The 144179-nt window shown below is 42.7% G+C and overlaps 1 protein-coding gene and 1 long non-coding RNA gene across 4 annotated transcripts in view; one reads left to right on the top strand and one right to left on the bottom strand.

The window, feature by feature from the left end:
• Nucleotides 1–41000: 41000 nt before the first annotated feature.
• Nucleotides 41001–115708, bottom strand: tcerg1l (transcription elongation regulator 1 like). Of its 3 annotated transcripts, XM_048988152.1 has the most exons (15): nt 115528–115708; nt 114758–115107; nt 113684–113983; nt 110856–111002; nt 110452–110632; nt 96922–97095; nt 56174–56302; nt 53170–53252; nt 51884–51972; nt 46385–46539; nt 45329–45401; nt 43477–43615; nt 42969–43058; nt 42715–42833; nt 41001–41874 (listed from the first exon to the last, which is right to left on the bottom strand). In XM_048988152.1, the coding sequence occupies exons 3-15, from the start codon at nt 113945–113947 to the stop codon at nt 41718–41720; spliced, it is 1800 nt and encodes a 599-aa protein (XP_048844109.1). In that variant the 5' UTR covers nt 113948–113983; nt 114758–115107; nt 115528–115708; the 3' UTR covers nt 41001–41717. The 3 variants fall into 3 exon arrangements, with proteins under 3 accessions (XP_048844109.1, XP_048844110.1, XP_048844108.1); XM_048988153.1 differs by lacking the exon at nt 115528–115708 and having other exon boundaries at nt 56174–56299; nt 114758–115220; XM_048988151.1 differs by lacking the exon at nt 115528–115708 and having other exon boundaries at nt 114758–115217.
• A 26216-nt stretch (nt 115709–141924) lies between these two features.
• LOC125715311 (uncharacterized) overlaps nt 141925–144179 on the top strand; it is a 3022-nt gene continuing 767 nt past the window's right edge. Inside the window, exons 1-2 of the long non-coding RNA XR_007384002.1 lie at nt 141925–142045; nt 143669–143937. This is a non-coding gene — a long non-coding RNA (uncharacterized LOC125715311). The remainder of the gene's footprint in view (nt 142046–143668; nt 143938–144179) is intronic.

Genomic DNA, 144179 nt, shown 5'->3' with positions numbered 1-144179 from the left:
ATATGCATGGAGCCGAATGAAACAGCAGCCCTTAAGCTACCATGTTTATATGAAACTTAACGAGATACCGGACAAGAGAGCGACATTGTTCTCATGCCGTCGTTATGCGAATGGATAGCAACATGCCTGCTTATTAGCTGGTGAATCACCAATCTAGAGAAAATAATAATTCCCTAATTGTCTAGAAATGTTATTTTACCAGTACCTATTAAAGGCTTGTTTGTTTATTTCATGTAACCTTATGCAAGGTCTCACCCCTCATTTAATTATACAAAACATTGCAGTGATGATGGATTCTTATTGTTGTTGTTAATAATAATGACGTTAATAATCATATTCCTGAATTCATTATTACTTAATTATGATTAAATCCAATACAGATTCTCCATTTCACTGATTCGATTACATTAACACGATTAACAGATTAACATGACATCCTGTGTTGGGCTACACTCTCCTCATCCCAGTAATAACGTTAACCGTGAGCCAAGTTGCTTACATAACAGCTCGTAAGTGCAAGGGTTTTGATTGGCCGTCCGTGGCCAGGCAAATCCCTTTCCTGCTCCTGGTTTGCTGTGCTGTGGATCCAGGGACCCTCCTTCGATTCGCTGCCGTGCACCATATGTTACCCTTCACATCACTTCACTCGCCCAAAACAATAATGGAGGGCTCCTTTCCCCACTTTGCCAGGTTCCGTGTGTCTCCTTACCCTGGATAATGAATAAATGATAAAGTTGCCCTGTTATGCTTAAAGAGGGAGAATCCTGTAGTCTTTAGTCTGCCCTCTCTGCCAGGTCCTTGCGTGAGTCACCTGCTAGCGACTGATTAGTTATCAGGAATCTATGTCCAGCCTACATCACCACCTGAAAGGCAGGTTTTCCTGGAAGCCAGGATGAGTAATTAAGTTGTTAAAAGAGCGGCATCCTCTAAAAGGAGCCCGCCCACAGCCCAGAAGAGGGACCCCAGCGAACGAGGTCGCCGATCCTCAGCCACAAGGGCGGGTTGCGTAAGTATGTCAAGAGGCAATCTGGATTCACCGCTGGAGAGGGGCAGTGCGGTCAGAAACGTCATCGTCCGCGAGAAAAACTCGGGCATCGCTTAGAAACTCATACCGTAGCATAAGTAACATCTCACACGCGTCTGTCTGGAGATATGCAAAGTGCAGAGCTAGCTGGTGTTTTATACAACACAGGTGGAGACCTCTGGCAGCAGAACCTGAGTGGAAGCCTGAGAGAGCAAAGCAAGAGGAATGGGATCATCTGGCCAGCTTCTCATACACTCACTATGAGCCGATCCTGCTGAGAATAATAACTGTAGCAGACGCCCGTTAGAAACTCATTTGTCTCATTGACGACATCCACTGACAATTTTATATATATATACACATATACATGCATGCATACATACACACACACTCATTATATATATATATAGCAGCCTACTGCGCAGAGTAGTAAGAACACTTAATTTTTTTTCCAGAGCTGTGTGTTTGTGTGTGTGTGTGTGTGTGTGTGTGTGTATATATGTATGCATGTATGTATGTACCGGCAAGCCCAGAGCCCTGATCTGAACCCTTATCAAGAATCTCTGAAAGGGAACTGGAGACAAAATTATGGCAAATAAACCCACTACAGTTACTGAATTGTGAAAGAAACTGGAAGACGAGTGAAACAAAAAAGTCAGAGGAGTGAGAATCTGTGGGCGCTGATGTGCCAGTCGGGGGAAGCAGGGGTGTCTGTGCCTCCTATTCATTTCTGAAAGTTGTAGCCATTAAAAAAAAAGTCGACAGAATTCATTTGTAGGCTTCTTCTACAAAAAAAAATGTAACTCTTCAGTAATTTTGATCGCATGCCTTCTTCAAATTTCTTGTTAAAACCATTTCTTTAGTGATGTGGCATAACTTACACTGATGAAATGTGACCAAAATACATCTATTCATGTGAGAATAACTTCGCTTTCAGATAAGCTGTGACTGTATATTACAAAAATGTCTCGCCACTACTCTGTCCACTGTGTTTGTGTGTGTGTGTGTGTGTGTGTGTGTGTGTGTGTGTGTGTGTGTGTGTCTGTGTGTGTATTTACTCAGACAGAGGACATCATTTCTTTTGAGAAGCTCCTTGAGTATGTTTTTGGTTCCTCTCTGTTGTCATCTAACTTTCTTTATTTAATTTCTTTCCTTCATTTTTCCTGCTCTGTATTACTCTCTCTAAGGATTTCTTATGATCACAACACATCCATGTAAATTGCTTTGGGATGACTGTGTTGTGAAAGGCGTTATATAAAATGAATTGAATTGAATTGAATTGAATTGAATTGAATTGAATTGAAAAACCACATAGTGACCACAGAGGCTGATTTCACATATAAGTCAAAGTTGATGTGGGCATTTACACCTGACGTAGTAAGATGGATAAGTCTGTGGTCAATACTTTGAGCCCAAAACATATTGGGTTAGTACTACAGAGGTCCAGAACTTGCTGCTCAATCTGAAGGCCTACAGATGGGTAAATATTATAATGTGTGTTGGGTATGAGTGTCAGTTACGTAACTAATTATAAACTAAAAGCCTCTTCATCGATTTCCCCCATGAAAAGTTTTTTAAAATAAACTGTATGTGTAAATATGTTGCTTTTCAGCTGGATTTCATGATATTTATTTGACTCAAAGACAAGCCTCCTGGCTTTACTTCAACCCGATGTTTATCCACTTAACGAAAATGGGTCATTAAATAGCTGCGACTATGGAATGAATTCAATTTTTGGAAGCTCATCCACATGTTAGGAATCCTAAATGTGCCAACGCAGGCAGCCACGTGTGCCGAGCCGCACTGAAACGATCTTTCAAACCAAACGTTCCTCTTCCACTTGCATCGTGCCAGCAGCAGACATGTCGCAGGTTATGTTATCGTGTGAATCCATCACTGACGAATGCTATTCATTTCCGCAAGACAAAACTGACGACATCTTGTAGATACATGCAACCATCTAATCTGGTCAAATGTCAAAATGCTAAAATTATTTACCTTATTGCGATTTTAGTCTTAGATTTTCCATGAATTAGAATTTTAGTGAAAAAAATCTTCACACATCCTGGGTGATCACAGCAATGCTGAGATCTAAAATCAAGAGGCAAATTGTCTTGCAGACCATCTAAATTAGCCAGGAAACTACCTTAATGTTTGTGTTCTAAATTGAATTAATTCACTTCTATTAAGCAGTTCACAGTGGCCTATAAATGTAGGCATTATTATTGTGACAGAACAGCAAAATCCTCTTTTGGTCTGTCATAACCTGCAATTACATTCATTTATGTAGTAGAAGCTTTTATCCAAAATGATGTACAGGGTCAGTCAGTCCCAGGGGTGATGAGGGCTTCGCTCAAGGGCCCATTGGTAAAATCACTCAGCCGGCCAAAGTATTTAAACCAGCAACCTTTGAATCAGACACACAGTCACACACGGTCACACACACTGTCTCACACACTGTCCATGCAGAATTGTCCAATGCACAATTAAACGAGCTACAAATCTTACATCAGAAAAGCACTCAGCACAATGCTGTTTATTGTCAGGGTCGGTGCGTGTCCACCCGTCATATGTATTTTGTACATGTTTTGGCCAGCTGGTGTCGCTGGCTAACCTGTTCCCATTGTCTTACTTCTAAGTGCCTTGTGTCTTTGTAATTTTTTCCACCTGTTGCTCGGTGCCTTAATTGATTAATTGATTGATTGTCCTCACCTGCCCCTCGTTGCCCCTAACCCTATATAGCCACACCTGCCACTTCTTAGTTCTTGCATTCAGTGTATTTAAGTGCCTGCCTTTTGGGTGCTGTTCAGCATTGTGTCCTCACTTTTCCACTAGTCGTTACCTTGATATTTATTTTTTGTAGTTCTTGTTCTTTTGTGGTCCTGCTGCGCCGTAACGTGAAAACGTGAACCTCACTGTATGAGGAAGGAGGGACTATGGAGGACAGTAGGCACGCACCATTAAACAGGTCTTTTGACAACTTGACAAACTTTATGGCATCTGCTGATCTCTGGTTAATTGGCGTCCCAAAACGTAGACATGAAATATGAGCGCGTCCAAGGATAATTTCGGAGTAGGGTGACCATCAGAGAAGCAGTGTGTGGAAGGGCAGGATGCATCCAACTCGCCTGGCTGGTTTTAACGAGTGACCTTGGACGCTAACGTTGGACTTGAGACGCAGCGTGTGATCTTGCTGTGTAACTCTCTGTGGGGTGGTGGATGTAGAGGGTGGTTGAAGGGGGCAGAAGGATTTTACTGCACTGTGTGGAGATTAGGAGGTTGTACGAAGATGAGGGATCCCCCTCCCAAATTCCACATGGTATGACCCGCATGAGGTCATCAGTCATCTGACATAAAAACTGTAAACCAGCCATCTGGTTTGGATTTGGTGAGGAGGAAACGTCGGGGCCCAGCCAATAATCATGGGAAAAAAACATTAAAGTTTAATTTCACAATTTAAGTGCTTAATTGGTTTTGTGAAAGACTGTGACTGGAAACAAAGCAGTTACCACACCTTCAAACAGCTGCTAAGCAGCATTTTCATGAGAGAAATGTCAATTAAAATGCCATTACAATGGCTTCCGTTCCCTGATGATTTGAAAATGTTTCCGTTATTTTGTGTGTCCTGTATATTTTCTAAAGGCCCTATAACCCGAGTGTCTGTTCAGATTTTTTTATACGTTGCATAATGAGCTGCTGTATTCGAGATTAAATGAGATGATGCATTCTTTTTAAATGTTTAAAATAAATGTTAAAATTTTATTGAAATACTTGAATAGTGATGGAAGAAAGCATTCATTTAAATACTAATTAAAATGGCATCTTCCGCATCAGTTGCTGGCCAGTCAATGTCTTAAAAAGCCAATTACACCTGTCATCTGATAAGTGTTCCCCAATACAGAGAAAACAGCACGCAAGAATATGCAAATAATTTGACTGAAATTGATGTAAAAACCTTTTACACTATAACCTAATGACATTGCTGTTCAGTAACTGCTCAATCTAAGCTGATGAGAAATGTATGTATAGTTTCATTTATACTCCATCCATCCATCCATCCATCCATCCATCCATTACTTTACCAAAAACCCAGAAGCACCCTGGGTGGAGCAGCAGTCTAAAAAGATGTGGTTTATAGTTATTTCTAAAAATAAAATTTAAAAAATGGGTTTGGGTATATATAAGTGCGGTTTTGATTTTACTTTTATATATTTATTATTAGTATTCAGTACATTCTGTACTTAGTATACTTGAAATTCTCTTTTTTAAACAGAATAACTTTTAAGTTAATAAAGGCTATGCACTTAATCATATTTGTTGGTTATTTAATGAGCATTAGCATTCAGTTACTGTAAAACGCGAAGCTGTTTTCTTTGTCTGGGTCACCATGATGGGTGTAGCTACACAAAGTGCCAGTTTACCGTGTCATTTGCCGAGTCCTGAGCTGATGTCTGCAGCACAGCCATTAACTGCTCGCTCAAAACAAACAGCGGCAGAGTCAGAATCAGCACGTCTGCGGTCTAGCTGGAGAGCACTGGACCATATCAGCTGTCGATCAAGTTTTGAATGTATTTCTACAGAAATCTGAATGGTTGCCACGCTTAACCACTAAGCAGATTTCATGGTGGGTGTTTTCAGAAGTCTTAAGTTAATTATTTCGCAAGGCACCAGCAATCAAGGTAATTAAGCTGAATCTACTACCTGTCTCCTCCTTTTGTCTTGGTGCCTGGTCTTTTGGTCCAAGGTTCTGAACATTTGGTCTAGTTACGTGAGTTAAATCGGTCTAGACATCTGGTTTGTTCTCTGGTTTAGCTCCAGGGGCCTGTATCACGAATCGAGATTTGTTATTTAGCTAGATAACTTGTCAGATTTAAGGTACCCCGGTTTAAATGGTCTTTATCTTCATTCACTGACATTTATCCCAGACCGCCTTAAATCTGACAAGCTAATTTTGTAAGGTGGGGAAACACAGGAGGGGCCTTAATTCATACAGAAGGGCCAATTTTATCATCAGCCAATGATATGTTTTGAATTGGTCAGTGACAGGGGAGGGGGCACTCCAGGGACCAATCAGCTTCCTCTGAGGCCCCACCCCTACATAAACACCTGTGAATAGCGGAAGAGGAAAGATCTAGCCACAAGTGTTTGCGCAGTATTTTGGAAGACCCTTTGTGTCACGCTCAGGGACCATGTTCATAAACTTAAGCTTTCTTTTAACTTTGTTGCCATAACAATAAGCCGCCGTTCTAGTTTACGGCAAGGAGACGAACGTGAAACTGAGGTCGATCCACTACAAAGACGGATGCCTGGGCGAGTCGGAAAATACAGTCGTTCAGCTGCGTGAAACGTCTTCATTTTAGGGGACATTAAGCCTGGCGTCTCTCATTAATCTCTGCGAAATGGAATTTTCCAGCCTCCTTTCCGGTGCCGTTCAGGAGCTCTTTGGCTTTCTGTGAAAACAAGGAATTTCTCGGCGCTGCGTCCCGGCGTGACGGGAATAAAGGGGCGCTTTCGAGGGCCATTACGTTGCCGTCCCAAATGAAATGGTGCATGGATTATGGGTTATACTGTACACTGACCAGGAAAAAAACTAACTTAAAATACTAACACATCTACTGACCACAGCATAGTATAATGTGTAATAATATAAAATATTGCTCTTTTAAATATGTCCTCTCCATTCATGCCAAGTAGCAGAGCTACTGTGACACGTTTTAGGTTGTTCTGCGGGGGGGGAAGGTGTGGATGTCTTTGGGCCCAATTTCAGCTGTTTGTTCTCCCATTCATTACAGTAGATGAACACCCCCTTTTTGTCTCGCCCCCAGAAAACACACTGAGACCCCAATATGCAACCCAGCCCTCAATTGCAGCTTTTTCCTGGACCCAGTACCCATTTCGGGTCTTGTCTATGTTGACCCCCCCCATCTTGTTTACAGCTTTTGTTCCATCCCAGCCCATCTTCCCTCTGCCCATCTCCACTGGCCTTCCCGCCTGAGTCAGGGGGCATGGGAGAGTGGCCGGGGGTGGGGGGGGGGGGGAGGTGGTAGGGGGATGGACTAGGATAGTTTTACTTAACTAGTTTGCCATGTGCAACAAATTTATTGCTGATTTTTTTTTATTGAAAATTGAGTTATCTAGATATCCAGATTGCTGTATTATCCTGGAAAAATAATTAGTGAATATATAAGTACAACATATGTATTATGTGTAATGTGTTGCCATGCTTACAGTTTAGCCTACTATATGTCATATTGACAGTGAACTGTAAAAATTTCAAAACTTACCAAGGACATAAATGTAAATAGTTCCTGAATGGAGTCGTAGCTGGGTTGTTACAGCGATCAGTGGAAAAATCGATAAACACTTAGCAAAAAAACATTAGCATAACATACTTCTGCATGAGTATAGTCTAAAGCCCCGGTATCATGAATGACCTCCATCCATTTTCATTGACCTTGAATGCAGTGGGAAACAAAGAGTGCTCTAGTGAGGTGTGGTGTGCGATGCCCCTGGGACGCAGTGCCGGTCCTTTGGAGGTCATTTACACACACGCTACGCACAATGTGAGGTCAGACCTTCATCGCACGCTTTTCAGTTTCTGGGATAAGGCAGCAGAAAGTTCACAGCAAATGTGTGAATGCGGGACACACAGAGACGTGTACGCAAGGCCCAGGAGACAGGAGGTGGTTCAGTTATCTCCCAGCATGCCCCGGTGTTTAGAAAAGTTCAGGACAAAATTATTCTAACAAAGAACCTTACTAGGGCAGAGTTTCCCAACCAGGTCCTCGGGGAACCTCAGACAGTCCATGTTTTTGCTCCCTGTCAGCCCTCAGCGCACCTAAATCAAACAATTAAGAATGAACCAACGGTCATGTGCACCGAATGCCCGTCGTGCATGAAGCTGGGAACGAGGAAAAAAATGTGGGCTCTCTGCGGGCCCTTGAGGACTGGGTTTCACAAACACTGCTAGAGAGTTTTCCCAAGGAAATTGGACATTAGTGCCACCAACAAACACACCCTTTGCCTTTTGGATTTGTATGTTTTGTGAAGCATAGCAACATACAATTATCTGCAGAATGTGGCAATTTATCTGCTGCAGTCAAGAAGGTCTCCGGTGGTCATGGCTTGAGCGTATGCCATCCACATGGCGTATGTCACAAGCCTTATTGGCCCCCATTACACCTGTATTCGAAAGAACGGCTCCGTTATTCCCAACGCAGTAGCCGAGCGTGCATGACAAATAGAAAACACTAATTGCCTGCTGTAAACCAAGTTTCCGGGGAATTAATTCATGAATGACTCGGGTCAGCCCGTCGCGTGACGAGCCGAACAGAAAAGGTCAGCTTGAAACGGAGTGAAATGAGTTGTCATTTTTCGAATGCCGGAATGCCGAAGGTGATGTCGGGAGACGTGTTTTCCCAGGGAACGACACCAAGGCTGGAAAATCTCCCAGAAAGAAAGTAGCTGGCTGAGACCCAACACCTACATTTAAATCGATTGAACCTTCGCTTAGGCATACATTTAACTGCAATAGAGCCAAATCACTTACTTCATCATCCGGAAGCCATCAGCAGCGTGTAGTGAAGACAGGTCTAAAAGTGTGCCAGAGAATTACGTCGGTTACAACACTTACTCATTCATCGTTGATGTGTTTACTGAAGATGCCAGACTTATTGCCTTTTTAACGTTCACTGTTATGTGTTCTACGTCAATTGCTGAAGGAGTTTCAGACAGTCTGTAAGCTGCCTGCGCACAAGCAGACGATGAACAGCAGGTGGCATAACGGTGAAGGGACTAAAATAGGCCTGGATATTGGCGATACTTTTCAGCACCTAGGGTGAATTTCAGGGCCCACCCCACCCAAAGACGCTCCAGCAGTCCACAAATTCACCTCTGGGGAAGGGGTCTCCCTCATCAACAGGGAAATTAAGCCGAACCAGTCCAGCGAAACCTGAAGCTTTACGAGTGAGGAAAACCGCTGTCAGGAGCTCTGCTTGCGCAAGAGCGTCCGCTGCGATAGCTGGGGACCAGAGCTGAGCAGAATCTGCCACTGTGGACAATTAAGACAATTAAGGGATAGAGTTCATACATGCAATTAGGTGCCCTGTGAGAAAAGTAGAGGCATTCGCTCTGCACCTTTTCAAGTTTTTGGTGCATTTGGAATTCCCGTCGACAGCTAAGAGATCATAATGGAAGATGAAGCTTGAAAAATCCTCTTATTTATCTTAATTTTTAAAAAAAAAATTGATGTTGCGGACAGGAAACGGGAGCAAAGTGAACATAATTTGGACTTGCAGTCCTATTCGTTTGCATGTCTGAAAGTTCGTAAGCAGAGGAGCGTCTGTACTATGATGCAAAGTCCTGAATGTGGACAAAATGAAGAGAGAATCTGTTTATGTATCAACAGAAAGTCCCGCGTGATTCCACATCCCAGTACAGAGAAGGACAGTCTGCACACTGCACACTGCACACTGCCCACAGCCTTGACCTTTTTGCCACTTCCTCAGTCAGAACTACCAATAAAGGAAGGCCCATTAAAAATCCGATACCAGGAAACTGGAGGTCTGGGGAAAGCTGCTGTGATGGACCGTCTTCGGGAGAGCAGGCCAGGATCGGAGCTCCGTCGTTTAAGCACGAATCTCGCTGCAAAAAAAAATCACAGAGATGAATCGGACATCTTGTTTGATTATCGAGAAGTGATCTCGTTTTTTTTTTTACTTTTTTTTGAAGGCTCGGCCGCTGAAACTTCAATTATCCATTGGTGTGTCTGGGAGATCCTTTCATCTCCGGAGTGCTTATCGACATGGATAATCGAATGAAAGTGCAAGATCTGCATTAGCTTGGCCGAAACGTTATGATGATGTCCGACACCCTGCTGGGGGCTCAGGATTTGGCCCCGCCTGTGTCACGCTCTTCTTACGGCCACATTATGCATCCGGATGTGCTCATTAAATGTCACGGTCACCTGGGTGTGATTAGATGCATGGTGGAGCAGACCCAGGCGGGGGGGGGGGCTGCTTGTGTGGTTTTCCTGCATTAAGTAGCATGGCTCTGCATGCGACAGCAGCGCATCGTACATAACCACCTGTTAGTGTCCGTAAAGTAGCACTTGTCATCTGAAGCGACTCTTGAGGGCAATTTTTGGAGAGGCCATGCAACTGTGGACAGGAAATGCAATCCTCCTCTGCTTCAGTGCAATAGTGGGCAAACACATTCACCTGAGTAATGGGAGCAATTTAAATGCCGCAGAAAGTATTTTCTCAGTGCAAGCTGGGTGTGGAAAAGGATAATTACATCTGAAAAGGATGCTAATATGCGCACTTATGCCGGAATCGCTTAAATCAGCGCTGTCAAAAATGTGCTCCTCACTGGGCAAAGGCAGGTGTGTTCCTTTGCTTACTGCAGTGTGTCGCGCTTGAGGGCGTCGCATGAAAAGCCTGCGACCGCCTCTCCCTGCGATGCATCCAGACGCAGGTGTTTCTGCTGGAAGGAGAGCCAGCTGTATGAAGATCTTGTCATAACATAAGCACACGACAGCCCGGTAAGGCCATAGAGGCTGAACGAATGACGCACAACTCTGTGCACTACAAATAAGCATTCCTGGTCAGGGCCTATGTAATTTTATGTGCTTTAGTGGCATAATTAATAAGAGATATAACCTTCAGTGGGTGGCGCTGTGTATTCACACCTCCAGGGTTAGCATATGGAATCCTGCCTCTAGCTCTGTGTGTGAGTGTGTGCGTGTGTGTGTGTGTGTGTGTGGGTGTGTGTGTGTGTTTGTGGAGTTTGCATGTAGGTACTCCAATTTTCTCCTTTAGGCTGAAAACATTGATTAAACAAATGTGTGTCTAAATCGCCCTCAGTGTGTGTGTGTGTGTGTGTGTGTGTGTGTGTGCGTTGGTATTCCTATCTTTATGGGGACATTGATCTGTATACACAGTCACCTTATGGGGACCAAAAACGTTATGGGGACAAAAATCTAGGTCCCCATAAGGGAAACCATTAAAACATATTGGGGAGACTGTATATATGTGCCTTACAAAGTTTTAGCTTAGGCCCATAACGAACGACCTCATCGGATCACACGGTTCACACGGATTCTCTATGTTGCCACCTGTAGTCAGGAACCGGAACTTTTTGGGGGTGGGGCTTGGCCGAGCCTTACACACATTTTGCAAGCCTAATTTATGCAAATCACGGTACCGCCCACTTAACGGAGGTGTTTGCGTGATTTGCGCATGTGCAATAGCTTTGAGAGGTAAGAGCACCGTAAAGTTTTGTTCTATTAAGCAATTATAATACTTATCTTTCGAGTAAAATAAATAAGATTAAATAAACAATAAATGTAGGTGTGTAAAAAAGTGGCTGCTATGTTAATATTTTCAAAAAATTGTTAAAATGGTGAAACGAGAGCTGCGTTATGGCGAAGTGTAGTTTTATCTGACCATTAATGAGTTTTCAGCACCACGGGAAGTAGAAACATAGACGAAAGGAAGATTCTACTGCTTTTACACGACCAAATACAGTGAAAGGTAAGTTTGTGATTATATTTCTTGTGTTTTAATACGTTATTTATAATTAATACTTATTTATAATATATAACAATGCTAGCTGACTAGCCAGCTGAGTTTACATACACCTTATCAGATTTACTAGTGTGCTAGATTGGTTAAGTTAATAAGACGAAACTAATATATTAAATTGGGTCCTGTAGCTGGCGTGTGAATGCTTAGTGTAATACCCACATATCTAACTAGCTTCATGTAATGTAGTTAGCTGATAGCCATTTTCGGTTTCCCAAAAAAATCGAGCGAAAATTGTCATCGGTGTGAGTGACGGGTTCAGCCTCTTTGGAGGATATTGGTGCACAGTTTCCTGGGCCAAGCACAGTTCCCTAGTTCCTATTATTATTAGTAGTAGTAATAGTAGTAGTAGTACTACTGGTAATCTTTAAAGCGCTTCACGGTGGTTTGATGTATCGATGCTCCTTTTAATCTGATTCTCGAAACACTTCGGCTGAGACGTGATAAGTCTGTAGAACGGTTTATTAGAACAGTCATTAGCATGCACGCATAGTATGTTCTTTAACCGGTATGTAAATTGAGCAGAATAAAGAAGATATGTTCTGCAACCCCTTGCTTACTGCACGTCTGCATCACGCAGTTACTCAGTATAATATAATGTAGACATATGATGGACGCTATACGAGCTCGAATAGAAGATGGACAGTGTATGTACTGGTATAGAAGATCGATGCAATGCGGTTTTAAAAGAAAAATCCTGCAGTTGCCTGTCCTGTGTTATGAACCAGTCAGGTTCATAATTAATGTTGCATCTAAAAAAGAAGGTATAGAATATATATAGAAGGTATATGTTTAAGAAATAAACATATAGTTTATTTCACTTCTATATGTTGGAAAGAGGGTGCAGTGTTTAGTGCTGCTGCCTTGCAGCAAGAAGGTCCTGGGTTCGATTCCGGGTCCGTTCTGTGTGGAGCACGCACGCTCTCCCCATGTTTGCTTGGGTTATCTAGGGGCTCCGGTTTTCTCCCACAGTCCAAAGGCGTGCAGGGTAGGCTGGTTGGTGCGTCTAAATTGGCCCTGTAGTTGTGTGGTGTGTTGGCGCCCACCCAGGGTTGGTCCCCGTCTGTGTCCCCCCTGCGACTCCAGTGCAGATTATGGTAATGGATGGATGGATGGGTATTGGAAAGATAGGGTCTCATCTAACTTTGCGCATGGTAAGAGAGGAGCTGGGTTATACTAGCAGTAAAGGACAGAGTACAGGAAAACGGGGAACATATCTATTCCTCAAGGCGAAGGTGTATATTTACCATTCTGCAAGGTAAACAACCCCATAAGACATTTAGGCTACAGTGACATTTTTTTTAGTACCACACAATATCAGGTTCCCCATTTTGGTTTACAGTTGAGTTTCGTCAGTTATTTAAAGGATTTTCAGAAGTGGTAGCCTGAGAGAGTGATAAATCTTGAAAGTATGCTTTTGATGTATCTGAACATAAGAACTAATAAAAAAATACTATTTAGTTAATAACTTTTCAGTTACGATTCGAGATCTGTCAAACTAATTTTTAATAATTTCCTAGCAGTTTGAAATGCCACCACGAATCAGCCCACTTAAGGATGCCATTCATTACGTTGTTTCAAAGACTGACAAAACATGGAAATTAGATGTGAAGTACATCAATGCAGAGAAAGGTAAGGTGATGTCTGACATGATTTTTCAGTTAATAATTACTTGCATGCAAAACTGAAGCTTTGCACTAGATGCTGATCAGATAATGATTGTATCATTATCTGATCAGCATCTAATGCAAACTTTAGGGTATCATGAGGTACCATCTGTCAAGGTCAGTTTTTGTGTAATTGGCATGAATTATCTGCAAGATTTGGTAATTTATACACATAATAGGTTCATGTATATGACCGATGAGCCCATTTATATACATTTTACACACTCACCAAGGCCAGCGAGTGTTAGGTTGAAATTATAATTGATTCTTTTACAAAACATTAAAAACGGGTTTCCCAGACCTGAACACATGACCAGGGCTAATTGGATAATGGTAGAATGCATAGGTTTTCCTATTTTATTAAAAATGGTTTTGTTGTCTATTACAGGCCGTGGTATATTTGCAAAGGGTTTGATTTGCAAAGGAGATTTTGTTGTTGAATATAGGGGAGAAATGATAAATAATGCGGAATCCCAGAGAAGAAGAAAACTTTACCACCCATCATGTACTGCATTTATGTTTGCGTTCAAATGGAGAGGGAAAATGTATTGGTAAGACTTCAATTTGCAAATAATACTCCTTATACTAAATTAATAGAAACTCTGATCTTGTGGTGATATATTGTTATATTTTTATTTCCTGTTTTCTCATGTTACCATCTTTTTAAGTATTGATGCCTCTAAAGAAGATGGATCCTTTGGGCGGCTAGTTAATGATGACCACAGGCATCCAAACTGTAGGATGAAAAAAATTGATGTGAATGGAAACCCGCACCTTTGTCTGTTTGCACTAAATGACATTAATGAAGGAGAAGAGATTTCCTATGACTATGGAGGTGACGACTGCCCATGGAGAAAACAAGTATGTCACACAGTGTACAGAATATATTGTAGTGTTGCAGAATGTTTGAGAAAGGCTTATGATTGAATGGAGTATATATTAATCAAATTTATCACTATTTAAATAAAAAAAACTGACGTGGTAAAATAAGAATGAAAATGAACATACATAAAGAAACAAAATCAGTCAAGTAGTATCAGAATTATCTTAGCATCACCTGAAGCTGCAATCCATGATCAACCTCTAAGATAAATGACAATCTTCTAACAGAGGAAGAGGCACTAGAAAATCAAATCAAAGTTGCTAATGTTCTCAGAAGCTGTTAGATAAGATCAGTGTTTAAGAACCCAGTAATAAATATGGCCAATGTTTAGTTCCTTTATTTATGAAAATTTACCTACAATCTGAATAAAGGTAGTGATGTTGATAGTCATATGAAAAATATTTTCAGCCTAGATTACAGCTAATGAAGTAAATGCAAGTCCTAATTATTTAATAAAAATGTTACATTTGGTTGAAAAAACAGCTGCTAATATAAATTTAGAGGAGTCCATTCAGTCCATTTAAAGGCGTAGATGAATGAGCAAAGTACAAAAAATCACCAGCAGGTCCATTGTGTCCAACCAGTCACCTGGTTAAGTATCAAATACTTAGTTTTGTATTATGTATTTGGAATAGTGAAATCTCAATTTTTTTTATTTGTCATTATAAATGTGGGGGCGGCATGGTGGTGCAGTGGTTAGCACTGTTGCCTCACACCTCTGGTACCTGGGTTCGAATCTCCGCCTGGGTCACATGTGTGTGGAGTTTGCATGTTCTCCCCATGTCGTCGTGGGGTTTCCTCCGGGTACTCCGGTTTCCCCCCACAGTCCAAAAACATGCTGAGGCTAATTGGAGTTGCAAAATTGCCCATAGGTGTGTATGTGTGAGTGAATGGTGTGAGTGTGCCCTGCGATGGGCTGGCCCCCCATCCTGGGTTGTTCCCTGCCTCGTGCCCATTGCTTCCGGGATAGGCTCCGGATCCCCCGCGACCCAATAGGATAAGCGGTTTGGAAAATGGATGGATGGATGGATTATAAATGTGTTTTCAGGCGACCAGCATTACAGCTAATGCCATGGGGCCGGACGACTCTCAACCTTCCCTCTTGTCAAAGACTCCGATATATGATGCTACTGGACCAAACAACACACCTCAACAGGTACATTCATGTCCATCGCTTCAGATTGAATTCTAGTGTCTCTTTTTATGTTTCTCTACTTTAGGGGTTAGCTTTTAGCTTTCACTGGGATCGTTATCTTTGGTAATAAGTACTGTATTCTAGGCACTCACGACGTCCCCACAACACACCTGCAGTTGGTGTGTGACTACAAAATGTTTGTGATAAATTGGGCAGAACTGGTCCCCATAAGGAACAGTAACACTGTGTGTGGAATGTCCCCACAAAGCATATTTCATTCAAGATGTGTGAACACTGACAGAGCTGGACTGGGCAGGAAAAGATATTTTATAATAAATTTGATTTTTTATTTCCTCTGACGATTGTCGGCATGCATCTCATCTTTTCTTGTAGATTTTGTCTGTACACGTAGTCTGTCTGTCTGCATGTTATGGAATATTTACTTCAAATTGACAATTTGTTTTCAGTGTTTTCATTATCTGAATTTGTCATTATAAATGTGTTTTCAGACGACCAGCATTACAGCTAATGCCATGGGGCCGGACGACTCTCGACCTTCCCTCCTCTCAAAGACTCCGATATATGATGCTACTGAACCAAACAACACACCTCAACAGGTACATTCATGTCCATCGCTTCAGATTGAATTCTAGTGTCTCTTTTTATGTTTCTCTACTTTAGGGGTGAGATTTTAGCTTTCACTGGGATCGTTATCTTTGGTAATAAGTACTGTATTCTAGGCACTCACGACGTCCCCACAACACACCTGCAGTTGGTGTGTGACTACAAAATGTTTGTGATAAATTGGGCAGAACTGGTCCCCATAAGGAACAGTAACACTGTGTGTGGAATGTCCCCACAAAGCGTCTTTCATTCAAGATGTGTGAACACTGACAGAGCTGGACTGGGCAGAAAAAGATATTTTACAATGAATTTGATTTTTTCTTTCCTCTGATGATTGTCGGCATGCATCTCATCTTTTCTTGTAGATTTTGTCTTTTGCTAATGCCATGGGGCCGAACGACTCTCGACCTTCCCTCCTCTCAAAGACTCTGATATATGATGCTACTGAACCAAACAACACACCTCAACAGGTACATTCATGTCCATCGCTTCAGATTGAATTCTAGTGTCTCTTTTTATGTTTCTCTACTTTAGGGGTTAGCTTTTAGCTTTCACTGGGATCGTTATCTTTGGTAATAAGTACTGTATTCTAGGCACTCACGACGTCCCCACAACACACCTGCAGTTGGTGTGTGACTACAAAATGTTTGTGATAAATTGGGCAGAACTGGTCCCCATAAGGAACAGTAACACTGTGTGTGGAATGTCCCCACAAAGCATATTTCATTCAAGATGTGTGAACACTGACAGAGCTGGACTGGGCAGGAAAAGATATTTTACAGTGAATTTGATTTTTTCTTTCCTCTGATGATTGTCGGCATGCATCTAATCTTTTCTTGTAGATTTTGTCTTTTGCTAATGCCATGGGGCCGGACGACTCTCGACCTTCCCTCCTCTCAAAGACTCCGATATATGATGCTACTGGACCAAACAACACACCTCAACAGGTACATTCATGTCCATCGCTTCAGATTGAATTCTAGTGTCTCTTTTTATGTTTCTCTACTTTAGGGGTTAGCTTTTAGCTTTCACTGGGATCGTTATCTTTGGTAATAAGTACTGTATTCTAGGCACTCACGACGTCCCCACAACACACCTGCAGTTGGTGTGTGACTACAAAATGTTTGTGATAAATTGGGCAGAACTGGTCCCCATAAGGAACAGTAACACTGTGTGTGGAATGTCCCCACAAAGCATATTTCATTCAAGATGTGTGAACACTGACAGAGCTGGACTGGGCAGGAAAAGATATTTTACAGTGAATTTGATTTTTTCTTTCCTCTGATGATTGTCGGCATGCATCTCATCTTTTCTTGTAGATTTTGTCTTTTGCTAATGCCATGGGGCCGGACGACTCTCGACCTTCCCTCCTCTCAAAGACTCCGATATATGATGCTACTGGACCAAACAACACACCTCAACAGGTACATTCATGTCCATCGCTTCAGATTGAATTCTAGTGTCTCTTTTTATGTTTCTCTACTTTAGGGGTTAGCTTTTAGCTTTCACTGGGATCGTTATCTTTGGTAATAAGTACTGTATTCTAGGCACTCACGACGTCCCCACAACACACCTGCAGTTGGTGTGTGACTACAAAATGTTTGTGATAAATTGGGCAGAACTGGTCCCCATAAGGAACAGTAACACTGTGTGTGGAATGTCCCCACAAAGCATATTTCATTCAAGATGTGTGAACACTGACAGAGCTGGACTGGGCAGGAAAAGATATTTTACAGTGAATTTGATTTTTTCTTTCCTCTGATGATTGTCGGCATGCATCTCATCTTTTCTTGTAGATTTTGTCTTTTGCTAATGCCATGGGGCCGGACGACTCTCGACCTTCCCTCCTCTCAAAGACTCCGATATATGATGCTACTGGACCAAACAACACACCTCAACAGGTACATTCATGTCCATCGCTTCAGATTGAATTCTAGTGTCTCTTTTTATGTTTCTCTACTTTAGGGGTTAGCTTTTAGCTTTCACTGGGATCGTTATCTTTGGTAATAAGTACTGTATTCTAGGCACTCACGACGTCCCCACAACACACCTGCAGTTGGTGTGTGACTACAAAATGTTTGTGATAAATTGGGCAGAACTGGTCCCCATAAGGAACAGTAACACTGTGTGTGGAATGTCCCCACAAAGCATATTTCATTCAAGATGTGTGAACACTGACAGAGCTGGACTGGGCAGGAAAAGATATTTTACAGTGAATTTGATTTTTTCTTTCCTCTGATGATTGTCGGCATGCATCTCATCTTTTCTTGTAGATTTTGTCTTTTGCTAATGCCATGGGGCCGGACGACTCTCGACCTTCCCTCCTCTCAAAGACTCCGATATATGATGCTACTGGACCAAACAACACACCTCAACAGGTACATTCATGTCCATCGCTTCAGATTGAATTCTAGTGTCTCTTTTTATGTTTCTCTACTTTAGGGGTTAGCTTTTAGCTTTCACTGGGATCGTTATCTTTGGTAATAAGTACTGTATTCTAGGCACTCACGACGTCCCCACAACACACCTGCAGTTGGTGTGTGACTACAAAATGTTTGTGATAAATTGGGCAGAACTGGTCCCCATAAGGAACAGTAACACTGTGTGTGGAATGTCCCCAGAAAGCATATGATGCATTAAACATACAGTATATGGAGAAAAGTTTTTTTTTTTGTCAACACTTGAAAATCACACTAATATATGGTTCTTCCTTAAACAAAGTTGGAAGCATACAATTCTCTAGGGGCTCTGTATTGTGCTATCTTGTTTTGAAAAATGTTCTTTTTGCACAGTACTTTTTGATAAATCTCTAACGTTAGTCTTTCACAAAGTGGTTAAACATGACCCATCTTTGTCAGCCTTTTTTGTGTGTTTTGCAGGCAACAAATTCAAAGTTTGTTTATATTTATATAATGCAATCAAGTTGGTCAGCCAACATATTTTGGCCATAACAATTCTCAGTTCAATTTTCTTAATTGCATATTTTAAATTGCATTTTAGAAAAGTTTCTTTTTCCAGACTTTTCTTTATTTTTAATTTCACTAATTATAGTGCCAAAGACTGTGTTCCCAGATGACTTTTTTTCCCCACAGATTCCTAGAGGATACTTTGTAATTGAAACTACTATTTCAAATATTGTTTATATGGTTGCTTGTATTTACAGATTGCCAATGAAGATGAGGTTTTTGTACCAAGACTCAGACGGACTAAAAGTATTGAAGTAAGTTCTCTTTCCAAAAAAAAAATGTTTACTAAACTGGGACTTTGTTTCAGTCAACAGTTATTTTCAGTATCAATTATTCATTGGATTATATTCTTAATTGATAAATTATTTGGTCTATAAAATACCAGAGAGAAGTGAAAAATGTGCATCACTTTTTCTTTGAACCTAAGATGTCATCAGATGTCTTTGTTAAATCAGCTGTCCAAAATCCAAAATAATATGGTGAAAAGAAACGTTATCACACTTACAAAACCTGCAAAAATTAAACTGAATCAATGATTAATTTATTATCAAAATAGCTGAATTCATTTCTCACAATTTACTGATCGAATAATTATTACTTTGTTGTATTTTTAGATGAAAGACGCTGTTCCTGACAATTCTGATGAACTTTATGATTCCACATCAGGGAGTAATGATGATTATATTCCAGATACCACTTGTGAAAGTGACAGTGGAAGTGAATACAGCTTTAAACAAAACCTAAGGACCAAGAATCAGTCTTTTGATTTGCTTGATGTCTCTGGTTCAGTGAGTTCCCAAGTCTGTGACTCGACAACCCCAGACAAAATGACTTATGATGACCACAACCTTGCATCTGAAGTCACTGGAGCAGAAGAAGAAGAACCCTCTTCAAGTCAGAATGTAAATGACATCATGGTTGTTAAGGCATTAAAAAAAAGAGGAGGGAATAGAATTTACAACAAGAAACACTATTGCTTGTATTGCTCTAAACCATATTCTAAGATCGCAAGGCATCTAGAAGGTGCACATGAAAATAAACCTGATGTAGCTAAAGCTCTAAGCTTTCCAAAGGGTTCCGAGGAGAGGAAAAAACAGCTAGATTATATTCGTAACAGAGGAAATTATGCTCACAATGCTGCTGTAATGGAGTCAGGAAAGGGGGAACTAGTGCCATTTAGGCGACCTCATAAAGAAGTGCAGGGAAAGGAATTCATGCACTGTGCATATTGTCAAGGTCTTTTTACAAGAAAGGTTCTTTGGCGGCATATGCATAATTGTAAACTTAAACCCGGATCAGTCACCTCCAAACCAGGAAAGAACCGTGTTCAGTCCATGTGTACATACACAGGGCCTGTGCCTTCACACGTAAGTAAACAACTGTGGGGAGTAATCGGTGCCATGAATCCTGACCCAGTCACAGATATAATCAAAAATGACCAAGTCATTATTGCTCTTGGACAGCACTTGTTAAACAAAGGTGGACCATCACGCAAGAATCAACAGTATGTTCAAGAGAAGATGAGAGAAATCGGAAGGCTGATTTACAATGCCAGCAAAGTGACCACCTTAAAAAAATTGGAAGATTTCATAAATCCAAAGAACTACATGGACACTGTCAAAGCTGTCAAGTTTACATGTGGGTATGACAGTGAAACAAACAAGTTCTTAATTCCATCACTGGCAAACAAACTTGGAAATGCCTTGGTTAAAGTAAGTAAACTTTTAAAAGCTCAGGGTTTAATCTCAAACAACAAAGAGCTTGTTGAGAATGCCAGTAAGTTTCTAGATGTCCATCAGCAAAAGTGGAATGAGATGATCTTAGCTACTGCATTGAGGAACATCAGTGAAGCAAAGTGGAATGTGCCCACTCTCATGCCCTTTACTGAAGATGTCCAAAAAATGCATGCATATCTCAATGAAATGCAGGATAACTGGTACAAATCGCTCTATGAAAATCCCTCTGTAAAAGCCTGGATTGAGCTTACAAAGGTGTGTATGACCCAGATCATTCTCTTTAACCGGCGCAGGGAAGGAGAGGTGGCAAGCATGCCCTTATCTGCATTTTTATCGAGAGACACCTCTGATCCACATCAGGATGTGGACTGGGCTCTGTCTGAAGTGGAAAGAAAACTTTACAGACACTTTACACGGATTGTCACCAGGGGGAAACGTGGTCGCCCAGTTCCAATTCTATTGACTCCAAAAATGCTGTGTGCATTAGAACTCCTTGCTAAGCAGAGAGGGGCCTGTGGGGTACTAAAGGACAATCAGTATATGTTTGCGAGACCAGAAGCTATGACACATTTCCGAGGTTCTGATTGCATCCGTGGATTTGCCAAGGTGTGTGGTGCAAAATGTCCTGAATCACTGACATCTACCAGACTGCGAAAGCATGCTGCAACCCTTTCAACTGTGCTGAACATGACAGACACAGAGATGGACCAGCTGGCCACCTTTCTTGGACATGACATTAGAATCCATCGTGAGTTCTATAGACTCCCTGAGAAGACCCTGCAACTTGCAAAGATCAGCAAAGTTCTAATGGCACTCGAGCAGGGAAGATTAGCTGAGTTTCATGGCAAGAACTTGGATGAAATTCAGATAGATCCAGATGGTATGTTATTTGACTTTTTTGTTTATTTTTCTGCTTGCTATCTATTCTTTTTGTTTAATCACATTGTTAAGCTGTACTTCGTATGACTTCCACAGAAAAAGTTCTGGACAGTGATGAGGAAGACTTCCAGGAGAAATGTCAGGCAGATTCATCAATTATAGATGGTATGTTTTGTCACTAGTTTAAGTCAGTAAATAAGTTTATTAGAGTATTGCTTTAATTGAATTTGTTATTTAGCTAACTAATGCCAGGGGCATATGGACGTATTAATTGGGACTTGAAAGCTACAATTATAAAAAAAATAATAATAATCAAACATAACATCACGAATTGGCCCTTGTCAAACTCACTCTAATCATTGAACTTGCCCATTTTTTTCCTACTTCTGACACATCAACTTTGAGGACAAAATGTTCTCTTGCTGCCTAATAAATCCCATCCACTATCAGGTGCCATGATGAAGAGATAATCAGTGTTGTTCACTTCACCTGTCAGTGATCATAATGTTATACCTGATCGGTGTATATGCTTAGCATCTTGCACCTAATGATACCAAGCCTGTCACTCTGGTTTTAATCATGGTTCTGGTTTCTTGAGATTTGCCTGCCTCTGCCTGTTTACTGACTATGATTCAGCTGTATATTTTGGATTTTTCTGCATATTTAATAAAATAATAGTTTACTGCATTTGCATCCACCTCCAGCATCTGCTCTGAATGTTGATTATTTTCCACAGAACCATCAGCAGAGGAGATACTTCCTCCTACCGAAAGGAATGAAATGCCGCCACCACCGTCCAAGAGACATAAACCACTACCATTAGATGATACATCACCGTCAGTAGTCAGTACTGTGAGGCCTTCATCCAAAGGTGAACTCTCTACTCTTTTGTTTGTATTTGCGGAGGTACTGTCAGTGTCTGAATTAAACTAGAAATGGCTAAATGTTGTAGCAGCCAAATTGCTTTAAATGAATGCTTTGCTGCCAAACTGTTGTTGTCCCAAGCAGCTCTACATTATTCTGCCCTGTCTGAAAATCACAATTCTCAGAAATCCCTCTGTAGCATTTGATGGGGCTAATTGGTTGTTGCTCGACTCTATAAGCTGCTTGAAGTGGGACTAGTAACAGTAACTGTTCTAATAAATGAAACATTAGTAATAACTAGCCCCTATATCAACCACCTGTCCTGGCTGTTCACAGGGTGCTGGAGCAATTCAGTGTGAATGACTGGATAACTTACAGCATTACTCATAATGTAGAAGCAACTCAACTTCAAGTAGCTTTAATATAATTTTCTTGTTACCAAAGCTAATATAGCTAAAGCGGTACATATTAGTACTTGTATGATGGTTGTACAGTATACCAAAAACATTATAATTCTGTGTAAACCATAAATAACAGAATACAATAATTTGCAAATCTCAACCTATGTTCAATTGAATACAATACAAACACAAAATATTTAGTGTTTATACTGATGAACCTGATTTTGATACCTGCAAAATGCTTAAAAAAAGTTGGGACAGGGGCATGTTTACCTTTGTATTACATCACCTTTTCTTTTACCAACACTCAGTGAGCCTTTGGGAATTGTTGAAGTTTTGAACAAGAAATTCTTTCCTATTCATACTTGATACATGACTTCAGTTGCTCAACAAACTAAGGTCTCTGTTGTTGTATTTTGGGTTTCATAATTTTCACACATTTTCAAAGGGTGACAGGTGTGGTCTGCAGGCAGGCCAGTTTAGATCCAGCGCTCTTTTACCAGCAAGCCACACTGTTGTAACACGTGCAGAATATGGCTTGGCATTGTCTTGCTGGAATAAGCAATAACGTCTCTGAAAAAGACATATGGATGGCGGCATATTTTGCATTCAACATTAAAGGTACTTTCACATGCCATGAGTGCTAACACACCAAGTGGTAACCACTGTGCTATCCTTGCTTGTGAAGAACTGAGCCTTTCTTTTGTATTCAGTTGAATGTCGGTTGCATTCTGTTTTTATTTATGTTTTACACAGCATCCCAGTTTTTTGAAATCAGGGTTGTAATGTCTTATATAATTACTATACACACTATATACAATACTAATACTATACTAGATGGATTTATCTAGTGGATCTTTAATGTTCATAAGAAGATACATACTGTTGTTTCTTCTTAAAATTTGACAATATAATTCTATTCCTAGGTAAATGCAAAGAATTTTACTTGCTGCATGTATGCTGATATAGAATTTAGCAAATTATATCTGATTTACAGCATTACTAATTAGTTTTTCTTACCACTTTAAGGTAAAGTGACCCAAAAGAAGAGACCCTGGCAGCAGACAGAGGTGCAGGCAGTGGAGAGGCACATGAATCGGTTCATCATATCTGGTATTGTGCCAGCAAAGAGCGATTGCGAGAGGTGTTTAAGAGCGGAACCAGAAGCTCTTAAGCAAAGAAACTGGGAGAACTTGAAATTCTATGTGTATAATCGCATCACGGCCTACAAAAGGGAAATTCAACGTAAATAGGGTTAAAGTTACGAATTCTCTGGTATGGCTTTTTGTTTCCGTTTGCCAGTGATTTGGAAAAGTTCCTGTTTTAAAACTCAGTCAACAGGAATTTATTTGCTTTTAGATTCATTTGACTTCATTTGGTGAGTTTGTGAAGTTGAATTCCTAAAAAGTTGCAAATTTTGTAGTTTAAATTTAAGCTTAATGTCATGGCAGTTCTTGACCGTTTGATGTTATATATATATATATATATAACGTCAAACGGTCAAGAACTGCCATGACATTAAGCTTAAATTTAAACTACAAAATTTGCAACTTTTTAGGAATTCAACTTCACAAACTCACCAAATGAAGTCAAATGAATCTAAAAGCAAATAAATTCCTGTTGACTGAGTTTTAAAACAGGAACAGGAATAATTTTTGGCTATTATTTTATATATATATATATATATATATATATATATAAAATAATAGCCAAAAATGCCAATGATTTTGACAGGTTTCTGTTTTATATTAGGAAAGCCTATCTGAAAAATCAGGCAACAGGAATTTGATTGCTTTAGATTCATTTGACTTAATTTGATGAGTTTGTTTGTGAAGGTGAACTCATTAAAAGTTGCAGATTTTGCAATGTTAATGTCGCGTTCAGTGTCGTGTTGTGTGGAGTTCAATCTGTGTCTTATTATAATGGAAGTGTGGTGGAATTTACCACCAGAAGTCCAATCTTCTCTACACCCAACAATATGTAATAAACCAACATGTTGTATTCAATAATGGGGACCTTCAAAAGAGAGTTTTTTGAGCCTGGGGGGTTGGGGGGATGTATGTTAATAACCATGCAGATGTGTTTACCCTGCCATTGAGTTTTGCTAAATCATTGACTTTTACACTTGTTAGATTTAGAATATGTAAGGAATAATTGACCGTTGAATTATTAGAAAATAATTTCTCCGCTTCACGTCGTGGCCGCATTACCACCTTGGGTGTGCATTATTTTCTAATAATTCAACGGTCCGGAGTCAATTATTCCGCTTATACTACGGTTGCCACACCTCAAGACATCGATCAGATGATATATTTCAAGGGATTCGTCCGGTTTTTCTACTTAAATCGCTATTGTGAGTAGGATTATTTCTTCCGCATCTGTCATGTTGTTGTTTTTGTTAGTCCTGTGTGCTGTATAGGTACTGTATGCTAATTTCCGTTATTACAGTTAACTATGCGAAGTGATATGGAACTGTAATGCGGTCAAGAGAGCTACCTGGAACTACATTCGCCGTTCGTTTATCTGAAAATAATTGCACACCTCAGAACGTTCGTCAGCCAATCAGATTCAAGCATTCAACGGTCCCGTAGTATAAATATTTTTAATTGCCTACAGTTAAACAATAGGACAGAGGACACAAAAGAACTCCTCATTTGTTAGAGAAACATAGCAATTAAGTATTTATAATTTCTTACTATGAGTAGCTAAAATATTTCACAGTACTGTGATTGAGTAGTAGATAGCTGATGCTGGATGGTTGACTGGTTAAAAATATTTAGAATGGCTGTAAAACTGGAAAGTAAAGGTTTAAAGGTTTGACTTCTTTGGGTCTGATCCTTTGTAAGTGAATGTAGCCTTTAACTGCTTCACCTATTAATGTTCACTTCAATCACACTGATATTCTTAACAACCCTAGGTTTTCAGTCATAAGTAAATGTCTTAACTATTATTTTGGACAGTTATTTAATATGATTAATCACTCAGAGGAAACTTCAGGGTTACACGAGACTGAGGAAAACTTTGTCTATGCTGATGTGTTGGAGGAACACGGTTTACTTACCACAAACATTTGGCGTTTAATTTCAGTATGTATAAAATACATGGCTGGAAACATATAACAATTGACTGTAGAGTGAAAGGAGAAAAACATTGTGATGTGTGTTGAATGCATATGCATATATAATATAATAATTTATCTGAGGATTGCCTTCATATAGGTGCTCATCAATTAGTAACAATTATAGTTGCAATGTCCCCACTAATCAAGGAGGAATTTGTGTGAATTATGCAAATCAGGTCCCCACTAAATATATTGGAATTTGTGTGAATAATGCAAATACTATGTAAACGAGGTCCCCATTAGTGATATTCACCAGATTTTTCATAAGTCCCCATAGAGTTTGGTCAAAACATTACTTCATCAATTCAGATATTTGAAGTCGTGTATAAGCTAACAAAGCTATGGTTAGTATGCCTGATTTTTTTCTTATTTCTAGAACCTGTAGAAAGGGTGGTCCCCGCAAGTGATGATCAAAAAGCTGGTCCCCATACAACATGGAAACCAGTATGTGTGTGTGTGTGTGTGTGTGTGTGTGTGTGTGTATACCTTTTACAAAGGACTAGCATCCTATCCAGGGTGTCCCCTGCCTCAGACCTACAGCTGGTCCCTGCCCTTCCTGAGATAAATGTTCTGAGACCCGAAGAAAATGGGGCTGTAAGGTTAAATAAATGATCTAGAGCAATGCCTTCTGGGTACACTTTGTTCGATTCCTAATATCGTCATGGGAGCCATCTTTTACCTGTAAAACGGCCAAAGGGAGCTTAAGATAATCTGGAAACATTTTTGCTTTTCTTTTTCATTAAAACCTTAATGAACCCAGGCGTCACTAGCGATTTTAAAACACGAGACAACAAACACGAGATAAAAAGGCAATTAGGTGACTTACAGCGTGACAGTTTGCTCTCGAGCCGTTCGGCTTGGTCTTTACGGGAGGATAGGTCGTGCACTTCTTCTCCCGGGGCCTCGATATGTGACGTCAAAGGGTGGCGAATTGTCGCAAGTTGGTTGGCTTCCAAAATGCAAAATGCGCAGCAGCCGAAGGTGGTAGCTTGTGAAGAAAAACATGCGACAGCTGGCAAAACCAGACGCTGCAGATCTACAAAGGAAAGTAAACAGGCGGAAAAAAATTAGTATCTGTTACACAGAATATATAATGGTTAAAATACCAAAAATGGATAAAATGTGATTTCGATAACAACTTTATTTTCTAAAACTATTATTTTTAAGAGAACATACATGTTTAGAAAAATTTGCGAAAATTCCGAAAAGTAATTAGGTATATATTCTCTCCTGTTTATTTATATGTGCTAATCTTGACATTTATTTAATCTTGACAGGAATACAGCAGACTGTCCTCCCACTGGTTACTTGAGCAGAGTTCATGTTGTTTAACCCACACAGCGATTGGATACATACACATAACCCCACCCACTATGGGCTTTCAGGCTTGGTTTCTCCCACACACACATTTTAATCTCTATGCAGTGTTATATGCACCAATTAATTGGGGTCATTAAATTGCCCGTATTGTGTGTTAGTATGCATGTGCAGATCCCCTGTGTTGGATTGACATCCCCTCCAGCAGGTACCCTAGCCATGTACCCTCCCTGGACCCAAATCTGGATAACTGGTTGGAAGATGGATGGATGGATGGATGGATGGATTATAAATGAAACTATACATACATTTCTCATCAGCTTATATGGAACAGTTGCTGAGTAGCAATGTCATTAGGTTAAAATGTAAAAGGTTTTTACATCAATTTCAGTCAAATTATTTGCATATTCTTGTTTTCTCTGCATTGGGGAACATTTATCAGATGACAGGTGTAATTGGCTTTTTAAGACATTGACTGGCCAGCAACTGATGTGGAAGATGCCATTTTAATTAGTATTTAAATGAATGCTTTCTTCCATTACTGTTCAAGTATTTCAATAAAATTTTAACGTTTGTTTTTAAACTTTTAAACAGAATGCTTTTTTTTTTTAATTCGATGGTATTACGCTGTGTTATTTATACTGTATATTTAGTGATCAATAGGATGGAACGGTTGTAGATGATTTAGAATTTGTCTGAGATTATGTGTGAAAGAGGGAATAAAGATCAGAAACCGAAAATTACATTCATAATGGAGATTCGCAAGAGATTTTTTAAATGCCCTGTCAAACGGAAACACAGAAATGCCATTTGACCCCTATGGATCCTGTGTTTGCAGTAAGCATTCAGACACAACAAAACTCATCGAAACTTATTCCTCGTGAAATGACTATTGAGAGATCAGAGAATACACAATTACCGAGTCCTGTCCATCTCCCTCCGAAACGGGAGTGAAAAAGGATCTGGGTTTGACGCTGCAAGAATGCGATGGAGCGAAATGATGGGGGTCCCGTGCCAGATGTTCAGCTCTTCTGCAGCCAGAAGATGGGGGGGGGGGGGGACTTGAGGAGAATGGCTGCATCAGCAGATGGGGGAGATGTAAGAATGGCCTGTTTGTTCACAGCTAGCTGGGCAGAATAATCTTCGATTGGCAGCCCCAGCATGTGGCTGCAGCTTCTGCAAACTCCTCAGACTTCCTTCTGCCATGATTTGGAAGCACGATTTCTTTCTTGATGGACAGAAGACACGATCATACATACACACACGTTGTATTATACTCAACAAAAAAAAAATTAGCAGACAAGTTTCAACTAACCTAACGTCATACTAACCTTCTTAAAAATGTGTGATGTAGTAGGATTTAGCCAAGCTTAGCTAGAATTCAAAGACAGTTAAGTTGACCATATGGAAATGCCATTATTGTTTACAGCGCTCAGCAGGTCCTCCTAGCACCAGATGGACACCCTGAGGTGGTGCTCTTCTTCTGCTGTTCATAAATGATGCATTTCCTGCTCACTTTGGGTTGGTATGTCATCCTGAAGGCCCATTCATATTCATGCCTATGGACTCCGAGAGTCTTCTCCCAGTTGCAGGTGAAACTTGGGTTTCATGGGTAAATTCCATACTTCCAAACAAAGTTCTACACTACTAGGCCAAGGAAACTCCTCTCTCTCTCTCTCTCTCTCTCTCTCTCTCTCAATGTTCATCTCCCGTTTAGAGAAGTTGTAATGAGGCTGCAGGATCACAGGTTTTCAATGATATGTAAACCGGACACACATAGATATCTGTACATATTCAAGTGATCTGACCCAGTTGTATCAGATCATGGTGACCCGTCGTGACGTTGGTGTCAAATGGCAGAGTGAGAGTGGTTGATTTGATTAACAGCGTGGCTTCCAAACAAAATTTTTCAGGATATTTCACTGAGAACAACAGTCTTAAAGTGGACTGTCTCGATGCAAAAATAATAGCAACAGAAGAAATACTTAGGTGCAATGAATCGGTGCAATGTCAGTTGGTCACAAAGCAAAACAAAAATAAAAGAAGTTTGTGACCACACTGTTATTCATGGCTCTGAAATCGCCCCCTGGTTCTGATATTAGTTCCTGAAATGCGGAATTGTTTGTCAAATGGATCTTTCGTCTGGCTGAGCGGGAAGCGAGGATTTGATAGAGCGCCGTTTACAGTCATTTTGATTTGAAAATCCATGGGAAAGTTTATCCCCCCAAAAAAAATCACCCCCCTCCCCCCACCCCAGGCCACTCGCTTGGGAATATTCCAGCTCAGACGGCCGCTCTACCTATTCAATCAGCAAGATGTGAAATAAAGACAAGCCTGCATGTTTACCTGTGGTCTGCCTATACAGTGAAGGACTACTTAAGGAGCTTTAACTGAACTTCAGTGTGACAGTGCATGTAGGACACGCCGATGCTACATGAGTGTGTTGTTATGGACCCGTTTAGGGAATCTGTCATAGGCCCAGATCAGTAGGTATTCGGGTTTCTTTGCAACCACCCTTCTCTCGAAGAGAGTACCTGTGTTGGCCTACGGTATATTCCAGAATGTGCTCAATCTTATTCCTTTCGCCTTCTAGGATGTGGTCCATCCTTAAATATAATGGAAATAACCATTACTTAGGGTTAAAATGAGTAAAAATTCAGATTAAACATCTAGGTCACAGGGACAGTGGAGGATTTCCACCGAGCTTTCAGACGTGGAGTAAAGAGCTTTGTGTATGGTAGCTAAACATGAACCTGGAGACGGTAAGAAGTACAAAGAAACGTAAAAGTACGTCATGAATCAGCCCGCAGTTGGGTGTCAGGACTCATTGGCTTACAGTGAGAATTCCGGCCCTCATCATCACCTAAGTTAACCTCAGAGGTAATCAATTCGCTTTGTGTTATGTGACAAAAAGGGGAATAACGCTTTTCTGCTGATTGTCACCATCCGGTGGATCGCCCCCTTCCCCCACCTCCAGACACCTCCCCTCTTCCCTCAACGTGTTAATTTATTCTTCTGTGGTTTCCGTTAATCATATTTCCCTCCTTTTCCGTAATCGACCCATCAAATGAAACCGCTTTAATTTCCTGCTCGATCCAGTCGGATTCCTGTCCTCGGAATCAGAGCGGAACTTCCTGCTCCGCCTTCTCGACTGATGTGGGTGCCTTTAGCTACGACGCCGTGAAATTGTTTAAAATGATCTTATGTGCATATATTTTATTATACAGAATTAATCGAGTTCTAAGAAATAAAGTAAATATATTGCAGTTTGGACTGAGTTAGTGAAGCTGTCAGAGTACGACAAAAAATAAGGGAAAGTTTGCGCATAAAAAAGACCGATGCTGTTGGGGAGCAAAATCGCATTAATATTTTACTCATTTAGCTGCTACCCAGAGCAACACGCTTAGCGAAAAGCAGCAGATTGATAATGCTTAAGAGCGATAACAGAGGCGTTAGACACATGCCAGTGTAATGAAGTGCATTTTAATAGATGTCACTGTCTTTTTGTTTATTTCATTTATTTATGACCCATGTTGCAGCGATGATTAAAAGATGGGGGGTTATTTACATCCGCTGTGGGAGGAAGCACTGATGTGACATAAAGGTCACAGCTCCTTGTCAGCTGGTGCTAAAGCATAATTAATTTGTTAGGATTTTTGCTCCAGGTCAGATTTCTGCTGAAGGGGCCCTTTGAAACCAAATCTTAATGATTTTGTATAATTTTTAAATATATATATATATATACTTCTTAAAGTACTGCCTCTTCCTTGATAAAGTTCTCGTGGAAGTACAGGTGTGTCCCATTAATCTCTGCAATTGAAAACACAGGGAAACATTTACTCACCTTTAAACACAGCACGGAAAGAGGGGTATCGACCCCCCCCCCCGGTTTCCATTAGCTGCAGTCCATGCGATCGATAATATTACAGTCACCAAATATAATCTCACATAGGAAAGGGAGACTGCCCTGAAGGTGTATGACTATCTTTAGGGTTCTGTCTGGTGCAGAGTGACCACAAATAGTGTGACAGTCCCAGTGTTAATTGCATTAAAGACACACAATTGTTTGTTTGGAAATTTGAGGCGCACGGAAACTAATTATTGGGAAGGTGCTTTATTAATGCTGTAATGAAATCTGACGTCTTACTTAAAAAGCAAATGTTAGCGGATAGTACAAAAGGGTAAAAAACGGTCCTTTTTCCATAAATATTAGTATTTCGTAAAGCCACTTTGTATTTTAATGCACGGCCTCACTCTGCTATTCATAGTTACAACATTTAGAGCAGATTTCTGTAGTTAATTTAACTATCAACTCAATCATTTTGTAAAGATTTTTCTAAACCTTTAAAAACGACACACACTTCAGGGAAAGGAAAATGAACTTTAAGGAGGAAGGTATGCGAGCCTCAGTGCGGTTCGGCGAGGAGGACGCTGTCCTTCCTGCATGCAGAGCCTGCAGTCTTGGGACTTAATGAGTAGGAAAAGCCAACAGAGAGAGCAGGGCCTTAGCTGTGGTCCACGGCGAAACGGGGAATAACTGGCAGAGGATCATAAACGTGTCTCGGTGTCCCTTTTGCGGGCTCTTTCCTGTAATGTGTGGCTGCCTTTTCGTTTGTGTTTTATCCTCCATCACCTGGGACTTAATTGAACCTGGAAGTCCCAGCATACAGAAATACTGAGTGACAGGCTTGCTGAGGTCGCAGGCCGGTGCCCCCCGAGCAGGACATGTAGCATCCGTCTGGTCAGTCTCATGACGAAGATTTTGGTTCTGCAGTCGGATCGTCTAGTTTTCGTCCCTCTGCGCCATTTCTTGCACGCCTCATTCCGGAACCTTCTGTGTGAGTTCGCTGCCACACCACCACACTCCCGCGGCTGGTCATACAGACCGGATCAGCAATGGTGTTTACCACCAGTCACGCCACACATTTGCATGGGGCCGCCAAACATTGAGGGCCCTCTGTTGGGCGCTAACAGACGCTATACATATGCGCGGGGGGGGGCAAAGTGAACTTTTGAGTACGGCTCCGGAAACAGCAAACCTGCCCTTGTGCAAGATGGTTTGGTTTGGGTGCCTGTCTTACCAAATAAAATCACCTTTTACTGAATTTTGTGAGTCCAGTATTGACAGTCTTACTGTATTAAATGTGTCATTAAATGTGATTGTACCATAGTATGTTGCTGGAGATCCTATTCCCAGACATTATATTGCCTCTCCCCAGGTTACAAAGGGGTTCTGATAAAAGTTAAACCTGTCGTAAGGGGAAACTAGCGTGAGGCGAAATTGCATTTTAATACAGTACCGTACGCCTAACCTAGCAAACATCATAGCCTAGCCTAGCCTACCTTAAACATGCTTAGAACACTGACATTAGCCTACGGTTGGACAAAATCATTAAGCCTATTTTATAACAAAGTGTTGAATATCTTGTGCAATTTATTGAATAATGTGCTGAAAGTGGAAAAACATTTACCCATCGTGAAGGCGAAATATCACAAGATGGACCATCGTAACCTTGGGAGCGTTTGTGCTCTTAAAATCACTGCCCAGGTGTCTGCAAATGGCCCCTTGTGTCTTGCCAAGCCTGAGGTGTGATTCTTCCCTTTTCATCTCATTCCCAACGTTTTGTTTCGCTACTGAACACAGGTTGCTAAGTGGTTAGCGACTCCGTGCACGTAGCGCTATTACGAGTATGTCACTGTTACTGAGACAGTCATATATATTCACCCCGGGCAAAAGTAGCACGCTGTGGCAGAGCTGAGCCCGACGGCTCCCCTGAAATGTAAACAGCAGGCTTGAAGGAGGACATACAAGCAGGAGACATCTAGGGTCAAACTTCGGTAGACACAGAGTCCTCCACCATCCCATAATAACCAGGTGAGCACAAGAAGCGGGACAGGCAGCTTAGATAGTCAGAACCAGCACTGACCTGCCTACCGAATAAATTCCAGCATCTGTCTCAGTGCTTTTTAGGATCGCGGTGTATTTGGGCACAAGATCAGATGGCTGGGACTAACTCTGTGGGCCCCCACCTGCCTGGGCAACGGCCAGTGGTTCTGCAGCCACTGCTAACCTTTGTTTCAGGCTCCGGGAATCTGCTGTCCCATCTGCCAGCTAAGCCGTGCAAAGAACACCTGAATGGCAGATCCATCAGTAGAGGCATCTGATTGCACAGCAGCCGCAGTTGGGCCCCCTCTGTTCTCCCAGCCCCCCCCCCCGTCATTCGCCCAGTGCTCTGATTAAAACCATTAACATGGAGGAGAGGCTGATAGGCATAATTATTTCCCGTTTTAATTGCTTTTATTTTATGCTGTTAGTCAAAAAAAAATTATTTCGGGCCCAAAGTAGAAACAGCGCCATGATATATATACCTGTAGCAATACGCAGCTATCAAAAAATTTAACATATAGTTACCATTCAGCTGTTAATAGCTAAATTGTTTTTATTGTTGCGCGGAGTCGCGAGCGATTAGCGTCACTTAAATACAGGTTGTGTTCAGTTCCCGGTTCTTTAACAGACCACAAGTTTTGAAATCCATTTCCAATGATTTAGTTCTATGCTTTTTGTTTAATGGCGGAATTGATGAACAGCTCCTGTCACAAAGGACAGGAAAACGGGCCAGCGACTGAACGCCGGCTCTTTTCCCCGTCGGTGACGAGTTCGGAAACGCAGCGAAGCTGGATTTGACAAACTGACACGCGCGCGCAAACCACAGGACAGGTTGCAAGAAGAATGACACCGGTGGCTGCCAGCCCATCTCTGTGGGGACCGGCAGCCATTTCGGACTTTGTCTCACGCCAACAGTAGCACACCTGATTTGGCTAATGAGCGATGTGGCATTTAGCTGATTATCTGTACCAGGCAGAGCTGCTACAGCGGCTAGAACAAATGTCTGGCCTGGCTTTTGGTCCCAGAGGAGAACACTAGGAAGCCATTGATCTGGACGCTCTGACACACCTGTATTTAACTATTATTTCAATCAGGCATGGATATGCGCCGCAACTGAGCAATTAGCCAAATGACTGCGATGTAAAATGCAACCTTCCACAGCTGGCGCAGTGAGGGAAATCAAGCCATTAAGGGTTTGCTACAATAAATCAATGAAGCTAACATTTACAGAATTTCAAAAAACAAATTTTAAGCACAGGCTAAGGGGACATAGCCAGCCGCAGACGTGTTTGAAGGTTGCAAGGAAAAGAGAATGTGTATGATTTATTTTAGCGTGACTCTTATAAAAAGCATGTAATACCTTCCCTTTCATTAGCACGAGACTAAGAAGTGGAATTGATGTGAAGTAATTCTGTTCTATTGAATCCTGTCAGGTCCTAATAAACACCTGAAGGACTTTTCGCGGCTCCCGCTTAATGCGGCGTCATGCGAATGAAACACCCCGGCTCATTATAAACCCGCTTTCACATTCTTGGGAGGAAAGTATCTTCACACCCTAAAACCAGCTGATATGACATTAGCACCCCCCTTCAACCACAAGCAGCACTAGCGCCTCCTAGCTGCCAAATTTATGCTTCATGCTTTTTTGTTTTGGCGTTTTTTTTCTAACCTGACAGCCTTGTCGAAAAGTGTATGTGAGAGGTGAAGTAGATGGTGTTGTGGCTAAGGGGTTGTGGGGGTGGCTCACCCGGAAGGTTGTTGGTTCAAAGCCCTGCATTTAACCACATGTCCATGGGTCCATGGGTCCTTGAGGCCCAGCTCCTGGGGAACTGCATGCTGGCAGACCTTGTGCTGTGACCCCAAGCCTGCTCGCACCCGTATGGGTGTCTGCGTGTCTCATGGAGAACGAGATGGTGTAAGTGAGCAGAAGCCTTTCGACATGGCAAACGATCATGTAATTTTAAGGACTTACAGCCATGAAGAGCCGTATGGTCAATGAGACGTACTGTACTTCTGGTCCTGGACCACAGAAAAAACAGCCGTGGGGATTGAAGTCTTGACTACTGGTCTATTTGCGTTTGAAAAATTCAGATATAACATTATGTGTTGAAAAAAATGGCTGTTTATTCATTCAGGCACTTATTAATGAAGTTTGAGCAGTTTGCATTTCATTATTTGTAGGTAATGTTTTCAATGATACTCCCACAGTCCATTTTTATATCGCCATGGGAGAGCATCTTACCATAAGCTGCCTCAGTGATGACCAGTCTGTTGTGGATAAGTCTAAATGAGTCGGACCGTAATATAGATTGAAAATCGATAGCTGTGCTGGAAGCTGCTGTCAGGGACTAGAATTAAGTGATAAATTATCAGGCCTTGCATATGACGTCTGTCTTCAGGTTTCTGATGACCGCTGATTTTCTTCACCCTGAGCATTAATTCTTCGCCAGATTCCTCATTCAGTCGGTAATTTAAAAGCTCGGTATCTCAGAGACGTTCTGCTGTTCCTGCCCAGTGGGTGGTCACAGGAAGTGACTCATGCAAACCTGAGAAAGCGACCCGTGTTCCATCTCTGCTCTCTCTAGTGTCGGGGGTGGGAGGGTTACTCGCAAAAAGTATTCTATTAAAGACAGAAAGTTCAGCTCCAGCAAGTACAAATCCAGATTAAGGTTTTGTTTCAACAAACCAGCTGAATACTCTGTGACTCTTTATACTCAACTGGTTGTTTGAAACCTTGGCCTGGATCTGTACTTTCTGGACCTGAACTTGTCACCTCTGGTTTTAATGGATTACACTGGCTCTCTCCATGTCTGCAGATAGCTAAAGCAAGGTATAATGTGGGTGTCTGTATTAAAGGCCATGGTCGGGGGGGGGGGGGCTATTGAGTAACAAAATAAAACCTTTTACCATATAATGAACTTTATAGGAACATAAAGTTCAGTGTCTGCGCTAAATTTGTCTCAGGAGTTTCGATTGTAGGCCTCTGTGTTTAGATACAGCATGATTTGAGGCAGGCCGCTGAAGATATTGCACGTCCTGAGCTTTTCACTTGGGGCTGCTTTGTGGTGGTAATTAGCAGGCCTGGTAAAAAAAGGCAGTTTTTGGGTTTAATTATCGCTGAAGATCCAACAGTAGCCCTATCGACCCAGCTTAGAAAACACTGCCATTGAAAGCAGCTAACTGAACATATGGTTTCTGCAGCCTAATGGCCCACGGTTGCCGAGAAGGCCAACCAAAACCTTCACAGAGTGAGTTTTACCTGAATTCATGGTTCCTGACAGTGTTTTATATCATTTGTTTTTTTCATTAATGTGGCTGACCATTCCAGACAAGGTAAAATGGAAGATTTTCGCGGCTGCCATTTTTGCCTACCGAATTTTATTATGTTTTGGCCAAACATCTCATCATGCTTCATGTTATAATTAGCTGCAATTTTATCAACGTGCAGCAATAAAAATGTTAATATTCTAGGTTATTACAAAGTCACATGCATTAAGATACACACTAATACCAAATTTTGATACACAGCGCTATCACTATCCAGCACATTTAATGAAAAAGTTTGATTTAAAAGCCACAGCATAGCTAGTTAATAGTAGTAACCTGTGTGTTACAACATGTTTCATCACTAGTCTTGCTTCCTAACGGACGTGAAGCGAATCCTAGTCTTCTGGGCCATTTCAGTGCAATTTCACCTGTTATGGACGATATTTTTACAAATGGATTGTCGTAAAACACTTTTTTATGTAATATGCTCTCTGAACCAGGCTGTAATCACATATTTAAGAAGCATACGAGCCGCAAGAAACTCATCCAAAGCCCACGGATCCACTTGATCACCATCCTTAACTGCATATCCAGTATAGGATGTTTTTTGATATGTAATTAAATACAGTGCAATTACATAGATATATTAGCCTTACATAACTCTCCTTTTTGGATGTTGAACCCTACTTATTTAGTTATTAATAGTCCATGCACAGAGAGTGCCATGGCTGTTTTTTCACCAAAGCCAAAACAGAACTCAAAACTCAAAGTCGTCGACGCCTGGGCAGTCAGTCGGACAACCAGAACTGGGCAGAACAGCACCAGAATCCGACCCCAAATCGTCCGGAAACAGGCAGACGGTTAGAACACAGATGGCCACCTATGGTTAAATCAGCAGAGAGAACTGGTATTTAACTAATTACACAGTGAATGCTTAACTGGTGGATTTAATAAACTGGTGAAGATAATCGTGGAAGGGTGACTGGTTTGTCAACGATTTGGACTGGGTCCCAGATCTGGGTGTGGACTTATTCAGGGCCCCGACAACAGTAGTTCCACTTTGTAGGAACTGTTGTTGTACTGTATTCTGCAACCTGTAAATACATTATTCACCAGCTCTCTGTTTGTGTTGTGGGAGAATCCTCAGGGTGGTTTTCCGTGTGCATTTAGGTCATTTGTAGACGTTTTGTGGATTCAGATACTTCAGAGTCTGAGGGAAACAGGTGTGTCTTGTATCATTATAGATGACACGGTCTAATTTGTCACGAAATGGCGCGGCGTGGAGTTGGAAGTGGATTGACTCAGGCACAAAGGCGAACCCAGGAGGAACTGAAGAATGATGTCCGTACTGCGCATGCAAAGTGCCATCAAATTTTCATGCTCACAGCCCGGTTTACCACCATGTCAGACACGCGCCAGACCCGACCCGCATGCCAGGTAAGTGAGAGGAACGAACGAAAGATGGAGCTTAATGCAAAGAGCAAAGCAGCCCTCAGACAAAATGCTCCTTTCTCATTATCGGTGGGAAATGAGATGAGCGCGTTAAATCGCGGAACCGAACCTCCTTCATATAAGTGTGGATCTGTGATGTGAGACCCCACAGTGTGCAAAATGTTTTCGAAACCATTCATATGTTTGTAGAAACGTCGCAATAACTCACGGTAAGGCAGCTAACTTAATCTTACGCGTTGTGAGGTCTTCGGTTCTTAATCATGTTTTCTTGGCACGTGTATATGAAAGTCATCAATCTTGGCGTGTTAATGTTGTGATCGGTTACAACATGCTTCAAATATGGGCCTTACGAGTACAGCAGCGTGTGGCTCAGTGGGCCGAGCCTGTGTGCCTGTGGTCATCAGGTCGCTGATTCAAACCCAGCCTCAGCATGTCTGTGGGTCCTTGAGCAAGACCCTTAACCCCCAGTTCCCTGGGTGTCGCTACGAGTGGCAGCCCTTCATATACAACTTACTCTATGAAGAAGTTGAGGGAGGCGTAAAGACAATTTCCCCTGGGGATCAATAAAGTGTCTCTTATTATTATCAATAAATCATGTGTGTTCCCCAAATGTGTCCGTTATCTCACCAGTTATCCTGGCCAAGGGTCTGGAGCCTATGCCAGCTTGCAAAGGGCATGTGGCCGGAGTACGCCTTGGATAAGATGCCAATTCATGTTCCCTCCTAGGTACTACAAACAGATATTACCCTGCGTGTAGAAGATGTATATTTGTATTTAATATGTTCTGTGTTATAATTCAGAATGCTAAAAGTGATAAGGATTCAAAGCACACTTGGCATCTACTCGGTGCACATGAGCGCCGCACTTTTAAATGTTTCATCTTTCATTCTGGGAGTCTAATCAGTGTCTTTGGCCCTTTGGGATGCACATATAAACAAAAACAGAGCTGTTTTGTGAGCCCACAACCAAAGATGTAACAAACTGGTATTACTGTGTATTGTTTAGCAAATACTTATTCAGAGAAGTATGTCCAGGTTAGAATTCCATCCCATTTATTCTACTGTGTAATTTACTACTCATTCAATGATATGATTAATGGCAATAAATACTGTTTTGGCAAAGGACAGAAAAGTAACAGAACTTTATTAGCAAAGCTCAAAATAAGGAAAAAGGACAACCGGTTAATGGCCACATCCCAATCTGCATACTCATGATGGCAGGAATTTTGCCTTTCACACTGTTCCCCCATTGACCAGCTGGTCTCTGAGTACTCAGTGCTGGTCTTTGAGTACTCAGTGCTGGTCTCTGAGTACTCAGTGCTGGTCTCTGAGTACTCAGTCCTGGTCTCTGAGAAGTCAATGCTGATAGGACAGTGGCTTGTTTACTACAGTTGAGGTGCCTGGGCTGGACTGAATTGCCGATTTAAATGAGAATAACTAAGGATGACAACATAGATCAATGCAGGGTCAGGCGAGCTGGATCCAGCCAGAATAAGCCAGAGAGCGATCAACAAATCAAACACAGAACAAACGGAACCAATCCAGTCTGTTAAACCACACAGAACCAGGAACCAGCTCTAACCCCAGAAAGCCAAACCGAAACACCACTTAGTGTTTGATTCAGTAAAAATTGTGCAATTTGGAGACCAGCAATACCTAGCAGGCCATATTTCATATGTCGTAAAGTACATTGTAAAAGGCAACGTAAGCCAGAATTAAAGTGCTGCTTCAAGAACCTTAGCAGCACCCCAAAGGAAAACGATGGGGGCCCAGGGAGTGATAGTTTGGTCAAAGTGAATCCATGAGGACAGTTAAAGCACCTTCTGCAAGCTAGACACTTCAGCCTCTTCCTGGTTCATTCATTTCTAATTAGAGCACTTTTGTTTAGGCGCGGAAACAATGGAATCATTATTTTTTCGACTATGGTTAACTAGGGTCTTTTTTCCCTGCTGTGTAGTGCTGACTTTATGGTATTAACTTACTAAAGACTGGCAGGGGTTTAAGCTACGAGACGTCCCTTAATTCAATCATCCCTCTGGGAGCTTTCCTTCCCCTACAGTATGCTGTTGGGTTTTCAGAGATTGAGTCGGTAGGAAAAATCTCATCTGTAGTCTTATTTCTGGATGAAAACAAAATCAATACAACAGGAAGATTATTAGGTTCTGTTAGGAATCGTGTTTGAAAGGTACCGCTGGACTAAATTAGATCTGAAAACGAGATCTCCGCAGGGTCTTAGAGAAGTCTCCCACACCAAATATCTCACGATGTCTTGAAATAAATTACGATGAGATCGGAGCCGCTTCTTGCACTGGGCTCAGTATTTCAGCCTGAAATGATATGGCTTTGCTATTTCAAAATGATATAATTCATACTGTTTACTTCTCAAGGTGCACTTCACTTGAGAAACAAATCAACCCTAAACCCCCTCCCCCCCCCAAAAAAAAAACAAACAACTCTCTTCCTCCAGCTCTTGTCCTAAAACATAATTTTGGGTGATAAGGCCGTCCCATGTTAGCACAAAATCAATCCCATTATCTAACAGTGCCTGTTCCGTTCTGTTCCTTGACGGGCTTCAATAGCAACTAATAACGATAAATATACATATGCTAACATTTCCCTAACGAGTCCAACTGCCTATTATAATTACCAAAGGCGGGGCCACTTACCAAAAACACTTTGATATGAAGTGACGTGGCTTACGTGAAGTGAATTCTGGTCTGGCATCCCTGTACAATCGACCAAATAGCAATCTGATGTTTATATGTGAATTATGGCTTCTGATTGAGCGATGAATTAGATATTAGGTGACTAAACGCCGAGGAGGGAAGATGTCATTGTGTATTACAAGTTGATCTGTGTGACACCTCTGAATTCAGCACAGTACCTTTCGGTACTAGTTTTTTTATTGACCGCGTAGCGCTGGCCACTTAATAGAAAAAGTGAATCACCGTATATCACCTGAAGTAGAGCCTCCAAACTATTGCACGTTAACACATTCCAGTTAATAAAAGCTAAGCAGTGTCCACAAAACCTTATATTTTAATTGAAAAATAAATGAGAAAACATTACTAATAAAAGACGCCAAGTATGTCCAGAAACGTAACCAAGCACAGCACTTTCAAAACAATACAACAATCCTGTTTATATTCTTCACAAGGTCTTTTTACGTGTTTGTTTGTTTTTTTTGGCTGATGACAGCAATTACTTAAATACCGAACAATTTGTATATACATAGATATCTATATCTTTACAATGCCATGACTTGATTCAATCACAAAGCACTTTTAGACAACATCTGTATATCTTACATACACAATACCCATCCGTCCATTTTCTGTAACCGCCTAACCTATTCAGGATCGTGGGGGGGGTCCGGAGCCCATCCCAGAGGCTACAGGTGCAAGGCAGGGAACAACCCAGGATGGGGCGCCAACCCATCACAGGGAATGCTTACATACACAATACCTTTTACGTAATTTCATTGATGCCGTAGGGAATCAGATTTTGTTCTGAAATTTTATATTAATGCAAACTGTCCCATGTAATTTCAAAACGATTTTACACTATGTGTTTTGAAAATGTTTAATTTATTTACAAGTGTACGGTGTATGTAGCATACAGATATACTATATTTCATCTGAACACATATTTCCCATATTTTAAAATAGAGCTTCAATATGAAACAGTTTAAATCTCTGGTCTTTGATTTATTTCATTCTTTGTACAGCTGACAGACATTGCCATGGCTAAGAGGAGAACATACTGGGAAAGTGACAGGACAGGTTACTGGCCACGTCCGTTTGAAGTATCGATTCAAGGATATTGGCTGGCATTTTACACAATGTCTTTCGTTTAGTGGTCACCGAACCTTTCACAGTATTTTGACAAAGTTATTGCGACGTCCGTGTATTTTCATCTCATCTTCCGCAGTCTGACCCGGTTCTCCTTATCGCGTTTTTTTAACGCGTTGACAAACTGATTGAAGAATCGTTCCTGATCCTTCTTCTTCTGAACCTGCTTGAACCTTTGGTCTCTGCCGTGCTTCTCGGAAAACTCCTTAAAAGTTGACCTGCGTGGCAAAACAAACCACAAGCCCATGGGGAAAAAAAGCATGTGGGTTGATTGTTATGTTTGTATCCCTAACTTCTGTTCAAGTAAAGTTATCAAATCTTCGGTCAAGTACATCAGGTGATTTTTTTTTATATAGCTAGAGTGTTTCCTAAAAACAGAAATGTGTGCATCCCCGATAATTGCTAGAACATTCATTATGTACCGGAAGCAAAATAATTATCTGGAGAAACTATTATTAAAAAAATCACTTTCACTCAAGGACATGATCTACATTTTTTTGTACATATTTTTCTACTAATGTGATGTGTAAACTGTGAGGTTCAAAAGTCACGAAGTACGTTATATTGCATATATTTGAACCTGTGTTCAAAGAAGTGGTCCGGCAAAACCTGGACCTTTGTCTATTGATTTTCAGGTGCCAAATTCTCTCTCGGCAACATCTGTCAAAAGCAGCTGTGACGTAGGCGATAGCCCTGATTTACTGTTGTTTAATTGTGGTAGACAGACCACCATTAACTGTATAATTTTCCCACAGTTGTTGTAATAATTCATCCTTCATGAGTGGCACAGTGGGGCTCTGTGCCTTCATTTGAACGTCGACTGTTCGAGCCCCAGCCTCCACAGCACAGTCACGTCCTCGGGCCCTCGAGCAGGACCCTCACCCCCAGCTCCAGGGACACTGTACACCTGCTCTGAGCTACATATGTGTCTGTGTCTCATGTACAGTGTGACTGTACATGTGCAAATAAAGGTTTATTTCATTCTATCACATATGTATTATCAGTGTATTTTGGATTGAATGTGTCTATTGAACCAGAGCCATGGATTTTGTTCTCACTTGGATGTAATTTTTGCCTCTTCAAGAAGTTTCCGGAACTCTTCCTTCGCCTGCTGCAGCTTGTTTTTCTTTTCTTTGTATTCCTCCTTTATCCTGTCCTTCACAAATTGGTCGAAAATCTGGAACCCAAAAGCAAAAAACAAAGATGAATGTGATTCCCCTCCCCCCCGATCTTTAACAATGGAAGCTAACAAAACGTATGATACGTTTACGGGAACATTTTCGTAAATGAAATAAAGGAGACTTTACGTTACCCGTTTTCGCTCCTCCGAGCTCAGCAAGAGATAACGCGGATCAAAGACAATTTTGTGCAACTCTTTCTCCCAAGTCGAAAATGCAGACACCTACATTAAAAGATGGGGGGGGGATATACACACACATATATATATATATATATATATATATATATATATATATATATATAATATATCGGAGAGCTATACAGACATACAGACATTTATTTTCATTAAAAGAGCCTGATCAGTGTCAATTTCTTTATTATTGGTGACTAGCAGTTAATGTTTATGTATGATTTGCAGTTCCAGAGATAATTTCACACACGGCAGGGATATTACAGCCGCCAGTGGACGACTCCCCTACGATCACGAAGAAGCATCGAAGCAGATTTATCACCACCAAGTACAGGCGTAGCCGTGACATAAATGTCAATTATAAATTCTTTGATGGATGGATGAGCAGCACTAGCTATTTCTATTTCCATCTGCGGCGGTAATCTTGGCAACAACGAACGGGAAGCATTACCCCTCGCTCCAGAAGCATGTCCCTGAAATGAGTAACCCGCAGCTCGAAGGGAAGGAGGGACAGCTGGGGTGACGTTTTTGCACACTTCTCTTCCTCCTCGTCACCCCTTTCCTGGTCAGAGGTAGCAGGGTCATCCATTCTTACAAAAAACAAGCAGATAAAACAGAAACAGTCATCAAATGGACGCTTACTGGGCATCAGCACGTGAGAGGGTCATTTTACTGCAGTCGGGACTGACGGTACGAATTTTGAATTGGATGCATCGATCCGTTCGTTTTCTGAACGCTAATGTAGTTCTGGAGCTCATCCCAGGGCGGCACAGGTCAGGGAACACCCTGGATGGGATGCCGGTCCATTGTAGAGCGTGCATAAGCATTCACAAGTTAAAGTGCTCGCAGAGGAAACCGAAGTCTCCACAGAAAACTCACGCAGCTTGGGGAGAAGAAATATGAGCCCCGTTAATGTGAGAAGCACAAATGACTATTCTATATTATGGAATTCCATGCAGTGCGTTTCCTGACATTCACACACAGTCACTGTGAATCTTTTTTTACTGTCTAACAGTGTGGATTGTACCGTATTCCTGCAATTTCCTTAGGTATTAATGAAGTTATCATCTATCTATCCGTCTGTCTATCTTTCTGTCTGTTCTCCGTTGGACCACACCTGATCTCAGGCAAGACTGCCTACCTAGAAACATCTGTATTATAAAACACGATTCAACAGTCAGCCGAAGAAAAGCCTGAATGGACTGGACTGTAACCCCTATGGTACACCTCTGCCCCGGCTGAGCGTACTCTGAATGGGTAAGAAGGCAGCGGAGCGGCCCTTTGCCCTTCACTGCTGCCCCCGCCACAGGAACCAGCAAATCAGTAGCCTCCGTTTGACTCCTGAAGCCCCCGTACTTCGCTATGAACCACTCAAGCCGAATCTCTGTGCAAATGATCTCGGTAAAAAAACGCATAATGGGAACAGGCTGGTTTATGGATATGGCACTTATTATTATTCATCACATAATTACAGATATTCCTTAATGCACTTACATTGTAACCTTTGGCAGATTACATCATACGTCATCTCACCAGGATTGGGAATCGAATGTGCGAATTGAATTATTTACTATATTTGATCATCATGTGTGGAAAAATCCACGCCATTTTTGGGTTATGAACACAGAGCTGCTTACCTATATTATATTACAGGAGTGGGAATCATTTTTACCAGCCTGTGGGTTGGTGTTCAGGTGTTTGTGCTCATGGGAGTTTTATTTACACAAAAATGTTCTGAGGGAAATGCGATAAATGATTGGTTCAGAGTGACTAGAGGAGGCGGGACCAAGACATCTGATTGGTTGGTCCCAACTCCTCTACTTCCGTAGACCCACCCCCTCTACAATCTGATTGGTTATCTTTCCGAACTAATCATTTTTCGTTTAAATTACTTGCCTCAGGTGAGAGGCTGAGTTTATCTTCCAGCCCTGACCATTGTGACTTCAAAGATACAAACGTCCTTCTGGTTTCTGGTTGTTCAGTCACCGCGTAAGATTTTCCCTGCATTTAAATATTCTTTTATGTACATCTACAATCTACAGCCAGACAACTGCATGACGGGATTGAAAAAGGCTGCGCTGTCATCCGGGTCCCGACGCAGATGAGAGCTGAGCGATTAGGGTTGGCTTCTCGCAGTCCACTCGCCTCACTGCCAGAAATCCAGAGGAAATCTCTATAGCTTCAAGGAGCGAAAATCCACCAATGTCCCTCCGCAGAGGCCCGTGACGGCTAAACAGATACACGTACAGACACAGATACACGTACAGACAGGAGGACCACGTACAGACAGGAGGACCACGTACTTGTTCCTTTTGGTTTTGGCACTGTGACCCTCTGCATCCTCGTCCTCCGCCGAGAGAGAATTTGATCCGTCATCTGCGGACAGAACCGGCATCAGACCCACACGGCACCGGAAGTTCCATTCAGAAGGGCAATTTTTTTTTTTTCTTTTTTATTATCCGAAAGGAACATTTTCAAGCTGCAGGTGTGATTTATTTATTTATTTATTTGTGCTTTCACGGCAGGAAATTAATGGGTCACCAGCATCCATGGCAGTGATCTTGCGGCAGTACTTATTTTTAAAGAATTTAATCGGGTAATATCTGGTGTCAGCTCTCCTTGGCAGCATTAATGTGCTGCTCACTGACTCCCAGCACCGGTACTAAGATGCCACGACTAAAAGCACTTAAGAGGTTAATTGAATGGCACCGCCGGAAAGAGGCGTATAAGCCGATGGCCCTTTACAGTAACGGCCCACGGACCTCCATCAGCACAGTGGCGATGCTTAACATCACTCAAGCCACATATTTATGTGGGGCCCCTGAGGCCCCCTGCTGGTCACAAACAGTTACTACACTAACTTTTACTACACACCTAACGCTAATAGCACTCCCTGACCTTTGTTATGACAGTCGTATGTGATAAACTGCTCAATCAAGACGGGCAATCAAAATAATCTTAAACGTGGGCAATCAACATGATTTGAGAAGTGGCTCTGAAATGGCACATCAGAGACACGTGGTCTCCCAACGACTGCAATTACGCTGAATCAATGAAGACTAAATCCGACAAATGACCTTGGGGGGGATCTAGCGTACTAGATAAAAAGATCAAGTGTAACTCAATTTCTATACATCCAGTCACACATAAAGACATCCTGATCAAAATGTATACAATATAACATACTTTGTAACTTTTATACTTAACACATCACCTTAGTACAAAAACATGTACAAAAATATGTGAATCATGTCCTGATAAATGCCGAGAATGTATAGTAGAAATATCTTTTGATATCACTGGTATGTTTATGTGATAATATACATCTATTTGTGAATATGTCTTAGAAATACACTTGCCTGATAATGAATCCTTTTTTCTTTTGTGTGGAGGGTCTTCGATAATTCTGTTGAGATCTCCCCGCCCCTTCAGGTCCACAGGTTTCTCCCAAACAGAGAGTTGCATTGTGGGATTGAAGAAGAATACTCTGTCGTCTCCTGTCCAGACCACGCACCTGTGAGCCAAAGGACAAAAGAAACAAGAACAATCGCAGCTGAAAACATCAAGTGGGCTTCTGCCATTATGTCAGAACAAGCACCGCTGACAGTCCATTCTTTTCATAAAGGCTGTTCTATGTTGTCATATCAATATCGCAAGTCAAGTTCTGCTACCCATTCAAATAATAAAAACTCAAATTATTCAGGATTTTCTGGTTATTCAGAACAAAGGACAAAATAGACCATAGGTAAGCTTCCAAAACATGATTTTATAATATTATGTCATTTATGTCAACAATTTGTGAGACAAAGAAAATATGAATCACATACTTACATGTAGTGAAGACAATTCACATTCCTCTGTGAGGCCATGTTCGCTCAGTTTAATCAAATAATATACTAGTATAGTATAAATCTCAAATCCAAAATCTGTAGCAATATAAAAGTCACACTCTGACTATAAAAGGCATTTAACCCTGCAGACTCTAAAAAGATCCTAAAATATTCAAAAGTAGCAGAATAATTTGGCCAAGGTTAGGAGGACTTGCTGTGGTCTATTTTCCATGCACACTTTATATAACATGCATCCAATGGTGTGATTTTTGCCAGTGACTGGAATAGCAGACAATTAGGAGGGAAAACAATCTGCTTTAATTGGCCCTTCATTTAGGAGCTTGTTAGTCACTCCAGAAGCCATCGCTATGCAGAGACAAAAATAACAATTAAACGCCACCATCGACCCTATAGTCTAGAACGATATGACAAGATATCTGACTTGGCACTTTGGCTGTTAGTCACACGCTAATTAAGGTGCATCTGCCGGAAATACACTGGATTGCAACTCTCAAAGGTCAGGTGGAGATTGTTTTCCTTAGCGCAACTTGTAACCCTGACATCCCTTCTGTCACAGAACTCCGTGATTAGGCAGACCAAACGACTAAAGCAGCCCAGTCAAATCTAAAGAGACACCGACTGATGTAAAGAACTCATATGCATATCTCCATGATTAATGACGATTAATAATGAAATACCGTAATCAGGCACTTGAGAGTTCTAATATCATCAGGGCTGTACGGTAAACACATTTTGGCATTTGCGAACAGCACGACAACATCATCCACCCCTAACCAGGGCATTTTTCATGTGAGTATTTTAAGATAAGAGCTTTCATGTAATATTGCCATTGTGTGACATTAACCAGTTCTGCTAATGATCACTGGTATCTTTGATTGCAGATGATGAGCTCATTCCGACAGTCAGTCTGACAATGATAATTCTCAAAGGGGCCCAAAACACGCCCCTGAAAATCACTCATTTTTCCCTGCAACTACAATCTTGTCCCAATGCAAACAAGAATCTGTGGCATTTAATAAAGAGTTTTTTTCCAATGTATTGTCAGTATCTGAGCTGCCTTTCTGTGATCTTATAATTTGCTATAGTTTATTTTTTTTCTGTTAATATTGGATTATATGGTCAATGACCATTAAGTGTATGTAAATACATCAATAGACCCTTGGGCATCATTCAAAAGAGTAGGGGTGGTAGCCCGATGTCCTGTTGAAAATTGCCCACTGTGGCCCAATCAAATCTGGCCTCCTAATCATCCCTAATATCTAACTGGTGAATTCTCTCCTGCCCCCTCACCACCTTAGCTCCTGTGTGGTGTGTAGCTCCGTAATATACGACACATCCTTCCATCCATCCATCCATCCATCCATCTATCCTTCAGTCACAAAAGCTGGACAGGGTTGCTGTAGGGCAAAAGGCATCCCAGACCGCATGTCCCACCATCACACCATCCCAGACCGCATGCCCCACCATCACACCATCCCAGACCGCATGTCCCACCATCACACCATCCCAGACCGCATGTCCCACCATCACACTATCCCAGACCGCATGCCCCACCCTCACACCATCCCAGACCGCATGCCCCACCCTCACACCATCCCAGACCGCATGCCCCACCATCACACCATCCCAGACCGCATGCCCCACCATCACACCATCCCAGACCGCATGCCCCACCATCACACCTTCCCAGACCGCATGCCCCACCCTCATACCTTCCCAGACCGCATGCCCCACCATCACACCATCCCAGACCGCATGCCCCACCCTCACACCATCCCAGACCGCATGCCCCACCCTCACACCATCCCAGACCGCATGCCCCACCCTCACACCATCCCAGACCGCATGCCCCACCATCACACCATCCCAGACCGCATGCCCCACCATCACACCATCCCAGACCGCATGCCCCACCCTCACACCATCCCAGACCGCATGCCCCACCCTCACACCATCCCAGACCGCATGCCCCACCATCACACCATCCCACACCGCATGCCCCACCATCACACCATCCCACACCGCATGCCCCACCATCACACCATCCCAGACCGCATGCCCCACCCTCACACCATCCCAGACCGCATGCCCCACCCTCACACCATCCCAGACCGCATGCCCCACCCTCACACGACGCATACGCCCACCGAATGGGCTATTCTGGGATGCCTTTGCACCGCGGGTGAAAACCAGAAACCCATAAGAATGCAAACCCCACAGAAAAAGAAAAAACAGAGACAACAGTGTGGCCCACTGGGCCACTACACATAATATATAAAACGGCAAATTTAACGTCATTTACCCAGAACAAAAGCATATCATTTTACGGCTAATGGTATAAAAGGCCAAACAGAACACCTCCAGCAGTAAACTCCAGGTCTCATTTAAGTCTTTTTTTTTCCAATTATTCAGAGCCATGCGTCAGAGTTTAGAACGCCTGACATCCAATAGCTATTACCTGTGAAGCAGAACCGAACACGCATACGGGGCCCAGCAAACAAATAAATCAGGCTTTCGATAACAGAATGATCATCGTCGGAATTGTCTATTACTGGGAGGAAAATGCTTGTTATGTCAAAAAGGACTTTCCACTCATGTTTCAAGGCCATTCCTCACTGAAAGTTCTTATGCGATTTTCAATCTGTGCTGAGCCCACTAATGCAAAAGGAAATGGTAGCCCGCAAATGGGCTATATAACAATTAAGGTACTGAATTCTATATCAGAATGTTATGGAATCGACCCTGAAGAAGTGCTGCTGTGGGGGCGGTGTGCAACTTCACTATTAGCACACCGTGTCTACAATCAGAAGGTCATCAGTTCAAAACCTGTGGTCGACTGAGTGATTTCATAGCTGAGACCTTGGGCAAAGCCTTTAACCCCAATTGCTCCAGTGCTCTCTCACTTGAACGTTGCTTTGGACAAAAGTGTCTGATGCATAAATGGGGAAAAGATTTTCTCAACAAATCCAGCTCGTCTCAGCTACCAGGAACTGCATAACCGACAAGAAACCTGACTATGGAAAACCGGACCCTGGAACGACAGCACGAAACGTCACAGAACACTTGAAAGTCAAATACATCACTCGCGCATTTCTAAGCTGTGTTCCTGGTTTAACATTCTGACCCATGTTGTGTGGCGTGTGACGGTCTTTGGCTGGAATGGTGAAGGCGGAGTTCAGGCAAGTTGACAGGCAGGCAATGCGTGACATGGCGAGGGAGACTAACGAGCCCATTTTAATGACATCATCATTTCAATGTATGGTAATGACATGTGAGATATCAACACTGTCGCTGCCAAGCCCTTGAAAACGAAAACGAATCCCTCGCGTTTCTAGCCATTAACCAAGATTTATCTGATAAAATCTACCAGTACTTTCAATTAAGTCTAAGTGGCTGACATGAAATAGAGTATGTTAGGTATCAGACAATGGTGGCATCAGGCCTGTCTCTGAGGAGAGGCGGGGTTTAGGGGAAGTCAGCTTATTCCAGACCCCAGCTGAGACCAACATAAATGGAAATCTTTGTGCCTGTTACTGTTTGATGCAACTATAATGAAGAATAGTACCTCACCGGTCGCTGGCAGTCTACAGTGTGACCTTTCTCGACTAACTAAGGCCAAACGGTGGAATGCCCACACACGTTACGTTTAGCTTGGGCTATGTGATCACATGTCCAAGATAGGATTCTGATTAAGTGTATTTCCAGCATAAATTTAGTAGGAATGTAACGGTACCCCGAACCTCATAGTTTGGTACACACCTAAGGTTTGGGTTCACAACTTGGTACAGCGAGGAAAAGAGAATTTGTTTTGAAGTTACTGCAAACACAAACACAATTAGGAACAGCTGCAATCCAAAGGCAATGCGTCTGTCAATGTGCCAGGTTAATAAAACCTAAGAGACGCCTATTTGCACATCGTATAAACAATCATATAAAACAAACAAACAAATACATAAATAAAACTATGATATCACAACAATGACAAATACAAAACTCAATCACATATTCTCTGCTACTAAGTTTGGCCACATATCTGTAGCAATTAACACTCCTATTCTTGTAGGTATTTTTCACTTCACCCTAGCCTGAATTACCGGATAAAAGTGCCTCTTATGCCACGGGAAGAGTAACATGCAGATGCTGTTTCTGCCCTGCTCAGGACACACACATACTCAGATGATGTTGTCTCAAATGAGTTTCCATGTTTGCTTGTGTTTTCGGCTACATATCTGCGCAGATATTCTTGGTCTTATCAAATTCTCTCTCGGGTGCTGGTGTAATTTATTAGGAAACCTAAAGGTCCTCAAACCACCGATTATGACGGTAATCAGCATTGCCCGTAACCAACCACAATTAGCATACATTATCCTGTATCGAACATCTACTTGTGAATTTAGATTTCACCATTGACAATAAATGTATTCATCCCTTCCGTTGTATGTAGTGAACCAAAAATATGCTATTGAACAGTACTTGACAAATACGAACCATCGCAGTCCTAATATTTAGCCAAAATGGTGTACTCAGATGAAACGTGGCTGCATATAATCAATGGAAAAAAAAAAAAAACGTATTATTATGTAGCTTATTATTCTCTAGGCCAGTTCCTCTTTTGGGCGGGGCCGCTTAGAAGGAGGGGCCTAGTGCAGCCTCACCAGTTACACCACTGCAGCACTACAAGGTGTATTACTGCATCCAAACAATGGAAAGTTGTACAGTACGTCGTGTAACTTACTCACTGTTTACAAGCTTTAAATTAACTGCATCCTCTTTTTAACTGAACCAGGCTGAATAAGACTATTAGCCAAGAAGTAGCTGATTACTTCTTAGTATATATCAGAAAATAAACAATTTACATTTCAATTCAGAGTCTGATCATGGACTTGCTGTTTTATATATACGTTTATTATTATTATTATTATTATTATTATTATTATTATTATTATTATAATAAGCAGAAACACAGAAATGCAGTGTTTGAAAAAGGTGTTTCCGGGTGAGAATTACCACGGCGATCCAGGGACTGGAGTTGACGCAACTGGTCTCTTATGCCTCGGTGCTCTCTCCCCGTCCACAACGATCTTGAGGGAGTCATCCTTTAAGAACACGGAGATGGCCACTGTCAGTTATGCAGAACTCACACCCTCGTCGACAGTCAGTGAAGGCGGACACTGCAAAGTGAGTGGAGTGAACTCTGCGGCCAAACGGACCGAGGTCGGGGTGCTATCGCCCGTCACGCTCTTCCACCTTCTGCATATTGTCTTTTGCCAGCTGGTTCTCCAACATGGACACCATAAATAATTTAATATTCATCAGGAAGTGAAGTACGAATGATGCCGGCAGTAACGACGAACTTTATGAACTTGAGACTAGGAAAATCTATGTGTGTCTTATGTGTTTAAATGCTACTGGCATGCAGGGTGAGCATCAGTTTGCTTGCACCACATTACATGTTGGTGTGGATGAATCAAAACATCACAAACATACCAGCATTAGTATCCGTCTATGTAAATTGAAGTCATTTTACTTTCATTGTTTTTAGGGGAAATCTTTCTAGCAATAGAGCAACATATTCATACGTATATTCTCACCCTGCAAAGCAGCAATTAAGTAGTGAAACCGAACGATACAAATAAATTGGACGGTGTAGCTGTAATTGTGATATAAATGCGTGTTGACGTAAATTACGGAGTTTAATGTAAGTCCAAATCCATGCTTATTTTGTTTGCACTATTGCTTTATACAAATCCACTCAAATGTAAGACGTTTCATTTGTTTTCGCTCCCATGGGGTGCAGAAAGATTTGATAACAAAATAAGGCTGGGGTATTTTTTCTAAGATAACAGGCTTACAGTGACAAATACCCAAACGCACTAAGAGAGGGGGGGAAAAAGTGCATTATGGCAGCAATGCTTGGCTGACCACAAAGATTACTTATTGTGTTTTTCTCTTACTGTCCTAATCTGTAGAACTTCTCGCATCTCACATTCATTTTCAGACAAATTTCATTTGCAGAGAGTTTGTTTCTAATTGGTGCACTGGAGATGTTTCTCACCACGATTACTGGTTAAGAGGTCCGCTCACCCCACAAAGATGTAGCTCATATCTCTGTTAATCTCACTCTTTTCACTTTCCTATACATAATTCTTGCCTGTTTAGCCCTCCTGGTAAATGCATATCCGGCACTAAGGGCTGCACGTGTAGCTAAACGGATTTGTCGATTCGTTTAAAAACCGAATGGATACTGGACAAGACAGGAAACTGACAACCGGCCGGCAAGATATGACACAGACCTCGTTTTTGTTTTCCGGTGATGGATCGGCACGTAGAACCACTGTCCCGACACTGGGTATTTTTCTTCGGTCTAGGCTTTTATCTGTGGGCGAAAAGACAGACAGTTTAATATGTGTTTTCACTGTGTTGAACCACTGTCAAAAAAAGGCAGACAAAACAAAACAAATGGCGTAAAAGAAAAGCCGGACTTGTGGTCTCCTTGGTCACAACCTGAAACCTTGGAAGTTGACTTCGGCCCCTGTGATGTCTGGTCAAGACGTGAAATTCTATAATTCATCACAATTAATGTGCCGCAAGGCAGAGCCAGCTGAGTTTCTCAGTCAGCTCTCTGGAAGTCATGTGGAAAATTCACCTGAAAAGTTGCTCTTGAAGTCAACCTTTACCTGCACTTTTGAAGAAAGGAAGGACTGAGAAGCTGCTTTGTTATTAAACCTCTGAGCATTATTTAGCATTATAAAGAACTGCTATATCCGGCAGTTCTGTTCGTCATTAATTTCAAAGGTAAAAACGCTGCTCTTCCTGTTTATCGGACGAAGGGGGAAACTTCTGGCCCGTCCACTAACGAAACACAGGTGCTTGCACAGCTAAATACACAGGGCTTGAGTCACGGATGTTTTAGTGACGCCCTGTTTCTTTGTTTACAATCACTGTCACCGTGTTATGATGTATCAGTTTTGGGCCTAAGTTCCAGGTATCCCCTGACACCAGAACTGCCCCTGGATACAGGAAATGATTTATGTTCAATGACCTCGGCATCCTTCTATTCCTCGCATAAATACTCATGTAGCTATATTTAGTCAGTATTACATCAACAGCTAGTCTATTTTTGCTTTATTAAATATTAAATGTGAGGTGGTTTGGTGGCACAGTGGTTACCACTGTTGTCTCACACCTCTGGGACAAGGGTTCGAGTCTCCACTAGGGTTCTGTGCATGTGGAGTTCGCTTGTTTTCCCCGTGTTCTTGTGGGATTTCGTCTGGGTACTCTAGTCCCCGCCCCCCCACAATCCAAAAACATGCTGAGGTTAATCAGAGTTACCAAACTGCGTATAGGTGTGAGTGACTAGTGTCTGTGTGTGTCTCCTGCGATGGGTTGGTGCCCCATCATGGGTAGTTCTCTGCCTCGTGCCCATAGGCTCCAGACCCCCTGTGACCCTGAATAGGACAAAGAGTTACAGAAAATGGATGGATTGATAAGTATCAAGTGCAAAATACATAGAAGTGTCCACCGGGTCACCAGGTTTTAAAATCCGACCCACATTTAGTGAATTTCACAGCCAATCCCATTATATAATAGCCAGGGCTGTTTGAGGCAGAGTCGCACTGTTTGAAGTTTCGTTTGAGGCAGAGTCGCACTCTCCACGCGCTCACAAATCCCCACTATGGGCCTAAGACCATCCTGTATCGACGACTCGCAATCGCGCCATCGATTTACACCGCCGGCGACATTCATCACGCAGTATGAAGTCGGTGGACATAAGAACACCGAAGCATAAAATACAAGCATCAGCCTGTACACCCCCGAAACATTGATAAAACGACAACCTGAGTTTAGATTCTGGGGTGGAGAGGGGGGGTGAAAATCGTTTACTTCCTGTTGGCTGAATTTCCAAGCAAATAAATCAGAAATACAAACAAAACAAAAACAAACTTGAATACTAAACAAATACAATAAAAAAAACAAAGCAAAAACGTTAAAGGATCCTGTCCTTAATCATCAGCAATCGCATTTCTGCCCGATTTCTTCGCCAAGACATAATTATTTCACAGATATTCAAGCTGAAAAAATGACCAGATGTGACATTGAACCCCACTGTCGGGATGAGCATTCGGCGTCCTGATAAGCTCGTGCCTAACTGCCGCGGAGATAAATGGGAAAAGCGAGTTTCTGCGTGCAGCCGAGGCATGACTCCGCCGGACGGGGCTATCAGCCGACCGGCAAATTCACTGCGGCTTTTCCGCAGTCTTTCATTCCGTCATTGAGGGTTTATATTAGCTTAGGTGACTAAATCCTGTGCTTTTTTCATAAACCCGTCCCAGGATGGAAGCAGTTAGGAGTTACACTGCGGAACTTTCAAAAACGCCCTGTCAAGTCCGGATCTCCTTCATAACTTTTTTTAAACGGAAAACAAAATCCCAGGAAGCTTTGCCTCACCGTGGAGGTGAAGGCCATACGCTCAATATGCGGTCGGCAAAGCACACTGGAAAGTGCACGGAGACAGCGCACACATCATAGCTTGGCAGGATGTACATCGACAAGCGAATTCGCAAGGGAGTAGGGAAACACGCACGATGAACCACGTCAGTCACATACACCGGGAATGAGTCAGCATTTACTTGTACGTAATTACAGCACTAAAATCTGTAGCAACATTGTGCTGCCACAACCAACATTGATATCTACATGGAAATGATGTTTGGTGAAATAAAATAAATTAAATGTTTTTTTCCCAGCAATCAACACATTTGCACCATTATAATCATTATAAAACCCCCTTTCTCGTACATTAATAGCTCTGTTAAAGCTGGGCAGGGGAAAAAAAATATTACAGATGTTGATTTTAATTATATAGTCGTTGTATTCAATAGCTCGACTGGAAAATAAATGACAAAATATTTTTTTTATTAATGTTAGTGGAACACTTTAGTGATGTGTCTATTTATATTAGTGCACATAATTTCTTGAAATTGTGTAAAAAATTCTGCATTCTTTTATAATAACTGAATAGATGTAAATTGAAAAAATGAATTTTGAAACCATAGGTGAGTCACCCTTGGAGAAGTAGTGTAATTAATTTGGCCCATAACGCACTCATCATAGGCAGAAGATGACTAACATGCTGTTATGTTTTGACAAATGTCGGGCATAGCATGATGTGACTGTTTTGGATTGTATTTCTTAGAAAAATAAGCACTAAGAATCCAATTACAGTTATGGAAAAACAATACTGTCGAATTTATTCTATAAAATGGCAGGTAGAAGGACTAACATGCCAAACCTTACCTGCATGTGACTGATCTGCCCAATCACTGGTCATTATGGTGACTCCTGGTCCAGAGAGGGCCGACGTCACCTTGGCGATGTGTGCTGGGACAACGGGGCCCAGCAGTCTGTCCCAGGGGCCGTGACCTGCTGTCAGTCAAACAGGAACGCATGTCAGCTATCCAAATACGTCAAGGGACGTGGAGAGAGGTGGTTTTCCTGTTACCACCTACGTCAGAGCATCACATAGGAAGGAATGGTTGACTGGGACCCTGAAATCATCATGCAAATCACCCATTTGCCACAGTGCGTGCTATGCAGTACTGCTCCTGCCGGTGGTCCCTCTCAAATGACAACAGAAATGACTGGTTAAAGGCAGGACACTGAAGCTCCTCTGAAACGACAAGCTTTTGAGGCTCAGTGGGCCAATCCTCTGTGCCTGTCATCGGAAGGTTGCCGGTTTCAGCCTGGCCTCGGCGCGTCCGCAGGTCCTTTATCAAGGCCCTTAACCCCCAGCTCCCTGGATGCTGCTATGGGCGGCTGCCCTTCATGTCCAGCTTGCTCTCATCTACAGAGAACAAGCTGGGAGAGACATGAAGAGAATTTCCTCATGGGGATCAATAAAGCATCAATAATAATAATAATAAGGACTAATGTGTCGGCACATGTTTACTTTAAGTAGTTCTGCCCCACCAGGGTTGGAGGTTTGAATCCCAGCTGCACTCTCTGTTCGTGGAGTTTGCATGGTCTCCCCGTGTCACACATGTTCCTTCTGGGTCTTTCCGCCTACTCCGGGCTTTGAAGCCTGGCGTGTTGCACACCTACATCATAATAGCACTATTTCAGCTCTCTGTTGCTAGCATGTATTTTTCTTGGAATTATCTATTGAATTTGGAAGCAGTAGAATTAACTGAAGAACGTGAAATAAAGTTGTGTAGGTTTGGCACTACGCATGGGTTTATTCTGAATATATCCCTGCACCATCACTCCACCCCATGGTCCTAAAACCTGGTGCCTCTAAATCATAGTATGATTGTGTGTGTAAATGTCCTGTGATGGACTGATATCCCCCCAGGACCCGGATCTGGATAAATGGTTGTAAGATGAATGGATGGATGCGTCCTGCAGAAATGCATCTGTTGTCCAGCCACTTGTCAAGGACAGGGTCGTGAGGATCTTATACAAGCATCTGTTATTTCGATAATGTTCCAACACACCTGAAGACACAAATGTTCAGAAACTGAATTAGAGTCAGATTACTAAATCTATCATAAAAAGCACAATTTCCATTTGGCAGCAGTCATAGTCTGCATCGCAAAAAATGTTATTAATAATAATAATGTAGTAATAATAATAATAATAATAATAATAATAAAGATGATTATGAGGTTTGATTATTTATTTTTAAAAGAATTCTTCAATGGGCAAATGTGAAAACCTTTGTTAACTGTGATTTGATTTTTCAAGGACATCACTGTAGGAAATACAGCTTGGTCTAGGTTACCACCAGCACCCTCCTGAAGAAGCCTTCATTGTCCAGGACATCTCAGTCCCCAAGAAACATATCAGATCTTTCACATGTCATTAGCTCTTCAGAAACCAAAAGGCGCGGCTTCAGAAAACCGTTTCGATTGTTCGACACAATGTTGGCGCCCAGTGCCGACTTAAAAGATGGCCCATATTACTGACGCGATGCTGAGCAGGCAGGCGCTTGCTGTGGACAATTTATCGGCTCTTTCATTCCGACTGCGTTTCTAAAAGACGTGAAATCAAAGGGAGAGCAAAATGGAAATCAGTCGGTGTGATTATATGTTATTTTTTCCCCCGTGACTCATCAGTCCAGACAGATAAGGTGATTTTATCAAAGGCTACAATCACACTCTATAAATGACACCATGTAAAGAAATTCCATTAAATCATTTTCCAAACACTTACCCAGTACAGGGTTGAGACTGAGGGAACTCAGAGGAACAAGTAATGGACGCATCCAGGAGCAGACAGCAACCCAGCATCTACACACACACAGGCGTACGCTATGGGCAATTTAGCAATGCCAGTTAGCCTAATCTACACACAGGTGTACGCTATGGGCAATTTAGCGATGCCAGTTATGGGCAAATTAGCGATGCCAGTTAGCCAATTTTAGCGATGCCAGCTAGCCTAATCTACACACACAGGCGTACATTATGGGAAATTTAGCGATGCCAGTTAGCCTCATCTTCACACACAGGGGCGTACTCTATGGGCAATTTACCGATGCCAATTAGCCTAATCTACACACACATAGGCGAATGCTATGGGCAATTTAGCGATGCCCTAACTTTCTCCAGAGCTACCCTCCGAACCACCTGCTGCCCTCGGCGCTCTTCATCTACCCCAAAAAATAAATAAAACAAACTACATTAAAACTTCAGCAATCCAGCCAGCTCCTTAGGAGCAGTGGGAGACACTTCTACTGTTATTTTTGCAGCAGCGTTCTGAATCCATCCAGATAAGAACAATTTGTGTAGAAAGTCTAATTGCATGCAAAATGAGGCAGGATGAGTCATTGTACAATGGAAACAATCACCTGGTGCTATAAATGTTTGTCTTCATTGTATTCTTTATTTAAATATACCTAAACGAAAACTCTGTTTTTGCATTAGTCTGGATTTTCTAAAACAAACTAAAAAGCCATGTTCATTGATGATGTATAAAATGAAGTAAATAATCCTCTTCTTAAAATTCTCAAGGTGTCACAACTTAATACTGGTTTTGCCTTTTTATTGGTTGTTTGGGAACTCTGGAGAAAGTGCTATTTATTCAAAAGCTTTTATCCTCATTTTAGCTGTGTGAAATTGGACTGGCGCTGCAGTAGAGAGGCTGCACATTTCCTAGAGAACAACACAGCGTTGGGGAATTATCTGTAGGTGTTTTTTTGTAAAGATCCAGTTGAGAGAATAATAGCAGGAGGGAAGGATTTGTATCTGATTAACCCATTTTTTTTTGACTGTCATTCCTGGCACTCATGGTCACTAAAATACACCCCCACCACACGCACATACACTCACGCACGCAGATTATTTTTTCAAAGAACATATGGCAGATATAGTCAAATATGATGCAAACAGAAATATTCTGAGATAGATATTTTTGTGGTACTGGGAATTGGAAGTAATTCAAGAACGAAAAATGGTAGAAACATAAAAAGATTAATTACTGGTATGTGTAACGGCACATTATTTTTGCTCAAAAGAAAAAAAAAACAAACATACTGCAAAACGCACAAATGTGAACTTGTTTCGTAACCAGGATATAGCGGAGATTATACAGAAGCGATGTAGCTTTTCCTTTTAGCATCATAACTTCACACGTTGAAACGCGGTTTTAAACATTAACAAACATTAACATCTGTTCATAATCATTAAAACTTCATTTGCTAAAGAGCTTAAAACCCTAATAGTCTAAGTGGATTCTGTTTATCATAAGAAAAAAAACATTAAAAAATAACCTTGATGTAGTCAGTTAAACACTTTTTTCTTGCCTGAAAAGTTTTTGTTGAGAAGTATCCAGAAGAAGAATATGAAGACTATAACAAATTTATAAATTCTCTGTGGTGCTGTGGACTGATAGTATTATCACAGACTAAACAATACAGCAAAACTCTACCCAGTCCAAGCCAATCAGTTTTCATGTAGTTCTCATAGTTATTTTCTTTCATTTCTTTTTCCTGAAAATCTTTTCAGGCGTGAACTGAAATCTAAGCTTCAGTACATGTTCTTATTTACCAGACAATGCACCACAGAGAAAGTAACTATCACGGACGTGCTCTTCTGCCACAATCCAAGTAGGACTCTGTGACACTGACAGGCCAAATTTATTTAGGTATTTGGCAGGAATCCCTTTAAGAAACACATTAGGAGCCTACAATAAGCTGAGTTTGACAGGTGGAGCTTGACCCCTCACGACTGTAAATGGCTGCCACCTCACTGGTACAGACTGTTCGTTTTGCATCAGCGCCTCCTATTGGCAGAATAACACGGAATTTAAAACATTCTTGCGTAATGATGATGATGTTTCATCGGGATGTCATCACTTAATGCCGATGGAAGGGTGAGAAGCTGGAGAAGTGAAGGGCCATCACACGCTTGTCTGCGCTTATATTAAAATGAACTCGATTGCATAAGATGGACACCTGTTAGCTTTTCAGCACGATGACGGCGGATCCATGAGTCAGGCTGTGTGAGGCGTCCTTCGACGCAAATGTGGCAGATCGTGCTGAATATGCGATATGTAGGACTTGGCGTGCCGGTGTCGCTGTTAGGTTTATCACATGTATGAAATGGCAACTCCGTAAAATGACCGGACCGGACGAAATCTGGAGCCCATGTGTGAAAACAGCTCTATTCATGTCTTTCACAGAAGCCAGAGGTACAAAACAAAAAGTCACATGGGCCAGAAAGGTCCAATAGGAGGCCTGAGACAAGACACTGACCTTCGACTCTCTCAAAAACACATCCCAATATATCTGGACATCAACGTTCAGTACAGAAATCAGACCATTAATACGATTTATATTTACAATGTAATATTTAAACATTACAGTTTGTATGTTCATACATGAGTGACTAAAAAAGTATTTCTGTATATCAGTATTAACTCGAAAACTTTACGATAACAGTCTTGTCACAACATCTATGCGCACGCACTGTCATTAACGATACATTAAAGTAAAGCTAAGTTATAATGTAACTTCCATTAAAGTATAATTTAATGCAATTTTCAGCCTTTGTCCACCTTTGAGACCCTATGACTATGCACAAGAAAGAGGGTCAAGGAATTACTAAGACTGATTTTGAGAGGCCCTCTATGTAGAATGTTCCCTGATGGGAAGTGACAGGCCACCATTATCTGTCATCTTTTGTTATGGAGACGTCAGGGAATAGCTTGTCTGAATAATGTAGCCAGTGTAAACTGATTTGCAGACAAAAGGCACTTTTAACAAGCACTTAAGAAGCTGCAAATATCTCTGAGTAAATGGATGCGTCACATAAGGTCGTCCCATACATATAAGCAAACAGCAATAACGTGTGCGATCGATAAAGATCCATTTAACATACAGTATAGGTTTCAATTTGATATCATACTTTTCTTTAGAGAGATGTAGCAGAAGTGCCAGACTTTAGGTAACAATTGCTTAACTGAAAAAAACTGAATGGCGATGTAGGTGAATGTTCTCTGACAGACCTGCTGGGATTGGAGAGCAGTTGTGGATGTAAGAAAATCCAGGGAAGCTATTCACATCCCAGGTATCTTCTTTGTGATCTTGTGGTGGTTTGTACTCTGTGTTACGGCTGTAGCAATGCTGGTCTGAATCCAGGTCGCAGTGTGACGTCCATACTTCCTTGGCCAAGGAGATTTATTTTCAAAAATTTCCCTTTGCGATCAATAAAGTTTATCTTACATCGGGGATGTTGTATGTAAACCGTGTACTCTGCTCTAGAAGACACAACCATTGTGCTTGGAGTCAGCCAATGGGATTTAGTAGCGTAGACCAACACGCCAGTTGGTCACTATGCTATCTGTCTGTCCTGATTGCATGTGACCGGGATGCCAGTTATTTCCTTGGAATTGATTCGGAGTTGAAACATTAAATCAAGGTCAATTTAGACTGGAGTGCAACATTGTGTCACTTCATTACCAATCAGTTCATTATCAGTTTTTGTCATATCACTGTGCGTCTATACATCACTACATACAAATTATTCTACTGCAGTTTCACATTCCATTCGGATTAAGATCCAGTAAAAAGCAGCAATATATCACAACCCATTCCAAATAAGTCATTTAATTAATTCTAAAAGGAAGATGGATTTTAACTGTTGAACATTATCAAATCTCGGGTGGTTGTCCCATTAAAATCAAGTAATTATGAAATACTGCACCGATGCATCCTAAATACTGCGCGTATCCAGTTGCATTTGTATTCTAAACAGAGTTACACTTTAAATGTGGTATAGTGCTGTTGGGTTTCTTGCTCGTTATTAAATACATTCTTCCGTTTTTCATGCCTGCTTGTCCTATGCAGGGCTGTGGAGCCTGGAAGCTACGGACACAAGGTCAGATATAACCCAGAAGGGGGTATTGACCCCTTTCAGGGCACACACACCATTCACACTAGTGACGGACAAAATGACACTTCATGAACCATTTGCTATATTTTTTTACCCCACTAGATGGTGCTCTCTATCCAAAAAAAGAATGCTTGGTCTGCTTTGGGGCATGCTTTGTGTCGTTTTTGGATAGAGAGCACCATCTAGTGGGATCAAAAAATACAGTAAATGGTTCATAAACCGACATTTTGTCCATCACTAAGGTTACGTTCACACGACAAAGCTGAAGTGACTCAAATCCGATTTTTTTTGTCTGAATGTGACTCACATCTAATTTTTTTTCAGGGTTATGTGAACAGACAAATCTGACATTTTCAAATCAGATTTGAGTCACTGTCATATGTGGTCCTACATCTGATATTGAATTCATGTGGGTTTTTTGCCTATATGCATGCGCTGAGCGCTGTCGTCATCAGTCAACATTTTCTTTCGTTGTTGTTGGTGATGTAGATGACTCGTGCAAAAACATATCAATGTGCACATGCAAGACCATTTTGGAGCACAGATGCGTTCACATTACTGTGAGATACAGGTCACTTGTAATTATGAATGTGAACCATCAAGACAGACTAATCCGATCTGAGCAGAAAATCAGGACTGAACAGTGAGGCTTTTCATGTGAACATGCCTTAATTCACACCTATGGACAACTTGTAGGTGTTTTGTTTTTGGACTACAGAGGGGAAAACTAGAGAATTCACAAGGAAACCCCACAACAATGAAACAGAAAACAAACTCCACACATGTAAAACCAGGGCTGAAACTCGAACCTCTCCAGACATGTGAGCCAGCACTGCTAACCACTGCACCATATTTTTGCCAGAGGCAATAGAGTATATTCAGTGCTGGGGAGGCATTTTTTGCTAGAGGGTTTCATGTACGATCTCTCTTAAGTAGGCGTACTGGAAAATGTCTTTGAAACATTAATTTCCTGTATCTTACATCACTACCAAAACAAGCAAACAGGCATTCCTTGCAGTTGTGAGGCCAGTTGCAGTTCAACCGCTATGGCCGTGAATATGGAAGCGCTAAAAAATTGACACTGATCAATTATTTATATGACCAGTCATGAGATCCAATGTAAAATATGCAGCTACAACCTGAGACTGCAGTCACACACTGGTTCCTCTTTGATCATATCATCTGTGTTTTAAAATGAACGTTTTGTCACATAGTACATTTGACACACGGGTTTTTGGTGCATATTTGTGAGAGCAGGGGCAAAGACTGTAGCCTAGGTTAAACTGATCATTTGTGTCTCCATGGCAATTGATCATCAGCCCAAGGCCGAGAAACGCCTCAGGTAATGGAACTGGGCCGGTGCTGATTAGACTGCCAACCCTAATTAGGCATTAAATAGGGGCACCTGGGTGAATCTGAGAAGATGTGTGGTTGGTGAAGTAACAGGTTTCAAGACACAGCAGTGCAAACATGTTCTAATTATTTGGATTTATTTTAAAAAAGCGCTCCTTATATTAATGTGGCCGATTTTAATAGTCTCTTGTCCTACTGCTACATCTTATCTGGGTTGAATGTTTCATGTTTTAAAGTGGTGGGAAAACAACCTGCAATCCTTGATCTAAGAGATGGCAATTATTTTGCCCTCTTTTGACATATGAGTTCTCCAGTTTTTCTGATTCCTAATTTTACGGATTTTTGTGCCTTCCGAAAAGTACAAATAAATCACAGGAAGGGACATAGATGCATACCAATTAGCTTTATGGGAGATTTTGAAGTAACAGGGTATAAAAATTCTTCATAAACATAATTAATATTGTTCCTGCATACTATAAAACTAAGAAAAGTAGTATTGTGTCATAAGCATATTGTATCAGTTGAATTGAACAATGTGTTGCTAATTTATATACAACAGATCGTCTAGCAGTCTGTGGGTCCCGGAGAACCAGATTGGGAAACACTGATAATGTATACAGGGAGGTGCAGGGGAGAGTGGGGGGCTCCTGGGCACCTGCCCCTTCTGAGGTTCTCTTTCATTAATAATCATACAAAATTCCCCCACCAACACCTGCCAGTTGAAACTGCACTGGTTATACGGCGATCAGCCATAACATTATTGCCACTGGAAGGTCAAGTGATAACACTGATTATCAAAGTACAGTGTCACCTTTCAAGAGTGCCTTTGTGTATTAGGTAAACCAACAGTCAGTTATTGAAGTTGATGTGTTAGAAGCAGGATAAATGGGCATGGGTAAACCGTGATGGCTAGACGACTAGGTCAGAACGTCTTTAAAGCGGCAGGTCTTGTTGGGTGTTCCCCTCATGCAGTGGTCAGTACCTTCCAAGAGGGAGCCAAGGAAGGCCAACCAGTGAACGAACGATGGGGTCATGGGTGGTCAAGGCTTATTGATGCACTTGTGGAGCGAAGGCTAGCCTGTCTGATCTGATCCCACGGGAGAGAGATACTGACTATGATAGGAAGGTGTAAGAAGACACAATGCCCATGCTGACCCCTGTCCACGAACAGAAGCGGCTACTGCGGAAGCTGCAGAATTGGAACATGGTGAAATGGAAGAAAGTGACCTGGTCTGATGAGTCATGCTTTCTGTAACATCATGTGAACATCCAAGTGTGTGTGTCGTTTACCTGGGGACGAGATGGCACCAGGAAGTACTACAGGACAAATGTTAGCCAGCAGAAGCAGTGTGATGCTCTAGGCAACATGAATTCTACTTTGGCATGCACCACCTATCTAAATATTGTTGCCAACCAAGTACACCCCTTCATGGCAGTGGTACGCCCCAATGGCAGTGGTACGCCCCAATGGCAGTGGTACGCCCCAATGGCAGTGGCCTCTTTCAGCTGGATAAACCACCCTGCCACACTGAATAAAAAAATATTCAGGAATGGTTTGAGGAACATGAAAAAGAGTTCAAGGTCTTGACTTTGCCTCCAAATTCCCCAGATCTCAATCCGATCAAGCATCTGTATGATGTGCAAACAAATCCGATCCATGGAATCCCCACATCACAACTTACAGGATCTGCTGCTAATGTCTTGGTGCCAGATACCAAAGGTCACCTTCAGAGGTCTTGTGGAGTCCATGCCTCATTGGGTCAGAGCTGTTTTGATAGCAAGATGGGGGACCTACATAATATTAGGCAGATGATTTAGTGCTATGGCTGATTTGTATGTGTGTGTATGTGTGTGTGTGTGTTTCCTGTAGCCAGTCACCATATCCCACAAGTTACAGTTTTGCTTTTAAAAAGCTCCTCGTAGCCCCATTCGCAGTTAGCATATCCTCCCATGCACTTCAAAAACGCTGCCTATCAAAGAAACAAAGTGAATCAGATGTGACCCATTTAAGCTCCGCGCTGCGGCGGCGGTACTGCCGAGACTAGCGGCGTGTCGGAATCAATGAGCGGCGACGTGCGGCGCATTTAGCCGGAGTGCCCGGCTCTCCGCGTCTGCGGGCTCACGCTTACGGGGGCAGGAGAGCCGCGTCTTCGCCTTGTCCTGCTCAAGCCAGTGAATCTGCTGCTACAAAGAGGAGACGACTTCGAGATCGTCCCGGAAACTTCAAGGTGAAAGTGAGGGGTAAATGAATTAGGATTTCCTGCTCCATAGCTGCAGCCAGCAGGGAACTTGCACATATATTACTGCCATATTCAGAGCCTAGTTTAATTGGAAATCAAGACGGACCCTGCAGGTGTATATTATGTAATTGTACATATCGCTCACAGCTTCAGTGTTGAGTTATTCTGTATAAAACTGTGTCTCTTTTCAATGGAAACAATGATATATTTTTAAAATAATGCCATAATTGTAGCCCTTAGATGTGGACAAAATATGTTCAGTATTTTAGAAAACTCTGCTGCTACATTCCATCAATAATTCTCTGTTTGAGAGAGACAGAGGGAGAGAGACAGAGAGAGAGAGACAGAGGGAGAGAGAGAGACAGAGGGAGAGAGACAGAGGGAGAGAGACAGAGAGAGAGAGACAGAGGGAGAGACAAAGCATCCTTGTGCTTCAGAACTACAAAGCAACCAGAGTATTCTTATTATTAATATTAATACTTAACAGAGAGAGATAAAAAGACTTCAATATCAGTCAGTTCTCGTCTTGTGGAAAAGACTGCTTTATGTTTCCATAATGCCAGTTCTTTGGTGACTGAGACTAACAAACAACAAGCGCACACACTTTGTAAAAGCATAAGAGCAAACAAGGGCCTCGTAAAGTAAATATGTGTAAGAGCAAGACTTCTTCAACATCACTTCTGTCACCGAAAAGCTGCATGTGCTTATGTTTGCTTTTCATAATTACAAATGACTAAACATCCACAAATGACTAAATATACCTCTATCTACTTTGCAGTGTGCCCTCATTTTTGTGAAAATACAAACTGTGCAAATTATGTTTTATTTTTTACAGGTATGTATGATGCAAATTCATAACAGCAATACATAGAAGAATTTATGATAAACCATTTTGCCAGATCGGAATAAAGGACGGAGACTGATTTTTAGAAATCCACAGTACAAATCAAAAGTCTGGACACACCAAGCTGCCTACAAAGTGGAGTGACAGTTGCATCACGTGACCTGGTCACCTGTATATGTTATATATGTCATTTCATAGTGTTGATGTCTTACTTATTCTAAAATGTAGATAGTAGTAGAAATAAACCTGTGTATGGGTTGCTGTGTTCCATAAGATTGGATGTTTTAAAGACTGATTTGGAGAGTGAAACAGACCATTACAGGAACCAGACAAAAGCAAACTTTTATAGTAAAATGAGCCCTAATGCTAATTGTAACAGACAGTGAAGTGAAACCAAACGTGACCCTGGATGAACCGGAGAAACCAAGAATGACAGCAGCTAAAACTGACTAAAAATTATTAAAAGTATTAAAGTCACCGAGGGAGTATGGCCTCGACAGACAGCACCAGTGAAGCCCGTTGGTGATCAAAACAGTCCATCAACAAATGTTGTCGCTGTTAGTCTTCCAGCAGGGGATCAGAAATGATTTGCTCAACTGCTAATGCTCTGCCATGATGACATTTTGAGAATTAAACTGTGAATGCATTCATAAGTCAAAATGAAGGATGAAACGTGATTCACAGCCATGGTACGATTCATTCTAAATGACACAGGCGTCGTTTCTCCAAGACAACCCTTTATGTTTTGACAGTGGCAAGATGCTGGTATACTGTAATTGATTCCAGAAAGTTCCATTGTGACAGATACATTAACCCTCTGAAGGGAGGAATTCTGGATAATCCGATCCAAACGTCAGTTTGATTGTGCAAAATATCAGCTCAGGACTTCAGTACTAGTCAAAGGTTTGGACACACCGACCTATACAAAGGTTTATTTGTACTATTGTCTACATTTTAGAATAATTAAGACATCAACACTATAAAAATAATGTATATGGAATCATATAATGGCTATAGAAGTTCAAGACAAAAATAAAATATAATTTGTTGGGGGGGGGAGGGTAACTCAACTGTGGTTTGGGACTCAGAAGGTTATTCCTGGGTCGACAAAGTGATCCCATCATTGGACCCTTGAGCAAGACCCTAACCCCAATTACTCCAGGGACTAGCTGACCCCAAATTCTCCTCTATGTCAGTCTCATGAGGTGGCCTCCTGGGGGGCTTTTCCAGCTGTCCTGAAGGAGTACTGAGCACTGTTGACTGGTACTGTGCAACTATAAGATGCTCACAAGAATTATGCACCTGTTAGATACGACATCTGCGCAACCTGATTTGTTCTGATTAAATCTCCATGAACACTGAGTGTCGAACCTACCACTCCATCACATGGGGCACCCTCTGCTTCTTGTGACGGGCTCCATACTCACCACCGCCCCCTGCTGGATAGCAGGTTATGGAAGCCATTGTTCTGCAGTAATGTTTGCGCTAATGTAGCTTGGTCCGTGCCTCCCTCTTCACTTGCAAAAGAGACGTACAGGGGCCAGAGAGCACAGCTGGAGCCCCAGGTCAATCATTCAGCGTAAAGCTTTCTATCTTTATCCGTAAAACACTCCCAACTGAAAGCTCTTTGAAAGGCCCTGTTTTTGCAGCTAGTTATCAGCCCATTTCCTTCCTAGTGCCAACAACTATCCATACATCCGGTATGGAAATTGCATCCACAATGTGGAACGCTGCGGTATTACATTACGTGAATTGTAATGTCATGAGTGTTGCTAGGTTTGTCTATTCAGTGTCTTTGCACACAGAATCGTAATGTCTGTTATTAGTTTCGTCTGTTGTTTGCCTACTGAATTGTAATGTCTTGAGTGCTACTAGTTCTGTCTTATCTGTTTGTTTATTTCTATACTATAGTTCCAGTTCCAGGTGTGGCTGAGCAGGTTAGTGTGCCAATACAAATACCTGCTCGCTATCTGCCTGTTATGGAAATGCTAAGCTGTGAATCTCCAGAGTCCGTCAGGCTCAGGAGCGATTAGGCTGGGGATAAACAAAGTGTACGCTTCGTGGCCTTCTCATCGTTTTCCATCATTTGCAAAATGCAAATAAAAGTGATGCTTCTAAGGCTGGAAAACAGAATCGCAAAACAAAAAGAAGGGAGGGGAAAAAAATCCCTATAGGTATTTAAAAGGCGGAATATTTTCATCGGCGCTGTCGTCCTCTCCCTGCTCCCTCTCCACCCTCCATACTCCACCGAGCCTTGTCTCTGCATTCCGGTGACCCTTCGGACTCAAGAGCACTTAATTTAACAAACCGGCCCTCAGGTGTGTCCACCTAAAGGTAGTGGGAAGGGGCGTGTCTCCTGGTGAACAGAAAGACCCCTAGTAATTGAAGAACGTGCTCGTCGGCTGTTTCCCAAGCATGTAAACAGACTCGCAGCAGCAAAAAAAACCAACCAAATCTAAAAGAAAAATGATCGAAGTCAACATTACCGCAGTGAAACATGCCTGACCTGATTTCCCGTCGCTATCTCAAAACAAAGAGCAAAATAGCTCTAATACATGAAAGCAATTTATAAAAATCACAATAGGACAAAATACACTGCGACGCACAGTCTGACACGGTTCTGTTGACTTGGGAAAGTACACAATGGAAAATATTTTAAAGGTTTCATAATAAGCATGGATGTGTTCAAAAAGCAAAAAAGCTCTTAGATTCACTGCAACCTGATGTTTATAAAGAATTTCATAATTACTTTCCTCTGCAAATATATATCATTATCACCTTGCACTGTTATGCAAGACAGATGGAGGAAATTCTGTAAGGTGTTACCTTTCTTTTCTACCACTTTTTATTTTAAATAAATAGGACTAAGATGTTTGCACATAAATACAGGCAAGAGACCTTTCAAAAAGTAGTAGTTCTGTTTTTATTATGATCTATTTCCTTGACTAGTGCGCATATCCTTCATTAGAATATGTACAATTGTGTGATTCTGAAAACTTAAAATGCCCCATAATTTCACTGGAAAAAATCGTATGAGGAGGTCAATATGGATTAAAGAGGTCACAGCAGTCAATTAAAATTAAATGTCAGCGTGTTTTCCTGCTGAGAAGAGCACCTTTCTTTAAGGTCAAAGCAAGAGCGTTATTAAAAAATAAAAGTCTGAAAGTTTGAATCCTGAAAAAATGTAGTATTGCCCAAATAATTTTAAAATTGTCAGTGTGGAAGTTCCTAGCACTGTATTCACTGTAAAGCACTGTAATCATGGACTGCAATGAAGTTAGAAGTCTCAATAATTTGTTTTGTACCCCCATCCTACCTCACTGGTCGATGGACAGTTGTGCTTATATTGACCCTCTACCATGTAAATATCTTTACAAACTGTTGATCCGTGCATGTCCATGCACAAGTCTGCACATTTGCACATGTGTTGCATGCCTGTGTGTGTAAATGTGCACGCGTGTCTATACATGCATGTGTGTCTGTAATAATACTGATGTGCCTCATTCCATCCATGTGGGGTAATTAGGCCCGACAAAGAACACACCTAAAATGGCCTCTGTGCAAAGCTCTCTGTCACATTTTTGTTTGTACTCTTGACTCTTGTGACGGTAGACGGAGGTTGAAAGGAACTGCAGTGATTGTGGGTTTCTTAAAATCCCCCTTTTCAGTTGCAAATGCATCTGGCCAGTAGCAGCTATTTCAGTCTCTTATGAATTGGGAAAATGCTGCCTCTCTGTGGAGTCATGATACTGGAAAATTTATACAATTATAGCAACATTGAAAAATACTCTATTTTCTGCATAAGTTTATAAGTGAGGGTGCTTAGCTCCCTCTGTGCATGTGAGTAGACAGTGTCGTTTTTCTGCAGTCAACGAATTCTCCTCTCCAGCTATGGTGATTTGTACTTTCTGAATATTTACCATGTAGAGAAAGACGAGGTGTTCTTTGTCTCCTGCTTGTACCCTGTGCTTTCTGGGATTGGCTCCTGGCTCGACACAACCTACCATTAGAAAGGCACTAATGTACGGAGGGATGGAGGGACACGGAGGCGATTCTAGGGACATGAGGGGCCCCAGGCAAAGAACTCCATGGGGCCCTCCAACGCACCCCGCCAGACATGGTAAAATTTATGACCATTATTTTAGCATGAAGTCTAAATTAATAATATCAACAATTCCTTTATTTTCACTTTACTGTGAAAAACAGTACAGAAATAAAGCAGATTTGTCGTTGCAATGTACTATGTAATCGGCCCAACTCTGGGGCCCAAGGCTATTGCCTGCCTTGACTGTCCTGACCCTACGCCTCTGGATGAATGGATATATAGAAAGTATTTAGTTTTATTTCTAAACTCTATAGCTATAGCCAACAAAGAACCCCTTTCAAATCTCCATTGGAGGTCTATGTGAATAATGTTATCTATTTCATATAACATATTGGTTTTTTTTCTGTGCACCTAAACACCATTGGTCTGTTTCAGTGAGAATTAACTGTGTGGAATTACCACAAAGCAGACTGTGCTTGCATGGCGCATGGCTAAGCACGTCACACTGAACAAGTGCTCCGTGAAGATAAACGCATTTTTGTGTTTTCTGTTCCTTCTCTGCTTATGCTTTTAAATGTTGAAGCTTAAAGGCAGCGCTGAAATGAAAATCCATAAACGGAATGCATGGTCCATTTTTGCCTCATTACTGCAGCCTCTCTGTTGATAATTTTGCCTGTTATACTGGTGAGAAATTACCCAATGCAGCCATATGCGTAGTATTACACACATTATGTATGCCCTTCCTTTATTTTTTCACCAGCTTTTTACCAATAAATTCTCCTCAAACTGCACAAGCTACTAGCAGCCGGCATTTTTCCTTCAATTTTTCTATAATGTACGGATTCAGTACGTAGGGCACAATTTTTAAGCATTTAATTTCCTCAGTTTTTACTCTCCAACTCCATCATCCCAGGCAAAAAAATGTGCAATTTCTTTGCAGTGAATGAGTTGTGAACTCGTGAAAATGCTGACTTAAGTTTTTCGGTCATCATAACATGGCTGTTTTTTTTCTGTGAAATGTGTTGCTTGGTGCTGACATTGATAATTATGATTTTGCCAAAGAAGAGATTATAGTTACAGAAAAAGCTGAAAGCCGAGCAACAGTTAGCATACAGCGTTAAAAACATTGACTCATCACAGGAATGTTACTGGCTTGAGTTCTGACAAGGGCACTACTGTTGTACCCTCGAATGAGGTATGTAACCCGACTTCCTCCAGAAAATAAAAGCAATTTGGATAAAATGCACACTGATTTAGGTTAAAAGCATCTTAGGAAAACCTAAAATGTAAATACAGACCAAGAAGGGGAAGAGTTGGATGCTGAAATAGGACGGTAAAGCATCCCGTTTTACGTTTCAAAATAAAAGCGAGATTGGCTATGCCGGTTAGATTGGTTGCACATTGGAGGTTCTGAAATGAGCACTGTTGTACTGGAAAACCTATAAATTGGTTTTCCCTTCATCAAACTGGCGTTCGCGGCACAATGCCTGCATACTCCATTATGAAAACCATGCGAATTAGCGTGTGACACGAGTACTTACAGGTGTGTAAAGCTTTTAATGTTCCTATTCACCTGATCACCGGCTCTCCCTGACAGTTAAAATTACATAAAATAATCAGTTTACTCTCAAGGTATTAACATCAATAGCCTGGCTGAAACGGAATAAGAATCCAGTGAGAAGTTCCTTCAAAATGCCTCATTACTTAGCATTACCACCCTTGCCCCTCAACCCAGTTTCCAGAGCCCAGTGCTGCAAATTCATCCAATTAAAGTCTACTGCGGCGAAATCCCAGTTATAAATTTAGCAAGGCATACAAACACAGAGAGCAGAGGTTTCATTTTTAATTTGCTTAGGAACGCGTGGACTACAATAACATTGTGAGCAACCTTATCCAGGTCGAAAATGCGATTTTTAACAACGAGCAGCAGCCTAATGCACACGTGTGTGTTGACTGTTATTTCTGCAGCATGTTTTGCTTCTTAATTATCATGGTCGCGGAGTGTACTTCTGAGAAGCCGGCGGGCAAATTTCCAATACAGAAAGAGAATTTTGTTATAATTAAAAAGCATCCATGTCCTAAATACTGTCTTGAACACTTCCTCTGAACTTCCCTGATGATTAAAATTTAATCAACTGTGAAGGTATTAGCCACTATTACCTGGTTAAAACTAAGTCCAGCACCTCATTAATTTTAATTACCAATTTTCGAGGAATCCCCTTGAAAATTTTAGGGGCAGCTGCAACGACACGTCCGAGGGTGAACAAACGAAATGAAAATGCTAAGCACTTCTGCGTGAAGCTGGGCAAACACTGTGCGATTTTTCCAGTCGTTTCGTAAACACCCAGCTCAAATTGTACGACTAAATCGCATGCGATGAAAAGGCAAAGCTCACGATTTATATCCGCACACTATACAGTCTGAAACCCGGATGCGACCTGACTGCTCACATTACATGACCGATATAAACACGTAGGACTCCCCCCACCCAGAACTGTAAACGTTAAAAAAGAATCAGCAGAAGAAGAACCCGCATCAGTGGCGATGCTCGCCAAAGCGAAACGCGCTGCTTTGGCCATTTGTGCAAATTTGTGCGCAGAAAAATCCGAAAAGAGGTGCTAGTGCGTATGGACACGAAGACGGCGGGGAAGACGTGGACAATACGGCCTGTCCATCTTACAACGAGAACTGTAGGAAAGTAGCGACAGATAAATTACATTGCAGATGGCCTGATACCTACACAGAACTTGTAATTCAAACAATGACATGCCTGCCTGTTCTTGCTTGCTTGTTCAAACGTTCAAGTCAGTTATGTTATGTCTATTCAAGTGTAATTTATCACAGCCCTTAAATCTCAATGTTGTGTTTAGTCTGTAGCACATAAGATCCCACCACCAATCAGTTTCAGACAACCGGCTAAAATAACATTCAACACCTATACTGCCTTGCTTGATTAATGCAAGTTTTGTGCAAATAAATGGATGATATGAAGGGTTTTGCCACTCAGGTTGAAGTGAGTCCTGCTTCCACCGTGCTAAACCCCCATGACGGGCGACCAAAATTTCTGGGGTGAATCGGTGCTCCTTACATCCTGTACGCTATATGATATACGACGCACAATCACGCTGAAATATCGGCCCGACTCCAGGAATTATCGCACGAGTGGAAATTCGACTCAAAAGTGTGTGCCCAGCTGTACTCATCCCCATCTGTATATCGTTTCACCCTGAATGCAATTACGTTAACCTTATTAGCGGTGCTTCAAGATGGATCGTTTAATGAGCCTAGCAGAATACCCCTCCCTGTCACTTTTATTTGGTTTCTGTTACGAGACACCAGTGATGATCCCTTCTGCAATGAATGCAACAGCATTCAAATATGAATGCTGTTATGCCCTGTAACCGGTCCGTCTCCATAATCCACAATGACATGACGCTTTGTGCAGATCTCAGCGGGAAAAGGACACCATCTCTCAAGCTGCCAATGGTGTTTGTAAATCCGGGGCTAAAAGCCCAACAGTGACCCATTAAACTTCAACAAAGTACTGTTCTAGTGGTCATTTCACAGGGGAGACGAATGTTTGGGGGGGGGGCACTCTGGGTACAGTAGCGTGGGGGGACTTGGGGGGAAACATGCTGAGGTTATACAGATGTGATTCAACATCACAGAAATAGACGGTAAATATAGTGTCACCCACCGTGCAAAAACTCACACACACATAACTGTTAAAACTCATACTGCTATTTGAGAAATAACACAGTTGTTCTCTTATGACGTATCATGAGTGCTTCAAAATACAAGACGTATCAGATTTTTTAAAAAATAAGTAAGTGAATATAAGGAAACCCACAAATATTGTGTAGTTATAAATCCATTACGGATGGCATTCCATCTTGACAAATGACTATTTTTTTTGTGCATAACAGGATGGATGACCTCAGCTCAAAGAAAATATGACATTCTGCTGTATTATCAAGCGAAACTAAAACACAGAATTAAACTGAGCTCAGTGCTAATGTGTAAATCATGAATAACACGGATCAGCTTGCTTCATGGCATTATACGCATGCATATATTCTGGGATCCTGTCAGGTTTTAATTGCAGGTCTTTCGGCTACAGCCTTCGGAAATGCCGTTTCAAGCTCGCCTCTCCGTTGTCAGAAAGGGTCATCTGATGAGGGACCCCACCGATGACCGCATCCCAAACAGTGGCAGCTTTAACAGGACGCTAAGCACGCCCCGCCTGATCACCTCAGAAACCGCATCGCAGTACGTTTGTTTACCTCCAGTCAGCCGTTTCAAGCTAATTATTATATTTAAAGGAGTAGCAAACAGACAAATTATTGACACAGAAAGATCATGCTATTGTCTCAAGACTTATCTTCGTAAATCTTAAATAAACCTCCTAAGACTCCTTTTGTAATCAGTCTTTTAGCTGGCCGGAAATAGAAATAGCATCAACACTACACAAAATAGAGAATAAAATTATCAAGATAATTATGAAAGAGAGTTTTTTTTTGATGGAATGCGGCACATTTTATGCGAAAAGGCTAGGTGTCCCCTATGACCTGTCCGGGATGCACAACCGAAGGTGTTACAGATACCCGAATATCATGACTGCGATATTATGTCATGTTTTCTTAGCGTTCGTTTTTTTTCATTATCAGACACCAAAATAACGATGCATTTGATGAAGACCCCATAAGTTGCGCTATGTGTCACAGAACCGGCACCAGGCAATTATACATCAGCCCTTTACCGCTCTCATGAGAGGCTCCGCATTCTGCGCCATGAGAGGAGACATTGCCGTGTTTCTACTGACTAGAGCGCCTCACCGAAATCACTTGCCGGGGAACTTGGGGGGATTCAGTAACCCTTCTGGCCGGCGGCTGGGCGACGATTTGCAATCAGATTATGAAACACCCTCAAACAAAAATATGCTGATATGCTGTAATCCACTCTGCTCTTAATGAAACAATTTCAAAAATGTTATATCTGATCTCAAGTTATCTGCCATCAAGGTCTTATATAATTATCTAAATAATCACATTACAGCTCCTCTCCAGATAAATCAGATATGAAGTAGGCTCACTTGTTCCCCCCAGTGTGTGTGTGTGTGTGTGTGTGTATATATATATATATATACACAAAAATATGAACACACCAGACAGTAGCTGCTGGGTTATTAGTGATTGAGAATTTTATTTCACCCTGACATTTATTCAAATAAACAGGGATATGAATAAAATAATACATTTTTGTGCAAGTGGTGCACTCAGAATATCAATTCTGAATCCCAATATTTTGAATACTTAAATATTTCTGAATATACACAGCAGGTGCATGGGGTGGCAGTAAACTCTTACTCTAAACTTTTATTAGATATATGAACATAAAAATATATATATATATTTTGACTGAGCTGTGAAAAAATTACATAGTTGTTTCTTGATGGAAAATGTATGATTATATATAACAGACACTTATATTCAAAGCAACATACACCTGAGATGGCAGGTAAGGATCAGCCATCCCTGGGATATGAACCAGCAACCTTGTTATTATGGATATTGTGTCGTTACTCACTGAGCCACACACCACTCTAATTTAATTCAAGGTTATTTTGCTCAAGACCTATGCAGAAATTCACATAAATAAGAAGTACATCTAAAAATCCCTAGCATTTCTTGAAAGCAACACCATTTAACTGTTATAAAAACTTATTTAGTGCAGGTAAAGTGTGACTAATGATAATCAGTAAATGAAAATACAGGTTGGATCCAACCATAGATTGTGCACCTTTTCCCAGAATACCACTTAATGTATGTAAGTTAACTTTCTGGACCATCCAAGACCTCCATTAACCCTTAATTAACTACCCTATGGATCTCTGGAAGGTTGTCGAGGTCATCCGTCATCCCGGCAGGGGAAAATGCAGGCCGGTAGGCAAGGAGATCTTAGCCGGTGTTTTATGTTTTAAATGTATATCTCAGAGGAAGTTCAATTTATGACGAACTCAAGTTTTAATATAAAATAGTACAGTTCAATCTACCCATCCATCCATTCATCCATGTATCCATCCATTCATTCATGTATCCATCCATCCATCCATTCATCCATCCATGCATCCATTTTCTAATCACTTATCATACCCAGCGTCACAGTGGGATCTGGAACCTAATGATATAATTTAATTATCTATAAAATCTTGTAAAATTATTAGTTTTTTGAATATGACAAATTACTGAATGATCAGTTAATATTTTACTCTCAGATTGACCAGCCCTCTTTCAAAAAGATACTGAAACATATTGTTAAAAACAACACCCTGAGCTATGCAGTAATAACACATTTACCCTTTTCTATAACATCTACAAAATATGTTACATGCATCATAGCAGAAGCAAGTGGTAAGTAAGTTTAAAGTAATTCGAATATCATGCAAAAAAATAATGATGGATACATTTTGTTTGCCCAAACAGAAATTCTGACATAAATCTTGCCTGTAATATTATAAACATTTATCCAGTCATGAATGAACATCATACAAGATATATATTTTTGTTTGAAACTGATCTGATCCTACATTAAATGTAATAACTGTCAATAAACTGTGTTATTTGCCCACTCAAATAGCTTTTTAAATGGATTAACTATGTAACCATTAGATAGGTTCTATTAAGCAGGGCTGAATGACCAGTCAAATTCAAAGTCGGTTCAGTGTGACCTTATTTGGCACTTTGAAGAAGATATTGGTGATTATCCAACCCTGACCTTCATTACGTGTGCCCCCACATTTAAGCAGTGTGCTGCAGTCTAGCGTAAGAGCTTGACAGAAATATTGCTCCAATTCCATTTGACCCTGAGATTCAAAGGTTATACCACAAATTTCTTATTTTGCTATGATGTTTTACATATTTTATGACAGATTTGTTTTGTGACTCTTAGTTCTAGATGTCTGTTTCGTAATAGAACAATTGTGTCTGGTGGTAGATACGTTCCTGCATCAGAATATTCTACATTATCCGATGCTAGATTTTTAAACTTTTTCGTACGACATTACCTAAGCGTTGCATTTATATCACAGTAGTGAAACAAGCCTTCAAAGTGATCAGTTTTGCAACTTTCCATCCCTGGGACAAGCAGGACTCTCCTGAGACTTGGTTATAGATTATCTGTCACAGAATATCCAAGTCCTGCATTGAAAAATCCCTTTTCACGTAGTAAATAATGTACGTTCGTAAGATACCTTTTCATGAACTGTCAGATCCATGAGTAAGTCTTAGGGGGTCAAGCTTTGAGGAAAAGGTCTGTAGGCCTGGAAAGTTATGCCTACAGAGACTGAAGAGAAATCCCGATCTTGGAATGGATGTGTTCTCTCCACCAGAGAAAGCTGCCCAGCCCCCGCCTACGATTTGTGCGTTTTTTTGATTAAGACACGGAAACCTCCAGAAGCAGATGGGAGTTTAATACCCCTGGAGGTCAGACAGGTGGACGGCCTTCACTCACAATAAGACGTAATCGATTTCCTACTTGAAAAACAGAGTCTTCTAAATACAGTCGGATAACGTTTTCCTGGTGGCCGTTAGCTTCTTCATTCATTGCACTTTTTTTGCATTTTGTTACAAATTTGAGCTCTAAAAAAAGTGGGTGGCACTTTTCCATTGAAGATATTAATGCTCTGCTTTATACCTACGGATATGACATTAAACTGATGACATCCTTTTGTTTTATGAGGCTTGACTGAGCAGTTGACTGTAACATATCCTTAATTTGACAGCACTTTGACATCACAGCATTTCCACTTGCTCTGACCTCCACTATATGGTTTATTATAAATGAAAGATCCACCCAGCCATCTTTGATAAGTGCTTGTCCAGCAGAGGGTCATAGACCCTGGATGCAATCCCAGAAAGCAGGGGGAACGAAGCAAGGGGATGCACTAGATGCACTGCCAATCACATGCACCGTGGGAAATCTGGCAGGACTGAATTACCTAGCTGCATGTTTTTGCAATGCAGGACTGAAGCAGAGCACCCTGAGGAAACACTGATATAATCTGGAAGAATATATACACTTGCTCTCACAGCCAGGGGCAGGAAGTGACCTCACAGCCAGGGGCAGGAAGTGACTTCACAACTCGGGAGGTGTGGGGTCACAAAGGTACTCAATGAGCCAAGCTGCTCCCATAAATAAAAAAACAAATGAGCTTCATCAGTGACTATATCTTATTCCGAGCTTTTGGGCAGCTCTGAAAGATAGACCAGTCCATCATTTTTGCTATAATTATTGTGTTTTTAGAGCTATTCACAGCCAAAACTAACTAAAAACACAAAAGGGATCCAGCACTGCCAGTCGCACATTGCACCTTTTCATTGGTAATAATTTTGGTCATATTGTCAGTAATAGCTCCCTCCTACTAGTGGCGAACACCCTGGGATCTGCAAGTGCTGCTTCTAGATCCTCAGTTTTCCTCCTGCTGGACCGAGATCTGTAGTGACAATGAACCTGCAGAATCCCTAATCCCTTCTCTGACATTGGCGTCACTGGGGCGGTGTTTGAACGGTTTGGGTCTTAGCCCTCTGGGGGATCCTCTTTATGGGGGGGAGAGAAGGCTGTTTGTGCCATTTCTAGTCATGCAGATTTACCCCGCAAAGCATCAGCAACCTCAGGCCATATCTGTCAGAATACACTCCTTGTCCAGGCACTGCCCACATCAAGGCTATATTACTGTGCAAATCATACAAAACGAAGCAGCACAGTTAGAATTCAATCAGCTGAAATGCAGACTCTCCATGTCTTCCTCCACTGGCTGCTTACTGGTGCTTGCATCCAGGAAAAGTCCTCTGCGAGTGTCTTAGGAGATATCAATGGAACAACACCACATTTCATGTGTTGGCTCCACAAAGGTGGAACAAGCTGCCCGACTATGTATCCGATCTGAAGAGTCCCTCACAAACATCAAGACGCAATGTAAGTCTTGTCTCTTCCAGGAACCTTCACTGGCTCACTGACCTTCACCGGTTCACTGCCTACACTGGCTCACTGACCTTCACTGGCTCACTTGTCCCATTGTGAAATGCTGCTGGATGCTCATTGTTTTATATACTCACACTCACACTCATTTTCTTATTAGTCATACTAGGTGTGATATTTATGTTTATAATGAAGTTTTAAGCAGTGTTTGTAGCTGCTGTTGGCGCAGTGGTCTTGGTGCAGTGGTCTTACACTTCTTTCAGGTTCATCTCTGGAAGCTTAGCCTTGGAGCACTTATATCTAATTTGGCATATTGACAACAGTTTTACATAATATGCATGGTATACATAATCAGCAATGCTTGTATATCACCTTCAGATAAAATGAATACTGTAAAACCAAATGTAATAAAAAAGTAAAATAATAAGAACTTAGTAGCTACTAAGCATCAATTTATATGGCAATTTGACCAATAGCTGCACAAGTTCAGCTTAACCAGAAGCAGTGCATTCTGGGCGTGAAACCCAGCACTGGATCTTGGAAAATGTAAACTACAGTTTTTACTGACTTGAATGTATAAATGGGGTCTCAGGGGGAATGGTAAACAAAGCAGTCTCAATACCTCCAAGACGTCAAATTGATGTTACTTTCTGAATAAAATATTTAACAACTTGCATGTCATTGTAAGCGTAAATGGAGAGGCTGTGCTATTAAGCCCGGCAGTTGCAGGAGTCTTTTACGAAATTATAATCACCTGTCACCTCATCTCTGAGAAGGACATATTCGAGATTCAATCCCGAGCGAAACTCGCTGTCGCCTGTCCAACCTTAACCTGACGGCAGCTAAGGGGTTTGACACCGAGCGCTGGACGTGGCAGCCCTACTGGGCGGGACGCATGAAAACAAAGCCGAGATAATCACCCTGAAAATGCGAGGTAACCGGCGTCCTTTGTTAGGCGGCATGTCAGTTTGCTCGGAAGCGTGTGAACGACTTGCAGGATGTAGCCGAAGGCTAAGAAAAGTTAGCTTTGGACAGCTAACAAAAACAGTCACAGTAACATGAGTGCACAAGTGAGGGCAAGTAAAAATAAATACACAAAAATGAGTAAATATTGTAACATTTATTTTAAGAAAGTTGCTTGGCAACCCAGTTAGTATATAAAAAACTGCTTCCGAGTGTGCTGGAGTTCCATGACTGGCCGAGAGGCTAATCCGTAAAGAAGGTAAAATTAGTGCTTTCGAGAGAAGATGCATCATAGTCATGGTTCAGTGGCTCGTACCTGGTGCTTAATAATGGGCAGATTAACCCAATGGGTCAAAGGATCACACCCAACTGCCGTTCTTACTGTATTATTAATGTGTATTAAGTGACTAATAACTTTGTAAATATAGGCAATAAAAGGTAATTACTTTAGAAGGCTGACCTCAGGTATCATCCCGCTGATTATTAAACCAGTAACTCTTTGATTCTGAGCACCGCAGGGAAGACCAGTATCTCTCCGTGCAACGCACATAAACACGGGAAGTGATCACATGTGAGACAGGCGGCGCTTCTGATCACATTTCCGACTCCCACATTAAGGAATTGCACTCCGACTAAAACCTACCCTTTCCGTTCTCCCCCCGAAAACAGCGAATTTTTTCGGGATCATTTGCCGATCGAGGTCCCAGTGTTGATTCTGACCTGCATACTATGGGATCAATCCGCAGAGAAAAAAGAAATGTCATTATCTGTACTGATCCATGAAAATTGCAGATTTGCCCCCTATTTCCGTAAAACACTGAGTGTCACCCGCTTGGCAAATTTTATCGCCTCTCCCCGAGACAGTCCACATTTTTGCTCCCTCCCAGCTCCCAGCCAATCAGGAACACCAAATACCTGGTTCAGGTGCGTTGGGAGCTGGAAGGGAGCAAAGACGTGGACTGCCTGGTGTTACCTGAGGACCGGATTGTGAAACACTGCTACAGGCCACGTTTTTTTTTCCCACTTAAATCAACCACTAGTGTCTCCCTACAGAATGTGTGTGACCCAAGCCTGGTAAATACAAAATCCGAAAACAGGGCTAAGGTAATGTTTTCCGGTCTAGTAGTATAAGCAGCAGACTGGCACTACATCATATACCACCCACAAGCACATATCAAAGCTCTAACTATATCCCAGTTTTATCAGACTCTCCTGTCAGTCAGCTGTCGTTTTTCTCCTACTTTTCCCTCTTTCTTCATTAGCTGTATATCAGCATGTCCCAAGTGACACATTTTCAGCATATTTCTTGATTAACCATTGACGGCTTGTATGGTAATAGTAATGGCCTGTATCCTACGCAATTAATAACTTTGAGAGCATTGCAATTGCTGGCTGTGCATTTTTTTTTGCTGGACGACGCGCTCTGGGCTAGAACAGTAATGGCAGTGTTTTCGTGGCATGAAATAGCAGTCTGTGGTCTTACTTTGTGCTATAATCATTCATGTTCACGAAGAGCTTGTATTTAACAGCTCTGCGGGAGATGTCCAGCCCGTATTTACAGAAAGAAATGTAATACTGCACGCTAATGATACTCTTCTCTCAAATCCAAAGCCATTTGGCTAAATTATGCATCCAAATTTAATAAGCGGAGGGCAAAAGCAGAGTATCAGGGAGAGAATAATGTTTGAAACATGAAACAATTCGTGAAACATGAAACGAACATCCCAAATGATACATTTCACTTTGGTCTTAAATCAACCTTTAAATAATTCACAGTCAATTAGCTCCCAGCGGACGGTCGCAGGGAAGGTCTTGGAATTTCCTACTGCCCAATAGCGAGCGGTCACTGCTCGTTGCATCCGCAGGTGCAGCCCTGCCCTCTGGACCATGTTCTGCGCTCATTAAGTCAAGATTACATCAAGAGCTCACATCCAAGGGCAAAGATTATGCCCAGAGGGTCGGTAATGACTGCCAAAATGCAATTTTTTTTTCCATTCTCTGTAGTAATATCAGTGTTGCAGCAAAGAAGCTCAAAATACTGTTATGTTATGATGTATTAAGGCAACTAATAATGTCCTCCTAGGCGTAGGGGTTAAGGGATCAGCATCCGTGGCTGCTGGACGGGGCCTTCCGGTCCTTATAAGAGGCGTCTCCTAAACTGTAAAGCCTGAGACGCAGTGTTATATGAAGACCCCTAATAAACCCACTTAGAGTCACATCTCCGTCATTCACCAAAGCCAAGAATGTACCAACAGACGGCCGACACGCGGCAGACGTAGAACCAGCAGCTGGCTGTCAGCCTTGGCACAAATTCATCTTTGTTTTAGTGATACATTGACTGTAAAGGCAGCTTTTTAGGTGAAGAACTGCACAGGCATAATAATCATCATGCTGTCAGGCTTGCATTGGGTCTTGGGCATAAATTTTCCAGGCTGATCAAAACACTAAGCTGGAAGTAACTCTGGCAAGGGGGTATCTGCAAATGACCATTAATAATGTAAAAACGAATGATAAAAAAATAGAAAGGGTGTTTTATAAACATGGTATAAATTGCAAATAGTCATTTATATGCAAAGAATTTTGACCAACCCTGCACCCGTTAATTCTGTTTTTTAATCATTCATAATCCTTTACATCTTCTACGTAATAGAAGGTAATAGAATTATTTTATGATTATGATTTTTATATGCAATTTGTGGGTGGCTTCGAGTTTGGAGCTTTTAACCCTGTACCCAGCCCTATTTGTGTGTGTAGTTTACTTGTTCATAACACTTTACTTGAGGGGGAACAAATAATGTATCAGTACACTCTTACTTAATGCATTAATTAACCAGAAACTAGTTACATATTGATCCCATGTTTGTTCATCATTAATCAATCTTAATGGTTCATGTATTTCAGATGCTACGTGTTCATGATTTGTACATGAGTAGTAACTGAGCCGCTAAATTACTTGTGCCCCCTCAAGTAAAGCGTTACCCATTTTTGTAATGGCCCTCCCACGGTCAAAAACTGATTGGTTATGTGAACTGGTGTCTCTAAATTAAAGAGCAAATTTCCAATAAGTTTATAAGCAGGCAGCATTTCTTAGGACTTAGCGAGCTGTGGGAAGGCAACAGAAGTTCTTAATTGGATTACATGAGGCCTTCATGAGCTTTGGTTTTCAAGACTGTAACATATGATGGGGAGGGCAGGACACTGGTGGTCTCATCTCAAAAACAGCAAGAAATGGACTGTGCAAGTTGTGGAAAATTCGCCGTTCAACAGCCTGTGGTTTGCGTGCCTGTGATGGACTATCCATGGCGGTCCCTGGTTTCGAGCTCAACCCGATGCTGGATAAGCATCTAAGGGTGGGAGGACAGATGATCATGCATAATCATAACGATGGTGTGTATGTACTGTATGATCGCTTAGCATGAGGATCACAGCCATGGTGATGATATGAATGGCTGTTTGAAGCCGGGCCGTGTGAATGTGTTCAAAATTCTGTGAACCTCCCCAGCGTTAATTTCGTCGGCCTAATCACCATTTTTTTCCACACAGTGGGTTACACAGCCTGCTGTGATGGGCAGACCCTTCGGGAAATTAAGAATCAAACCACCACTGTGTAGATCCTTTAACACTTTTTTCTATCCTGCACATGCAGGTGATACATAAACTAGTCAGCATTTCCATATCCTCACCAACTATTATGCCTGGACACTGAGGAGCTGGTGAACAGGGGATAACAGTAATACATGAAAATCCTGTAACCACACAAAGAATTCATTGGTGGCACTTAAAGCAATCATATCAAATGTTTTATGCATACCCTCATAATGCATTATAATGCATTCATAAAGTATTTATGAACAAGGCTATAAATATTTAAAAAAAGACATAACACATTATAGCAATGTTTATTATGCAAAATGAATGTTCTATGAAGCTGTCATCTATAATGAGAGTTGGGTAATTCAGGTCCAGAGACTAAAAATCCAGACCAAGATTTTGTTTCAACCAACCAGTTGAGTATAAAGAGTCACAGTCAGAGAGTACTCAATGGGTTGGTTGAAACAAAATCCCAGTCTGGATTTTTACTCTCTGGACCGGAATTACATCAACTCTGTCCATAATGCACGATAAATACCATCATAATGCATTATACTGACCATTATAATGCCTTATGAATGCATTGAATTTGATTTTCTGTTTTCCTCAGTGTTTGATTTCCTATTTTGTTCCCCTGTCATAGGTTTACTCTGCTTGTCATTATTTTTATATTATATTATACTTGTCATTATATTTTTTCATGTTAATTAGCCTAGTGTCGTTTTCTCAGTGTGTTTCAGGGTTTGTTAGAGTTCTCTAGTCCTGTGCTTGTGAGTGTTAGTCACTCCATCTGTTGCTTGTTGCCAGTGCCTGTTCTGTTTGGTTGACTGTCTTATGTTCCACACCTACCCCCTTTGTTTGCCTGGTTGCCTGTGTGTTTAAGCACCTGCTCCTGCTCTGTTCTCTAGTCAATCATTGTGTCGATGTTACTGTGTGTGGATACTCTAGCTGGTTTTCCTAGTCGTGTTGCTCAGTTCCCTAGTGTATTTACTTTTAAGGTTTTCTTTTAGTTCGTTCTTGTGTTTCCCGTGTTGTTCTGACCCCTCACAGACCGTTTATTTTCTGGTTCGCCCTTTCTGTTCAGTTTTGTTTAATAAAACTCTTTTCGTGTGAGCCGCTCTGCGGGTCGTTACTCGTTTTCCTGCCTGTGCCGTGCCCCGCCGTAACAGAAATGCCCAGGCTTCCACTATCTAAAATGAAAATGAAATGAGAAACTCGACAATAAAACCTGCACGTGCATATTAATACAGGGCGTTCATGAAAAAAAAAAAAAAAAAAAACTGAAGAGGAGAGATTACGTTATTACACGAGAAAATGGAGTCTCATGCATTTTGATCAGAAGGGACGAGTGCATCAGAACAGACCACTGCAGAGGAAGCCTTTTTTATAACGTATTCTGATTAAAATTTAAAAGAGAATTTTAAAGTGACCCGGCTAGAGGAAAGGAAAAAAAAAGAGAGAGGTTTAGTGACCCTTACAAGAGCTACTTCTTATAAGATCCTCTTCTCATGCACTTTTTACTGGACGCGGCGCAAACACGGCACCGTGACTGAATGGCGGTTTCAGCACACGCTATCGGGGCTGCTAACGAGCGCCTGCCGCGGATGAAATATTAATTGGCAGAGTTCATAAAGTTGCCGGGACGACTTTGTGGAAGGACGGAGCGAGAGGACGGCATCCTGTGGTGTCAGTAGCTTTACATTATCCCTCTGATTCCCCGGGTTTTACAGTTGGCAAACCACGCTGTGTGTTGCACAGCCAGAGATTGGTTTATATATATCTATATCTAATGGGATATGGTCAGATTGCATAGGGAAGGAAGGATTCACAGGACAAATTTTCACGTTAGGTGCCTAAACACAATTACTTACAGCTATCCTCTCATCTCACCATCTCCTATATCTGGGTGTTTCCTTCCTTGCTGCAGCAAATCAGCTGTGTATCACATAATTAGCAAGCATTATGGGTAATTGTATCACCAAATTATGAAAAATGTTTTGGGGATTTTTATGTCCCATTTCTTTTGCCACTTTTCTGTTCCTTTAAGTAGTTTTTTCCCCAAAAAGCTGTTCCTATTCCAAGTGGTATAAACGTTCAACAGGAATCGATCCACATGGCCATGTTTACTATGGCAAAGCCGCGACTTTCACTGCACAACAGAGAACGGTCAGAAAGAGCCGCTCGACTTGACGTAGATCAAATGGTGCAAATTCGAGTGCGGTAACATTGAGATAAATGTGAAGGTATCCATTCATCTTCTGACCACTTATGCATTATGCCGCCATCCAGGAAAGCACAGGGTACAAGGCAGAGGACACCCTGTACGTCTTATGCAATTCTGAAGCACATATTACAGGCGCAATCAAGGCTGCTCAGCGGAAACCAGCCCAGCACCGGAACGACCATCCTGCACACAGACAGCAAGTGTAGAACCAAAGCCTCAACCCTGAAGGAGAGAGGCAACTGTGCGACCTACTGATTCACCCTGACAGCCAATAAATATATTTTAATGTTATAAATGTAAAAATGGTGGGCGGCATGGTGGTGCAGTGGTTAGCACTGTCGCCTCACACCTCTGGGACCCAGGTTCGAGTCTCCGCCTGGGTCACATGTGTGTGGAGTTTGCATGTTCTCCCTGTGTCGTCGTGGGGTTTCCTCCGGGTACTCCGGTTTCCCCCCACAGTCCAAAAACATGCTGAGGCTAATTGGAGTTGCTGAATTGCCCGTAGGTGTGCATGTGTGCGTGACTGGTGTGTGAGTGTGCCCTGCGATGGGCTGGCCCCCCATCCTGGGTTGTTCCCTGCCTCGTGCCCATTGCTTCCGGGATAGGCTCCGGACCCCCCGCGACCCAATAGGATAAGCGGTTTGGAAAATGGATGGATGGAAATGTAAAAATGTGATGTTCTGACAATTCAAAGCTCCCCCCCCAAAAAAAAAATCCCCCTAACCTTGTTTACAGAGTGTGTTCGAGTTTGTACTTCATCTAGATAAAATCCTCCGTTTGTGTTCTTCGAGATGCACTGTGTACTCAGTGTAAAGTATAGGACTGAAGACTTAAAAGGAGCCCAGCCTCATTCTTGGCTTATTAATAATATTAAAAGCGAAACATTAAAAGCCGTCTGTTCATAACACAATACAGCAACAGCGTATTAACCAATTTAAATTCCATTTCCCTTATTCCCAATTTCCCATGATTGTCGCTGCAGAAGCTGTTTGCCATTTTCTAAGTTACAGGGAACTCTGCCTTTTCTTTCTGGAAAATTCCAACTAACAGTCTCTTCAATCTAAGAATGATGCCCCAAATTTAAGTGAGATCCAACCCATGCTGGCTGTATAGTGGATTTCCCGATAAGCCTCTGCAAGCAAGGCCTGACACTCTCTAAAGACAGGCTTTATCCAGCTACTGGCTGTGGTCTTTCGACTCCTCGTTTTCTAACACACTCGTGATTTTCATAGCTAAGGCAGCAGATGGTGAAATCTTCCGAACCTGTCATAGTTGGCCTTCTTGAAGAGGAGGACACATGCCATGGGATTGTTATTCGTGAATATCCTATCTGACATGAGAAGACGTTCCTACAACTACATCTGTCAGTCGAGTGACATGTTTGCTGATTGTATGAAGTTGCTCCAGATTCAAAACATACCACCGATAGCTGAATGGATCATTGAAAATATTTTTATGATGGCTGTTCATGCCAAAAGTACCGAATACCAAAGATCTGAGGCTAATGCAGATGCTGTCTGCGAAAAAAAATAGGGCATCGTTCATTTTTCTTTGGAGAAAATTCATTGTCTCTGTGTTAGTAGTACTACGAATCGATCCTATGTTTTGGCTTTTTAATGGAGCCTGGTTTGACCATTAAAGTTTGCCCACAAAACAGATCAGGTAGGATCTATGCAAGGGCGTAGGTTTGGTTTCAACATCGGTATGGTCCAAATCATCCCCAAACAGCCCACCCCCCCTAAACACACATGGTATACCCATAATACTGTTAGGGACACATCTGCACCCACATACCTAAATCTACACCTCTGGATCATGACAAGTGTTAAATGTGAGTGGGGCCATTTACATTTACCTCCAGCCGTCAGGAAGGCTAAAGCTATCGCTGTCCTCCCTTCGGATGTCACTCAAACTCATGCCTTCAGCACTTCATCTTTTCAAGGTGCCCAAACTGAGATTTAAATGTTCTAAAGATCCATTCAACTCCATGAGAGTAAATATACCAAATCTGCATATGAAAAAAAATGGTATTTTGAACGGATGTCCGATTAGTTTTCCCTTTGTGTGTGTGTGTGTGTGTGTGTTTTAATTGGCACATCAGAAAATGTTTCTACTTGATTGAAATTTGTAGTATTGGTGCTGTGTGCATGTGTGTCGGGTGGCATGTCCTACTTCACGTACTGCGTAATGTTCCCAACCCTTCTTGCAAACCAGTCCTCTTTTGGGACCGTATAGATAATGATAAGATAAGTCTATTTAAGGGGAGAAATCCCTTAACTGAAAACAGCACATATCGCTTTCCTTGTGTTCACCTCAGCTGGAAACCCCCCCAGACATCACTCAGCAATCTTATGACCTTGTCTGTGGCCCCCCGCTGCTGTAAAGGCTCCATCTCACAGTTTGAGCCACGCTACAATTCTCGAAGATCCTATCTCCACTATCGACAGAACTCCACTCTTTTCATAACACTAAGCATTCCTTAATAAGGGCAGATTACAAACCCCGAGAAGCAGAAACGGCTTCCCTCGTATCATTATACGCAAATCTAATAAGTTAAAAACGCAGCCTTTGACAATAACAAAGAAACAGTGACGGGCGTCGATATCGACATACGAGAAATGCCGAGCCGCGGAACGTAACACTGCCACCCGCTGACTTCCTGCACCAGACGAAAGGTGAACGTGCCTCGCGAACGTGAGCGTATTTGATTTCACATCACACACAGGCAGAGAAACACAGGCAGCTCGTGGCTATACAGTAATTCATTAATTTCCCTGGTATTTTTCCAGTGCAGGGTGAATAATGCGAGTTAAATACTTGAGAAACATTCTTCTTACACGCATTCCTGCATGGCCAGTCTGCCGCACCAGCAAAGCCTGGTATGTGGGACCTGCTAAGGTGACGACACAGCCCAGTTCTCGGACACTAAACGCGCTTATTCTGCTCTCGTGTGAGACTTTCCAAAACGACTGTAATACGAAGCAGATGCAGGAAGCTCACTCCTGGGCCCACTACCCACCTGTAATGATCCCTTACGTCCATTATCATTGTGCCTGCAGTGTAGCAAATCCATGTGTGGTCTGCTAGAACAAAGGAAGCAAGCGCAGCCACCTCGGGATTCAGATCCAGCCCAGAGCCCCTTAGCAAGACACTACTAAGATGATCATAACAGTTTCACCTTCAAAGGCTTATGAAAGAGTCGCTAACTTATTTAATGAAAATTTCCCAAAGTAGTAAAACTACACTTTTGGGCTGCATTATATATTTCCCTTCTATGATTATTATTATTTTTTTTTACATTTGGGAAATCTTCTCTGCCTTTGCAATAGCATCAACAAATGGAGGAATATCTAGGGATATTATGCCACTTTAGAAACACTGGCTTGGCAGACCCTAACCCTAACCCATCAAGTCTGAGAACTCAAAGATTTGAGCCAATATCCAAGGTCAGGTGCCACGGCAAACCAGGAACAGCCAGTGAGGGAGACTGATAGACTGGCGGCATTGAATTGCAGCATTGTCCATACCAGGTCTGTTCTATCCACCGGCGGTCGATATTGAGTGAAGTGTTAAACAAACAGTCCTTGGCTTTGAGAACTTGCTGCATAGATATCAGTCAACCTGCGGAGTCCTGGGCACGGATCGATGGAAATTGCACTTTAAAGGCCAGCGGTGTGGCCCGGAGGAAATGAGATGTCCTCATTCAGTCTGGGATGATCCCGTTCTAGAACATCACTGTGCTGGGATTTATCCATACAGATCCCCTCTTCAAACCCCCCCCCCCCCCACCCCCAATGCAGAAATATTCCCATAACCTGAGCAGTGCACCAATGCTGACACGCACACTAACCTGCTCGTTCCAGATTTCATGGCATCCTTTCCGGCAAACTCCTGTGTCCATAATCAGAATCTCACTGACTTTCCTGAAACCCTCTCTAAGTAAGTGTAGCCTGAATGGGAACATCATATACTTGTGGCGTCCACAACAGTGGGCTCTGGACTCAGAAGGTTCTGGGTCAGTCTCAGCTGGGACACGGGCCAGAAGTGAGGCACGCTCAACCTCTAAATGACTCATGTTCATTCCAACGGTCAGTGAAGATGGGGAGATCTTACAAAACAAAAACTCCACCTGTCCTCCAAACCCACCTGGAACTCAAAACGCTTCAACTCTTCAGCAATGGACACAAATACAATTCCCAGGCAGAATGAAGGACTGGTATGTGGGACCTGCTAAGGTGACGACACAGCCAAGCCCCAGCCCCCCCCCCCCCCCTCCCCAGGCCTGCTTCGAGAAACAACGCTTCGAGATAAGATACGGTGCTACTGTAACTATATTATGAGGGGGGCAGCTGACTTAGAAGGGATCCACACCCTGTTATCCACAGGCAAGGGGGTGTCACAGAGTGGGCCAGGCATGGAGTAGCCAGGGATTTTTACGGCCATTTTGTCTTCGTTCTGGCGGAACTTTGATAAATGACGCCACGATACACCGATAAATTTATTACTGACATTTCAGGCAGAAAAACAGCCAAAGCATATTGAACTGTTTAAGCACTCTGACTTCCTCAGCCCTGCCTGGTATCTTCTTACCGTCCACTGTCTGAGAAACTTCCAGTGACTAGCAATTAGCTGTGACGCCCCCACTGCCACGCACTGCGCTCAAGCGATCAGACAAACTCGCATGCCATGTATTTGTGTGTTTTTCTACCCAGAGCAATTGTGGTCTATTGTGTGTGTAAGAGAACTTGCCGGTTAACATTCTGAAGCATTGTTGTAGAATTTTAAACAGAACATTATTTTGTTTCTGACCGGCTCAATTTTAAACCCGTCAAATTATTTTGTTTCTGGCACAATAGCTAAGCAACCCACCGGGAATTCTCCCGAGTCACCCAATTGGCCAGTCCAGACCGAGGCTGGGCCGTATCATTCTGCCGAGTCACTCTATTGGCCACTGCGGGGCTAGGTTGGGCCATATCATTCTCCCAAGTTACCTGATTGGCCGCTACGGGCCTAGGCTGGGCCATATCATTCTTCCAAGTCACCCTATTGGGCTATATCCTATGCTATGACCATTGCCAGTAGAAGCTCTCAAGGTGTACCAGACAAGATTCACCCCCCAGTGCCCCCCTCCCCAACAAACTTCAGCACCCATTTCCACTTCATTTTGCTCTACATGCTCCATATCAGAGGATGGCGCCCTTAGCGGCCGCATATGTTGCCTAATGCGTTGACCATTAGTAATACACACATCCCAGCAACTCAGGCAGACATCAGTCCATCACAGAACTTTCACACAGACTGGTGACACTTACATTTCTTGGTGAGCATCTACCTGAAGGGGTGATGGATAAAGAAGGAGTTTAAATAGACGAACACAGGCAAACAGAAAGTGCGAACTCCACACACCCAGCACTGGATATAGCAGGCAACAGCTTTAAATACGGAGCCACCAAACCACAGTCATAACACATCCATCCCCCCTAATAATACAGTACGTCTAAAATATTAACGACAATCGGCAAAACATCAGGCAACAGGGGAAAAGTCACTACAAAGTCATTGTGAGATTTCAAGCTAAAATAAGTTTAGATAAAGGGCTTTATGCTAAGCAATATTTTGGAATTAAGGGCCATTCACCCTATTCTCCACTAAGATAAACATAAACTCGAAAACCAATCTCTCACAGAGACCGACGTCCCTCGACATTGACCCCTTTGCTCACAGGACTCTGTTATGAACTATGAAATTGGTTCCATCAGGTTCTCCAATGAGCAATGAAATGAAAATTCAAAAGCTGCTGACCTAGACTGCCAAAGGAAAATGGCCCTAAGCTCTCACCATACAAATCGGCTTCATTGCCATCATGATCGCGATGGTAAACCGCTTGAACCTTTTAATTCCCTCCCATGACGTGCGGCCGGAAGGAACTTTGCGAATCGTTCATGCAAACTGGAAGGGATTTTTATTTCTATCCATCCATCCATCCATCCATCCATCCATCCATCCATAGATCCATTTTCTCAAACTGCTTATCCTATTCAGGGTTACAGGTCTCTATTTTTAAAACAACAAAAAAAGAAAATCAACAACAGGACAAGCTTAGAAGCATAAGTAATGTTATTTTATATTTTATAAGAGACACTTTGGTGCATAAATTAAATAAAGACAGGTCAGAAATAGGCCAGAATACACACTTCCTGCCACTTTTATGCATGTCCTGCGGATATCAAATCGTCAGAAACATTGTAATTACAGACGTCAGCAGAAATCAAATAAAACTTCCGTGACAAGCATGGGTCTGGTATAACAGTAAGCTACATACTTCGATAGTTCCATATATGGGAATGTGCAAGTCTGCAGGCAAGATATATTGAAAACAGATCCTCTGAGGGCGTCTATGAACAATGGCTGAAGCTAATCTGTTAGCCACTGCTCAATGACGATGTCGCTCAAAGCATTAATGTAAAATTACATGAATATGTATATTTATATATACATATAAAACCGTAACACATGCACAGAACCTAACCCATTCCCAGGACCGGATAAAATGATATGCCCATCTGTTCATCTGTCGTATTTAATTTGCTGTTAATGTGAGAGAATGTGAACTTGCGTTTGTAAATCTGACGCTATTCAAGCGGAATTTAATTAAGGAAGGGCTCAAGTTTGTTCAATCGGCTGTAAACTCCAGTCTGTTAGTACAGGACAGCAGAAGGGCGGCCAGACAGATTGCAGATGTCCCAAATTATTTATAATATATCGTATACTCGGGATTCTGAGGTAAAGTCGCTGAGTACCAGCTAGTCACAGTTAGCCAATCTAAAACAAGTGAGGGAGTCATGAGATTATGTATCAAACTACTGAAAATCTGCAATTTCCTTCAAGATTAATAAAGGATTTGTCTGTCAGTCTGTCTGTCTGTCAGTCGGTCGGCTGAATTGAACCAAAAATTCATGCACTAGTGACCTTAAACGCAACCAAGTTATCTGATTCAGCAGGAGAACCAGTGTTTTGGCTACAGGAGGATAAATAATGTGGAAATCACTTGATTTTAAACAGCCTCAAAGTTAGTTGTTTTTTTTTTTTTAAATACTGATTGCTAGCATGGATTATAGATTTGCAGATGTTTCCTGTGTGCAGTGGAAGAGTGTAGAAACATTTGATGTTGGTCTCTGAGACGCGGCGTTTTTAATAGCAGCAAGCAGCCAAACACACACCATCTCTGCCCTCCAGTAGCAGTTGAACAGCTCCCTTTGCGTACACACCGGCACAGAACAAACCAGCCCCCCCCCCCCCACCCATCGCAGCCAGTTCTGGCCCGAGGTGCTCACTGTGTTTGCAAAACTGGGGGAGTTCAATACACAATGAGGCCACGGCTGGCTGGCTACCCCCCAAGGAGGATCCCGTTCACACAATCCGTGACATAATACGATATGCTGTGGATGGGAGGACAAGGCCAGGGCAAGGGACCTTTCTGGGTTAAAATATGGGGGGACTCAAAGGGCTTCTCTTATTAGAGGTGACAGCTGACATCGGGACTGAAAAAATCACATTTATGTCAACAGGGGTTAATGAAAGCACACTGTAAACATGTAAATGCATGTACACTTGAATTACAGAGTGGCATTTCACTCAGAAATATGACCATTATGCACCTATTGTGAATATTTGCAGCTTCACTGCATGACTTAAAGGCAAACTGCACAAGTTCATTTCCATCCATCCATCCATTTTCCAAACCGCTTATCCTTTTTGTAGGTTGTAGGGGGTCTAGAGTCTATCCTGAAAGCTACGGGCGTGAGGTGCGGAACAGCCCATCGCAGGGCACACTCACACACCATTCACTCACACATGCACTCCTACGGGCAATTTAGTTACTCCAGTTAGCCTCAGCATGTCTTTGGACTGTGAGAGGAAACCCCACAACAACATGGGAAGAACATGCAAACTCCACACACACGTAATCCAGACTCAAACCTGGGTCCTAGAGGTGCGAGGCAACCACTGCTCCACCATACCGCCCCCAGGCATTAATCAACTTTATAAATCAATACTTGAGCTCATTAAGATAGTGGCCTAATTATATTAATGCATTTACCATACAGTGTGCACAGCATCCTGTTATGATTGATGACGGGATTCAAACCCCGCTTGGGTTCACAGTCCCTCCTCCACTCAGCTTTCTCTCTTCCAGGCAGCATCGCAGTACCTATACCACAGTACTCAGCTCCACTGTGGATTATTGGATCTAACATTTATGGATCAACAGGATTAGAAGGACATTCAATGCTTCACTTTGACTGTGACTTGTTGGGTCTAACATTTATGGATGAAGAGAATTATAGGAAATTCAATCCTCCGGTTTGTCTGTGGACTGTTGGGTGTAACATTTATAGATGAGGTGGATTAGAAGGACCTCCAATCCTTTCTTCTGTTTGTGGACTGTTGGGTTATAGGAGAGAGGAGAGCGGAACGCAGAACGCTCCTGCTAAACTCCTTCCCCCGAAGATATAGCTCCTCCGACAGTCACACAGCCATAACACTCCTACAGTGGATCCTTATATCATGACACAAATGAGCAGCTCGATTAATTTCAAACTAGATGCACAATTAATCTACACGTTCAATTTCCTGCACTGGGACAGACACAAAGTGGGCATGTTTGACAGACGGGACACAATGACACTGGATCACTCGTCTCATAATGCTTCATGCACTGAGGAAAAAACAAAAACCATCTCACACCCAAAGTCACAGTTTGATAATATTGTTATTACACAAGATAGCTGATTAATGTTTACACACTGAGGTTAAAATAAGATGGAGTAATAATAATAATAATAATAATGCTCCTTTATTAATTTTAGTATGGCTAAAAATAATGATTATATAAAGCAGGATTTGGCAGGTTTGATCTATGATACCCAGTGTGAGCTGGATATAGTCTAGACGGTGAATCAAAAACACAAAGTGTTCCAGTGTGATTTCAGTGCATGGCAAACTTATATAGGAGTGACATATATAGGGTTTAAGTGATATATAAGCTCACAACAGACCGAAAAATGATTGGTTCAGAGAGACAGCCAATCAGATTGTAGAGAAGATGGGTCCAAGCAACTAGAGGACTCAGGACCAACCAATCAGATGTCTTGGCCCCACCTCTTCTGGTTGCTTGAAGCCTCCTCCTCTACAATATGATTGGTTATCACTCGGAACCAATCATTTTCCATTTTGTAAAACTCCCACGGGCAGTATATAAACTGACCTTCATGAAAGACACTGCATGCTAATGCACTTTAAATCCTCCCCAGCTATGAAGTTGATCACAGTCTGTCCTCAGCACTTATAAACCTATCAAGTCTTTTCATTGAATAGGCTTTGGGGGAACGTGCTGTTGTACCCTTCAGGCAATACGGGGTCTAATATACCCATCCATCGTCCATCCACTTTTTCCTGGTCTGGGTAACAGAGAGCCTGGAGCCCAGAACACAGGGTACAAGGCTGGGGTACAGCCTGGACAGGAAGCCAGAGGATGATTATATAGCAGAGCATATAGATTTAAAAATACACCGTAATGTTTTTGTATACTATATATAATAGAGTATTTTATTAACAATTTAAGCTATGTAAACATTACCATAAAAGATCTTAAAAGGACAGAAAGAGAATGAAAGAAAGAATGGATATTTATAGATATACGTGAGAAGTCATGCTCTATTGCTACCAAGCTAGCAGTGGGGAAGTAATCACAGAGAAAAAATGCTGAAAAATCTATCATATTCTGTGTTAAGATGGCAGAATTGAACATTAAAGAAGGTAAAAAGCATAAAAGTCATTCAGTGCAAACATCACAACGCACCATGGCCGTGAACGGGAAAGAAATCACTCTCCCAGCAGGAGATTCTGACACCTGATGGAAGTATGTCCACCACCCCCAAAGCAGTGATGTTCCTGTTTAAATCCTCCAGAGAGAAACTAACAGGGTCAAAGCTGATCCATGGGGCCACATCTGGGATCTCCAAGATCTTGCTGTCACCTCAAATGCCGGCAGGGGTAATGCAGTCATTGGTAGCACAGAGTTCTGGGGTTTATTGCCTGGAAAACTCCAAATCTCTCAGCTTTGAGTTTACGAACTGGGGTTCTGCAAATTACCCCTGAGAGTTTTGAGAAATACACAGAGTAATATAACCTGACAAAGTTTTCCTACTTTCCCCGTTTTTATGTGGAGCGCTAAAGTGTGCATTCTATCCCACTAGGGCCTAACAATCTCTGCAGTTAGCCAACATTTAGCTTGAGCAATAAAACAACACATAGAACCCACCAATCAGCAAGGCACCCGATTGTAAGGCATTCGGTGCTAAGACCAGGCGAACAGTCGACAGATAATCTCTGCGATTGAACAAGACGGCCGATTTACCTGTGCCCCTGGCCGACAGGAAGGGGATCTTCATCTGGGACAAGGAGAGGTGGAGCGGCAGACTGCAGGCAGCCATTGACCCTTGAGCAGCCTCGGAGTCCATCGTCATCATGGCCGCCGCGGCAAGAGCCAGACGCTTGTGGCTGCCCACTCTCTTGATGGCCACGGGACAGGCTGGCAGGAAGCAAGAGGCAGCCATTATAAGATATAGAATTGTCAAGGTTGGGTGAAGACGTTAGGGTTAGGACTAGTTGCGCAGGTTGAGGCTAAGTTTTAGTTTAGTTGAAGAAGTTGGGGTTAGAGTTAGGTGAAAAGATTAGGCTTAGATGAGGATGTTTTGGTTAGTTGGGGAGGTTAGGATTAAGGTTAAGTGAGCAGGTTAAGGCTAGGTTTTGGTTTAGGTGAAGAATTTAGGCTTAGTTAGGTGAAGAGGTTATGGTTAAACCTAGAGGTTAAGGCCATGTTGGGTTCAGGGGAGGAGGCTTAGGCTTAGGGTTAGGGTTAGGGTTAGGGTTAGGTAAAACTTGATCGTCTAATGCCCATCGACTCAAGAGCACGGTGCCTGCCAGTACGTCACTGTCATATCAGAGTGTTATTCCCAGTATGTCACCATCATATCAGAGTGTTATTCCCTGTCCTCTAACTGTGTAAAATTATGGAAGCTGTAACTGGAGCATCACTGCAGAACACAATACGAAACCACTGCGTTTTCACCAGGCAATTTCTCCTGCTGCATAAGGCAAAGCCGGCCTTTGTTCTCTTATTTAACCACCCGGCAGCAGACGTTTTCACGCTCTTGCCGCCCTTTTCATCTCCTGCTCACGCTCCTGCGTACCTTCCAGTGTGCCGCAGTCGCTGGGGCTGCCGCAGCGGGGAGATAATCAAGCCCACATGTGGGATTTCTGTCTCAGGAGTGCCGCCAGAGACAAGCGCATGCCTTGCAGTGTGTGAATGTGGTGCTTAAAATAAGCTCCACTTTATTTTTTTTTCAGTTGTCGGGAATAACGTGGAATTTACATTGAAGGAATTTTAAAAACACGCTTTGCTGTACAGACCAGAGGAGAAATATGGGGGGGGGGGGGAACCTTTATTGAACTCGCTTTGAGTGTTTTTCAAATAAATGTACCTTTTGTAAAGACTCCAATTATAAACACCAGCTCTGCTTTAGCTGCAGACTGTGTGTAACGTACATGGTGGGCCTGCTCAGGGCAGCCTTTGCTCTGTCGAAAAACTGCCAAGAGACAGATCATTCCGGAACGTCCCGGTAACTGTCGCACCCGTTTTTTCCGGCGCCGTTAACCCAGCGGTGCCGATTCCCTAAAACGAGACGCTCTTTACTTGACGGTTGTGTGGGCGGACGATGCCTCTTCCCTGTTCCATGTGCCTCGCAACGGCTCTCCATGGTCTTCTGGGCACGTCTCTTCATGGGCTAATGTCTGAGGCCTATTTCTCAGAGGATTTAAATAAAGATCCTGTGTTTTCATTTATTTATTTATTTTGCTGTAATCCACTGCCTGGGAGAAGCTGACAAAAGGAAGGAAGCCAGAGCTTGGAATGAACTTCAGTGACGCGTCTCCTCCACAGTGATAAAACACGTAAGCGCGGGCACTTAAACACTCCCTTGAGTGCAAACATGCGACAGTGCCGCCCCCCATCATCTCAAATAGGCCTGAGCTGGAGTCTTCCAGTTAGCTGGACAAAGTAATGGCAGCAAAGCAGACATAAATGGGTAAGGGGAGTTACATTTTTAAACAAGGGTGTCTTTAGAGGCCTCTAAGATGGAGCTGATCATCCGGGGCAGCTGACGAGCCCGTCCATCCATCCGTGCCTTATTACCCATCATGCCATCTTCCACCATTAAACCGGCATCTGCTCTGTTTCTCCGGCCCCAGTTGAACATCCTAAAGCCCGAACATCCTAAAGTTTCCATCCATCAACCAGCCCTGTTTTGTTTCTTGCTCCTCACCCTTTCGGTAAATCATTCTCCTCCCCAGTACCCAAATAAATTCCCCTTTCCGTCCGCCAATATCCCCATCTCCTCGTCCTGTACGCCATCCAGCAGCAGCTCCTGCAGGGCCCCACAGATGGAAACTGCCCGATGAAAAAGGAAATTGTAAGCTAAGATCTTGAAAGGGTTCGCAAAAATATGGCTAGTAATTCATTTCAGAGTGACAAAGACGGATAGGTGTGTAGCGCGGCGGGTCTGGGGGCCGTTCCCATGTCTGGAAGCTGGCAATCTTGTCACTATTGAACCTATGAGCAAGGCCTTTATCACCACCTGCTTCAGGATCACTAGATGCTGGCTAACCCTAACCCTAACCCACTCACACAAAGTGTCCCTCGCTCGTATTTAGCATTTGCTAAATTAATATAATGGATATGAGGCTGAGTCACCTGACTTTATTTTGGTCCAATCATCAGGTTGCAGATAGGAGGCGAAGTAGTTAAGGGACTGAAATTTGTCAAGTACAGATCCCTGGTGCTGCTGGCTAGTACGTGCCTAGCTGTGTCAACCTTAACAAAAGAGAGTCGTGTAAGTATAAATTTTGGGATGACTCCGTAATCTAAGCAAATAGGCTTGCATACGATCTCATCTACAACGCTGAAACGAGCCCCGCACAAGGGTTGCTCTTGTTCCAGTGCTTAATGTTGCTTGTTAAAACCTCATTAGTGCACTATTTGTGTCAATAAAGGGAAATAAAAACAATGCATTGCAAATTTTAGCTGACAATTATAGATAAAGTAATTATTAGATTCTTTACACTTCTCTGTCGTGGTCGATACTGTAAGTAGGTTAATTAAAGTATTGGGCTGCTGAAAAAAACAGGAGGCAGTTTGCATAAGATACAAAATATGTCGTGACGTTAGATCCAGGCCTGCCTCCGTCAGGTTTCCTTCAGTAGCTTAATATGTGCATGAATAAACTATGAGGCCGTTTCATTTTCTTCCGTTTCATCCCAGAAGCGGCACCAAGGGGCTCTGATCTGTTACACTGACAAGAGCAGGAGGATAAAACACGTTTGTGTGAGCCACACTAAACCTCGGCAATCTGGGCTCGTACGCGAAAACAAGCTCCATTCACTTTTTTATGGAGAGGCCTTTGTCATCTTAGGCTGCCACCGTGATAATTCTTCGACAAAAACAGCAGTTACAGCTTCGCGAGATGTTCTGGAGAAGAACATCAAATGGGTTTCGATTAGAAAATAGTGGAATAATGATATTGATCCTCATGATATGGAGTTGCATAACTCAGTCCCAGTATGTAAAAATGGAAACTTGACAATATTTAATGTTGTGACCTGCAAACTGAAATACAGGTTAACCTGCAGTGAGGGTTTTCCTGTGTTTTGGGTCGGGAGGTCACACAAAAACGAGCTCGTCCGAGGTTCCCGCCGCTCTGTGAGGCGCTGTGGTCTGTAAACTAGGCGACCCCCCCTTGAGACCGACACCCGCACAGTCACGGCCCCGAAGTGACCGAAACGAAACTTACTGCCAAAGCGATAAAACAAAATATCAACAAAGTCAACAAAGAGGAAGTTTTCGGCCACCTTCCCCAATACCTACAATGAAGTACTGGTCAAGACACAAGTTCAGTGAGGACTATAGGGATAAGTTGGTTGGTGATATATGAAGATTCAACGGCGTGGCCTATTTCATTGGGTCACCTTGTCCGTTACCTAGAGCTCTTGCTTTGGTCTTATTGACTGGAAACACTTTCTTTGACCCATCCATCCATTTTCCAAACTGCTTATCCTACCGGGTCGTGGGGGGTACGGAGCCTATCCCAGAAGCTATGGGCACGAGGCAGGGAACAACCCAGGGCAGGGGGCCAGCCAATCTTCTTTGACCCAGAGTTCCCTAATTTATTTTCTTATACCAGCCCGTCACTGTACTGCATTCCATCTAACAAACCTGTATCTATTTCCAACAGCCCTGCCCAAGGATGAGTGGACCATGGGCAGCAATCTAGTGCATCAAAGGCCAAAAACATGTATATTTTCATATAGGAGTACTATAGATTAGTGTTTCTCAACCGAGTTCTTGGAGACCCCCAGACGGTCCACGTTTTTGCTCCCTCCCAACTCCCAGCACACCTGAATCGAACAATGAATGGTTCCTGAGGACTGGGCTGAGAAAAACTGATGCAGAATCAGCTCACATCAAGTGTGTGTGTTTATGCTATGGAAGCCTGGACATGTAGAAGAAACTTTGGAGGAAAACACTCCACACTGGGCCTGGAATCGGCTCCTGGACGCGTGATCCTCACGTAGCCTGGCCAGCAGACCTCCATTAGCTATGTTTTGATACAGAGCCACGCTATGACATACGATGGAACCTTGCAAACAGTGCATGTGAGGGAGCCAGCGGAAGGCCGGGCTTATCGGCCGGGTGTGAAAGCCCCAGTCTTGGCATATCGTAGACCCTCGCCCTTCTCTGAGTACAGTTTCACGCAGCATGTTAACCACCTGCGACAAACCATTCCAAGAAAACCAGCTGAACATCTCACGAGTTTTGTGTAATAAACCAGCTACTCAAGTTCAATTTCCAACTCTGAGTAGCAAAACATCTTCTTTTTTTGCTGAGTTGCCATTTTCTTCACAAAACGTCGTGGTTCCCACTAAACAAAGGCAGGATAATGAGACCGCAGGCCTTTGTTTGCAAAATGTTCATGCACGACCTACCTGGGGATGAGCTTTCCCACGCTAATCTATGGGAGAAATGAAAGCCTGCTTCGAAGCACCCACCCTCCCTGCCCCCCCCACCAGGATACCAAGGGAAAGGATTACGTTCCCTGTACTTGGCCGGGGAGAACCGAAAAAGTTGGCAATGCCTTCAGCCACAGCCGGTCTTCAGGAAGTCGCGGACCAGATAAAATGAGATTACCGGCAGAGGACAAACATAGCGGTGGAAGGGAGTGAGTACATGTAATATCCGTCAGAGATTACGCGGGTTTAATTATCTCCTCAGCCGATTCTAATACGGATTCTGTGTGAGAAGTGCGAGAGTGGCACTCCTACTCCTTTCTGATGTCGGAGGTGCTTTGGGAAATCAGATGTGGACCAAAATAAACTGAAATATTCATGAATCCGTCACATGAAAATATGCCAATGCATTTCATAGCATTGTGTGCCATGCAGATCAAAAGCCTCCCTTCCCTATGGATAACTGATTTTTGGAATTCAAGGAAGCAGTCATTCATCACAAGCAAAAGAAGCTGCTATTTCGCCTAAACATTTTATTACCTTGTTTTACTACAGATAATCTGTAGTAAACGTAACTGTTCCAACACCAGGTAACTAGTTTTAGCTCCTCAGGACCCTAAGACATGTAAAAGGTACATGCAGGAGAAATTACTTAATCTTTCTGGCTAATTTCAAACCCACAAGCTTCATCAACAGTCGTCACAAAAGGCGGCCGGATGCCACAGAACAGCTCAGCAGTTCATATCAGCTAAATCAATTTAGATTTTCTCTTCCACCCGACTGAAATTCTCCACAAAGACCATCAGCCAACACAGAATTACACTACACATCCCATTAAATCCGCTAAATCACTTGTTTCACATTTACATGGGGAAAACGCAGAGCTGATAGCCACTTTTCTGGAAGATACGAGATGCGCGATAAAGGTCCCCATTTCCCATTTTCTCTGTATGACCGTCACTACTTGCGGTACCAAAAACAAAGTAGTCGGGCATAATTGAAAAGCTTATGAAAAACATGACATAAAACCATCTGGGACACAGGGGTGTGTTAGCACCAAGGCTATCTGGCTACGATACGCGCCACCTCCCGTCAAATTAATTCCTTATAGCATAAAATGCACAACGTACAATAAAATGGACTTGGGTGATGAGAAACGCAGGAAGAGGGCAGTGGATTAATTCCTGTGGATTTAATGCTCTTACACAATCTGCTGGTATTCCGGTCATATTTTTGACTTGGGCTCGCCTAAAGTTCACTCTAAGAAAAGTAGGAAAGTCCTTAATGCTGAAAGCTTGTCTCCGAAGAGAGTCAAGGCGAATTTCTCGGCAAATGCATGTTTACGGTCATGAATAGTTTATACCATAATACAGCTATTCCTAGAACTGCTTTTAGTCACTATGGCCTATTTAAATTATACAATAAGTTCACTCTGCTTGGCTTTTTACGTGTGATTTTGAGTGATGTGTGGCTTGTAGTTAATAGAGAATACTCTTGATATCTGCAGACAAAGAAATGGCAGCTAGGGTGTATTTCTGGGAAAAATGTCTTGTAACAGGCATATCGCGGCCTTTTAAATGGCCCTGCAGAAATGTTAGGGCTGGGCTCCGTATCTTCATAACTTTAATATGTGGACATTGCTGCCATAATGGAAGGAGGACCGTTATTAAGAAAAACTGTATTCTGTATACTGCGTGAACCATCCATTGTTTCATTCTGTGTGTTATCTGTTGCCTTAAGGACAATTGCAACACAAAATTTCATTGTAGATGCTGCTAAAGAATCTTATTTCACAAAATCTTTGCTTTTTAAAGCCAAAATGCTCTACGAGACAAACAGGTCTGAGGCTGTAAGACCGTTTGTCAGTAGCCATGTTAATTATCATTTCTGTACCCTCTTCCGTCAAAACAACAGGATGCATCAATATGAAAACAGATCGATATGCATTCGGAGAGAGAGAGCGTGCGGATGACACCTTTAAAAAAATGTGACAGTCCTTGAAGGATGCGGCAACAAGGAGGACATCCGGCTGCAAAGAGTCTACAGAAAGGAACCGTGGATGAAAAAAGCAAGCTGGAGAAGAAAGATGAAAAGTGATATGGAGAGAGAATACATCTGTGTGAGGGGATGGGGGGGGCATTTTTTCCTCATGGGAAGTTTAACACCGGCAGGGTAAATCCAGCTCTCAGAAGACGTCGAGGAAATCGATAATGACGAGGAAAGCCTCCAGTGTATGATACACACACACACACACACACACACACACACACACACACACACACACACACACACACACACACACACAGACACAGACACAGACACACACACACACGCCACATCTGTTTGCATCAGCAGTGTTCGTGCTAAGCTGCTGCTAGGTGCTGCATCACGGGTGAGTTCCAGCCGGCGAATTTAACCACCATCTGACAACAGAATGAGTGAGATATCATACGCAGCTGTGACGTCCGTCCCTCTCTCTTCCTGTTCCCTCAAAGGCTGGGGGGGGGGGGGGGTTGTTTAATCGCAAGTGGCATATTCGTAGAAGAATCTGTTCTGAGGCCTACAAGGCGGTGAGGTATGTTGCGAACACACTCGGCCACTACACTATACACAGCGTGAAGGGTATATGTCTGGCAGGACTGTAATATCCATGATATAGCCCGACCTAGAATGGCTTTTAAACCGCTTTAAAAATTATTGCTACAGTTGAAAACTCATGTTTAATAAAAAATGATTTATAATGCACGGATTTATTAGATATTCATATAAGGATGTACTCCCTGATCAAAAACATTTGTTGCTAAGCAACATATAGGTTTTGTGAAGCAGGAATAGCTGTTGTTGGCCTGTATTTTGCAAACCTCACTTTGCGTCAGTGGTCATACTGTAACAGCCTTCTTAGTTTGTCGGCAAATCACTTCATCATTTCTCAGGTCTCCGGTAATGTTGTTACCCACTCACCCCCCCCCCCCCCATATCATCTGCACTCACAGCCCTTATTTTTCCTTCCAGTGAACCTCTGCTAATATCCTCAACCACATGCTGATCTCCTCCTAATGCATTCTGCGCTAGCTGTGCTACTCCGCTATTATAAACTTACCCAGAGCTATCAACTGACCAATCAGGGAGACCGGAGACCAGTGGACACCCTGGACAAGGTGCCCGTTCACTGCACGCACACTAGCATATGTGTTATGATGGCAGAAGGACACCAGAGTTCCCAGAGGAAACCGGAGAAATACGGGGAGAACATGAAATGTCCACATGAAATTTAATTCAAATTTAATTTGCAAAATTTAATCTTACAAGGGAGACGGCTGCTATACCCAGTAATATGTTTAAATCTATCACTGTGGACATGTAACTGGAAAACACCAGCAGATCACTAATCAGGAACCAAATGCATGTAAATTGCATTCCTCGATTTAAATAGATAACGCGCATCTGCGCATTAAACTTGGTACTCAGCAGCCACGCTGCCTACTAGCTGGGAGCAAAACCTGAACTTCATGGAATGGTCTAACTTACAGCACAATCCTTATACAACCTTTCCCCACCGATCAGATAGTTTAGCTACTGGCATAAAACTAATATTTTATGTTAAATGTGGGGGGGGGGTCCAAATGAATAATGGCGGTGACACCCATGACACATCATATGTTTGAAGCCGATAGTAAAAGATACTTTGACTTCTGGCAAGCAGAGTCCATTTCGACAGGGGGGGTAACGTCGCAATCCGTCCCCGAATTCGGGAAAACCAGCTTCTGTAAATATCACAGTGCACACTATGAAATGGGAATGACATTCAGCACCTGTGCACCTTGGTAACAATCGAAAATACTAACAGCAATAAGCTCAGGCGTGCTTTTGGCCGTAAGATACACCGGATTGTGTCCGGATATTATGTTATTGTGAAGGAGGTGTTTCCGCTGTCTGTGCCCCGATGCCCACTGAGGCGTGCAAAATAGCCCACTTACACCTGACACTGGCGAGCTCTCTCTCATTGGTGCGAACTGGAGAATGACTCACGCTTTCAATTTGCATCTGAAAAAAAAGGGATCGACGCGCATCTCCACCTCGGGAAACGCTGCGCGGATGAATATTTCAGATTCCTGTTGTTGTGAAATCCGGGAGACAGCCTACAGCTGTGCCCCAGCGCGCCAGGCTGACTGACAGGCAGCAAAGCATCCGGAGCAGCGAGCTGGTATCGCTTTCCATGCTTGATAATTATATCACCAGTCATCCACATCTGAAGTGCAGGCTTTTCTATGATATGATAATTAAAAATAATAGGCAAGAGTGCTTAGATTCCACTCATGCATTCATCTATCCATCCATCCATCCATGCATCCATCCATCTCCCACAACCCACTTATCCAGTAGAGGGTCGTGGTGAGCCTGCAGTCTTTGTATTTTTAATCTTGTCTTTTCTTCATTTGTTGTAGCAGTTCATTTTATAATGAGTTAATTTTGTAGTTATACTGTATTTTTTTTCAAGGAAAAACATATCCTTGTCATTCATATATAGTGCTTAAAAATATATTATATACACACACATACATATATCTTATAGATACATACACACATACATACATACGTACACTGGAGTAAGTGTCAGTTAATTAATCAATGTCACTTAGATGGTTTAAACAGCTTAGCGTCTTGAGTGATGCCTCTTAGAAACGCATTCAATGGTCCATGAAAATTGGTTTAAGAGTCTAATCTTATGTGTGCGCTATGTATCAGACAGAAGATTCATGTAAAATAAAAAGGTTTCCTCTATTAATGTAGTGCTCAAGGTAATCTTTGGGTCTGAGAAGTTCAAAGAACCCAATGGTGAGGTCATCGTGGTATTACATCTTTAGGCTCAACCGTTTTAATACATTAGTAAAATGTGAAAGTGGCCTTGCTTGAAGTTGATGATACACAAGTTCTGGCAGAACATCATAAAAGGAGAAAAGTCTTGAAGACCTCCTGGAAGAGGGGTCACGGGGTCACTGCCGAGGCTCTGAATGTTCACTGAACGCAGCGAGAAGCACACAGTGTTCAAACGGAGAAAAGCAGTTTGGACAGTGGCCTGTCTTCCCAGCAGTGACATTCCTGCCAAAATCTCCCCAGGATTCATCAAGAAAGTCAAGGCGAACGAGAGAGTTACCTGCAGTGATCTGCAGGACGACCCTGCCTCTGTGCGGCCGGGGTCTATGACCCCCCCGTTACCCATACACAGTGCCAGACATGTCAGGTAAGCAGAAATGACTCCTCATTACAAGGCGACACGAATGTTCGTCCTCGGCTTTTTGGGACCACCTGTGTGTTCCTAAGGAGTTCCGGAATGTGGTGAGGTTGTCATCCAATCAGAACGCTGCAGATAACGGCTAATAATCAAATCCTTATTATACAGTGTCCCAGTTCCACAAAGAACCATGAGACAGAAGAAGGCTTGTGCTTAAACTGTCGTCTCGTATTTGAATAGCTCCCTCTAAATAAAATGCCCTTGGCTTTTTTAATCCTCATGCCTTGTGAGAAAGAATAAAGGCTCAAGAAAGAGCTTATATCCCCCCCCCCGCCCCCCCCCCCCCCACCCATTTTGAAGCCCCAAGGCTGAAGGCATGCTCACCAAACGTGACTCAGCCATTTAAGGTTCCACAACGCTCAGGCAGAGATGCCAAAATGCTAAGTACATTTTAAAGGAGACCAGCATCGGTAAAAAAAAAAATATATATATATATATATATATATATATATATATATATATATATATATATATATTATAATTTATTGTTGCATGTTTCAGTCATAAATTCGCAATAAAATAACTAAGGTCATTGAGTAAATGGCTCTGAGCTAATTTCTTAGGCGAGTGCCAATTTCAGCTCCCAGCCTCTCTCTCCCTCTGACTCGCTCTGACTCTCACTGATGCCCTCTGACTCTCTCTGACTCCCCCTGACTATGTCCACTAGCAGCCTCCCGTGTCACATACAGAATCGCTGTAGCTACAGGCTCAGATTCTGGCATAACTCCGTCTAATGTTCAGCTTAGTGCAACGGACGTCTAGGAAGCCCCGTGTCTTTTCTGAGGAATTCTGACTCTCTGCTGCAGTTAGTAGAGTAATGTCCATGAAGGCTATGGGTTCAAATCTCCTCACGGGTCTGGCTGTTGTAAATTGGAGCCGGGTGCTTTAAACTTGCCAGCTGGCTGTCAGTGTGTAAGGTCGGTTATTGCACAAGCGGTATTTTAAATTATAGTTCCTATAAAACAGTGGTCCTCAGACACTCAACAAGGGTTTACTTGAGCTACAAGGCAATTTATTCCATCTTAAATTATGTCCTAGATCTCTTTGCTGTCAAAGTATGTCCTGCACTGTATTTATATTGTGAAGCACAGTTCATATATATCGTAGAAAATTTCAGAATTCCAGATTGGCAAATACATACCGTAAACACATTAGTACTGAATAATGAGTACACATGCAACCTAACTGCAGCGATGTCAATAGGACATATATTCAGGTACTCGTTAGTCATCTAAGCATACTGAACCAGTCCATGGATTGCTAATGTGACTCAAAGTAGTCATGATCTTTTCCATAACTAATTAATTCATTAATAAACATTAATATTGTACTAAATTTGAAATTCTGCCTCTGAAGACAACATTAGCATTTGCTCACCAGTATAACTTTTCAGTTCGTGTGGGAAATTTTAAGGGTATAATTTCCCACCAGTTACCTGTTTTCTGCTTTGTATATTTTGGACAGCAGACAAAAACGGACACAAAAATGTGCACTGTTCTGATAAGCTCTTCAGGTGCCACACGTCTAATTCTGCATATGAATTGTGGATTATGCACGGCTGTACGAAACCCAATTACAGTGCCCATTAACTTCAATGACCCTAGCTACAAATCCAGTTTTATCAATGATGTGCAGGTTACAGAATCCAGGACATGCAAGTTGGAAAATAACGTCTACAGAAAGCATCCATCCATCCGTCCTCTTCCAAGGACGGCTGATCCAATCAGGATCACACATGGTCTCGAGCCCAGCATGCACAGGATGAATGGATACCCAGTCAACTGAAGGGAAGTAACAAATTCATACACCCAAGAACCAATTAAATACAAAATATTAGCATGCTAATATGGCCGTAGCTGGAGAGAATCTCGCAAATTAGCATTAAATAAATAAACAGAAGTGGCAAGTGCTGGAAGAATCCTTAATCTGTGCAACACACAATGTCCCCCGCCCCCCCGAGCAAATGTGTTACGATGTCTGTGTGGAGGCATTTTCACGCGTCGAAAATGCACAGCTCCTCTCGGCGCGGTACAGTTCCGCGTCCGTTCCGAAAGTGCGCCGGCACGGCACGTTCCCAGCCCTCCAGCGCTCGCTTATTAGCCGGCACAGCCTGAGGGGAAGAGGCGCCAATGACGGATGGATCCCCGGTCCGTCGACGAGGCGCAGGAGAGATCAATCACGTACGGAGACCCAGCCGCAAAAACCTTAAAGCAGGCGCCCCTTATCTTCATAGCTAAAAAGCAACCAATTTGCCCAGGACACTGAACATGATCATTTTTTTCTCGCTGCTTTGTCGAGAACAAGTAGAAACATGTTTTTTTGTAATTTATTTTTGATAGTTATAAGATAAGAGTGGCCTGTTATGGTCTCCTGGCTACAATAGCACTTTGTTCGGTGCTGCTGGGACAGAGCAGATAAGGCCGTTTCTTAAACCACATGATTGCCTGGCTGATACACAGCTCCTCGCCTCCCACTCTGGCAGATACGGACTGTGGGAGTTTGTACGGCTCCCCTAGAGGGCGAAACGCAGAACTACAGCCACCTCGCACCGAAGGAAGATAAAGTCAATCGAGGCAAGCTTTCTTTATGGGGCTGACAGCAACCAGCCAAGTCTCCAGCGCATTTATCCACGGTCAGATGTCAAACATGGTACTCTGACAGAAACAGAGGGGTGGGGGGTTAGGGTCCAGCCCCCCAGTGCAGACCTTCAGGTCTGAAACTTCCTCCAAATGTACTAAAATGCAAAAAATCGATGGCTCAGACGCATGACTGACTGTTTAATTATGGAACGGAACAGACCACGGGGCAGGCAGCTGTTCTTTCGCTACCTGAGCCCGTCCAAGAGTGAGAGCGTCTGATTGAAATCGGGGGGAGTGATTTCACAGAAGGGTGGGTGCACGTGCGTATTTTTGTAATATGCAGCTTTTTCCGCACCTACACTCCATGTCAGGGCATCTCCGGTGTTTAATTGCCTTTTACCGCAGCAAATGTAATCACGAGTGCCTCATAGATTATCGTGTTCTTTTAAAATGATTTTAACTATTCCTCTTACCCACAAAAAAATTGCACACAGATACCTGCCGTCTAATTGCGGTCCATACCTCTAATTTATTAAAAGCTACTGGTTATTTCTTGAATTACTTCCATGTTTGTTAAAAATTTGAAATGGGCGAAAACCTCGTACACTTGCGTGAAAATGTTTTCAATCCGCGCGATTGTGTGCATCGCATTCTGTTTCTGACTGATGAATGAGTCACAGCGACTCACGGCGATTTATGAGATGTCGCGCGACGGCTACATCCGCCTCGTCCGCGTCCCACAACCTTTTTTCTATGGCTACGTTCGAAAAAACGCATCCGGCATCTTCCGTTTCATTTTCAAACGACTTAACGACGGAGATTAAACTTTGACAGTGGGAACGTAAAAAAAAAACAGGGTGAGGGAGGGTCGACGGGAAACTGGTCCCTGATAAATTGAAGCTCCACTACAGACTGGGTTATACAGCAGGTGCAGGTAGTAAATTCGGAGACTAACCTGATACACGCTGGGGCGACACCACCAGAGTGTGGAAATTCCCGGAGGCAGCAGGCGGCCTAGATATGCTCATTGCCATGGGATTAGTCATCAGTACTGGTTTCTCCAGCCTCTGGAGTAATTGTATCTCCTCCGGACTGATCCAGGTGCTATCCAAAGCCAACGCGTTGTTTAGGTAAATCTGGAAAGCAGGACGGCAGAGCCTGTGATACCCGCGGAGATAGTCAGTCTCATTTATGGTTCATGTTTGGTGACACTGATGTAGCAAATCAGTTAATGATGCCAAAGGGCGGATTACAGTATGCATGGGGTGGTAGAGATGTGGAAGCTTAGCCAAAAACGATGTGTCATGGGTGAGAAGCTGGACGATGGAAACTGCTGGAAGGAGAACGTCTTCCAATTACCTTGTAGTCTGGGATCCTCTTCTCAACCCATCTTTTGCCGACGTGAGGGGGCAGCACTGAGCGGTACACGCGGGGGAACACGGGGACCAACTCCATGTTGGTGGACGGCTGGAAACCCATGAGTGAAGGGCGTGAGGGCAGCTCCCACTGCAAAGGAACCCGAGGAGATCTCCTCAAACACAACTCAAGTCCGCAGTAACATATGCAAGGCGGAGGAAGTACTCGGAGTGCAAAGGATCATGGGCCATGTGTGATGTGAATCATTCATTTCATTGGAAGCAGTGGCGTTCACAGGAGTTTGGCAACAGGGACACTGGCCCCACTGGCTGATTGGCCCCCTCTCCTGTCACTCACTGATGCAAAACACCAATAATAATAAGTTTGGGCCCCTCTGTATGATTTATGGTCCCACCTTTCAAAACCCTAGAATACAGCGGGGGTCACCCAAGCATCATATGATTCAGAAATCGACATTTATCTACAGCACTTAAGGTCATTTAGTTGCTTGGAATATAACATCTCTGAAAAACATTGTGTTTAAAGTACCGAATGCTACATTGTTTCACGGTTGACTGCTATAGGGACTTATATACCACAGAGCAAGTGAAGGAGGACAATATGAAGGCAAATACTACGCAGTTTCACCCCTTTAACCCATAAAAACCCAGCATATTCACCTGAACAGACAATTTTTGGGGTAATGATGGACCAGACTGTACATTCAGTCATCTTATGCAGGCAGTATCATAGCTGTATGGTATGAAAACACAATGAAATGGCGATAACAGACAGCAGCAATGTCATCTAGCCACTGGCAGGGCAATCAGAGATGAAGACCTGCTGGCGTGATACAGTATATCAGCAGGACAGTCCACAACCATTAACCTTATACATCCATCCATCCATCCATCCATTCATTTTCCAAACCGCTTGTCCTACTGGGTCGCGGGGGGTCCGGAGCCTATCCCGGAAGCAATGGGCACGAGGCAGGGAACAACCCAGGATGGGGGGCCAGCCCATCGCAGGGCACACTCACACACCATTCACTCACGCATGCACTCCTATGGGCAATTTAGTAACTCCAATTAGCCTCAGCATGTTTTTGGACTGTGGGGGGAAACCGGAGTACCCGGAGGAAACCCCACGACGACATGGGGAGAACATGCAAACTCCACACACATGTGACCCAGGCGGAGACTCGAACCCGGGTCCCAGAGGTGTGAGGCAACAGTGCTAACCACTGCACCACCATGCCACCTCAACCTTATACATATGTAGAATATATATAGAATCCTTTTGAATCTTAAAATCCTATATATACACATACAGATGAGTCAAACAGTATGACCTCCCCCAAGTGAAGTGAATAATGTTCACTATTTAGTAAAAACGGTGCGTGTCAGTGTCTGGGATATATTAGACAGTACGCTGACATTCAGTGTTCGCAGTCGATTTGTTGAATGCAGAAGAAATAGTCAAGAATAAAGATCTGAGTGACTGACGATGGCCAAATCGTTGTGATCAAACGTCTGAGCGTCTCCGAAGCGGCAGGGCTTGTGAGATGCTCGCTGTCCGCCGTGGTGAGCACCTACTGAGAGTGTTCTGAGTGGGGGAGACCCACGGACCGCTGAGGCAGGGTGTGAACAAAGACTATAACGGCTCGACAAACCAACAGATGGGCTACTATGGCACAACTTTGATGATAGTCATGGGAGTAACATGTCACAACACACGGGGCATCAAGCCGCGCTGCATAGGGGGCTACCTAACCACAGGGGAGGTTATAATACAGTGTATGTGTATGTGTGTGTGTATTATAAATGAATATTGCGAATTATTACATATACAGTGCTAAATTCAGTCCTGCCGAGGCATATACATTACCAAGATTGAAATGTTTACATCTTTCAAAGGTGTTCTCTAACGAGTCCTCTTCATTAGCCATCCTTCGAGAGCTAAAAATTAAACAAATTCATGCAGGCTGCTCAGCCCCCCCCCCCCCCTCCCCCCACAGGGCAAACGGCCTGGAGATCTTACATCTTATATATCTTGCAAAAAAAATATGCTTCCTGTTTTTCCGGTGTTTGCAAATAGGTCCCAATGTCACCCCCCCCCCCTCCCCCACCACCACCCCATCCTCCCAAACTATCCCTCCTTGTAGTTATCTGTAAAATCAGGGTGTAAATCACTGATGTTACGCCGTTGTCACTCTGAAGAAGTTCCCTCCCTGCTCTGTTCCGATTAAATGTCACGCCGCGTCTAGGTGCAAGACAAGGATGACACAGAAGATACGGACTGAACTTAATTGCGGGGCAAGCGCCTCTAGTGGACGCCAGGTGCCACTGCGAGCTGCGCGCTTCTCTTAATCGTCGTACCGCATTAGTCCGGAGCAGGGCTGTCAAGCAGAAGGGCAGCCTGTCAGCGCAGAGGTTTATTGCAGCCACCTAAATTGTTTTTGGTATAAATAACAAAGCTCAGAGTAAATGGTATGCGGATGAAAGACTGCTCTGACATTTAGCCCAGCAACTTTCAGTCATTATTATCGATAATTTCTTGGGGGGGTTATTACTGAGTATGGTGACCTGTGGTGCCACGTTTTACGTGGTGTGGATGGGAAAAAAATAAATGTTGATCATTTTTCTACGTTTCCAGTTTACGCTGCACGCCTTCTCTGCGACTGTGAAAAGTTATATGTGCGCAACAGAGGAACAGAGCGCTCTCCGGGGGGGGGGGTGTGGGGGAGTTGTGCTGGCTGGCTTGACCGTAATGTGCCTGGGGCGTTGTGTGTTCAGGATGCCGACGGTCGCAGACATACAAGGCGGAGGTACCTGAACGCTGGGTAAGGGGTACGGCTGGATGGCCGGTTCCGCGGACGGTATTCGCACCAAGGGCAGTAGCGGCTCACAGGACAGTTGCCAGCTGGAAACGGCTTGCAGCAGCGGAGGCGGGTGCGTGGAGATTAGGAGGGGAGGGGGAGCCGCACTTATCCTGCAGAGCCCTGAGGTGGCCGGGAGCATCCACACCCAGGAAGGTGGCTCCCCGCTCATCTGCCACAGCTGAGGCTGACCCTTTAGTCTTGGGATGGGAAGCATCCTACATCCTACACCCGGCCGACTGGGTGGGTATCCCTGAGGGGACATCGCCAGACAAGGTGAACAGGGACGGCGACATGCCACCGCGCAGCCACGACGGGCAATCGTCTCATCAGATTTTTTTAGGGACACCTATAAAGGGTTAAAATCAGAAGCACCGGGCGCTCAGCTTAAAGCGTCCCTGTATCCTTTATCACCACATCCGAACATGTGAAAGTGTATTTTAACCCTGGCAACAAGGATAAAAGTGAGATACAGTGTTCAATTTGCTTTGCCATACCCATTACGGCATATGCAGAACCCAGCACGCTGAAAGTGATACAAGACCGAAATATGTTTTAAAGAGAGACAAGTGTTATTTAATGCGCACTTATGCACGTGGAACACGCCATGACACGGTGCTTTAACATGCTCCACCAAAAATAAACGGCAATAAAACAGCAGAAATGCTTTCCGTGCCAAACATCCGCGCTCATTTTTTTGTCATGAGCAACATCAGCCTTGACATATCGGGTGCGTTAAGACTATTTGGCTTTTTATCTTTATACACACACGTCCTTTTCCCTATAGAGACATGCATGTGTGATCGATCGCTCTTCCCTTATTCTGCAGCAGACTATACACACCGCCGTTAACGGACGAGCCATCGACACGTTTGTCCATTACCCACTTTATGAAATAAAACACAGACAGCCGACTTATTAGCGAAAATTCACAATGAAATTCACGTATGATATATGATTAAACTTTGTAAAAAGTTATTTTTTTAGAAGTCTTTATATTACAGATGAAAAAAGACGCCGAACTCACCTTAAAACGCACCCTGTGAATTACTTCAGTTACCTACTTGTACCATGGTTTTATCCGTAACATGTGTGTTCCCAGTATGTTTTATTCAAGGTCTAATATCCAGGGCTGTTCCTTAGATTCTGATACGACTCCAGATTTCAGTCAGAAGAAGAAACGATTTGTGCTGATATCACAGAATCAAGGAAGGTTTTCCAAATACATCCTTTAAGGGCTGGTCTCGAAGTCTGGCGTTTTTTGTATGGAGAGAGCTGTACAGCAATCCAGCGGAGACGATCACTGTCTCTTATTATCTCTCACCCTGTTCCAGCCTCCTCCCTGTTAAAGGACGCCACCTCTTACGCGGGACTCTCCTGCAAAAAAAGGCAGCCCGTGTCGTTCAATCCATCCACACGCACTGCTTGGGCATTTGACTATTGTGTATGTAAGGCTTTGCAAAGAAGTTTGAAGCGTCGTATTTATTTCGGATGGTCGAATGGACGCAGCCCCAGCTTGCAAGAGATTTAAATTTTCATGAACGTCAGAGCCCAAAAATCGCGACAGCACACCACTGCATGTTTTCTTCTGGGGCGTAAATAACTCTTACGCCAGAATACAGTTTAAATTTGTGTATGATTTAAAATTATACGCCCGCAAATTCCATCAATTTGGGAATTTTAGGGCCAGATTAACCGCTCGCTTTTGGGCGTTTCCAATCCTACATTATCCTATCCTTGAGGACTAAATACGCACTTTCTCGCCATGTGTAATTTTTAATTGCAAAAATTCATTACCGTTGTTGAGGTGCCAGTTTCCTATTGCTCTTGTACTGGAGTTCAGCGTTGATCGGAGCGCTTTTCTTACCGCTAGGGGGAACGTTTCAATAGCCTGCCTTACAAACAAGCGTGTTACTGCGATTTCAGAAATTAAGCAATTCCTCCCTCTGTCCGCTTTGAACCTACTTTAATTAACCACGGCACAATATTTACGAATATTTTGGATGGTTCCTAGACGTACTCAGAATCCCAAAGGAATCTGAACGGAAACGTTCCCACGTGTTTTTTTTTTAAGGTTTTCCAGGCATGCGATTTTATTTCCATACATCAAATCTGTCTCTTGGCATCTGGAGTGTGAAACACAGTGGCGTCTCTTTTATTTTCTTCAGCCTTATCTTGGGAACCACACGCACCGGAGCGGTCGGAATGGCGCTTCGAAGTGCAATGAATTACCTTTGCTGAAGATTAAGTAAAGGTGCACCAGACCTGCCAGCTCAATTGTACTCGAAACCATTAAGGTTCCACGTTTGGCTGCCGGATGGATTTTGGAGGAATATTATTATGCTTTCTGTGCAGGTGAAATCCCAGGGGCTTGCCATAAAGTTAAAAATAACTATTAGGCCGGTAAGACAAATGGAACCAGACACAGTTGAATACAGCAGATTTAAGCAGACAGTAAAACAGAGAGGGGTTTCAAACTCAGCTAAGTCCACTCTCCCTCATATCAGATTGTGGGTGTTTTAGCTGTATTTTGCATGTATGCTTTATATGCAAAATTTATATATATATTTTGTGCATAAATGTGTTTTTAATCCCGTGAGTCATTTTCCCCTTTTCGCGCGGCTGTGCAGAGACTTTTTAAGGAGCAGGTGCTAGGTGCTTAAAGGTTAAAAAGGAGACACTCAGTACCGTTAAAGCTCACGCACAAGTTCAAATTAAATATTTCGGGAAAAACGGGCAGGTGCTCAACACCCCCACCCCCGCACGTGCCTGCCTTTTTTTGATGCGTTTTCTTGCTTATACCATAATGCAACAATCTAATCTCCATAAATATTCGAAATAAACACGATTAGCAATCTCACTCAAAAAGCTGGTTTACGTTTAAGTGGGTGTTCTTCGAACAAGCAAATTGGGAACTTGATATTACTTGTGATGTAGTATTTTCAGACAAATAATTTTAAGTGTGTAATGATTTATAATGACGGACCTGCAGCCTTTAAAAACCGTGTTATTTAATTTATTGATAAATGCGAATTTGCATCTCGGGGAATTAAAAATCAACCACAGGGAGCATAGCAAACCAAGGAAAATCCTGCTGGTCAGATCCTGAAGCCATGATCGATATGTCAAACAAAGATTTAAAATCGCGCGTACAAATCAGATGCATGTCGTTGATCTCAAATGACAGTCAATACTGAGTAAACAAGTAAATTAAAGCAGCCATTTCAGACATGAGCAGCCAGTCTTTATAGAACAGTATAACAAACTACTGAAACTACTTAAATGTGTAATACTGAAACTAAAAATCTTCGAGAAACTTGGCCTTTATACCGGCAAATGAGGTCAGATCGTTATATTTAGACGTGAGCAAAAGAGACTAAGGGGGGGGGGACATGATCCAGGTGTATAAGATTCTAACAGGTAGGAATGCGGTTCAGCCAAATGGCTACATTAATATTCAAATACAAGAACTCGTGGCCATAGGTGGAAATTAGCGGGAGAACATTTTTTAAATGGATTTGAGGAAGCACTTCTTTACACAGCATGTAGTTGGAGTATGGAATAGTCTTCCTGCTAGTGCTTTGAAAGCTAAAACCCCGGGTTCCTTTAAATCGGAGCTAGATAAGATTTTAACCACTCTGAACTATTAGCTGAGTTCTCCCCAAACGAGCTTGATGGGCCAAATGGCCTCCTCTAGTTTGTGAATTTCGTATGTTGTTATGAGTAAATATCAGGCAGGATTCTCATTTAGGTGTGTCTGTCTCGTCACGTTTGACTGGGCCACTTTGACCTTGACGGCATTTCGGCACCGCGTGTGCACGTGCGAGAGAGAGAGAGAGAAAGGGAGAGAGAGTGCGTGCATGACTGCGCGTGTTTGCGCGTGGAGCTTATCGGTGTTGTTGGAGATAATAGTCTGCACTTATTGAAACCCCCCCCCCCCCCCCCCCCCCCCCCCCACCCAGGACAGACTGAAATTGAGCACTGAAGTTTGCCTAAGACGGCAAATGGGTTTGGACCAGTACCGCCTGTGGGAACCAGCCTCAATCAGACAGGTGGCAACAGACCATTTAGATCCTTTTAATTGCTTGTTTGTAACCTGGGCGCCCAAAACTCAGACCTCTTCAGCGCCTCGTTCTGCAGTTTGGTGGGAACCCAACATGACTGTGCATCGTTATCACCAAAAATCCAGATGAATCTCATTCTTTTGCTTAGGAGGGTTTGAGGTGAACCTCAAGTGTGTGTGTGTGTGTGTGGCTTAAGTAAATATTATAATATCAGACCACCACGGTTTGATAAAAACCTGTTATTTTGACATTGTGGGGGCCATTTTTTTGGTCCCCCACAAGAGAAATTTAATTTTATAAAAATCTGTGACTGCAGTCAAAAACAAAAAATGCCAAAAAATCTTTTATTTTGTTTACTTACATATGATTAAGGTTATGGCTGGGTAGGGGTTAAGGTTGCCCTTAGAAATAATGGACAGTCCCCATAAAAATATGAATACAAATGTGTGTGTGTGTGTGTGTGTGTGTGTGTGTGTGTGTGTGTGTGTGTGTGTGAGAGAGAGTTTCTATGCTCTCCCAGTGCTCCTTGCAATACTCCACATACACTGTTATTCTCCTACAGCTGAAGAGCATGCGTCTGGCGATTTAATGTCTCTAAATATCCCATAATATGTAAGCTAAGTACTTCCCAGGATAGCTATCCTGTGCTGGATGGATCTCTCCCCTCCATAGCTGACCATTGCCATCTGTAACCTCACCTTGTAACACAGCTGCGTATATTCCAGGACAAATTCAGCTTAAGAACCTAGCGACCAACTTTTAGGGTCACCAGAGCATTTCCTGCGACCCATTTGTCGCCCGGCGCCCAGTAAATGTTTAAAAATTAATTTGCGCTTCTGGCTAAGGGTAGTGATGTGTCGAGTCGCAAACGAAAGTAGACGGTAGCTTAGTTAGTCTTGGGCAAGAGCAAAGAAGTACTTCAGGATGACAACAAGACGTAGTAGCAGATAAGGAGCTGAGATCAACAGGAAAAGAAAAAAATCGTAAATAAATAAACTAAGAGCGGATATCAGTGGGGAATTGGCTATCATTTAAACGGTGCCATTTGGTAACATACACCGACGTCTAAGTGTTTTTGACGGAAAGGAAAAGAGCCTCACTGGGCATTCGCTGGGGAATAGCCTATTTTTGAAGGCTGAAAATTAATGCAAAAAAAAACAGCATTGTGCTAACGCCTTCCAGCAATAGATGGTATGTGCCCCCAGCTGACAGGGGCACTTGGCACCAAGCCCACAGGGCATCGGGAACTGGCACTAATCGCAGCGTTTACCCCGTTTAGGTGCCCTGGTGTATTCTGGGAACACAGGGGTCCTTGTCTTGGTATAAAACCGTGCATGGATCAGAGGCAGGGAGCAGGTGTTTAAATAGAATAGCGACAGAACAGCTACTCTGACATTAGCATGTAGACATTAACTAAGAACCTTCTAAACTAACACATTGAATAATAAACTATAAATTATTATTACAATTAATATTATGTAATGTAAATAAAGACTGACCTGAATTGGGAATGGGCATGATAAGCAAACAATTTGCTTCACAGATATTAGCAGAAACTATTTTAGAATGCAAATGGGCCGCAGTACTGACCAAACAGGCTGGCTGTGCTTCTTTCTGTGTTTCATTTATCCATCCGCTGTACCTGCTTAACCCTATGCAGGGTCACAGGGGTCGGGAGCCTATCCCAGAAGCCCCGGCACAAGATGGGGGATAACCTAAGATGGGCTGCCAGCTAGAGGTGGAGATTTCAGGTCCAGAGAATACAAATCCAGTACAGGATTTTGTTTCAACCAACCAGTTGCGCCTCTTTATGCTCGACTGGTTGGTTGGAACAAAATCCTGGACTGGATTTGTATTCTCTGGCCCTGAAATCTCCATCTCTGGTGCCAACCCGTCGCGGTGATGTTGCATTTATTCTGTTTAAGTGCCGCCGTCCTCATTTAAATGAAGAGGAACGCGGAACTCTCTAGTAAACTGCCTGTTTACATTTATTGGCCTCGTTAGCGGAGACGGATCAAATCAGACCCCCGTCCCACACAATGAAGGGTTCGGCGAGTGTTTCAGAGCGACACGCACTTTCCTGGCTGCTTTGTACCAAAAGCAGGGAATTCAACCAATTGTCCAAACTAATTACAATCAGCCTGCATCACAGGTGCGGATTTGACAATGGGGCCCGTCGACGCACGACGCATTCGGGAAGAGCCAACTCGCTACTAACTGCGGCAAGTCAGTCTGCTAAAAAAAAATACACGCCGATTTGCTCAGCCCAGTGGTTGAACACTGTTTAATATTATTTTATCTAGAATATTCTCTGTTAGGAACGTGCCCAGCAGCCTTTACTACAACAAGGATCAGAAGAGCGAAATGCGGTGCTGTGGTACAAACAGCTTACCTGCTTTGTATGGAAGAGGATTCCAAGCAGAATGCAAATTCCTGTTTCTCTCTGTCCACCTGCCCGTGGTCTTTTATAGTGCTGGAATTCAAATTAAAACTCTGATTTTCTTGATTCGTGGCATGTTTACGTTTTACAGTAGACCTAGCTGGGTGGTTCCATCCAGATCTGGGCTGAACTTCGGGCTCATCGTGTTTTCTCCGCCACCCAGAGTAACAGCATGCGGATCTGATACATAAATTCAGCAACTTATTTGAGACCCACGACCCAGGAAATAACGGCGTAATAAAGCCACGCTGTTTACTGCACTCTTGCCGCGCTGCTGCCAACTCGCATTATGTTCACCCACCCGAAGCCTCAACTTTTGCCTTGGTTCCATGACGCCGACCAAATAACCAGTTGGAAGACGGATGGAATGAACAAATATCTGAATACATCTAAGATAAGAGGGATAGATGAATTATAATTGAGTAAAAGTAAAGGAAAATTGAGACACCCTACTGATGTTGTTATCAGTAACGTGGATAAATTGCGGGGTTGGGGGGGGGCAGTGTTTTAGGCTATTTAGGCCCATCTCGCTTTCGCTGTCGCATTACGCCACCCCCCCCCCCCCCCATCGACCCACTCGGTCGCTCGCCCGCACACCAGCCCATCTTCGCGAGGCATTTCCCCCGTGTTACATACTTTCATATCCTCAATCAGCTGAGCTCCATGCCCTTGTATTTTAACCACAGTCCATTACACTAGCAATTGGCCATGGGACTCAACACCATGGCGACGGGGAACAGGAGAGGGAGGGGCGGGGGGCTCTGCAGTAGTGCCAAGGTGGCCTCACACATCTGAATTCGACAGTTCGTTCGGGTTCAATCAGCCATCACCCCCCCCCCTCCCAACCCCCACCCCTCACTTCTCCCAGGATTTGTCGGGCCCAATTGTACGAAGCACCTCTGCTACCATCTGCATTTCACGCGAAATGGAAAAGTCTGGCTGACTTCCCCCCTGCGCGGGCCCTGGGATGGGAACGAGCCTCTGCATAAAATCACCTTCTATCTTTAGAGTGCAGGGTGCAGGGTTGGCTCCACATAATGACTGCCGTACAGATCCCTCCTATGGACTCTCTCAGCACCTGACTTCTGCAGATCCACCGCAGAGGACACATTTAATTCTTTTGTCAAATGTACCTCGGATAATTCGGGTATCACACAGTGCCCTCTTGGCTCATATCCGCTTCATTTATTTATTTTTTTGATAAAACACAGTCAATGTTGATCCACCCCCGCCCCCCCCCCCAAACACAAACACACACACACACACACATGTGACCATGCATGGACGCCCCCCTCTTCCATTCCTTTCTCGGCACAAATCAGGGGCCGGCAGCGCTCGAGAGGGCTGATTTCCGTCAGGAGAATGACCGTGCCAGTCGGACGAGGCAGCACTAATCGATAATGGTAATTCCCAGGCACCAGGGCCCCTGCATTAGCTCCCATGATTGTCCGACTCGTTCCAAGTCAGTAATGAATTTGGATGGCTGGCAGCCGGCGGCCTCGCATCACCAGCATATGGACCAGTTCTCCCGTGCGACGCAGATCTGAGATCTCCATTTTCAGCTTCTTTTTTTTTTGTTTTGTTTTGCATTTCCTGGGAAATACAAATAACGTCGTCTGCGTGACTTGAAATTCCCTGAAATTATCCCAGACAGATGGGCTGTGAACATAACGGGCGACATTAAAATGCATTACAGCACCGCGCACGCTGTGAAATAAAACAATAAGAGGCACATGTAAATAAAAACTGTAATCTGCATTGTTACAACCGCTTCACTTTTCAAGCAATCACTCATTTTTGTTTTATTTGTTTATATTGTTTGCAATTTTATCACATGCCGCACTTTTGCAGGCGAGTATCATAAATGTTTTCTTCTTATATTAAACGCACCACCTGTCAGACAAAGGTCGTATTCACCTATAATAATATCTGTTTACCCAGCCTAACTGTGAAATGCATGCAGGGGCACTGCTAGGGATCTCGGGCCCCATGAAAGCATCATTTTGGCCCTCCAGCCAAGACCAATCAAACTATGTTCCAAATTTTTCATGGCCCCTGTCAGTCAGGGGGGCCGCCTATGAAATGCTTTCCTCCACTTCACGGTGCTCCTGAATGCATGGATAACAAAACAAAGTGTGAGACGCGAAACAGTAGGATGTTGACTATTTAACGCAGCTCACTGAAGTTTCACCAGACTTCGCAGAAGTCACAGTTCAGTTCATTTGTGTTGAGACCCACATATGGGTGTTCAAAAGTGACCTTTCTTTGCTGGAGTACATCAGGCCCAGTAGGTCTATGCAGGAGCAGAAACCCTTCATTGGACTTTCTTCAGTAGGTGTTTCCAGGTCCCCATCTGATCCAGCAGACGTCTGAAACCCTGATCTGTTCTTCTGGCACACAGGAAACAGGAATGTTCATATTGTGCTTGGTGGTCGTTGCCTGTTGGGTATCAATGTGATACTTTAGAGCAGTGTTTTGAGAAATGATTGGTTCAGAGCGATAACCAATCAGATTATTATAGAGGAGACAGGACTATGACATCTGTTTGTTTGGTCCTGCTTCCTCTAGTTTCTTGGACCCACCTCCTCTATAATCTGATTGGCTATCTCCCTGAACCAATCATTTCTCATTTTGCTCTTACAACATTTCTGTGTAAGTAAAACTCCCAAAAGCTGTTTCTCAACCTAACATCTGGGGCCCCTCAGACCGTCTACATTTTTGCTTACTCCCAGCTCCCTGCCAGACAGGCCACATTTGTGTTCCCTCCTAACTCCCAACACACCTGAACCAGACAATCAAGAGCAAATTGAACATTCAAGAGCACTGAATACCCGGCTCGGATGTGCTGGGAGTTGGGAGGGAGCAAAAATGTGGACCGTCTGGGGGTCTCCAAGGAGCAAGTTGGGAAACACTGATTTGAAGGAAGAAACTAACAGCATAACAGTATGATTATGGCATTTTATCACATAGATTGCAGTTAAAATCACCATATTTTTACAAATACGGTTTGTTCTGTCCTATCATTACACCTATGCATCCACTTCGCTAGGACAGTGAACCTAATCCATGTCACACGGGACAGGAGGCAGAGACGCCCTGGATGGGATATCAGTTCTCATCATAACGTTCCAGCGGACAAACAGACAGCTTCAGTACCTGCATTGGGACGCAATTCTCTACGGAATCTGCCCTGCGAGGCTCCCCCACAGTTAGATCATATCTATAAGCCTGTGCTGCTGTTAATCTGAGACACAGGGCGCGGCATTTACCCCGGAGATTAAGGCAGTGACTTCCGACCACAACTGAGTCTTTCTTTATACAACCAGTCCAATGAAAACTGGCTTTTTCGGTTTTATCGTCTACGTCAATGTCGCTCTAACTAGAGTGTTAGAGAATGATACAACTTAATTGACAGAAATCTCTCTATTATTGGGCAAGATGTATTGCCAGATATTTGATGTTATTATATTGAGGAAACCCACAAAGCTTAACTGACTTGCTGGCACACTCACCTACGGTGTTTTTGAACTTCCCTCCCACTAAATACCTATTTTTATTGCTACAAGCACCAGAGGCAAGAGAAGTAACACAAAGAAAGAAAGAAAGTATTTAACACAAGTAATTATGCCAAATTACATTCACTATTCTCTTCCCAGCATGTTATTCTCTGACCAGCAGATTATAGACATGTGGTCACTATATACAGCACAGTTTTACGGTTTGCCCTTTCCCTACACTTGCCTTAAACATTCAGGAAGTTGCCCCAAACTTTGAGGTCATTCTTCAATCCCGAGCTGTCAGCCAGCGTATTGTTTTTGAGCCCCAGGTATGACCCCTGTCTTAAAGCTAAGAGCAGCCAGTGGATAAACCTTATAAACGTATAAGTCTTCTTTTCAGTAGCCCGGCCTTTGTAAAACCCAGGCATTGCGGCTGATCCTGAGTTTCACAGGGCCTGCATGTGCGGGATAAGATGACTGTCAAACTCTTTTAGGAAGAGCAATACAGGATCGTCAGGAGTGTGAGGGCCGTCATGGTACATTGACTCACAGTAAACTGGGCAGTCTGGCTCCACCTCATGTCCAACGCAGACTGGCCAGTTCAAAAGCTGCTTCTAAGCAGGGCACGAGCAGGACCCTCGGTTAGATAGCGCCTTCAGTCATTCCGCGATCATTCTTTATCTTCATTTTCTGTAGATGTTACCACAGGTGTTTCTCCAATACAGTCTCCATGAGTGTGGAGTCGACCCCCGAAAGCACAGGGTACACTCAGGGCAGGATGCCAACCTGTCACGGGGCACGGTGACACACACACTCACACCCTGTAAGAAATTCAGAGAGACAGACACAAAGAAAGATCCAGTTATTTCTTTTTTCTTAATCCCCAGATTGCGTTACTTAGTCAGAGAATTGTGCTATGCAGAGTTTGATCGGGGAAGGAACAGCTACAAAAATCTACAGATTCATGTTTTTTTTGGAAGTGTGATAATTGAAAAACAGTGATCAATCATCAAAATTTATGTGAGCTTCAGGTTTGTGGCTCACACTGCCTGGGTGAGCACCAGACCCCCTCTGACCCTATGCCAGATAAGTGACTGGAAGACTGATGAATGAAATCACAAACAGCTGTAATGCACAAGATGAAGTGCATCGTGCATTTCGTCCATGAGTTTTCATATGAAATCATGTAATTTAGTCTGAATTCCTCGAAAAAAAAAACTTTAACCAGTTTATTCACCATGATCCGACTTGATGTCTGACACAAGACTCTTGCTTCTAAACGTGGAAACTTTTCGCAGTAATATTTGTTGTCTTTTAAGTATCAGAGCTTGGAATTGGCCGGCCTTCTATAACACACACAAGTTAAATCGTTATTGTGTTTGAAAAACACCAGGTATTTCGCTCTATGAGACACTTAAATTTTATGACACAGACCCGGCATTACCAGTCAGCAGCTCCAAGCTGATAAAGTGAATGCAAACCTCCACAACACAGCGTAACACCAAGGAAAGTCGGATTTTGACGACCTTGTTTAAATCATAACTTCATTCAGTTCAGATCATTTAAAGCCACAAACATTCAAATGAAAATAAGATCACAGATGAGAAAGGTAATCTCTCCGGCGTCCCACATACATCCACAGTGAAGTGTTTTTCAGACACAAAGACATTGAAATTAATGTACAAATGGTGGGAAGAGAAGTCATAACTGCAAAAAAGAAAAGTTATCACCATGGTGTGAAAATAATACTCACAAAAATCCTTTTATTACGTGTAGCTTGTTTTAAAAATGTATAAAGACATAATTGGAGGTAAAACCTCATTTTATAGTTCCATGCAATTTATATTTTGCAGAAAACATTACACTAATTGGATCCATTTTCTCCTGCTATATTGATTTGCGACAGTGCAGTTTCCTGGTGAGCTCACGCCTCCAAAGCTGTGGGTTTGAATCCCATACCTTCCTCTGTGTGTGTCACATGCACAATCACACTGTGGATTCACCAGTTTCGTGTCCGTATTTCACTTAACTCCTGCAGCCCAAAAACTCAGGTGAAATATTGCTCCTATACTGCCCAATGTGTGCCCAGTGACTGATTGTTATCCCTGAGTACCTTGTTTTGTTCCCTGTGCTTCCTGGGGTAGGTGCCAAGTTCACTACACTATACCGTATTCATGTACCCCAAATTTATGATAAAACACTTTACATTAACTGAACCTTCTTAATGCATTCATAGAGCATTCCTAAGTAGCATGTAAGTATTCCTTTACCGCATAACCATAACAGCTTTATTATACATTAATAACAAGCATTATAATCATATAATATTTGTTGTTAATGTATAATAAATGAAGGTATGTTAGGATGTTAAGGGGATTCAAATTGTCAATAAAACCCTTAAAACAAAAATAAAATTCTTAAACTCAATTAAAAGTAAACCTTTTAAACAACAAACACCATTCTGTTTTTTCGTGTGTAGTAAGGAAACCTAGAACTTTCGAATGACCCCTGAGATTCTGGGCCTCTTGACAGATTACAGAAGGAATTTTTTATCGTAAACTGGGCACAGTCTACAACTAGAAAAATATCTGGAATTATGTCTAAGACTTGTACGTCCACGATTTTTGTCAGGTACCTAGGTGTTACCTTTGCAAAGATACAGGCATCTGAAAGTGGTCGACTAAGCATTTTTGAGAATGAAGGAAACATTTCATTAAACTACTAAACTATATGAGCCAGGCCAGAACAAAAATTGGATTTTTTTTTGTATTGACCTAAGGGCAAACAAAATGGCAGAAAGTGGTACATTTCTGAGATGGCTGAGCGTGGGCTACACCAAATATTTCCAATCAAGTGGGACACACTCGTTGGTCACCTTCTAATAAAAATCATGTGTTTATTTAAACAAAGATTTCGTTTCTACCAACTCATAACAGCCATAACTGTAAGAGACCAAATATATGTTCAGTTTAGCCAGAACGACCCATATGCCTCTAATTAGTTTTCTTGGCTTAGTTACTCTGCCTTGCATATAAATATTAACAAGAGAAAACATTCACCTTCTTTTATAGCTGGAGTCATTTACATTATATGATTCATGTCACACTAAACAATAAACCTTTATTTATATCCTGAACGGCAGCCTTCACATCTTGCCTATGTATTACACGGGAGCTGTACACCTGTCCTATATCCGGCCTGATGCAGACCAGGCCTGCGGTCAGCATTTTCCACTCGCCAGTGAAAGATGTTCCTGGAAGCCGATGTGACACATTTTGTTGTGCGAAGTGACAGTGGGCCCAGGAAAACGCAGCAGTGTCACACCGTGGCAGGTGACAGGACATCATCACTCTGAACACGGTGAGGCATCACTGCCCGGGGACTGCGGTGGACGTCGACGCCAAGCAGGAGCCTTGCGTTTGACTGCATAGCCGAGATTCATCTTTCCGACGATCGAATCACCTTATTGCTCCCAACCTGGCATAAATAATGTGTTTCTTTAAACAAACATTTCATTTCTACTGACACGCCGGCTACAGTCTTGATGGTAAGAGACATAATAGAGAGCAAAATAGCAGGTAGAGCGAGAAGACTGAGCTGCTGTCATCATGTGTCTCAGAAAGGCTTTTAAGGACTCACCCTTACTCATCTGAGACTCTCCTGAATCTCCATCCGTGACACTGAAGGTCCTCCACCAGTTGTGTTGTGAATGTTTGGCGAAATTTTGCCAGTTAGCCTGCCGCTAAGGTTAAGAGACACCGGGGAGCAAACGCAACGCTCAGTGGTCGGCCCTTCATTTAGCACAACGGTACTCTGGGTGCAATAACTCAGCCAGTGTCCACCATTGAGATGGGAGGAGGGGAGGGCAATGTCCCTCAGAGATTACATTTTCGATAAGATAAAAATGACTCTTTACACTTCACAGGAGAAGTCATTTTCTGTTTTGAAATGGTCACACGATGAATCATTGATCAAAGAGTAAAGTAAAATGACATTTCATTACAGGCAGAGACCGGGCAGACCCAGAAATGTCCGCACGCACAGTCAATGAATTCTGGGGGTTTCATTTTGGCTAAATTTCTATTCGTCTGGTATTAGCAAAAATGGTGGCAGAAAGCTAAATTATCAAAAAGGCTAATTCCTGCAGACAAGAGATACAGATGCATTGATAAATAATACAAATGTAAATGATATATTACAAACTGCACTTAGGATGTCAAATTGTGTTTAACATATGTTGTGCGTGGTTTTGTGTTATAGACTAAACTTGGTTTTACCCAGAATTGTATGACCTTCCCCAGTACTCCTGCTGCTAGTCCCAAAAACGTGCCTGTTGACAAGCCTCTGGCCTTAGAGAAGGTCACAGTTGCTTAAAGAGTTTTCAGCATTCAGCCTAAGACAGCACAACTGCTACACTGAGGCTTTCAGTCTTCTTAAGGTTTCAAAACATAGAGGAATCCAGGGAAACTTCAATGGCCGACAGTCTTTCAGATCTGGAGTAGATGAGCTGTGTCTCAGAGACACTATTCACGCTAAGCACTAAGCGCTATCTACAACGAGGACAAAGCTGGCTTTCAGGATGATGCTGTTAAGAGTGTCACTGATAGTGTGTGGGGTCACTGCCGGGCTAGGAGACTGAAAAACCGTACCTCTTCAACTGAGAATGATCTGTATTTTTAAGGAGCCCCCGAAGGAACTCTGTTGAGGATCTGAAGACATGGGAGGGCATGGACCTCCTGGGGTTTGGAAAAGGCCCCTTCGCCCTCAATACATCCGAAAATCCTTGTGCTCCCACTTTGCAGCTCCTATCCCCAAACTCAGCCAGTTACAATCCTTCGCCATGCCAAAAGTCTCCTGCCATTTACTTCATTAACTTTCCAACCCTCTGTGTTTATTCTTTATGTCCCTGTTTCACTGTCTTGGAGCTGCGCAACCAAGCATTTCACTGCACACTGCACTGAGTGTAACTGTGCATGTGACAAGTAAAACTTTGACTGATTGACTGATTGATGTGAAACTGCTTCCCAGAAGTCCCTGTTCCATCCTCCAGTGCCCCTGTCACAGTTATCCGCTTGCTATCCTTGATAAATAAAATCCCAATGGGATATTTAACATGATGGACCCACCGCCTACCAGCCAAAACGAGGGGGGGAAATCGCCGCCAAATGAGTTTCTCCTTCGGAACGACTTTTGAGGAGCTCTTCCTGCGCACCTCCAAACCAAGCTGCTGGGATTTCAAACGGCTGGCTGGCAATAAATCGGCTTTGACTTTCCAGTGTGAGCCTCATAATCCAGTCCCCATTACCTTAGAACTACGAAAATGTTTTTTTCCTTTTAATGATGAAACCAAAGAAATAATGTAACCTAAACACAGTTAATTTCTTTGCCTTTTTAGGGTTTGCCAGACAAAACATCGAATGTTTATGGACTGGCTTTTTCATTCTACGTTCCTTATTTGAAGTTTGTGCCAGTAAAAAGTTGTCAACCGGCTCCTTTCCTGCCTCAATTTATTTATTTTTATTTATTATTTACCTTTATTTAACCAGGCAAGACAGATTAAGAACATGTTTCTTATTTACAACTGTGGCCTGGATGTGGCTACATCATCTTAAGACTTGAATATATAAACTGGAAGGTATTTTATAATACTAGGTAACTAGGATTGAACAGATTTGAATGTATGAAGGTTTGATTTTCCTAAAGGTTCCACGCAAGGTATTTGCCAGATAATCTCTGGAGAATTACTGTTTCTCTACACTTCGCAGACAAATTACTGCAGCACTCCGGGAAAAATGTAATGTTGGTGTCAAAAATAATCGTTCTCTCAATTCTTCACTCTTAGCCACCCATATGTGAACTGTATTTACACACGTGTGAGCAAGCTTAATGGACGGTGCAAAATTGTACATAATTAAATGCATCCAGCATACTGAAATATTTTACGTGTTCTTCATTATTAATCTAGAACTTAAAAAGAGGGAACAGGTCACAAGTTTACTTAAAGGTGGTAACCATGTTTATGCTTTTTCATTTCTGTGATTACGATTCTAGGGGTGCGATTCTAATGAATGGTATGATACTTTATTTGCCATTTGCACAGGTGCATTGGGATTCTTTAGCTTTCGCATATCCCATCATGCTCTTCCTTAAGATACACAGAGATCTGCCACCCCTGGAGTTCTTCAGGAGGGATAGGGGCCTCGCTTACGGGTCCAGCTGAGATATTACTATTCGGCTGTGGACATGATTTGAATCAGCAACCGTCTGATTACAGGTATAGAGGTTCAACCCGCTGAATCACACACTAGCCCCAGTAGACTCAGGTAACGTTAAAGGTAACAACTTTCTGTGGTAATTAATAATTAATTTGAGTAACTGGTTGAGGAGCCAGTGACCCTGCCTCCTGCCTGTGCTCAGCCAGTAACCCTGCTTCCTGCCTGTGCTCAGCCAGTGACCCTGCCTGTGCTCAGTCATTGATCCAGCCTCTTGCCTGTGCTCAGCCACTGATCCAGCCTCCTGACTGTGCTCAGCCACTGATCCAGCCTCCTGTCTATGCTTAGCCACTGATCCAGCCTCTTGCCTGTGCTCAGTCACTGACCCTGCCTCCCGCCTCTGCTCAGTCACTGATCCAGCCTCTTGCCTGTGCTCAGTCAATGACCCTGTCTCCTGCCTGTGCTCAGTCACTGATCCTGCCTCCCGCCTGTGCTCAGTCACTGATCCAGCCTCTTGCCTGTGCTCAGCCACTCCAATCCAGCCGAGTGGGGGAGCAGACGCAGACAGCCAGGTTATTTCTGTGTACCGTGGATGCGCAGGTCGACTGGAAGTGCTGACAGCTCCTGAAAAAGACTCTTTTTGTCCCGGCATCCTAGCAAATTTGAGCCACACACGCATTTCTATCTGGGAACCCACTCTCTCAATGGAAAGGTGATGAGGGCACGGTTTTCTGATTTACTACTGAAAACAGTCAAGGATGCACTTGTCCAGGATACGCTGATCCAGGATGATCCTGGCCTTCAAGCTCACTACAGCCTTGTACTGGATAAGTGGATGGATGGATGGATGGATGGATGGATGGATGGATGGATGGATGGATGGATGGATGGATGGATGGAAATTTGAGCTACTTGTCCAATTCTCTGTGCTTTTAAGCACATATTTCCCCACAAAGGAAATATGACCATTATACAAAATCAGGGCTGAATTGCCAAACACCTTTTATTAGAGCCATGCTGAGCTCCATAAACAGCCAATAAGGGATTTCCAGACTACCAGTGCGCCATTATCGTTGCACAAGCATCACGCCGACTCCTCTAAGGTCCCCTTGAAGCTCAGAAGGCAGTCTGCAGCTCAGCGTTTCTGGACTGTTTGAGGATAGGGCTTGAGGAAGCTTCTTAGCCGCTAAATTAGCTACATCATCTTTCTCTAGATACCAATCAAAGTCAGACAGGATGATGCTTTTCATGGCTCGAAATTACTTTAATGAAGCAGGCACTGCCAGAGGTCTCATGAGTTTCTTCGATAACTGGATAGTTTTGCAAAACTCCTTCACTGGAGTCGAGTAAACTACAAAAAAATCCCCCCTTTACCCAATAATGGTAAATAAGTGGCTGTTAATTCTGCTTCTGCCTCACATTTGACCTTGAAATTCCAGACCTCTTAAAAATCCACCTACCCTCTCCATCTTCTATAATCGCTTATCCAGAACCCGGTAACAGTGCCTCTTTAACAATTACAAACACACCAGCAACTCAACAATTCTGTGTAAACCAGCAAAAACAAATTTCCTTTACTCAGCATTTGAGTCAAACTATATGTTAATGGGCTGACAGACTTCCCATCAGCCACTGCGGCCGCTGATATATATTTGGCATGTCGGCTTCCGTAAAATAGCTTCCCGCTTCTCTTTTTTGAAGGCACTGCAAGCCGTGACAGACAGTAAAAAAAAACATTGGCTACACATAAGGAAAACCTTAACAAACCATTTTTTGGTAGAATTGTCACACAGTGACAGAGAGACAGCAATAAGAGCCACTTCTCAGGTCTCCGAAGCTGAGTTAGCTTGATTTCTGCCCAAAGTATTACGAACCCTAAATACAGTATATTTCTCTCTGTGTACCGAAGGGCATTAAGCAGTTAGACTAGATCATTATGTATGTGAAAAACACATTTTTTAAAGCATAAAAAATATGGTATATTGAAAAGCACACAGACATTCACGAGTGTGCAGAAAAAATAAGATTTCGTATGCTATTGATATTTATGCCGTTATTATTGCACAGGGTGGATATGCACAAACCGAGACTACTGCAGAATAAGATGTTAAACTTTCTCTTTTAATGAACCCCCCCACCCCCAAAGCAGCTGAGTGAGCACAGACTACCTGTCAGAATGCTGATCCCCCAAAGCACACGGGAACGCAGGCAGACACACACAGCATGAGGCGCCAGTCTCTGTCTCTGGCTCCCAGTCTCTGTCTCTTTCTCTGGCTCCCAGTCTCTGTCTCTGCCTCTAGCTCCCAGTCTCTGTCTCTGGCTCCCAGTCTCTGTCTCTAGCTCCCAGTCTCTGTCTCTGGCTCCCAGTCTCTGCCTCTGGCTCCCAGTCTCTGTCTCTTTCTCTAGCTCCCAGTCTCTGTCTCTAGCTCCCAGTCTCTGTCTCTGGCTCCCAGTCTCTGTCTCCCAGTCTCTGTCTCTTTCTCTGGCTCCCAGTCTCTGTCTCTGGCTCCCAGTCTCTGTCTCTTTCTCTGGGTCCCAGTCTCTGTCTCTGGCTCCCAGTCTCTGTCTCCCAGTCTCTGTCTCTGGCTCCCAGTCTCTGTCTCTGCCTCTAGCTCCCAACACGACCCAGCTGCCTCTTGTTGTCCCCGTTCTCGTTAAGGGGACAGACACCAGCTGTGACTGCGACTTTTGCAGGAAGCGACATGACCGACTTTTACATGTGAGCGCCCGGCTCTGCCAAGGACCATATACTCATTTATGAACGTACAAAAAAATAATACTCTTAATTAATTAATTTACAGCACTGTTTTCAGCTGATATTTATTATTCATTGCTTAGAAACTCGGGCACTTTGTACATACCGTGTTAAATCTAGCCTCTCATTTCTCGCTCTATCCTGCATTTTTGTCCTTTCAAAATCATTATAAATCCCTCCATTTGTCACTAGCTGGCTGAATGTCGCACCATGGTCCTGGGGAAATATCATCTCCTGTCACGTTGCGCCAGAATGTGGATGGTATGACAATAAAGCCCATTTTATTTGATTGGACTAGAATATTATTAATATTGCTTATATTTAAATACTTATAGCCATAAACTTAAGCATCAATACCTGATTATTTGACCACTTCATCTGCGACGTCTTGAAAAGACATTGTCCTGAAATCCATCGTGCCTGACACTAAATCCGGTTCTTTATTCCGAATTCACTGTCAGTGGATGTGTTAGGGTTTCCCTCCGTTTTTACCTCACATTACAGCTTCCGCTGTAGATTTTCTACTCAGTCAAGCACAGACTCTTTTGCAAAATGACTAAACATCTAGAAAGCGAATATTAAAATGCGGATCGTGCGACGCCTGCCCCAGATGATCTAAAAACCGGCCTACTTACCAGCTAAATGGGACATTCTGAAGCAAATAATCATTTTGACGGCAGATTAACAGCCAAATTAAAATAAATGCAGATGCTTGTATAATAAACATGACGGTGTTTATTCAGCGCTGCCCCTTTTTTGTTCCCGATGCTACATTTTCTGTACCGAGAAATTATAGAAGAGGCACCAATATCCGCTCAATTTATCATGACGATCCGAAACAACAGTTTGCCATCTACGTTAATACGCATTCTGCATCAATTAATGAGAAACATTTTAATCAGTGTGAAAAAAGACAGTCCCTGCACACAATATGAATTTTGCAATCTGAATGACAAACAAATAAAAATCATAATCTCAATAAATACATCAATAAGGCTACAGAGATGTTTGTGCCCTGCTGTTGAGTGCCATGGATACTGTCCCCTGGCTTGGGACCTCTGCTTTCTGAAAGCCCATCCAGGTTGAACATGAGCAGTCATGGATGGATGGATGGATGGACCATATTATATATAAATATGCTGGGTTGATAATGAACTGATTAAGATCTTTCCATTAACACTGATTGTACAACTAAGCCTGACTAACAATGCCTCCATTCTGATATCTGCATTGGTATTAGAAAGGAAACAATGGCAAACAACCTGGGAAATGATAACATGAAAGATGTATTCAACTGGAAAGATTAACTTGACTTTTTCCTGGTGACTAATTTAATGATAATAATGTATCTTTACTACTATAATTAGTTTTTTTTTATTATTGTGCTACAGCTTTTAAGCCATTGAGTACAGTTAATGGCGCTAAATCGCAGGTATTTGCACATTAACTGTGATAATCCTGATAATTAGGCTCTTTAAGGCATGTTTACATCGTCTACTTTTTAACTTTTTAGCGATTCCGCCAGGTGTGAGAGATTGGGTTGCAGACCTCAATTTGCCTACGGCACAAAACGAACGCATGGGGTTCCAGTTGTTCTGATTCTCCTTGCCGTTTGTAAACTCCGATTACAGGCAGCTGGTCATCATTAATTAGAAGCCATTTGGCACAGAGCTGTGTTTTCCTGGACGGCCTCATGTTGCCCACCCTCTGGCACTGGTTCCGCCTTCTGTTACCACTAATCCAATGAGGGACTCCAATTCTTCACAAGAGTACTGCACTTATCCAGTCAGGAGTAGCGGTGCGTTGTCGGCTTTGTGGTCATGTGATTCCTTGAGCCTGGCTCTGGCTATGTGACCGGCAAAGAAGAGCCATCTCGTCCAGGCTACCCCCTGCCTCTGCTGTGTTATTTCTGGGATAGGCTCCACACCTGCCAAAACCTTATATTAGCTAAGGTGTTACAAAATTATTATTAGTGGTACAATCGAACCTCGTTACTACGTACAAGACGGGATATCAAAAACATGTACGTTATAAGCATAGAACGTTGTAACCACTTAGTGCAAGATGGAACTCACGAAATATCCATGTAAATGATAAAACTTTAATAGAACAGACCCTTAAATTGACTACAAAACAGACGAACACAGTATTACTTGTTAAATAATTCGACAAAGCTCATTTGGATCCTTGAAATTTTCCTTAAATTACTCAAGGTTACTTAGTGCCGGCCGGCGATAAACGGCAACGAAAATACACAACGGCTGGTCAAAATGGATTTTTAAAATAAACATTCGCATCCAAATTGGCATTTGCCCTGAAAATATTAATGAAATATTGGTCAAATTAAATCATAAAATCCTTTACTTCCATTATTATTCTGAATTCACAATTACCAGCATGACCGGTATTTCACAAGGTTTAATAAACAAATACGCACACAACACTTAACAAGCCATTACTACGCAGTCCAGTAACTATCGGTCAAGGCAACTCATTTAACGCGGGAAGTTACAACGCAATAGACAAATGTGCATTGTCGGGCGAAGATCAGGTAGATACAGGTAGATGTAGCGACACAAGTTGTGGTGGGCGGGGAGAGCGCTGTACGTTGTAACGATGGTTAGTTTTCGTATTTTCTCTAGAAATTTGGATGTTGTATCGAAGTTTACGCTGTAAGGGTGTACGCTGTAAACAATGGCTGCTATTGGAATAATACATAGGCTAAAAACGGGAATTAGAAACCTGTACGTGGAAAAGGTGAAAACGTTGTATCCGGGGTACGTAGTAACGAGGTTCGACTGTAGTAGTGGTAGTGGTATAACTATTAAGTGATGTCAAGTTAACTCCTGAAGACCATGTCCAAAGCGATCCTCCACCAGAATGCCCTGCCTTCATTACAATGAGTACTGAGGGTAACACTGTACTTGAGGGGGTACAAATAGTGTAGTCTTACTTCATGTATTAACTAGAAACTAAATGTTAGTTATATACTGATCCCATGTTCATTCATCAATAATCAGTGATAACGGTTCATGCTTCAGCAGTAACTAAGTTACTAAGTCACTTGTGCCCCCGCAGGTGATGCGTTACCAGGACTGATGTACCGTAGAATAATTTCATGGCAGTATGACATTCTTTCAACCTCTGAGATGTACAGTAATATGGATGTACAACAGCATATACAGATGTGAACATGTTAAAGTGGAGCATGACAAGGGGAAGGATGATCCATGTAGCCCTTCTGACAAATGGGGTTTTATTAATAACAGACACACAAAAGGGTAACTGGAAAACAAAGACACGATGAGGGATAAAAACTGAGCAGATAAAAAAAAAAAACAGGAAAACTAGACTATAACTAACATGAAGCAAATCTAACATCAAAAGACATCTGGGAGCATGGTGGGATCAAGCAAGAAACAAAATACAGTGACACAGGAGCAAATGCAAGAGCTCAAACGCAACGCAGCAACCACAATGACCGACTGAGGGAACAAGGCAAGAACAGGCACAAATATACATGGGTAACAAAGGATAACAAGAGGCAGGTGTAACCTGTTACAAACAAGAGACTAGGGACAACAAGGAGCAGGTGAGGTTAATTAACAGATACAGAAAGGTTCAAACACCAAGAGAAACTTAAAAGAAGGACAAGAAACTGTACAAAAATACACCAACTAATAATATATGCAATACAAGAAATAAAATGTTTATTATATACCACGACAACAAAGGGGAATGTGATTGGCAGCCACCCACTCAGCCTATCAAGCCATACAGCCACCTGGGGAACAGGAGAACATACTAGGAATCAAAGACACTGAGATGACCAGCGACACCTGCTGGTCATTAGGGGAAGTGACATAACAAAAGCAGCAGGTCAAGGGCTGATCCTGACATACAGGAGTGCATTAAGGGAACTCAGCAGACTCAAGGCTTTACAGGGGACATTGAATGCTCAGTTTGCATGGATGACAACAACAAGAAATAGCTGTTCAAAACAGCCAACTAACAAGGGAACAGAACAAGTAATATTTCATTTCAATTGTGAAATGAAAATAATTATGCGTCCAAAGCTGTGTTGGGGGAAATTATGCACATCCGTGTATCAACGAGATATAAAATTACAATCTGACGTGTTCAAAAGAATAACAGAGTGTTTAAACTGTAAGGATGTAAAATCAGAGACTCCACTGAGGGAGAAGTGGAGAAAAAAACCTAATTATTTATGAAAACACCACATTATGCATTGCAATAACAATGCTAGGAAATGTAACATAAATGATAATTTTTCCAGGATGAAAATGAGGCGTGCTATGAACAGGTTCAGTTTGCCCGGTTGAAACAGCAAACGTTGATTGAAATCCATTTTGCCCCGGAGAAATGAACAAGCTAAATGTAAATAATTAATAGAAAATAGGCAGTGAAGCATACAAATGGGGAGAAAATTAAAATGATACAAAAATTCAGGTAACCGCTCTTTCAACGCACTTTTAGCTTGCGTTACGGTACAGTAGGCAGCCATAGCAATGCTGCGCAGAAAGACATTTTAAAAGCTGAAAATTACTTCTTGATCAACCGTTACGTTGAAAAGACGCTGTTATTTAATGGGTCTATTTGGAAATGCGGATTCGTGGTGGGGGAGCCACTCAGCGCCGACGGGACTCCGGGAACCGGATCGGACTCCCTGCAAGGAGCATTTCAGAACCGATCCGCCACCTACCGCAGTTACAATGTCGCCGGTCGTAAAAAAAAACAGGGACGTGACACTTTAAAAGCCCCGGCGGTCCGCCTTTTCTCAGCAGGTGCCCTTTTAAGACACTCCGGTTCAATTAAAAAACACCGATTGGAGTGAGACGGTGTTTATTATCGCCCAGACTTCCTATGTGGGCGTTGGAAGTGCTTCGGGAGCCTGATAGGGTGGCGGGCTGTGAAAGTGCTGCCGTGTAATCTGGAGGGGGACCATCCATTGCAGCCCACCCCCTAAACCTGCACGGAAATTCAGCTTGATCACGGACCCATCAAGCCGACAGGCGTCCCGATTTCTGCCATTGAGGATCTGTTAAGAGCACTTCACGGATCCACTCCATCGACCTCATTGTCACAGTTAGTGTCTGTACCTAACCCCCCCCCCCCCCCCCCCCCCCCTTTGAACACTCTTATCTTGGCACGACTTTAGTTATAAAAGCGTTAAGCGGAGCCTCGTTAGGGGTAACTCCAGCAAAGTGCCTGCGCGCGCGGCTTTTTCATTAAAGATTCTTCATCAGACTCCTATAAAAAGAAAACTGTGACTCTGGAATGTGTCCCGCACATTATGACTTAATTATCAAAGAGGGGCCCATTTACATCTAAAAACAGGTTAACAAAGAACTTCAATTTCATGCAGCGTAGCTCCTGTTCGCGACACCTCTGGGTTTTGCTGTAAATAACAGTTGCTGTTGTAGTTATTGTCATTCCTGCTTCTGTTTTTAAAAGGCAGCTGTTATCTAAGTAACATCCCTGAAGACCTACATATGCCTTATCCGTGAAAACGATCTTAATTAGGTCCCTTTCACCTGATTAAAAAAGTACATCTTAGCAATGCGACTTCTATCTGGAAATAACTATTTTTTACTACAGCATCGGTGAGGAAATGAGTGCTTTTAATTGCCTGCTGATTAGATCAGCTCGTCCAGAGGTGTGAGTCTTGAGCTGATTTAAGTTCAGCAGCCCTGATCCCGCTGGTGTAAAAAAGCTCAACCAGCAGTTTTACTGCCCAGATTTATTTCCTCTCTTTATCCCTTTTATCACCCCAATGAATTTGCTCTTCTTTTCATAGCCACTAAACAAAGTATCGTATAAAAAAATCGGGGATTGGAAAATGAGAAGTGATTCGAGTCATTTGGGGTGGGTGGGGGTTTCCTGCATGCCGATGCACAGCTCCCTGCGAAGTCCTCGATGTCCCTCCATCTCGGTGGCGTGTGTCACTGGGCGTCTGCGGACGGTTTTCGGAGACTGAGCAGTCATGGCGGTTACCCCTGAGGCTTACAGATATTCAAGACGTACGTAGACGGATGCAGTTCAGGCCTTGAACACTCTGAGGTCAGACTGAAGGCAGAGCCCGTAAGCTGGCCGTAGGCTTCGAACGACGTCCAGACAAAACGAAATGACTACGAGAGCACATACATAAAACGATGCTGCCGTCTTGTTCGTTCTGTGTCACTCCATAATCATGGATGGCGCAGAATGTATTCAATGTAGCAGACCCAGATACAGAGCGCAAATAAATATTGTGAGTTCGGGAGTTAGTTTCATAAAGGAGATGACAGCTCGGATAAAATGGAAGCTGCTCTCTTTATTAACAGCCACTATTGCTTTAATTAATTTAATTAATAGTAGCAGCACAGACAGGCAAACCAACAATTTACACGACTCTCACCTTTACATGCTAGCAAAAGACATTCATTCCACGTCAAAAAAATTACACGGTTGCTATCTTTATTATTAACAGAAATACGTGGATACACATATTAATTTATCGTATTTACAAATGCCGTGTTTCCCCGAAAATAAGCCCTAGCATGATTTTTCAGGATGCTCGTAATAGAATCCATACTCTGAAAATAAGCCCTAGTTACTATCCCATGAATTGTACGGTAACTAGAATGAGATGCGATTATATGTAAACAGGAAATAATATTTTGACCCCCAGACAAGATGAGTGCAAAAAGCAAAAGCAATTCTGTGGAGCACAAGAAGGGAATTGTTTCTGTGGAGTACAGGGCAAGAATCTTACGGCTTTCTGCAAAGAGTAGTTGGATAGCCGAATGGTCCGAAAATGGTGGGCAGAGTATGATAACCTCAGTCAACAGGCGGAAGAAGGGCAAGTGTGGATCAAGTCGGCAACTACTATTTCCTGAGTTGGAAGACATGATCTGTGAATGGATTGCTGACAGGAGAGCAAAGGCTGTGGTGCGCAAGCCCGGCTGATATTCAAGCATTTGCCCTTACAATGGCTCCACAGTTAGAAATATCCCCGGAAGAATTCATAGCATTACAACACTGGCTGGATGGCTTCCTTCAACGATATGAACTGCTCCTAAGAAGATCGACAAAGATGACATGTCTGTATTTGAATAAATGTGGATTTTTGTTGTTGAATACCGGTAAATGTACTTTTGTTTGTTGTACAAAGGAAAATAAGCCCTAACGCGTCATTTGGAGCAAAAATTAATATAAGACTCTATTTTATTTTCGGGTAAACACGGTATTTAAAGATGTGGTGCGAAGCATCCTGGTAACTGCATAATAAGTGCTGCTGACTAACTGCGTGGTGTTACATTTATGTCAGCCAATCGCAGGTGGGATCAGAACAAACGAGAAACATTTAAACAGGAATACGTTCATTTAAAAAAAAATGTATATATGTTGTAATGACAATTTCTCTTGCTAGAAGACGCTTTTACCCAAAGTGACATACAGTTGAAAGCAGCTGTCAGACAGTCCCTGGGGCGATTGTGGGTTAGGCGCCTCTCTCAAGGGCCCTATGGTGAAAGTTTCTCAGCAGACCACGAGGTCTGAACCAGGGACCTTTCCATTACAAGCACAGCATCTCAGCCCGTTGGTGCATGTGGCATCTTGTTCTCTTTTGATAGGCACGAGTGCACGCCGAAAGCCACGTCCCACAACGCCAGGCGATTGAGCTGATGTGTCTCGGAACTGTTAGGTTTGGAATTAATATTTTGAGCAGATTTATATGTTGATTCAGGGATACGTTTTGAAAAACAGCATAGGACAATCAGTTGAGTGAAATATAGGGTAACGCAGCGCTCTGAATCTTGCGTGGCGCTTCTTTTGTACATGTCCATGACGCGACCAGACAATATAACGCGCAAAGTATATAGTGGAAATTTGGAAAACTGCCTTGCTGCTCTCAGAATGAGCTTTCAGAGGCCACGTAAAAGGCCTTCCTGGCAGATGTTCTGTGCTGAAAGTGCAGCATATTAGCATGCGAAGAGAATTCTTAATGCCTGCATGGCAAGGGAGACAATATGGTCCTTGACACCTTCTGCTCATTGACTTTAATATACAGCCCTCCAATTAGAGAGGATTCCTTAAAAAAATATCTCCATGCAGATTGAAGGAGACTGCATAAGGGATTCGAGATACTTTATTACTGTGATGTGCAAGGATAGCTACCTAGAGACCTGGAAGGTTAACTGTTAGGCACTGCATGTGCTCGAAATGATTAAAGTATTTTGTTTTTAAATACTGTTCACGTACACAGATGTGTGTCTCTCTGTTATATCATAATGGTGCTTTTCTCCTGTCTCCCAAAACCAATCAGTACCCGAGCTGTACCACAAACTTGCAGTTTTCCATTGTAATGTGTGTCACCGCCATCTGATTGGTCAAAATGCACACAGATACGGGTGTTCTGCGGCGATACACATGGATTATCTGAATGAAAAAAAAAGGATCTATTGTACATCCATCCATCCATTTTCCAAACCGCTTATCCTACTGGGTCGCGGGAGGTCCGGAGCCTATCCCGGAAGCAATGGGCACGAGGCTGGGAACAACCCAGGATGGGGGGCCAGCCCATCGCAGGGCACACTCACACACCATGCACTCTCACATGCATTCCTACGGGCAATTTAGCAAGTCCAATTAGACTCAGCATGTTTTTAGACTGTGGGGGGAAACCGGAGTAATTGGAGGAAACCCCACGACGACATGGGGAGAACATGCAAACTCCACTGCACCACCATGCCGCCCCTATCTATTGTACATATTATTCATTATTAGAAGCAGGGGCGGAGCTATAGGCGGGGTGGACGGGGCCACCGCCCCAGGGCCCGGGCCCTCCCCCTAGTAAAAACAGTACCCTCCCACATAAAGTAATACTGATATAACCTTTTTGATATTCTTGATAAATAGAATATGATACTTGAATTTAATTGTAACTTGCAATTTTATATATCTGTCATTTTTTGTATACATTCTTATTATGGTGGGTGTATGGTGTAATTTTAAAGTTTTTGAAAATAAATCTGTAACATCCCTACAACAAACTTTAAATATAATACATAGTAATGTTTTGAAGTCAAACTAAGCTGTTCCTTTTGTATTTAATGGTTTTCCGTTTGGGGGATTTGTAAAAACCTGCAGTGCATGATGGGTAGGATGCCTAACGTCCTCATCCGTCTGACGACATACATCAAGACTAGGAAGGTGCGTAATGTTTATGCCTGGTTGCGTTTGTTGATCCAGAATAATTAAATTAGGCTGCGTTCTTGAAAACTGCTTGGATATAGTCCGATTATATGCCGTGGGCCTTTTAATTTCTTTGTTTGCAATTTCGCCAGGTAGGCTACCTTCTTTAAACTGCGTTTCATTAGACTCCATATTTCTGGATGTTTTATTGTAGTCTTTGTAAATATGTATATATACGATCGGTGTTTTGCCCCGGGGCCTTGTGTGCAGTTGTTCCGCCACTGATTATTAGTATCGTAGATTGTGATGTATTTGATACATGCCCGTCTACTCAGAACTTGAAATTTTCCAATCTACAATTTGAAAAAGTACTATAGAACAGCCGAACGGAATGGATTCGTAGTGCAAATGGATGCAAGCGAATGCTTATTCCACTAACATTTGATAGTAACGTAAGACGGCTCGTGTAAATCATGATGTATTCCGTGTGAACAATAAGTAAGCATCCCTTCAGTTTTACATGACTTATACGGGCTATCCAAACCCTCAACACCTTTGCAGTGGAAAACCGAAGCGCGCTGAAACCACTCTGTAACTAGTCTCTGTTCACGGTACGGCTCGGTTCCTGTATGCCAGTGGAAAAGCTCCATAAGTGAGATAGAAGCACTAATGCGGGTGTCAGTGTGGTTTTATTTTGTGTAGCCACACCTTTCAAGGCAATGAAATGTGGAATCCTTGTCACACCCAATCAGAGGTGGGTAGTCCAGGTCCAGAGAGTAATAGTCCAGGCCAAGATTTTGTTTCAACCAACCAATTGAGTGTAGAATCCAAGCCTCACATTCATATCTGTGTCTCAGTGGTACTAGAGTAGCGGTATTGTTAACGGTTTCAAAGTTTTAAATGACCCATGTTAAGCCATGGTTGTTTGCCTAATTTGGTTCTAAGGCCAAAAACAGGTAGATTGATAAACATTTGTGTGCATACATTGGGCTCCCTTAAGTTCCCCACACATTTAAAAGTTAAAAAGTCATTCATAAAATGTGTGAGAGGCACCTCAACTGTTTTTCAAAATGATGGTCGTTCACGTTTTCCCAAAATGGGGCCGCCCACTTTGAAACAGATCACAGCTTTTCCACATGTTGCATATGGACAAAGATGGATGGGTTTGTTTAAACTGTTTCTGTTTATAATAAATACACACCTCAGGGATATCATTTTCATGTACTCATGGGTCAGTTTGATTACTTGGTTGGCTGGCTACAAGGTTTACTTTAACTTTCTTTTTGAGAAAATACTACTTGGCTAATGAGTGCATTGTGATGGAATGAGACCATCCAGGGGGGTCCTCAAATCCAGTGCATTCTGGGATAGGCCCCAGGTTCCATGACCCTGAGGTCATGGAAAATGGATGGATATCCAGCCAAGGGGATTATGGGATGCAATGGAAGTAAAAGCATGGTACTTGTGTTTTGGGAAGGAAACTTTAAACGTGTATAACAAATGTAATTTTTCTGTACAATTTGACTGTCAGAAAGGGGAAACCAGCAGCCTGCAGTGGTTTCCAGACCATTCCTGACCTCATAAAGTAACGAAAAATGACAGTCACCATAATATCAAAGACCGTTTGAATAAAATGATGTCTGACAGGAAACCAGAGCAACCTGTGCACTGGGAAAAAGTCCCATCTTGCCATTTTATGTTCTCTCGGGAACGGCGGCGGTCAAGTGTGAAATTTCATAGTAGACTGACATTTTTTTTTCCACTTTAATGTGCAGTAAAAGAAAACGGACGGATAAAATACTGCTGCAGCCAGTTAAACGGGAGGGACGTCATTTATTGTGACGTTTGGAGCCATGGAGTCTGCATGCAGATCAGACACAGAGCTCTTAAAGAAACGAACACCGAGGAGGTAAGAGGTGTGCAGCCTCCCGCTGGCATCCGGGCTGAGCTGCCGAGCGGTCAGAAGCGAGGCCACACCCAGAGAGGAGATCCTCCGCGTAGCCTCAGTATGGAAGGTTTACGATCTTCAGTCTTGGACTCAAGGGTGAGCATAAATCAACAAGATAACAATGCCAAGCAATGAAGGTCCCTGAGCAGAGACTGCGCAGGTGTGTGTGTCTGTGTGTGTGTGTGTGTGTGTGTGTGTGTGTGTGTGTGTGTGTGTGTTTGGGCGGGCACTGTGTTTTCATCTCCTTGACTCGTTCTCCAAATGTTTCAGTAGCCGTCATAAGACTCCTTAATTACAATTGAAGCACTTGAAGTTACCGCTAATTGTCTTTGCCCTTC

This window comes from Brienomyrus brachyistius, chromosome 20, assembly GCF_023856365.1.
Source record: "Brienomyrus brachyistius isolate T26 chromosome 20, BBRACH_0.4, whole genome shotgun sequence".
Taxonomy (NCBI): Eukaryota; Metazoa; Chordata; class Actinopteri; order Osteoglossiformes; family Mormyridae; genus Brienomyrus; species Brienomyrus brachyistius.
Note: the sequence above shows the minus strand (reverse complement) of the source record. Positions and strands in the feature narration are given on the sequence as shown.

Excerpts from the sequence above, each read along its gene's own strand:
- tcerg1l (XM_048988152.1), bottom strand. The coding sequence starts at position 113,947 with ATGCTTCCCATCCCAAGACTAAAGGGTCAGCCTCAGCTGTGGCAGATG. Across the intron at positions 56,303-96,921 it reads CCTGTCGGCCAGGGGCACAG|CAGGTCACGGCCCCTGGGAC; the intron begins GTAAATCGGCCG and ends TTTGACTGACAG. Across the intron at positions 51,973-53,169 it reads CACCGGAAAACAAAAACGAG|GATGACTCCCTCAAGATCGT; the intron begins GTCTGTGTCATA and ends GTGTTCTTAAAG.